At 48.8% G+C, this 118759-nt stretch overlaps 3 protein-coding genes, 2 long non-coding RNA genes and 1 pseudogene across 6 annotated transcripts; 3 read left to right on the forward strand and 3 right to left on the reverse strand.

Moving 5' to 3' along the window:
• Nucleotides 1–29520: 29520 nt before the first annotated feature.
• On the reverse strand, nt 29521–36165 carry LOC119096031 (uncharacterized). The gene is made up of 8 exons (XM_037218892.1): nt 35687–36165; nt 34652–34799; nt 32719–32943; nt 32407–32499; nt 31469–31681; nt 30974–31065; nt 30353–30537; nt 29521–30050 (listed from the first exon to the last, which is right to left on the reverse strand). The coding sequence occupies exons 1-8, from the start codon at nt 35929–35931 to the stop codon at nt 30004–30006; spliced, it is 1248 nt and encodes a 415-aa protein (XP_037074787.1). The 5' UTR covers nt 35932–36165; the 3' UTR covers nt 29521–30003.
• A 1484-nt stretch (nt 36166–37649) lies between these two features.
• LOC119096076 (uncharacterized) lies at nt 37650–46094 on the reverse strand. Its single transcript, XM_037218932.1, has 10 exons — nt 46060–46094; nt 45627–45845; nt 45059–45279; nt 44420–44556; nt 43264–43314; nt 42035–42210; nt 41363–41484; nt 40412–40486; nt 39316–39445; nt 37650–38965 (listed from the first exon to the last, which is right to left on the reverse strand). Exons 6-10 carry the CDS (start codon nt 42117–42119, stop codon nt 38415–38417), a joined length of 963 nt encoding a protein of 320 aa, XP_037074827.1. The 5' UTR covers nt 42120–42210; nt 43264–43314; nt 44420–44556; nt 45059–45279; nt 45627–45845; nt 46060–46094; the 3' UTR covers nt 37650–38414.
• A 24-nt stretch (nt 46095–46118) lies between these two features.
• LOC119096077 (uncharacterized) lies at nt 46119–55815 on the reverse strand. The gene is made up of 3 exons (XR_005094000.1): nt 55725–55815; nt 46888–46974; nt 46119–46336 (listed from the first exon to the last, which is right to left on the reverse strand). It is a non-coding gene; the product is annotated as an uncharacterized LOC119096077 (long non-coding RNA).
• Nucleotides 55816–70160: 14345 nt separating this feature from the next.
• LOC119095603 (uncharacterized) lies at nt 70161–73339 on the forward strand. Its single transcript, XR_005093923.1, has 2 exons — nt 70161–70487; nt 72095–73339. It is a non-coding gene; the product is annotated as an uncharacterized LOC119095603 (long non-coding RNA).
• A 6357-nt stretch (nt 73340–79696) lies between these two features.
• LOC119095660 (uncharacterized) lies at nt 79697–95575 on the forward strand (annotated as a pseudogene).
• Nucleotides 95576–111914: 16339 nt separating this feature from the next.
• On the forward strand, nt 111915–117454 carry LOC119096086 (very-long-chain (3R)-3-hydroxyacyl-CoA dehydratase 2). Of its 2 annotated transcripts, none has more exons than XM_037218940.1 (6): nt 111915–111970; nt 115042–115159; nt 115560–115683; nt 116074–116179; nt 116586–116764; nt 117160–117454. In XM_037218940.1, exons 2-6 carry the CDS (start codon nt 115148–115150, stop codon nt 117237–117239), a joined length of 501 nt encoding a protein of 166 aa, XP_037074835.1. In that variant the 5' UTR covers nt 111915–111970; nt 115042–115147; the 3' UTR covers nt 117240–117454. The 2 variants fall into 2 exon arrangements, with proteins under 2 accessions (XP_037074835.1, XP_037074834.1); XM_037218939.1 differs by lacking the exon at nt 111915–111970 and adding an exon at nt 112842–113087.
• The last annotated feature ends 1305 nt before the right edge of the window (nt 117455–118759 follow it).

Consider the following 118759-nt stretch of genomic DNA (forward strand, 5'->3'; position numbering starts at 1 on the left):
GGAACTCCGCAAACGATGAGTGCACAATATGAAGCCTTGAAAAAACGACCACGGTCATCAACGCTGAATATATTGTGATGCACAAACAAAAAGGTGCAGGAAAAATTTGCGCCCTAAATACCTTAATATACAGAACTCTATGCAAGTGTTGGTAAAGACCTAGACGTAGGTACATTTAATAAGCTTTTTCTGTACTTGCTCCATTTTTCTGATTACGATTATCTGTCCATCATTGAGACTAAAAAGTATTTTCAAAAGTACAAGCACATAACATACAAGTGACGATTATATAATTACATGTTGGTAAAGTATACCCAGTATAACATAACGATTAGGTGTGATCTAGTCCAGTTCGATCGTCAAATTGCAGTGCCTGAATTAGGCAGCTGACATTTGAGGAGCATAATGATTAAGCGGCAAAACACGTGCTGAATAGTCAAATGTGCTATATACTGATGGTATTGATTGTCCCAAAATAAGGTGCAGGGTGGCTGGGGCTTGATTTGCATGTTCAGTTCCGGTGATGATGTTATGGTCGTGACAGCCTCCAAAACATTAAGTTTTCTCCTGTTTGATGTAGCCTCCTCCTCAGAAAACTAGGCAAGTGCAGAAAAGGCTTATGAAATGCGCCTGCGCCATGGTCTTACACTGCACTTATATAGGTATAATATATATATATATATATATATATATATATATATATCGTATTTTTGTGGCCACAGATTTATTGACCAACCACGGGTGACAAATAATATCCAAAATTGTAGCTGATAAGGTAAATTTCTATCAATGATACATTTGATGAAAAAGGTTCAAAAAGAAACTTTTGAGGCATAACAAAAAGCACGTTGATCCACAACCTTGGCACTTTTGCTCGTGCTCAGCGATAATGTGATATGGTGCGATGATGTCATAACGATGGTATGACGTGTCTATAACTTATCCACTCTCAATAAGGCCGGGTCCAAATGTTGCAGAAGTTTGCTGCAAAAAGACATCCCCTTGCACGATCACTTTGCCTGTGGGTTGGAAAAATATAACCCGGGATTGGGATTGAATTCAATTCCGGATTTCTGATATACTGTTGTCGGTATTAGTTTGCATCTTCCAGCATCCACTTTTTTTCTTCAGTCCTTGGGGATGTTTCAGTGTTGAGTGTGGTGTCGTAGTATGCTATCAGAGTATGATTATCACTCTCAGATATGGTGAAACACCATCATGTGTGGTATTTCGGACACGGTCCTGCACTTATGTTCCCTGTACGGTGATGATGCAAACGAAGGAATAAGCTGACAGCATCAGATTGAATGACGTCTTTTACGGTGGCAACGCATGATGTTTTTTTTTTAGTTTGTATCCACCGCTGCGATCATTCGTTCCCATCCCTGTCATTTCCGTTCGTCCATAGTGAAATTGGTTCGCGCGCATATGCATTATGGCATATTGTTGTGCGCTCAGTGGCGCATGTATTTAGTTGGCTACGGCTAGGCTACGGCTGCGGCCCCGCGGCCCACTCAGGTTTCGAGGCTATGGGGCGTCGCTCTTGCCCTGGGAGGAAGGGCGGGCACTGCGAGGAATCGAATCGAATCCCGTACCCCTGATTTTTTAGACGCTCGGCTTATCCACTCCACTGTCGGCACTCCTATGTATTCAATTGTGATGAAAATCAACATACGTTATGATTTCACAGGTGCTGGACTGAACTACTGAGCAGCACAGACGCTGAGAGGATTTGGTGGTCTTCGCTGTTCGAACTACAAGAAGCGGAGTTTCCGGGAAAGAGGACCAGCCTACAGAGAGTCTTTTTTTCACCAGCCCAGCCAGCAATTCACTGCTATCCATGCAGTCCGTTCCTCGCCATCTCAGCTCCGTCCGGAGACGCCCATCCGTTCCCCGCTCGCCCAGCTCCCTCCACAGACGCCCATCCGTTCCCCACTAGCCCAGCTTCGTCATAACGCCCATTGGCTTCCTCGTCAGCTGAGCTCCCTGCAGAACCGCCCATCCGCTCCCTGTGAAACCGGTTTCCGCTAGGACCACCCACCTGGCCGTCGCCAATCCAGCTTCCCCACACGAAACCCAGGTGCTCGCCGTCAGCCTTGCTCCCCCATGAAACACTCTAGGTCGGTCTTCAGCCCACCTCCGATGTACCGCACCCGCCTGATCCTCGCCAGCCCAGCTCCCTCGTTCCGAAGCCACCTGTTCCCTGCAAGCCGAGTTCCCTCGATCGCACCCACCGCCGCGGTGAGGACTTGTGCCGGTTGACTTGTGTGCGTCCCAACGCTGCATCAAGCATGCGTTTTCACGGCCATTTTCGTGCATTATACATTTGCCGCTGTTTCGGGTTATGCTCAGAGGCGGATACAAGTATCATAACGTGGAGCTGAGTGGGGATAGTTGCACCTTCTGCGCTGTTGTTGTTGCCTGAAAAGTTGCACCCATCACAACTGTGCTGGGCACGAAAATAACTGCATAGAGTCTCCTCCAGATCCTGCTTTCGCCACGAACTTGAGGCGTCTTTCCGCTGTACTTTTATGGTCGTCTGATACGAAATATGGAAGTGCTAAAAATGCCGTCGGCCTAAATAGTCCATGAAGTTCAAAGAAAAAGGGGAAGTTTATCCCACTCTTGGGCCTTCGCGAGGACGCCGCTGAAGTTGTCAGATCCTTTGTAGAGGATTTTCGGACCCTCAGTTTTAGATGGAGACCTGGTCCGCAAAATCGGTAACCGTATAGTCCTATTTTTCGGGAAAATAGTTAAAAATGAGCTACAAATGTGATTGTTGCTACAGCGATCATCGTTGTTGTTTTTTACATTTCATCACTTACGTTACCGTGAATTGGGGCATATTCCACAAACACAGTTCGCTTAAAAATACATGGTGGGTACCTTTGGGTTTGTGTGAACATCTGTACTTGTGTACAGTGCCCGACGTGATTCCACGACCGATTTCCTCAGCGCGACACCATGGCTGACAGCGAAAAGCACTCATGTTTACTCTCTGAAGCATATGTTGGAGAGTGCTCCACACTTCTGTCGGGTTTTTGACTGAAATAGGCATCTTAAAGGTCATTCGGTGCAGTTCACGGCCCTGCCTATCTTAAAACCTAAACCTCTCCAGTTTCTAAATTGCATTCCCGCGAATATAAGGAGGCTTTTTTGGGGAGAGCATTTCAGGATCACTTTGCTATTTATGACGTCATAATAATGTCGCTCAAATCCTGCCAGTCCAAGCCGTGCAGCGATTTAGGCCAATAAAAATATAATGGCAGAGTCGTTCAAATCAGGCGTTCGTGAGCACGATTTTCAGATATAACGGCCATCGATTGGCTCCCAATCAATGTTGTGCAAGTTGCGATGATATATCATCATGACGATGTACCAACAATAACGTATCGAAGAGCACATTTATGTTGTTGAGCGCATTTGCGAGGAATATTATTCACGTACATAAGACTGTAGTAAACGGCTTGATCCTCAGAGAAAAACGAGGAGAATGGAGATATAGATGCGCTGATATTTCGACAACATGCCTGCATCGAAACGAACAGCAGAATGGATTCACTCCTGCCATCTGTCTGTCACGTACTGCACGACTCTTGAAATCTGCGTTTGCTGCTATTCACTCCTCGGCACTCAATTCTTAGTCACGCGGCCGGTCGCCATGTTTCGTGGCCGGCCGGGGCAGTGTGGCCCGCGAGACGGACACTTGCCGCTGATAGCTACAGCGGGAAGGTCGTGTAGGCCTTCCCATTTTGTCAGGTGATGATTTGAAATACAGCAGCACCCGACCGATGCATTTGTCGTCGATGGATTTGAAGGGAACTGAAATGTGAGAGAACGCGCGTTGAAAAGACCAGAATAGCCCTCCTGGCCAGGTACGCGAATGTCGTGTTGAACTGAAGATCTGTTTGCGGATCAGGTAGAACCATGATGGCGACGCGCTGCGTGGCATGCAGAGTGAGAGCTTGTACACCGGAAGTTAGGTTTCTATCGCGTTGAGAGACAGTGGGGTCCGTCGAGAGGCGTGGATTGATCAAATGCGCTTGGCGCAAAGGCATCAGACGAGCTGACTGAAATAAAGGAAGGTGTGGTTTGATGAAACAAGTGAGCAACAGTAACGGGATGTTTTCAAACCAAAAAACCGCATCCCGGTGGCGTGCTTTCATGGCGAGCGACATATCCATTTTTGTCTCGCACCTCCAGCTCAGTTGGGGGTGAGACAGACGTTGTTTCTTCGAGACGTTACGTTTAAGGCAGTGTTACCAAAGGAGAAGGAGGAGGTTGATAACGCATTGTGGCCGACCTGGGTGAAAAAATATTGTGGTGTTGGTCGCTGGTGCCGTTGTCAGTGGGGCAGCTGTCAGACAGACTGGGACGGGACGCAGGACGGCGTACTGGTGGCCATAAGTCCATCAAAGGGAACCGGTTGGCCGGCGTATTGGCGACAACAGTAACACTGCCACCGGCTGAGGTCGGGAGCGAGGGGAGTGGGCTAACTGCGGTGCAGCGCACGAGCTGGGGAGCTGTTAGGGGTTCATAGGTTTGGCGGATGAAGGGTTTCTGATGGTTATAGTGAAATGTTTGCCGCTGATTGTTACCAGAGGGTGTTCACGCATCACCTCACAAATGCACCAATGTGCCACTCGACGGGTGCATTTCGGGTGGATGAGAACTAAAGTTTACGCGCATCGAACAAATAGGTCGAGTTTGCGAATCTTTCATGCACCCATAATGGAATCCCCACCCGGCATACTGGGTGCTCCGGTCTTTCTAATCGGTGCCTTCTCCTGTGTTTGTAATGGGGCCAAGGGTGGATCATTTCGGGCTCCTTGTCGACCAATAGGGCGTGATGTTGACCATCTTGAGCCTCTTACTAGTCAGATGTTTTCTCCTTAAACCTCGGCCTGGTAGGAGGGAGAGAATCATACAACCCCTCTAAGGCCTTTGAGGATGCCTCTCCGGCATGCTGCGCGATCGCGCCCACGTTTTCAGTAATCTGTGGGGCATCCATTTGTCTGTTTGAATACCGAAATCACGTTCTTAGCTTTTCTGGCTTCGGAGCAGCGGCGGTTGCGGGGAAAACTGCACGGCGATATACGGCCGGCGTGTGCAACGGACAGCAACCGACGACGCCATGGAGCGCGGGCGGCGGACCGACAGCGCCACATTAACGTAGCGATATATCATAGCTGTGTGCTCAAAAGACATAAAAAAATACACCAATGTGCAAAAAATGGAACAAGAAATCCGTCTGTTAAGGTTTTGTGGCACTGCAAGGAACTCCACTGTATGCATAATGCTGAAAACTGAAAAATCGCGACTTTCTGGAAAGTCCGACCTTTGACCTGCCATAATGGGCTCAATTTTCAAACCAACAGCAACAACGGCAACAATTAAAAATCAGTACCAATCGCGAGATGCCGTTGAGACCAAACCACTGGTGTTTTCCGCCAATTCTGATCGGAAAATCGGGAGAGGTGGTATCCTCCGCCCACCAGCCCGCGTCAGGAAAACGGCGAATCAGGGCGATGCTTAAGGGCCATTCTTTTGATTTCATGGAAATGCATACAATAATCGCAAATAACGTTGACACACGCATTGTCCGCCGGTGGCGTCGGCAGCGATCCTTTTGCACAAGGTCCACTTGCCAAGAGCATATTTTAAGCATAGTCGCTCCAGTACCCGGCTGCCGTATTGCTAGCAGAATACATTCCACACATGCCAGCTCAAGACCCTGAACAGGCCGGCTATCCGAAGAAGTGATAGTCGTATAAAAGCTCCTTTTTTAGAAATTCGCAAAAGCAGCCGCAGTACCATCAGCCTTCTTTTGCAGAAGGGCAAAATAATGCGCGTTGATATTGTCACTAGCAATAATGCACTTTCACGTTAACAGCGCTGGATGCCACAGTTACAGCGGAGCGATAGATGGCCTTCTGTTAAGAAACCATCCTAGCTTATTTTAATTTTTCGTGGTGAACCATGCTAAGGCTTGAGGCTCAGCCCTGGTCGAATTTAGTCCGGCGGCATTTCAAAGCAGCTGACTCCCCTCACCAGATCAGATGGGGTGGGTGATAATCTTCTGGTTTAAGACAGCCCTCCCCAGCCCTTCCCTGCGCCAGGCGGGGGAGCTGCACAGGCCGCCGCGCCCGGAACGGTCGCGTCGGTCCCCGTGCTTCATTCGACTTTTCTCTAAATTGGGGACCGATTCGCAACAAAATTTGCGAAAACGCAGGCATTGGTTCGTTAAAGGTTGATGAATTTTGCTACCTTAAATATCCAATGTGATGTTTGTCAAGCGTGCGAGAAGATGTACACATCTTATGTGCTCATAATGCATTTGAGTGCCAAGCGTTTGAAAAGATAAACACATTACGAGTTCATATTCGTACCATTACTTCTCAGCATATTTCCATTACATCTCAGCTTGTAGTCCTTCATCAACTGGGTTGGGCATTTGTTGATTCTTCTTTGATTGCAAATGAATTTGGAATAATAAGCCCGGAGATTAGAAGTTAAGTGATGGTGTGCTGTCATAGAGGGCACATCAAGTAGAAATAGGAAGTTTAATAACACGTTTTTATTTGTTAAGGAAAAGTTGCGGTGTTATGAGACTTATGTTACTAGATTCCTGTCTTGGGTCGTGTTTTGTGTCAGAGCCAATGACTGCTATGTTGCTGAGACGCACTGATAAAAATCCCTTCAACAGTTGTAGTCCCATAGGCTTAATATTGGCTTTGCCTTTGGAAACCTTTTATTCTGAGATGACTCGCTGAATTTTGAAACTATTGCAAATTCTTGACCATGGCTGGAAAGGTCGGTACAAGTTGCGCGTTCTACAAGCTATCTGTGGTTGTCGAAAGTGCAGTGGTAAATGCATCTGGTAAACCCTGCGCGTCTGCGAAGCCGGAGGCGGCAGTCCGAGTCCCCACGGTGGCCGCCCTTCCTGCCAGGGTGAGAGGCAGTTGACGCCATATAGCCTCAGCAGCTAAGTGAGTCGTAAGGCAACAGTGACGACAATAACCTATAATCTATCTATCAAAATCTATCTATCAAATTTATCTATCAAATCTATATCTAAATCTCTTTATCAAACAGTTCTATAATCTATCTATCAAAATATACAAACAAGTGTGTTTTTTTTTTGTTTAAAGTGGAAGCAATAAATGTACCATTTTTAATATACTTCCGACCGTTACACGACTTCCACTTTGCTCTCTAACTTTTGTCAACGGCTAACTTTGTCAGCCTTTGGACCCATGCGTTGAAAATGAAACGGCGACTGACAAACAATGCTGAGCAGTCCGACCAAAAATCAGTTAAGTGCGTGTCGATAAGTAGCACTCAAAGCAAATTTTTAAAGTTGCTTGCCTTTTCTGGTATGTTTTCTTACAATTTTGCATGTTGGTTAACTCAATTTTGAAACAAGATAACTACTTGGGTTTCATCGTACCTGATAGGTGCGAGCAACACCAACGTTATTTAAGAAACACAACAGGAAGTCGAATCGGATCATATAGCAGTGTCGCACGGAAGGTAAAGAGACCACCAAAATGTAATTTACTTGTTGTGCCTAAAGTTCATGTTTCATACAGCAACAAAGGCTGCGATCTTGTCGCTCGTCGATTTCTACATCCTGTCAGATTTCATTTTCCTGAAAAACGCGACTAAAAAAACACTACACGTCGGAGTCCCATAAACTTATTGAGATGTTAAGCAATTCAGATGGAATATTTGGAACACGTGTTTCTCTGATGAATCGTTTGATTTTGGCAACATTTAGTACTACCAACACTATAGAAAAGGAACCGAAGAAAAGAATTTCCTGTTGTAATCTAACAATTTTGTACAAGTTTCGTTATGTTTCATTTTCGCACTTGCATGTCAAAAATTGGCCTGTTTGTGGTATCCTGTCAATGCTACCCCACCTAGCTGGAACCGTGGACGTGTCAAACATTTTTCACAACCTACTTCTTGCAGCTGTCAAAATTTGTAGCAAATAATTGACAGCAAGCAAAAATTAGCACATTTTTAGAGTCCATGGTATATTTTTATATCAAATGATAGGGTTTGATTAAGCTCATAACCCGGCTTCTTTACAAGATGGAATGACGCAAATACTTGCAATCAAAGGACAATGCAAAACGCAATCTTTTGGGGGACACATGACTAGAAATGTTACATGGCTCGCTTTATAACACTTCAACAGGCTATAAAACACGTCAAAAATGCCCCCAACAGTTCTGACTAATGTTAGAATTTGAAATCCACCACAACAAAGCCTGTGAGTGTATTGCTGTGCCTTACTTCTTGTCACACAATGTTATGCCCGTAACATGGTGAGTCAACCTCCAAAAATATGACTCTGATCGCCTCATTCGATTTTTAAGGAACATGAGGATAATGATTGCTGCTTGACCAATAGGTCATTTCAAATCGTTTTTCGGAGGTACACTGCGCAAGAAAAGGCATACCATTGCACACTGGACGTCCATGAGTGACTGGAATCATAAAATGAATTATTCTTTTTGAAAAATCGCTACAGGTAACAACTGTACGCGAATTTTGTGTTCCAACGGTGTCGGGTTCTGAGAACTAGCACAAAAGTGGTGATTTTGTCTCTGTCGGCGGCGAATTTGTTCTCGCTCGGAGAGCCGATGCCATAGGTTCACTCTCAATTCAAAATGTCTCACACGTCACTTTCGATTAAGCTATTGTCATGAAATTTACCAAGGTACTAGTTTGATCCATTATGAATACAACGTTTTGGGAAGTCAGCAAGCCGACATGATGCCTTATCTTTGTTCATGCCTATATAGGTTACTGTTGGAGCGTAGCGTTGAACCTTAATTAAAGTTAGCGCGGGAAGAATACTGGCCAACGGATCTTCTCGTGGTAAAATGTAGACAATGTGAGACGTCAAAATGAGTCTGAACTCTTTAGACCTTTGAAATGATTCAGTTTTGGACTGAGCTACAGCCAAAAACTGACTTTCGCGTAGCCCTATGGGAAAACCCTTCTTTCGTGCTATTCATACGTAACAAAGCCTGAAGGCTCACAAGCGGAGCTCCGATATGCACATTATTGGCCGAAATGTACTCGGGCCAGTGTAACGAGAGCGGCACTTCATGTTTATATTATCACAATGGGTGACCAGTCCTGGATAACTACAAGTGACAGACGCGCACTGTGATCTAGCTCCGTGAAGCTGGGACCTGCGCAGCGTAATAAAGTTGGCTTGTTTTGAGCATAGGGACACTTATGGGTACCTTCAGTGGCACACATTTGCCACCATTGTTGATACGATGCCATCTCACATACGGGCGCCGACAAGGGAGGGGGAGGAACAGGCACAAAGGGCATGTGGTCCCTTCGGTCCCTCTGGATCCAGAGAGTCCTTCGGGGTTAACAGTCAAGGCCCGATTGCAGGGGTCGAAGGCCCGAAGGGCTAGTCGGGGGTCTCCAGTCCAAAGGACCTGGGCCCTCTCATGTCAGTGAGGGGGTCTTTGGCGGTGAAAGAGGCCCCCGTGTAAAAGTCCATCACTTAGGTCGAGATCACCAACAATGGGCCCTTTGTCAGACTGAGGCCCATTTTCCAAGTGTGGACCGGGCCTGGGCCCGCAAACGACATTCAGGAGAGTTCGCAACTCGCATTGGTCGGGGTTCCCCTGTCGGACAGGATGTCCTCTGATCACACTGCATGCATAATAGGAGATTCTGTGCTGCTCGAGCCGGCCAGAGGCCCATTTGGTACCCATCACAGCCCACCACAGGTTTCTCCCTTGGTTCGGGGCCGCTGAGAACGACAGAATATTGACAGCAGTGAAAGGGCACATGAGTCAATGAGACAGCAGAAGGGCTCCGATTCTCACAGGAGGCCTCAGTAACGCACAGGAACCCTCTAACCCGCTTCGACCAGTGGCTCGTTGAGTGGAACTGAGTCCCCTGTGCAAATTATTAGACTCGCTGTGCCCGTAAATGATCTTTTTTTGCGTCAGTGAGAGCCACTGCGTCGATCCAGCCGCACCTGCTCCGGTCAGAAGGCAGCCTGCGTCGGGGAGGGACCGATATACGATACATGACCTGAGGGCCTCCGAATGGAACAAGAGGCTTAATCCCATGTCGCGAGGTGGCAACTGGTGAATACCTTGGGCTGAGATGGCAAGGTTTTTCAGTCACTTACCGGGAAAGGTAATGCCTCCCCCCCCCCATGGTGTGCTACTATTTACTAGTGTAGTAGTGTGCTATGCGTCAGTATACCTACCATCCTTCTACCCACACCCACCCCCGCCCCGCATATCCGAGGGTCTCTCAAATTTGTAATATCCATTGATGTTCTCTAAAAGCGCGAACGCTGACAGAACTGGATTATAAATTGGGGAAAATCAGGAAAGGCCCGGTTAACATTTGAGGATTTTCATCAGGAGCCCTTTTCGCACTGTATCCTTCCTTTTCAACTTATCAAGACTCTTCTCTAAACCACTACATTTTCATCCGACGCTTCTCTTTTTCTCTTCGACTCTTCCACAAAACACTCCTTCTTCTTTACAGTTCCACACAACCCCAAGTTTCGTTTTGTTCTCTAAAATTTCCCGAAAACTCCACATATGTTTCCATTGTGAAGCTTTTTATATCACTTTCTTTCAGCCATAATGAAGGTGCATATCTAAGCACAATGCATCATGCGCCACGGCATTTATTAGTAATTCAATGGTTCACATGGAATGTCACATAGCCCGTACCGGCAATAAAGTACACTTAAGCGACCTCACACAGGTCGCATCTCTGAGCTGACTGTGCACAGTCCACCACATTTTTCTAAGCAGGAAACATGCCAAAAAACCTGACCTGGCAAACGAGACCGCTATGGTCTCTATATCTACCATGCCAAAGGTTCCAACATTGCACCTGAGACAAACAGGCCGTCCCATAGCACAGCTGATGTTCTGCGACGGTTTCCGATGCACAGCAACGGAGCCAGTGCCGTCACAACGACTTGGCTGCGGAACATCAACGCTGGATACCCAGCGGTATGTCCCAGTTTAAGGCCATTTAGTTGCCCGAAAGAGGCGGCACTTGCTACATCTCGTCCCGTTATGCGTGTGGGCTGTCCGATCCAGGCTTTGGAATTTGCAGATCGTAAGAATTATAGGATTTGTCAAGTAGTGATTTGGCAGGGTCTATGCAGTCCTCAATCGTGATACCACGAAGGTGACGATGATGCGCCGAAGACGGTGAAACTACGTCGGAGCTGGTGACATGGTGCTGTTACTGACGACACCGCGCCGGATCTGTAGGCATGATGACAGAGCCGGCCACGACGGAGCCCATGAACGGAGGAGTCCGTGCACCTGAAAAACATTCAAATGCATCTGAAATTCTAAGAGTGGAAACAGGAAGCCGTGACACAACGGCACGCTCGGCAGACAAAGCCGCGGTAAACTTGAGTTCACTTTGGTTGAACCTTGGGAATTCCTTCCACTGTCTACACCATGAATCATTTCATATCTTAAAGTGAATTTTAAACGGATGGCTTGGCCCGTCCATGACATACGATGGAAAAGGTTTTGATAAGCCACAATTGTTTTCTAACTTTGCTAACCCTCAGAATATTGGGGTGAAGCAAAATGCTGGGAAAGGCATGGTATCTTGTGCCGTCGTGACAAACATAAGAGTCTCGACTATGGTTTGACTTGTCCTCCAGCCAGGGCCGTTCACAGCACACGAGACTACCTACATCAGCTCACCATTGGACGTCACGTGAGGCAAAATTCGTGTGACCAGCGAAGCGGAGCACGTGACCGGAGAAGCGGAATCACCGCATCAGATAAACTGGTCTGACCTGACATGACATTGACCTGAACTGACATGACAGCCTGAACTGACATGACCTTGGCCTAAACTGACATGATCTTAGCCTGAACTGACATAACCTTAGCCTGAGCTGACATGACTCTTCAAAATTCTAGTTTTATGGTATGATCCTAACAGGAAAGGAAACGTTCGTTAGTTTCACCTAGTCACACAGCTCTACGGCCAATATTGTTGATATACTTGTCTAATCTTGGTTTGAAAACGGTCGTTCCAATTGCTCTGAGATCACTGAAGGTTTAGATGATTTCTAAGGTAATCTGCACTGTCTGTAACATCGTCAAGCATGTCGCATATGTCGCATCAATGCCTCAGTGAAGCTGCCCTGGGTAGCCACTGTTTTAATTTTTTCGTTAGACGGTTAGATCTAAACACAACGTACTGTTGGCACCGGAACGTTAGGGGCTCTGCATTTCGGTGATAAATTTTGAGCGAACCACCTTGTATGAGTGCACTTTTTTCCAGGATGTGTTTCAGACCTTGTGACCTTTTTTTAGTAAACTTTCTTGGCACCAAACGAAACTTAGTGAAACGTTTCTTTCACTCATCGTGCTAGTAACAGTGCTGAAAATTTGGTGGTAGGTAAAGGCCACCGTGACGCATGCTCTGACGTCAGAGATATAGCAATGACGTTCTCCTGGCGCCAAAGCTAGATACCGGAAGCGGCAGAAAAGTACGGGACAAACGAAACAGTAGAACGAATGGTAGTGCAAAACAGATGGCAGGGCAAGGCAGAAGACGGGGGACTTTGGGCGGAGGGCAGAAATCCAAGGTATGAGTACAGAGAGCAGAAAGCGGAGAACAGAGGACAGGACGCCCAGAATGAAAAGCAGAAAACAGATAAACACAAAACGCGCCCTGCCCTGGCCAGCGCACGCTTATATGCCGTGTTCAAAACAGGACAGGACTGGACAGGAAAGGACAGACCCGGCCATGGCCGGCTCAGCCTTATAGGAGTTTTTCACCTTTGCCCAACGATGGGGCCTCAGAGCCTCCCCGAAAAATATCAGACACTAGCAAGCTATGGCCACGGCAGACACGGCATCGGAAAGCTCTAGTCAAGCTGCATTAGATGAGTGTGATTGAATATGATTGCATGTTATATTGGACAGATCAATCAGGTCGTAGGGATATAATTAGAACGTTTAGCTGCCTCCTGTTACCTCAAGAGCCAGGATTGCTAAGACAATACAGAAGATGGCGTTATATGACTTTGGAAAGATTTACCAGATGAGCAAAAATAGTGAGCATCGATAGATGTGACCTGTGATGTCGTTTTCGTCACTTGGCCATTACAGCGTGCTTAGGCTATGTGGCGTTGCCTACCTCTCACCTTGGCAGGAAAAGTGAATTGATATGCGCGAGGAGTCCAACCCTGGTTTCCTAGGTGCGCAGCCCTACACTATCGGTACCCGTGTGATATGGCATGCCAGGTCAAAACGGGGGGGCTATTGTTGCATTGACCCATCCGTGATATAAGGAAACTTTCATAGCTTTAAGACGCCACATAGGAACACGTTCAGAAAAGCCAATCTGTTCACGAAGATAATAGTTCGACCCAGTTTGACCTTGGGTGACCAGGCGTAGCAAAAGAAGCCAGAGCGATACCAATGCACTAGTGGTAGTGATACGCGATTCAAGGGTCAGATGCTATTGTAATTGTCACTAGCTCGACGCCCTCACCAGGGCATAAACACTGCTATCTGGTGCGTTGGCTACTCATCCCCTCAAAAATCACCGTTTACATGGGAAGCCGAAAGTACTTCCAATTAAGATTGGAAGGATAACCTGACCAAGAACTTCTCATCTGCGTTAACGCAGGCAAATCGGCCTTACGTCTGATTGATAGCCAGTGGTCCGAGCTTGGGGATTTTAAATCAAGGTGCAATTATGTGCACGAAGTGGGTTTTTGAGACAAATGGGACGATGACGACGCAAGCGCGGAACCAGAACCAGCATATCTCCTAAAGAAGGAATCTCCTACACCATGGGGAAAGATAAAGGAAGTGAATATTGACCGGAGATTTTGGCAATTAGGACAGATAAATATGTGACACGAACTGTACGTTGTACGACATGCGCTCCAAATTGGGGAGGGGATTTTCTCCAGAGGGGAGTATACTTGGGTCTCTGGAGGCCTTCGGATGTATCCAAGGGCCTCTAAGTCAAGAAAGACGGCCATCCAGGCAACATCAACAGGTCGGCACTAACTAAAAAGTGATGTTGTCTCATGCATAGCCATGCACCACATGCAGCAAAACGAAATTATATGGCGTGATAGCTAAATCCAAGGGCACTTTATCGCTCACATTAAGTTCTCACGCACAAGCAATGTATCTGAAGTGATTCACTCTGTGACCTTATTTGTGTCACCCGAATGCAATCGCTGTGGAACGCTTTTTTATCTATCAGCCCCTAATATGATTCGTTTCACCGTGTCCCCTTTTACACAGATATCGCCAGAGACCTAATTTCGTATGAAATTTTTAGATGCTCCAAAACTAGGATAACCGGTAACAAAACCCATCATTTCTCACCAGGCATATGGAAATAGCCAATGAAATTGTTGTTTTAGTAGTTTGGTTTTGCTACGTACGATTTCCCCTTTTCATCGCTTCTAATGTAGTGTCTAATGCGGAGTTTGGTATACGTGTAACGCAACCAACATCTAAGCTTTGTGCTAAGCCCGCTGACACTGCTTGGAGAGTTGTAATCGGTCTCGCTGATTTTCTTGGGCATTGCAATACCTGAACACCGAACATTGTGACACCTGAACATTGTGACAAAATGGGATGTTTTGTTATGGACAACCACTATGGTTTTAAACCGCGTGTGGAACGGATCACAAGAATACACGGGCATCGTAATTGGTCTGACACTCTTGAAACACACCCAACCGAAAGTTGCTCTTGTAAACATTGCTTGGGTGTTCCTGTCGTCGCGTCTATCGTCGATGCCGGATATCGCTGTTGGCGGCCGTAACGTCACGCAACTTTACAAAGGCAAAACTGCTAACATTTAGACGTACAGACGAAAATACGACAGCATCAGTAACGTCTTGAAGTACCTTAATTGGCTTCACGCGCGCATCCTTGTCAAGTTTTGTAAAATATATGTCATTCACGCAACCATTACCGCAGATAGCAGATCGCCGACACTGTCGGCAACGCAGCACAACCCCAGTGCGAGACGCGAGACGCCATCTGACACGTTTTACCGAGAATGTGTATGGATAAGGACCGTCACCACCTTTGCTAGCATGGTATGCAGGAGTACGATCGGCTTGCATTTATTGTAATCCTGCGTAACCTCACATACCGGTGGAAGAGAGATCTAGTGTATGTGAAATTTGCAGCCGGTGATTCGTGTTGTGTGTGAGCATGTTGCTGAGTTTTATCACGTACGCAAAGGCTATAATCTTGTATCTTGCCGATATATTTTAATATCACGATTTACGGCACTGCAAAATCACACAAGTTTGGATTTGTCGTGAAGCGAAAACTGAATCGGAATATATATTTTCGTTGGGCTGGGTGAGGAAGATGATGACACGTCTATCCCACACGGAAATGGCATAAAAAGGGGATGCGGGCGACAGCTTGTCTTCGATTCCAATTATTTGAATTGGCTCAGGACCGGCTCACTGAAACCAAATTCAGCTCACAAATCAAAGCCGTTCCAAATGTCTTAATTCGACTTGGATGGAAGTTTCAGTTATAAAGTACAAGGCCTGGTCAATAATAAGAAAATGGTTGCAGTTATATTAAGCTATCAATAAATATTGTGCAGCTTCTCTTATGTGAAAGCTAACTTTCGGGCTTTAGTTATTCAGTGTAGCCCATTATGAAGTATTTGTAGTCTCTGTATATCAAAGACCTACTTGACAACGTCTTTCAGGAGCATGGTCGCATAGGCCATAAGTATGTCAGGTGTTTTAGGTCTTCAAGATCATTTAGAGAGTAGTCTTTCAATTGTTGACATTGCAGGGCAACTGTGCAGTTTCAGCTCGTCGCTATGACACTTATCGTTACAATACCAACCATTCTCTTTTCAAGCACAACTGCTGCCCAAGCAGGGTTGCAATTTTCTATCCAAGGAAAGTGGTGCAAGCCACAACTTTGAGGAAAGTCCCTCGAATTTATTCATTTATCTAATTATTTTCCGAATTTATTTTGCGGATCTACGCCTCTATTACCAAAACCTGAGAACCAAGCTTCCGTGATGGTAGGCTATCCACAGGGGACAGAGGGCGGAAAAGAGGGCCCTCTTCAGAGCTCAATATCTCCGGCTGTGGTTGCGACACGTAATCTGCCCCTGGACCAATGGGGAACAGCCGCCGCAATTGCTGTTTGGACATCTTGGCGGACACAGCGCCATGCGTTTGTACCACAGTGACAGCTTACTGTAGACTTGTGTGACGCACGAGTAGAGTCAGTGCATAATACAGTTCGGCAGCGCCATGACAGGCCACATCAACCGATGCACCCGTTGAAAGCTGGGACCGTGGGTGTGTCGGCCTCAACAGTGTGTGTGCTGGCGATCAGGACCTCAACATTGGAAAGGGAGGTCGTAACTGCGTCACGATGGTGGTCCGTTTGCGCCGGTCCAACTCCGTTGAAATACAGTGCGGACGCCTCTACTGGAGAAACCGTCGGTTCCTTAATGGTTACTGTTCCATGGTGTCAGCCGAAAGAGCAAGGGGACGACAGGCAGTAGCAATGCCACCGTGCCATCGCTGCTGTGCTGCCTCTGAGGCAGCACTGCCGGCCGTGTGCAGCAATGGCCGCCAACATCACAACTATAGCACCTAGCACAGTGCCTGGTCCTACCATTGGCCGCGCTGGCGACAGCCAGCTTTAGACGAATGATGACGCGACAGGTTCCATATGTCAAATATAGTAAAGCTATGTACCTTCTGCCACAGGCTGTGACAGAAGTCTAGCCAAAGCCTGTAGCCCGTTGGCAGCATAGCACGTGTCAAATGTATTTCACATACATCAAAATATGCAATGTATATTTTTTTGTAATAACTCGCAACACGTTCCATCGCACATCGGCCGTATCTTTAGGCTGTCCTTTTTAATATATATATATATATATATATATATATATATATATATATATATATATATATATATATATATAGTCGAAAGGTGGTTCGTACTCAATGTCTTAATTGGTGGTCAGTGACCGCATTCAACCGATTTTCTATTTTAACTCTGCTGAAGAATTGGCTGCAAAAGGATTCGATGCTACACCTGGATATCACAGCGCTTGCACAGGCCTATGTTTTGCCTTATAGCTTGGAAGTGCCGCGGCGCACACTTTTGGTCTCAGAAATCGAAAATGAATTGTTCAAGCTTCATTTATATGCACTTTTCATGCACATATATGTTGAATATTTAGAAAGCTGTGGGCCTCAAAAAGAACATTTAGCATGGGACTCTAAGGGATAGTCATTAAATGTGTGCCGTTGCTGCCATATCTTATACTATACTTTGAGTCCTCCACCCGCCCCCTCCGGCTCTGTATCAGTACAGTTTACCTGCATCCGCAAGCGTTGAGTTACTGTCACTCCCTTCCCATCCGGCTGAACTGTCGTCGCCACCAATCCTGCTCCTGGCTACCTTGCTGCCACTGCGTAGTAGCATATAACTGTCATGGTATGTAATCAAGGCAGTACGCAGAAGGCACTAAACACCTGGCCGCCAACTTTGCGGGCATTTAAAGGCATGCTTTTTACGCTTTCCACATTTCGCATCTACCTGCAGAGAGGGTCAGTCACGGCCTTCCGCATTGAACTCCTGCCAGGCCGTGGAGATAGGTCTGCTGGGTTTGTACATTTGTTCTGTAAACATCTGTGTGTGCATCAAAGTATTAATGATACCCGATGATAAATGGCTGGTTTTTTTGTGCGACGGTCGCAAAGTTGGTGACGGAAAGAAACTCCTCGAACGTTAATATCTGCAGTTAACAAGATGCTATAACATATTGTCCGTGCGCTACTGGTGCTTTACGACACATTCAGCGGCTGAGGCTGTATAGCGTCGGATACCTTTCACCCCGGCAAGAAAGGAGAGCATTATTATATATTGATGCTCATCAGGCAAAGCACTTTTCAAAACCAAAGCACTCTCCAAAAGAGAAAAGAAAATTAATGATAAGAAATCAGACACCTACCAGAAACGAGGGCTGGCCTTTTAGCTCACATCCCTTTACATTCGCAAAACGTACGCCATAGGTTTGTAAGGGCACGTGTAATGTATGTTATGTCGACCATTATCTGACAAAAGATAGTTTTTCAGCGCAATTTTTCAAAAAAGAATTGTAGCGTGAGGGTTTGTGTTCCATGGGGCATTTTCTTTACGCCAATACCTGAGCGCCATAAACAAACGCTAGAGTGAGCGGTAACACACAAGTTCGTGCCCGCGTTCCAGGTCACCCTCACTTCGCGTTGGCTGCTCTATTCAAATATGTTACCTATTCCTCTGGAGTGTCAACTCAACGCGATAGATGTGGTTCTGTTTGGCTACGTAACTCGAGCATTGGCAGCACATCGTCAACACGTGAAATCTGCTGTCATGCGAGGTGTGCACATTCTAGCCAGTTGGGCGTGTTGCTTAACCAATGGATCATAAAACTCAATGCCTTGGTGAAAGCTTGAAAGGGTCAAGTTACCTGGATGAACCGGAGCCTCTAAACATTTTGTTGGGTTAACAGAAAACTGCTTTGGAGCAAAACATAAATGTCTTGGTTCATTTTATTCATTAGCCGACCCACGAATTGTATCGTATGGTTATCATGTTATTAATGCATCTTCTTTTTGCTGGGATATGATGAGCACTTTCACATGGGAGCTCCCGAGGGCGAATGCCACCCTTCCCCATTATCAACTTGCCGTTCCTCCGCACTTGCCGCATTTTGTATGCAATAATATGAACGCATAACAATGATGACAATAAACATTCGACTCTGACGAGAAAAAAGCAAGTGGAACGAGTTAACTCAACGCTGTTTTACATATTGCCCAAAAATTCCGTGCGTCCGTGGTGAAATAAACCCACTTTCAGGAACAAACATAGACTTCTCTCGTCCAATGTCGAAATCCTTCACATAATTATGTAAAGTGAAATACAAGGGCATTACAAGGACTATGGCTGACCACGTGGCTACGTCACGGCAGCGCAAACATCACCCCGGTGTTGCGGATCGACTGCGGTGCCACCGTCTTGAACTCTTGGTGAACAATTGCTTGATGAATTTAAGTCAGACACTTTGCGCCCGATTTTTCGGCATTATTTATTATACTTATTTCTAATAACATTTCTTCGGCTTTATTTTGGCATTATCATATCGTCTAGCCAGTGTCTCCTGGTATTTTGATGATTGCTTACTCAACATCAGAACTTTGAGCTCCTAACACAATTATTCATCCAGTTCCGAACAGAAGCCCAGTTGGCAGCGAATGGCCTCCTTGTCGCTCCACGGGTGGCTTGCATCGCCCCTGGTCATATTGAGGACTCCGACATGGCATCAGTCACTGCATGTTCAACGTCGGATGGGGTGCAGGCGCCTTACAGTTATGGATTCAAATTACCAGCTGAACGCGGTGCTACAAATGTCTGCCTGCATGTAGCCAAAAATGAGTTGTGAAGTCCAAAGTCAAACAAGAAGACAAAGTAGGCTGATAGTTGTAGGCCGCATGCGTCTCGCGATGCTTTAAGCAAAAAGCACTCTGGTCTCCTTAAGCTGTTGGCTGTGTGCATAGTCTTCTCATGCGGTCTGCTCAGTTGCAAGCATTCTGCTTGCATAGCCAGCGATATCGAACCCATTTCCCCGGCACGGCGCCTTTTGCCAAAGGGTCATGGCGGGCCATAGGCGTAGGAACGTTTCAAAAAGTGGGGGAGGGGCCAGGCTCAGGGTACACTTCAGGAACTTTTGCTGGGAGGCAAGCCCATTGCCCGGGGGGGGGGGGGGGAGGGAAGAAAGAGACGGAGGCTCTTGTCCGCTCTTTGTTCACATGACAGATTTTGGAAATAATTATTTGAGCCCTACTTCCGTCCGCCATCGGCGGCCACTGTCCTGGTCCGGCCGTCCCACGCATGGCAACCAAAGTTATCGCTAGAATATCTCATGGTATAGATAAAGTCATGGGTGCCCTCAAGGAAAAGGTTGAGTTGGGCTTCTACAGATTTTGGGACGTTGTGGGCATATGTACTGGTAGGGCTAAACGTTTACGAAATGTTGGGTAGATATTCCAAAAGATATTCCACAATAACAAAGTCTGCGCTTTTTTAGGCATAGCTCAGTTTCATTCACACCTCGCTTCCAATGAAAACTTAGAGGGGCAAATTGAGATCTACGGTTTTCTTAAACCTCACCCTGATTCGTCGTTTCCATAACGCGGACTGGTAGGGATGTCAAATATTGCACTTGACATTTGCCTTTTAATTGATGAACTTGTCCTTCCTCACAGCAAGACCTCGGCCTAACAGTTAATTCCTCACGGGAAGGCCTATGCTGGCCCCTGGTGCAACTTAAAAGAAAAAATCAAAACATCCCTTGGCAATGAGCATACCAAGATACTTACCAAAATACTGGCTGATACACGCCACAGATCACCATCGACGCCCACATACAGAAGCGTCGCATACCAACAAAGTAGTAGAGCACTCCCATGTGCAATGTGGCTTTCAATATGCCACATGTCACACTGTTTTCCGTATTTTAACTTTTCGTGATGTTTGTTCCATGCACTAGAGATTTTATAAGAAGCATCGTAGAAGTGTTGACACCAGTATATACCGGCAGCAATAAAATCAAATCGGACGGGACTTCAAACGCTAAAAACTTGCATGACAAGATCAGCCATAAGCATGACCAACGGCACACTGAGAACCTCGTCGATGCTATGCAGGATAAAGTTTTCACCCAGTGCACAAACCAAAAATTGCGCACGATCAGCTAAACATGTCATGCTCACAGGACGTGGTCGGTTCAGATGATGCGTCTCCAAAAAAGCAGCATAGGTTCTTAGGTTTCTTCATAACTATCAGCAAAACAAAGTATCTATCCGCATGGACCTGATAGGAAATTGACAGAAAAATGATAAGACCACAGCATGCTTAATATTCAGATGGTTACTATTAACTTCTGCAATCTGTCCCTGGGGGTATAGGAGCGCGTTCTCAATCCCACTTACAGAAGTGTCCTCCGGATAGGAAAATTTCCCCAGACTGGTTGACTTAACTTCGACCACCTATCCTTCACGGAGTCATCAATCAGCGCCTCGCCCCTTCCAATTTCTCACCGTTCCGGACTGCTCGCCAACAAGCGATACCGGAAACTGACGGATAATTTTAGCACGCGCTTCCCACCAAGGAATGTGGCTGGCTGGTGGCTTTCTAAGGAGTTCTTAACCGGCACGTGTGTTTTTTTTTACTTCATTGCATCCTTGCAAGGCTTCATGAAAGCAGCGATTGACAGTTAAGGCTGGGTGAGGTTTGACAAAAAAAAATTGCATTGCATTTAGCCTTTTTACCCCTCACGTTGAAAGGCATGTCGTCTTCCTGGCATAAGCGCATGAGCCACGTTGTATGACATACACATACATAATCACATTCCGCGTTGATGGCGATGACGCTATGCACTATGCAGGCATTTCTGATGTGTGTTCTTGTGTTTGATGTTCGACACAAATGCAACTGCGCATTGTTCAGCAGTGTGGGACGACTGTCCGAACTAGCAAAAAGCTCGTTTCTGAAGTGCAAGCGCCGAATGAATCGTGAGGTCCTGCGCCTCGGAGCAGTCCGACTCGCCGGTCGGGGTCGGCGGTCGGGGTCGGGGCCGCCGCCTTCTCCCTTTGACCACCATATGAGGGAGGATGCCTTTTGTGCACGGCGTGTCGCGGAGTGTGCCACGGTCCGGCCGGGGCGGCGTTCCCCGTCTGCATACCACTGACACCTACCCCATAGAATCGCAGTTTTTTTCTGGCGTGGGAGGGAAGCCTCCTCGGTCACTCTCAACCACCCGGGGATGAAAGACATGCCTGAGCTTTGTCAGCTGCGCATTCTAAAACCATTATCACAAATTAAATGGCATGAAAATGTTGCAATAATCATAAATCCAAACACGCCACTAATATTTCAGCCTTTTGCAAGCCATGAGTTCAAATAAAAAGAGCGCAGTAATACAATACGTAGTAAAATTACCAGCTGAACGCGGTGCTGAAAATGCATGCCTACATGAAGCCCAAAATAATTCATGGGTTTGAAATCCGAATAAGAAGGCAAAGTATACTGATAGCTGTGGGCCGCATGCGTCTCGCAATGCTTTAAGCAAGAAGCGCTCTGGTCTCCTGAAGCTGTTGGCTGTGTGCATAGTCTTCTCATGCGGTCTGATCAGTTACAAGCATTCTGCTTGCATAGCCAGCGATATCGCACCCAATTCCCCGGCACGGCGCCTTTTGCCAAAGGGTCGTTGTGGACCATAAGCGTAAGAACGTTTCAAAAAGTGGGGGAGGGGCAAGGCTCAGGGTACACTTCAGGAACTTTTATGGGAAGCAAGTCCGGTGACGGGGGGGGGAGGGGGGGGAAGAGATGAAGGCTCTTGTTTGCTCTTTATTCACATAATATATTTTGAAAATAATCATTTGAGCTCCGCTTCCGTGCGCCGTCGGCGGCCACTGCCATGGTCCGGCCGACCGAAGCATGACTGAGCGTGCATTGATCGCATGGCTGTTTTGTTACATGTTAATGGATCAGCATTGCTACTGATTGGCGTGTAAAATATAAATTGGACACCTGCTGGAGTGCGTTTTCCGAGCGCAATTACGCCACACCACCGCAAAAAATCAGCTTTCGGGAAATTGCTTGTCTCAGGCATAAAATGATCTAACCGACACTCGATTGCCCCTCATTCAACGGAGCTGATTTGAACTGTTTTTTGTTTGTAGGCAGGGGCGTAGCCCAAACATTGTTTGGGGCGCAGGGTTGATAAAAGCCCCCTGGTGGTCACCCCCTAAAGTAATCGCCGGATGTAGCTTACTTCGTGAAGAATGGGCACGGTTTTTCATGTATTGTTATTTCTTCCTTGCAACCAAAACAGAAGCAGAAGCGAAAACCTACCGCGAGGTCAATTTTGTTTGTGTTACACAAAGTACACAATACAAGTATAGGATCCTCAGAGCTAGCAAAAAAAAACCAAGGCCAACGGGGTGGACCCGAAATGATTGGTAGTATCCCGGCAGGCTGACACGTGCTGTCCCACCCAGAGCATAAGTCCCTTTGAGCAAAGTGGAATTACCCAAAACCATGAATTAATACCCTTGTGCGATTAAGAGAATTGAGTATTGAGTATAGTCAAGAGTATAAGAGTGTGCGAGAACGTTAACAAAAAGAGCCTCGATAGGAGTGAAGACTTCTCTGCAAATGAGATAAAAGGGAAAGCTCCTTTGATGAAGGTAGAGAACCCCTGAACATTGTGTGTCTCGACGCCTTACCTCATAAGGGCCCCAGCAACAGCACGAGGTCCTCCAAGTAAGTGTAAAGAACCGGAGACTAATATGAAGGACCCCTGAGCAATTGAGTGTGCCCTGGCATATGGGGCCCCAGAAAAGCGTATAAAGCATTTCGGGCGAATGGGAAAAATCCATGAAGGAAAACCTGACCGATCAAGAGCACCTAGAAATGGAAGCAGATAGCTTCCCAACAGCAGCGTTAGGCCCTACGAGGTAACGCCAAGAGATGAAAGGAAACATGTAAAGCTCCTTAGCGATCAGATTGACCCGGCAAGTGGACATATAGGGCCCGGGCAGCAGCTTAAAACCCCTGGACAGCGTAATGAGCCCCCAAATCCCCCCCCCCAAGTAACAACTTTCCATTCAAGAAAGAATTAACTTCGTCTGCTCATGAACTCTTTACCTTTGCTAGCAATTGTTCTTAGTCGTCTGTAGGTCCAAAGGCGTCCAATTTTGATGTGAGAGAACTGCGTCTTTTCGGCCGGTTATGGGCCCCTTCGGAGCCTTTAGGTCTTCTCGGCATGGGACACGGGACATGGCCCGTGCCCTCACCCCTTTGCTTGGGTTACCGGCCCGAGGTGCTTAATAGATGGGGCCCGCCAAAAACATAACGTCACCCATTCAAATGAGAAAATACTGACAACGAAATATGCACGGCTGCCAACGATCGAGTGTGCCCGAGCAGTTTAAAATATAGGGTCCCCTTCAATAGCGTAGGGCCCTCCATTTAAATAGGAAGTACCCAAGATCCAAAGTAGGGAGACCCCGAATGATCGGGTGTGCCAGAACAGGTTAACAGATAGGACTCCCAACAAAGAGCGTAAGGCTGTCTATTCAAACGGGAAATACCCAAGACCCTAAGGGAATGCCCCCTCGAGCGATGGAATGTGCCAGAGCAGGCAAAAGGGGCCCGACAAGAGCGTAGGGCCTTCTTTTCAAATAAAAATCACCAAAACCCGGTGCGAAGGGCCCCCTAAAAATGGAGGGTACCCAAACAGCTTATCATATGGCCCCAACAGGAGTGTAGGATCCTAAATTCAAACGCCAAGACCCAATATACAGGGTCCCCGAACAATCCAGTGCAGCCGAGGAGGCAAACAGATAGGCCCACCGACGAGTGTGTAGGGCCCCATTCAAATAGCACGTGTTGAAGACCCAATGCAGAGGGCCCCGAACGATCGAATGTGCCCGAGCAGGTTATCAGATAGGCCCCCCGCAAGAGCGTAGGACCCCCCCCCCCCCTTCAGAAAAGAAGCAACCAACACCCAGTGTGGAGGGTCCCCGAACGACTGAGTGTGTCCAAGCAGGCCATCAGATGGGCCTCCAACAAGAGTTTAGGGTCCTAAGCAAGTGGCAGAGAATTGGAAATGCTCTAGACCAATGTAGGGGTCCCACGGGCATATCACAAGGGTGTCGGTAGGTTGACCGAGGCCCACGTAAAGGGACATTGAACAACCGAAAATACCCCGGCTCTAGATCACAGAGCCTTTCTGGCGAATGGAAAGAATCCGTGGAAGGGCCCGTGATGGACAAGAGTGCGCCGGCACGCTAACATGAAGGGCCCCAACAGCGCAGGTCCCTTCCGAGCAAATACAAAGAAATGAAGAGCAACATGGAATGCTTCTTAACCATCGAAATGATCCTGCAGATGGGCATACAGGTCTCCCGAAAACAGCATGCGGCCCTAGACAGTGAAATGGGGCTCGAAATGTCTATTTCACAGCTTTTCCAATCGCTGAACAATTTGTCGAGTTTTCATAGGCCCTTCACTTTCCCTCACAACTGTTTTAGGTCGCATAAAAGTCCGGAGATCCCTAGTTTCGTTGCGTTTTGTGTTTGAAAAAACTCCACCTGTTCGCCCGGCTATGGGCCTGCTAGGAACCAATGAGCCCCTCCGGGGCCCAAGAGGGGGGGGGGGGGGTGTCATGGCCCCATGGCCCCTCTCTGGATCCGCCCCTGGGCACAAACCGCATTGCCATCTCCCTCTTTATCAAGAGTTTTACTTCACACAGCAGGTGGCTTTATGGTGTTGTGGTTCAATTCTCCTATGATGTCAGTGAAACTTGGCATTTAGTTGTCTCACAAACGTGTCAATCACAAACGTGTCTTCATTCGCAACAATAGAGGTACCATGGCGCTTGTTAAGACGACGGTGCTGTCGAAAATTGCGGAGAAAAACACAGCGCTGTTTCAAAGCGTTACCAGTATGATTTGGGCTTCGTAGCACTCTTCTTAAATAATGAAATGACATCTAAGGGTCCATCTAAACGCTTAATCCCGAGAGGAGCCTGTATGTGATCCCACAAGGTCCATCTTATAACAGAGGGAATGCCAAAGCATTGCTAAGAGGGGGTGGGGGCGGCACACAGTTAGATACAGGCTCCCGGTGAAAAGGCGCCCAGATGAATCACCAGATTTGCCCATTCTATTTCGCTGGGTCCAGCTTTCTTCATCGGTCATCACTGTTCGCTGCGGGACCCAGTGGATTCAACAGTAAGAAGGCCCCTTACCTTTCGTGGACGTGGAGCCTCGCAAGTAGAACACTAGGCAGCCCCATTGCCTTTCCCGGTCAGAGATTAAAGGGGATTTCTGTGCAAGCTCGTCAACCAGGGTACTTGCCGGCTACTTTTCTAGAGACACGGTGGCTGGGGCCCCCTGGTCGACCACGAGAGCCACAGAAGGATGCACATTGGATTGGTCCCCTCCCTGGCGCGGGAGGCCCTCGGACCGGGGCAGTTGATTCCGGATCGACGCAGGGCGCCTCACTAATGCTAAAGGATCGCTTACCGACACAGGGGTCCAATAATTGGCAGATGATTCCATTTCAGCTCATTCGGCCCCTGGCCGAAATGGGGTGGAGGTCCAGAGCTACGTTCAATCCTGGGCCCATTCCGACACAGTGCTCTTTCACTGTCTCGTCGTGAATCATTGCCATTTATCCCATCTCCTTTCATTATCAGCGGGATGTCAATTCAAGAGACTCTCTGACATTCGGGGTCACATTCCTGTCCCTACTCAGAAAACGGAACCATTGCTGACTCGGGGCCCTTGCCGACATAGGATCCCTGTAAGGCGTACTGACCCTCCCCCCCCCCCCCCAACCTGACCAGTACAGCGGTTCTCCATTGCCTAAGGGATCCCGACCAATGCAACAGATCCTCTGACCGACAATCGTAGGCCCCAAAATGTTCCCGGATTTGGAAATGGGCTTAAGGCCGCCACGGGAAAGACTGTTCAAAATTGGTGGTCGCGAATCGACTCACGGGCCCTCATTGCCCGCATGGGCCATCAATCGGCGCAAGGGGCCCACTGATGGACATTTGCGGGCCAGGATCCCTTGATACAGTCTCTGGCCAATTCTTCGGGACCCCTAGTCGGACCCTTGATCGTCGGCCCCGAAGAGCGCCAAGGGCCCGCATGGACCAAAAAGGAGACGTGTGCCCCCAGTGCCCTAGGACCAAGTTATTAGGCTGGTAAGGTAAACATCCCATGTGCCGAAAAGACACCTCTCATCTTGCAGGCCTAGGATGAGCCCACGTCTAATTAAGCTCGAAAATGGCACACGCTAGGTCTGAGAAGTGTCATTTTTTCATGCCCAAACAAGCCACAGGTCAAGTCTGGAAATATCAATTTTTCCTCTTAGACCTGAGAACATGGTCTGCAAAGACTTGGGAAGGGATGATCCTATTTTAGGCCCATAATGGGGACGGAGATGAGCCCAGATGATAGGCCTAGAATGAGTTATCCAATCTGAGCCTCTACCCATCCGCATTATCGCGAGAGGACCGATGTTGGTACACCCACCGGCAGAGCACATCGGTAGCATACCCAGAGTTTTTTTCTGTCACCAATGTTTTCAGTATTTGATAGATTTTGGAAGCTCTAGAACCGGCTAATGTTTCTGATTTTGAAACAGTAGCGCAGGCAGAGGGGGGCAGGGTGCTGGGCTATGTGCCCTCGCTCCATATCCGGGAGGCCCGAAGGTCCCCTCGGGACCCACGATTAGGGGTCCGACTTGAGGCCCCGAAGGATTCAAAAGGACCTTCGGAGGTCTGGTCACTTCAATGCCAACCAGAGGGCCCTGAACAGATCAGGGGCCCCTGAGCCGGTAACAGGCTATATGTCGGATCAAACACCATCAGAAACGCACAGTCGGCTTCATGGCGGCATGGGCCGGAGTGCCCATTTCTCAAGCAGGTAAAAAACCGGAGCCAGCGATTTACGTTGGTCGCGGTCCCCACAGCGCCTAACGGGGACCCTGTGCTGGCAAGGGGCTCCAAATCGGTCTGAGGCAATGTTGGAGGAGGCCTGAACAGCCTGGGGGACCCACCGGATCCCATGATCGAGAGCTCGATTGGAAGGTCTAAGAGTACGAAGGACTGGTCGATGTGTTATTCAGTGGTGCCGGCCTGCGGGGACTGACCCTTGAATGCAAGTCAGAGGGCCCTTTATACCGATCAGGGGCATCCTGAGCCGATATATGTCTATATGTCGGTCAGGCACCACAAGTGCTGCACAGCCCGCTCCGCATTGGTTTAGGAACGTACTGTGGGAAGTAGGCCTGGGGCCCCTTCCCAATCAGGTACAAAGCTGGGACCAGTGATTTGCACTGGTTGGTGCACCTGTATTTATCAGTGGCACCCAGTACCTAACAAAGGACCCTATACTCGCGATGGGCCCGAAGCGACCAAGGGTAGTGTTCGATAAGGCCCGAAGAAGGACCCGGGCGGCCCAACAGAACAGACTATCAAATTCCCGGCTGAAGGGCATATCGGCCCGCAAGATTGGCTGTAGGTCACATAAAGAATCGTTGTTCGTAAGGTGATGACCTGAAATATCGGTCAGAGGTCCTCTTGTACCGTTAAGGACCCCCTGAGACAATGCGGATGTCCAACTCGGTCAAAGACCACGATCACCGAGCAGATAGCTCCCTGTCATTTTGAACCTTTGGGGCCCATTTGCCAAACAGGAGCAAGATCAGGGGCCATGATCGGCATTGGCCTGGGCCTCTGAAACAGTGGTTGGGCCTCTTTGTCGGCCAGGGGCCCGCAGTGCATGACAGGGGGATATGTCTCGGCAAGTGGTCCCCAGTCGGTCAAGGACTTTGTTTGATGAGGTTCGAAGAGGGACCGGAGGACCCCGCGGGACAGTGATCAACGGCACGATTGGACTCGGACCCGGCCCCCATCCGTAGTGCCATAACCTGAAACGTCAGTCAGATGGCTTCTATTAGGTCCCTCTTGCTCAGGTTCTGTATCCCTATTTTTGGAGCCTCGACACTGAGCCGAAAAGCCGGCTCCATGTCCGTCTGAGCCCTTGGGACCCATTTCACAAGCAGGAATGAGGCCGGGACCCGCAATTTGCAACGTTCGGGGTCCCTGACACAATGAGAAACCCCTGTGTCGGTCAGGGGTCAGCTGCGCGGGTCAGAAGGCCTGCCGCATCAGGGAGCGGATCAATGTGACAATGTATCACTGTAAGGACCTCCCGTGGGCCAGGGGATGCCGCCCCGTGTAGCCAGCATGACGGTCGGACGACACACCGCGGTGGGACAGAATGGCGCTTCAACACTGCTGATCTCTGGAAGTCCTAAAATTGAATGCGGCTGAAAATGAGTTATAATACCGTAAACAGCACGTCAAACATTAACATTGACAGATTTTCAGAGAAAACTCGCTGATCACACCCATTGTTAGTGCGTCATAAGGCTCCAATAACTTCGAGCAAAATGGAACGGGTCTGGGTCTGAATGTAAATGCAAACATAATTGTCGACTCTCGTGCTCGCGAGCACGATTTCCAGACATAACGGCCGTCCATTGGCTCTCAGTTAGTGCCGTGTTAAGTACGATGATATAATCAAGCAATGGTGTATTGAAAAGCATGTGTACTAAGCAGAGATATTGTGCTATCTAGGACAGACTTCCCCTTTAAAAGCATATCAGCCACTAAAAGTGAGCTTATTCCATCATACCTGATGGAATAACAAATGTGGAACATTTCCTCTAATGGTGACAAGATGATCCGTGTAGTGTGATAAACTCTGACTGGTGAAAACTTAAACCTGTTGAATGTATTGCATCAAAATAATCCTTAGTGAGAAAGTTATATTGCAATTCTTGCCTCCAGAAGCACGGGTTGACGAGCAAGCCATTGCTTGTGACGTCGTATTTCCGCGACGCAACCGAGCATTATAAAGATGTGTCCATCTGACCAATGGCCAGCAACAGTTTGCGCGTTTTACTTGTGCGGACCGCTAAATGTCTTCTGATGGGCTGATGGGTCTTGCGAGTTAGTACACCATCAAGTCTTTTACCGTAACACTACATTGCATACTGCAATGAAACACATATCGATGCTTGTGGAAGGATGTTTTACTGTCTCTCCGGTTTCGGTAAAAATCTTGACAAACTTAAAACGTGATGCATTTCAAAACACTCTGGGAGATAATAACATCAATGTCTGGCGTATAAGACGAAGACTGGCTTTGCTTTGCTTGGCCTCGCTTTTGGCTTGGCTTGCTTTAAGCTTGCCCAGCTTGGCTTTCACGCCGCGGGCCGCGGGCACTGTCAAGGGCTTTTGCAACATCGTCTGTGAGCTTATCGGCTGCTATTCCTCTCACTGATCTTCTGTTTCTTCAGTCTCGTCATCGTCAGTGGTTCCAGCTGGCAAATCGTCACGAGGGTGTCACGGAGCGCGCAAACGATGCAGATGCGTGCATGCCTCCTAACATCCGACTGGAGGAGCGTGAGTCAGCTTCACGATTCCCTCTACCCAAAAAAATCGAAGATTAAAAAAGTACATGACCAGCACAGCTGAGCGTATTCAACATCAAGTAAATTATTCATCACGCATGCTTAGTCACCGCCTACCAACATATCAGATAGTAACTATCACGCCATTTTCTTTCAAATATTTTGTTAATAAGTGCGTGCCATATATAGCATGTATCTACTATTATCCATACCTGTCTCAGTCTCGCTGCCGTCGTCGCTCGACAGGAGTGGTTGCTGCTCACTGTCGCCGCCAGGGGCGCTATCTTCGTCAGCATAAGTGTCGCCACCGGCACCAGGCAACGGCATGAGATAGCCAAGGGCCGGCGACAGATGGCGTCCTGCCTCTAGAGCATTGGCCATCGACGTCTGCACGTACCTGGGCGCAGGCAGCGTCGTCAACGGCGCTGACTCTAGTGCACGCGTCACGTGCGTTATGCCATCTTTGCGCCCAAGACGGATCCAAAACGAAACCCAAATTCCCATACGAAGCACGCAGCAGAAAAAGCTGTGCAGGCAACTACGGCCAAAAGAAACAAGACATTGAGAGTCACATATTGCGCACACAAAAAATGTAGGTGCCTTTTCTAGCCTTATGGACAGGGTGTTAAGGTGTTTTGGGAAGTGTTTGCCCGTGTTCAGCGAACAATTTAGGATGAGAACAGACCGCACCAATATAAACCGACTCGATGTGTAATGTGAGGATTCCTAGCGGTGTTGTCCCATCACTCAGAATTACAGCCACAAAATGAAGGCTACGCGGGCGTGACCAGGCTCCAGTGAAAAACCGCAAATGTTCGCAGATTACCACTTACCGGTATAAAAGCATCAGGATGCATTTAACGCCCATCGTGCAAAATAGTACAGCAACCAGCATCGCTACTGTCGACGAAAGAAAAGCCTTCACCTACGAATATGGAGAAGTAAAATCACAGGTGGGTAATTTTCTGACATCATTGCGCATAATAAGATGCTGTAAACCAGCTGGTAGTCCCTGTGAGCATCAAGTCACGCCTGCTCATGGCGCGACGGGACACGTAGAACCCATACAATGGCCCACTAGTACAGCGGAAATCACAAAGAAAGCGGTTGTCCTGCTTTCCCCGAAGGGAGAACTCGCATCGGTCCAGACTTACAGCACTTAAAAATATACCTCCAAAACATTCCTAGCTGTGCTGTCGCTCAGCTATCTGCACCAATGGCGACCGATGCTTCAGCAAAGCCCAAACATCGACCAGAGCAATACAAACGAACTGCAGCGATTGCCGCCTCTGAGCAGGGGCGGTACCGAAGGCCGCGTGGAACTTCACCTTATACGTGCAGCCGACGTGGTGGACACCCAGGCGCTTGGCCGGCTCGTAGTTGTACCAGGGGAAGGTGGCGTACATCTGGTGGCACCAGGTGGCCGCCGTGGGATTGCAGCAGCTGTGCGGCACTTCGGCGAACGCCACCTCCGACTTGACGTGCAGCAAGGCAGCCAGGAACTCGCCGCTCTTGAACTCGTAGTCCATCGCCATGACCACCTGGCACCCGGCCAGCCACAGGAGCGGCTCAACAACGGAGCCCGGTCGGGCGCGCTGCTAGTGCAGCAGCGAGTATGTACGGCGGTGGGGCTAGTGAGGTCGTTGGAGTTCTTTACGGGCGTCTGGAGGGCTTATCGCCACGCATAAGTGGCTTGCATGTTAAACGTATTGCCCTTTGTGATAAAGCTACCTGAATCTCTGCGGACATTAACAGAGGTGTTTTTCGAGCCGGAATTTGCGTTCACAAAGCCGTTGCGCCTCGGATTCAGGAAGCCTAATTACCACCTGGGCGTCGGACGCCCAGCTCTAGTTGAGAACGCACGGCCGCCGCCCGATTGAGAATCCCCGTTAGCCACAGAGTTGTGAGTTAGTGCCATGGCCAGGTCTGCCGGCCAGCCAATGGCAGCCGACGGTTAGAGGTCAATGTGGCGCGAGAGGCGAGTCGAAGCGGTCGCCTGTCTAAAGCATGGCAGGTGGGAGAGACCAGCCTACTGACAGCGAAATACGGCAGCCGACGACAGGTGAACTGAACACGGATATGGCTGAGGCAAGGCAGCAACGAACAATATGTTTGGGATTTTTAATGTTTGGGACCCTCGCTTGGTGGGGATGTTCCGACTGACAGGCATGTTCGCTCACTGGACGAACGTTCCCCCGAGAGCGAAGCGTCCCATGGAGAACGGAGCGTGCCCTCGAGAACAATACCCACAGTACCTACTCTTTACCTGCAGATAATGAGCTTCTGTTCCGTAAGCTCCAATCGAAAACGACTCGATGAGAGCACTCGAGTTTGGGTACTTGTCCTTGGCCAGAAATACCTGCAACATTTTGGGCGCATCGCTCGCTGCTGTCCCCAAACGTGTAACGCGCCAACAACGACAGGAAACCAACGCGAGCAATCAGTAGTGCTGTAGCAATGCAGTAGTTCTGCACTTCTCTTTATTAGCCAGCTGCCTAACCGGTGGCAGGTTTTACCACTTAGGAGCCCTAATAGTACTTTCGATCAAGACCCCGCGTCTTCACCTTGAAGGACGCACCTTTTTGGCCATCTGGTTTCTCTGGTTGGCAGCGACCTTATAGCGCTGCTGGTACAGCTGACGGGGGTACCAGTCCACTACGAACCAGTCTGAGTAGCCCTGGCTGCCGCAGCACGCAAAGTCCTGCTGCACCCTGTCCACGTACTCCTTCTTCACCTGGACCTGCATGTACTCCCACATGACGCGGGTGAAGCCCCGCTGGTACGCCTCCTCGAACACGTCTACCTGTCAGCGGACAGCCACAGTTTAGACGCGGCCCTGCATTCCCCATTTTGGCCACTCTCCGTCAGGAACGTGGGAGAAACGTCTCCCGAAACTTTCAGAACGCGAGAAATTGTCCCCCGCAGCCCCTGGGAGATTTGAAATTGCCGAAGACATGTACACGCGTTCTAGTGAAGCGAGCAAAAGCACTAAATCCTACACAGCCCGATGAACGTACTTGACACAACCTCCACAACGTCGTGGACATAACGAACCAAAAGCACACTTCGCGAATCTTCCCATTTCACCGGACATCACATTGTAGGCAAATATGGATTCCAGTGTGCAGTTGCAACTGGCGTAAGTGCGATGACATATCGGTTGCTGTTTCCAGCATCGTTGCCCCGCCTCAGTCGGTGAGAGCACCTCCCTCCCAGCCCACCCGTGGCGCGTGGGCGGGTTACAGCCTCTTCGCCGCTCACTATTTGTCCCCCCCCCCCCCCCTGCTGAGATGGCTTGCGGCCGGCGACAGCGGCCGCTCAGGGTCGCATGAGGTCAGAGGGCAGGGCGGCCCGTGTCGAGTAGTGCTACATGACAAACTGTCACCAGAAAAGCGTGCCGTCGAGCTGGAACCTCACGAGCGACGTTGGGGCCAGGCTCAAGCAGCCAGCACTGAGCAGTGATTTGTGTACGCTCTGATCTCAGAAACCCATGCAATCAAACTGATGACACTCAAACAACTTTGTAAAAACCTTCAAAGGAAATATGGCCACTGCTTTGTCTGGCACACAAATTAAAGGGAGTGTTTTATATTTGTATGGTGCTTTGAACTGAAAAAGCCATCTTGAAGACCTTTCGGTGCTGTTCACAATCATGCACTTCTTAAGAGCTAAGCAAGCCCCTCTAGTTTCTGAGCTATATGGCCGTGAAAATGAGGAGAGTATTTCAGGTGGAGTATTTCAAAGTCGCCTTCAAATTCATGACTTCGTTTTAACGTCATTCACAGGCATTCATATCTGGCCTTCGCGAAGGCGAAGGTACGATGACGTAATCAAACCATGACGCATATTTACTAACCAGAAAATTTGGATGTCTGGGGCAATCTTTCCACTTAAAAACCGTACCAATAGTTATAAGTGAGCTTGTCTTATGATATCTGCTGCTTGATTCAATATCTTCAATGGCTTAGCTGCTTCCAACCCCAAACAACGGCTCTCTGAGCAGATTACGTACCGACTATTAGAATATGTCACTTATGCGCCGCTCACCCTATCATGAAACAAAGCGACGAGTATTTGATTTGTGTTCTACGCCTCAGCCACGTAAGTTTGCTGTTGTGATTGTGCCGCGCCATTTGATCACTTTCATTGTTTATCACGCGAAGTAAATGACACAATGCACGCTTCTACACTCGTTTCTTGCTCGAGAGTTTCGTTCCCAGCAGCGTTTGTCCATTTCAACACTTGCGCGCGCTTGCATGTAAAATTCACGCCCTGGTCCACGTGTAAAAGTCACACTCTGGTCCACGTGTAAAAGTCACGTTCTGGTCCACGTGTAAAAGTCACGTCCTGGTCCACATGTGAAAGTCACGTTCTGGTCCACGTTGTGGTATCGAGAGCGGAGGCCAGCGGAGGAAAACCGTTTTGTACTTACCGTGCATTACCATTTCTGAACCAGTAAATGATAAAATAAATCTGGCGATGACCCCGACAATGCCAATGTGGACACTTACCTGAAGAAGGAACACGATGCCGAGGGAGAGCAAGTAGATGACGGTAATGAACTCTATCAGCAGGTAAGCGTAGCCGAACTTGACTGCTACCCTCCTGCCTGACCGACGTCGCTGTCTGGCAGACACTCCAGACATCACAGACATGCAGCTGTCGTCAGAAACGTACGGTCCGTCACACTTCAGAACATGCGAGTAAAAGTCAACGATCTAATGTGGGAGAAACACACGGTCTCGACACTTGGGAGACTCAACGGTTAGTTTCTGATCATTTTCTGGTTTTCTGCTTTTCATCACATGAAGCCGAGCGCGCTTTGGCATAACAGGACAGTGCATGACCAAGAGCGGCCTCATCGGCAGCTGACTGCCGCACCTGTTGGGAAGTGCGGTGACATTTTACCGCACCTGTGGGGTAGTGTGGTGACATTTTACCGCGACTGTTGGGAAGTGTGGTGACATTTTATATCTGACTTGTCAAGTTGAGAATGACGTGGCTACAGTCGTGTGAGCCTGCGTCACCTGCACGTCATGACCGCACTCGAACATTGCTAGAGCGCTCTAATCTTAACCGCATGACCAAGTTGTGACGATCAGTGGTGGGCTATTTCTCTAAGCATTTAGAGACTTGTCGATGTCCTCAAAAACTAGGCCACTTCATGTGAGTCAAAATTGCGCTGCTGCGCGCCCTTTCCAATGAAAACGGGGGGAAAGCAGCAGATGCCTTTCATCTTAAGAATGGAATTCGCGACGAAGGCAACCAGGGGCGTGCGCACGTAGTGGCATCCAGAACAAGTCAGGTGCCGCCTCCCCTCACCAAATTTATGGCATAGATAAATATATACGTAACATAATGTTGACAGTTGAAAATCACTGGTAGACACGTAAAAATAGCATCAACAACAGGTAATGTTACCAACAGGCAAGACAATGCGGGCGCCTGTTTCTCGTTGACCTCGGCTTTCAGTACGTACAGCATTCTTATTGGTGCCACCCCCACCCCATTGTGAAATCCTTTTTCTTCTCCTGTACGCAACTCACCTCGACACGAGCGTGGCAACACTGGCGGCAATGAGGCCGTACGGGAATAGATCCGAATCGACACTCTGGCCGGTCACAATGTGGTGCTGCTGCAGATACGGCCGCACGTAGAAGCTAAGACCGAGCAGTGCCAGGCCCATCTGACACAGCAGCAGGCTGATTAAGATCAGCACAAACGTGGTACACTGGCGAGATCTCTCAGAGACCAACACAGGCGGACAACCGCGAGATCCGCCAGATGGCATGGTTCAGCTGGTCAGCTATTACCACGAGGTGTGATTTTTAATGGACGAGCCACTACAAGTCCTGGTTAAGTGCGTTCCTCGGCAGTGAGATTCAAGCAGATTCCTTTATCCTGTGTCAGACTTCTTAGATTAGATCTTGAGGGCCTTCACAAAGTTCAGACGCAGGTATTATCCGAATGAAGACTGAACATTATTGACGCAACTGACACGCATGTATTACATATTCACACATGCACACGCACATTTTGCATCTGTTTATCCCTAGAAAATCTGAACGCAATGTTTTATGAGTCATTGCTTACAATAAACGTGCCTGATGTGGAGGCAGCTTCCGTGATTTTTAGCTTGCAATGTTTTTTTTCAAGCCTTAGCCTGTATTTCGCGATTATCATAATGATAAACATGACCTCGATTTATTCGTCTCTGCCACTGGAATTTGGTAAACAATTGCTACCTCTTGCAGCGATGATAATAAGCTGTAGGGAACTTAGCATCTTTGGCATAGCTTGAAAAGCCTAATCAGCATCATATGATCTTCCGTGGCTTATGCATCATGCATTTATGATTTCCCCTGAAGCTTCATAAGTCTAAGTCGTGCTAGGCCACATGCCCCGATTTGGGAACGCCATGGTGGACCAGAATTTGGCTACACATAGCCTTACCTAAAAGTAATGTTCCGGAGCTTAGCTGCTTCTTTTTTGTTCGGTTTCCATGGCCTACAAAACACTTGAAGTCATCGTCGGACGCTCACTAAGTTGACCTCAAGTTGTGAATGTTGGCAGGGCATGTTCTAGAGCCAACCTATGAGCCGTTAATATTCTATTCAGCCGTAGACTGGACTAATTTGAAGCTGACAGCCTGACCCCCTACGTCTAATGCTTTTTTTCTACACTGAGTTAGCTTAAGGTCACCCGCTTCATCTTTGGACCGCGCCGTTTGTAACGCTTCTGGCAGTGTAACATAATGGTCACGTAAAATTGCATCATCCTTTACTTGATGGTGTGACTGTTACACCTATAAGTGCCACGCGCCCCCTAAACTTATCATATCTCAATGACAGAAAAAATGGTTTAGTGCCTTGCAGCATACTGACAAGGAAACTCTATGTGCTTGCGCAGTTCAGCATTGTGACTGGCTTATGAGCCTAGCAATATAACCTTCACAAGAAAATGTGCCACACGACCTCATTTTTGACCTCCAATCTAAAACCTACCTTAGGAGTCTTGTTCTGAATCACAATGGTTACATAACAGCGCATTATATTGACACTCAGCTGAAGGCGTTTTGGTCTTCACGAGGAAATGGTCTGCCTCCGTGAAATGGTCTGCCTCCGTGAAATGGTCTGCCTCCGTGAAATGGTCTGCCTCCGTGAAATGGTCTGCCTCCGTGAAATGGTCTGCCTCCGTGAAATGCGATGTGGCGAGGAGCCGCGTAGATCTATAGATTACGAGCGATGGCTAAAACCTGGACTTTTGCACTGCCGGTTCGTAGCTTCAAGATCTAAAGTATCAGTCATGATTTGGGTTTAGGAACGTTCGAATGTTTGATCACACAGTGAGTATTCGGTGTAATCAGCGAAAACACGCAATGATATGTGGGCAGGTGGCCATATTGGTATCATTAAGGTATTTTGAGAATGTGTAATCCTAACCGGTAGCTTTGTCACTGCCTGTGGCTGACGATGCGAAGGTGACACTCAAACGTTTCAAATTGCACCATTGTATTAGGCCAGTCTCAAGACAAGCACAGCAAGACATGCAACACCATTTCGATTCTTACGCTGCTACTCACCATCTGAAAAGTCCCTTTTGTAGCCCAGTGCTCCAAGCCTGCTATACATGAACAGCCTTTCACTTCCCAATTTATGCTTGACACATTTCCAATCTCGTATTACTCGCATCGTAAAATAATACAGCAATACCGCAAATGCACAGTAAACCAGCCACCATTAGCCACTCTGAGTATGTCCACAAACCTCAGGTCTACACTTTTCGACGTCGTTCGGAGCAGCTTGCAATAGATCACGCATGACCAAAAATTACAAAAATAGTGTTTTTGGTCACTTCGGAAGCCATTTTTCTGGCTGTAGAGTTTCGCAGCTCAACATGCCTGAACGCCACACTTGACATCGAACTTGTCATAGACGTTGAGAAAAAAATTGTGTATGTTTGCAGGCATCTAGGAGTAAAATGGATACACTGTCTCCTGAGGAAACTCACGTGGTGCACGTCCTGCGTCGCAGTGCCTGTTGATTATCCCAGCGGCGGAGCGAGGATTTGCGTACAGGGGAATTTTTAACTTCCTGTTGGTATTCCTCTATAATGAAAAAACCAAAAGGGCGGGCTTAAGAGGATGGGTGCATTTCCCCTCCTCATTCGCTCCGCCTCCAAATTGTCCTGCCTGTACAGTCTGCCGGACCGCTGCCCTCCATCGTGTATATGGTTTGGCCGTCGAGATCCTTCAGTCAGCATGAGCTCACGTCATCAGATCACCGTGGGTTCCACGTCACAAAGCGAAGACAGATCTGCGTCAAATGTCTCCCCTCCGGTCACGTGTACTATGCTGACATTGCTCCCACGGCTGGAGACATCCATCTCTGGCGCCGTGCAGTCGCAGCGGACATTTCCCGCACTATAGCTTCGTCGCATGGGCGCCCGGCGTCGCTTCATCTGCCGCACGGTGCAGCGTGCGCGCGGCGCCTTCCATGCCCCGCTTGTAGGGAGATGGTCCCACGATGGATGAGCCGCTTGCAGCCACACGGTGGGAGGACTGTCATCTTTTGGTGGCATTTCGTACTCGTGCTTTCGTGCGCCGGCGCTACCGCAACAGTTCTTGAAATTTGATTTCGGCTGAAGTTCGGTGGTTCCGCTGACGGACTTCAGATGCGAGCGGGTCACATTCAGGACGCATACGGCGCAGGCGAGCAGGAGAAGGCAGCAGGCCAGCGCTGCCACCAGCGAACCCAGCAGGTACGCAGGACATCCAGATGTCGTCCCAAGCGTGGTACCCGGCTCTCGGGCACTTTGCACGCCTTCTGTGGGACGATAAATAGTTTTAGAAAAGCATGTGTATTTTTTGGTGGTTACTCGTCACATGTTAACAAGCCTACTAAGTTCATGTTTTCATGAAAGGCTCGGTTTCAAGAGCTAAAGCTACTACAGAGAGTTTGGATGATCTGCCTAAGGTAAAGAGATGTACACATTACCCTTGGCTCAAAAATCATTTTAGCACCGACTTCCTTTTGTCTTTGACCTTTTTAAACAGCAAACAAGCTAACTGCCTCCTGAGGCGCAAACTGGCTCATTGTCCGGTTGAGCCCACCTGACCAGCACCATCTCCAGACCTGATCCACAGGCCACCACGTCTCCGTCCCCGTCCCCGCACCTGTGGACGGCAGGGGCAGCGCCACGCGGAATGCGACATCTCTGCTCCAGTTGGTGGTGTTGTGGTCGGGTTGGTTGAGCGCGCGCCGCCGGCGGCGGCCGTAGCCGCGTCCCCGGTCCGGACAGGCCGTCTGTTGGCACGACACGTGCGCAGTGTGGTGACCGCGACCGAACGCCAGCACCGAGGCGGACGCCGGTTCGATTCAGTAACGTTGGGAGCGATATGTGCACGTGCCGCGTGTGGGCTTCGGGCCACAGTGTGGCCGTCGAACACAATGGGCTCATTTCATTCGTCACGTGGTCAGTATGACGGTCGCAATCAGCGTTGTAGCGATTCGCCAGCATTGGTAGTTACTAACACGGGGTTCGCCGCTCCTTGGCGCTTTGTCACCATTCAGTGGAGGGAAGAGGCCCATCATTTGCGCGATCCGGTAATCATTAAACATCGCCATGCCATTGAGCTAGCATTGGGCGTGCTCGGAAACATTTAGTGAGGTGGTCTTACCACACTTGCACACTCATACAGTGGGGTTAGCCGTGCAAGTGTCTCAATATCTGCCGAAGAACAGAAAGAGCCACCGTTCCCCGAACCCGCGAATGGCCCTCACATGCAAAGGCCTGCAATGGCAAGTCTGACACCGGGGCCAAGTACCAGTAAAAATACCCAACACCAATGCCGACGGTAAACCCAGCCCCGCTCACAACGCAACGATTACAACATGTGGCCGCTCGCAGGGGCAACCTCAGGAGGATTTAACGGAGAGACGCCGCTCAAATTGTTTTGAGCGTCTTAAAACAACATTGGCTGTTCTAGATCTTCATTTTTGGGTGCCCGCCTGAAATTTTTGTGGCAATATTTAGTCACATACTGATGCATATTTTGACTTTGGTAAGGGGGGGGGGGGCGCGCTCCCGAGGGCTGCAGTGTTGTACGCCTTAGGTCGTTCACGAGAAAAAATCTTCACACTTGTAGTCAACGCATGAGCGGCCTGTCCAGACTGGACCAGCGGCCAGACTGGACTGTCCAGACCAGCGGCCTTGTATTGGCCTGACAATTGCCATGTGGCTGCGATCTGCCTGCCCGAGTCCCAGCTTACCGGGGCACAGTCGATGGCCTCGACACAGCCGGTGACCTGGGCGCTGACCCGGATCTGGTCCCCTGAGGTCATGCCCTGGAAAGTGAAGGCCCGAAACGGGAAGTTGGCGATCAGCTGATTTTTCTCGTGACGTGCAGGGTGCCCTGGCGCCAGAATCTGAAAAGCGGGCCAAATGCCAATGTGACATCGTAGGAAGACCTTGAGAAGAGCTTGGTTTGATTTGCCTTCCTCCCTCGCACCCGCGGGGGTATCCTAAGATCTGTTCGTTGCTGAACATCATCAAGTCTGTGGCTCTGAGCGTAACAAAAATTGCTCGTTGTCAAACACGAGAGAGCCCTTGTTTCCATAGCAACAATTCGTTTAGTTTACACGGCACTGTTAGCCCTATTTCTCATAAAATAACTGAGTGAAAGACTAATATTAATTTCGATAAAGGCATATCACCGAAATATTAATACATCTATCTCTCCTTTCTCCTGGTTATTTCATGAGGAATATTATAGTACCACTATTTTATGAGGAATATTATGGTACCACTATTTTATGAGGAATATCATAGTACCACTATTTTCTGAGGAATATTATAATACCACTATTTTATGAGGAGTTATACAATATCGCAGGTATTGTACTATCTACATGCATGATGTTTCCAACAAATGGTTTTAATAAAATACGCAATCAAGAGCCATTGTTGTCAAGCACGAGCGAAAGTGCGACATAAGGATAATCATTTCTTGTCGGGCACGGGGTCTGTGCCATACCGAGATTCATTCACTGTCGAGCACGAGCGGGTCTGTGACACACCAAGAACCATCCGTTGTAGAATGGTTCTAAAGAACACGAAGAGGGTCTGTGTCACGTCGAGAACCATTCCTTGTCGAAGACGAGCGGGTCTGTGACACACCGGCAATGATTCGTTGTGGAACACGGAGTGGGTCTGCGACGTACCGAGAACCGTTCGTTGCGACAGCCGTCGTCGAAGACGAGCGGGGCCGTGTCGGTCGGCAGCCGGCTGCCGTCGACCGACACCCTCTCCACCAGCACGTCCGTCAGCTTACTGTACCGCCAGCCTGCCGTGCCGTCAAGCGCTCAACCGCCGTCCACACTACATCATCAGGTTGGAATTCAAAATAAGACGCTGTGATCTAGCGACATTCTATGGCTCCATCGAGACCAGCGTTGCTAGATGTTACCCGTTTACGCGTTCGACATGAAAATGCAGCGCTTTAATCGAACCGTATTCAAAGCCATAGAAAAGTCATTGGAGATTTATCAACGGCGACAGGGAAATCCAGCTCTTCATTAGTGTGAGTGTGTCATGTCACTGGGGCTGTACGACGCATTCAGTTGCTGAGGCTATATGGCGTCGCCTGCCTCTCACCCTGGCAGGAAGGGCGGGCACCGCGGGGAATCGAACCTCGTAAATCTGGTTTCTCAGACGCGCAGTGGTTAACGAAGACGCGTTAACCATTACACTACTGGCACCCCTGCCCTTCATTAAATAATAATCCTTTGCCTTCAGATCGGAAACCTTGGCGGAATTTCGCGACCAATCTGGATCAGAACATCTTCAGAAGTACCTTTACCTTTCCAGATTGTAAATTCCCGCCGGACACTCACCATCTCCGGAACGGATGATGCTGCGCAGGTGGAGCTCCTCCCCCAGCTGCACCGTGTCGCCCACCGACACCAGCGTGGAGAACATCTGGGAGCCTGGAGTCAGCCGGAACAGCGCCACCTCGCACTCGAACCGCTGGTGCCCGCCGATGAACAGCACCGGCGAGAGCTCGTCAAACCTGGCAACGCCGGCCTGACGCTGATATGATGTCACATGTGCTCAGGAGCATCTTGTAACCGTGGCCACAGAGCCGCGGTGGTGATTTCACGTTATGGTTGTTCATGACAGGCTCGTGTCATCCGACCGCAGCGGCGCAGTGACGTCACGGGATCACAGGAACGTATCATGTGCCGATCCACAGCGATCTCTTCAGGTTTGGACTAGTGCTGTATGGTAGGTAACCAAAGGAGCTGTCCGCAAATGTGCAAAGGTGGACATCCAGGGACGTCCATCTACCTCAATGCACACATATTTTTTTGTCTTTGTGTGGGTCAAAGAATCTAAAGGAGGATAAATAGCGCCTCGCGAACATCGGGCTGTTCAAAGCTCAACGAGCTCCACGCCCGGCAATGGACTTTTCGAGCGCATTTCCTGTATATGTTTGGTCAGACCTTCGCATGGCTGAGCATTACCATTTTGCGATTGTTTTCAGGTTTAAATTCAGGTTAACATTATGTGATGCTGTAATGCGCTGGTAGAGAGAGAGGGATATATATATATATATATATATATATATATATATATATATATATGTATGTATACATATATAAAGATAAACTGCCGGCTGTGGCATTTGTGCTAGATAAAACAGATTCATATCTTCATTGTGTAACAGGGGAAACGTGGTGTGGAAACCGGTTCCAGTTAGATCCTGTCTCCGCAGCGATGGAGCTGTCAGGCCGCTGTTTCAGTCAGGCGGCCTGACAGACAGGTCAGGTCAGGTCAGGTCAGTCAGTCAGTCAGGTCAGTCAATCAGGCGGCCTGACAGGCAGGTCAGGTCAGGTCAGTCAGACAGCGATAGGGTGCTAGGACTTATATTTTACACATCTCCATAGATTGTTAAAAGCTGGGCTGAGGCTTGGTGTAGCGCTTCCTCCTCCCCCCCCCCCCCTTATGTTCCTCCCTTCCCTTCATTTCAGGGATGTGCACAAGTGTTGGAAAAAATACATATAGGAGTTCAGTCACATGATGGTAACCTGTCTTCTTCGTCTTTACAAGCTACACAACTTACCCGACAAACAGAGGGTTTTTCAAGCCCCTCGCTCCTGCTTTGGAGTTCCACCTGGGACGGATCCACTACGTTAGGACGGCAGAAGCCTGCCCAGCAGCGCCTCTAGCGGATCAATAATGAAGCCGACCTTCTGATCACCACACCCCCGGTGCGGTCGAGCTCAGCTTAGGTTCACTGTGTACACGAGGCTTAGGCTTAGCAAAGCATAAACAGGTGGAGACGATTCACGGGGATATTTAAAACGGAGTTTAATGTACCCTTTGTGAAGCACTGTTTGCAGAGAATACAAACACTGCCAGACCAAGGCAGTGTGGAAACATCTCTTGCTGAACGCACTTTATTACTGACAAACAGGCTATCGTGCGGGATGTCTGCAAACTTTCCAATTCAGCGCCCAAATTTTTGGGTCCGGAATGATGGGTTCGTTGGTCAAGTAGTCAGTTGATGAGAGGCTGCTTCTAGGACCACAAAAATGAAGTCCGTCTGTTTTTAAAAGTTCATGCTGCAAGCAGGCGCTATAAAAGATAATTAAGAAGAGAAGGCGCCAGTTCTGCGCAATGAATAAGACAATCCAAGAATTGCTGACTGTCTGTCTTCTGGATTGGCTGAGTAATTGTTTAGCGTGAGCAGCTCTGCTGTGGCTGCAAGATCTCGTCATTGCTGTTCTGTAATGTTTCACTTCGTCTTGACTTTGCTATTGATGGCCATTTGTGGCTTTCATTGAAAAGTAATGGACAATGTGAGAAAGACGGTCCACGTACTTGATTACTCGTGTGTCTGATCCCCCGAAATAAACCCAGGTGTCGTACCGACGCTTTGCGTCCATACGGACTGAATAAGCACGTAAACAACTGAGCCCGGACAAACCGACAATTGGCTCTCGGCCGTTCACTGTGTTCTCTAGAGCCTTTTCTCCCAGTGCGCTTCCGAGTTTATGAAGGAAATGTCAGCATCGTGCTGCGTGCTTTTATTCAAATATCCACACCTCAGCAGCAAACAACTCCTCACTCCCAACAAATGCATGCTGAGAATCAAGCTAAAACCACAAAGCCCTCCAGCCACCACTCGAAGCCACGCGCACCAACAGCAGAAACAAGGCAATCAGCCTGAAAGTATCGTGATTAGCTGAGTGTGACGTAAGGAGGACGTCACTCACCCGGTCGCCTGAATATCTAGTTGTTTTCCGACTGTTTGGCTTCGGTCCTGTGGCCGACACTGAATGCGTATGACGTCATCCTCTGGTAGATGTATTCCAGCGATTCGCGGGAAACGGATGGTGAGGCAGAGCCATCGCTGCCAATGGACGAAACAGAATGCACCATAACTGCCGCCTGATCGAGTGAAAAATGCTAGGTCCGATGACGGAAAACATTTAAGTGCAGCATCAGCAGTTCATGTCGATTGAGCAGAAGGGCAAGTCTGATATCAAAAAGAGGCTCGATTACTCTCAGAAATATTCATAGTTGTCAGATGACAGGATCCACCAGCAGAGCAGAGCCCAGTCCAGTGCCCAAAGAGTAAATTCGTCGGCAATGACAATGGTCCACGATTTCAAGGTCAGTCTTGGCTGCCATCCTTTGCATGCACCCTTTCTCTGTACCTGTACACCCTCTCTTTTATCTTCTTTGTTTCCGATAGCTTTCTTGTGTGACGTTCTTTGTACACAATCTTATCCCCCTCTTAATATTGTCATTTATGCCTGCCAACCATTTTCCACGGCCTACCCTGCACGCTGGATACAGCCTTCCAACCCCCCCCCCCCCCCCCTCCCGTGCCGGTGATGGCGCCGGCCCACCTCGCCGTTCTCCTGGGTGCACGTCTCCACGCCGCAGGCGTCCAGACTGCGCACGGTGAGCGTCAGGCGCTGGCCGCCCTCGGGGCTGAGAGCGCACAGCGCCGAGTTGAACGGGTTGAGCGCCGGACGCAGCACCAGCACCGGCGGCGCCGACACCGGCCGCGCCGAAACCAGCGTCGCCTCCAGAAGCTCCCGCGACGGCGCCTTCAGGCAGCGGATGTCTGCCAACAAGCGGCAATGGCTGAGGTGAGGCACATTGGCAGGTGAAGCGCGGGCAAGGGAATGGTGAGGTGAGCGTTTTTATCTTCCTTCGGGCCGTCATTATGTCGACCCGCAACTAATCATATAATTGACTAGCCACTGCAACAAAGTTTTGTTAGACCGACAGACTACAGTTTCAATTTTTTTTGTAAAGAAATGTGATATTTTGTTCGTAGCACTTAAACAAAACCCCCGAAACGTTGGCTGATCGTGCTGTGCCTCTGGTCTGCTGCATCAGATCTCTCCGATCTTCACAGTGTGAATCGTTTTTCAAAACATCATGTACAGGTTGTCACAAGCGGCTTACTTGTGGCTTCAACACCGCCGGTTCCCGTGGGTAGGGGCGGGGCCGGCCCGAGCGTCACTGGGGCAGGCGGTATAGGTGGCGTCACGGCCGGTGGAGCAGGTGGCGCCGCGGTCGGCGGGGCGAGGGAGGCTGCAGTTGGAGGAGCAGGTGGCACTGCAGTCGGCGGAGCAGGCGGCAGAGGACCCACCGGGCCCGGCGGAGATGGCGGTAGCACTAATTCTGTGAATGGATATAGAAAGTGAGAGAACTGTCCGATTACAAATGCGATTTTGTGCGATTCATTCGTCTAAGAGGCGTGACGGTGGATCTGCAAGAACGTTGTAGAACTGAAGCCTTGAGAAATCACGCCCATCAGGAAACGTTATCACTTGGCGGCGGTACCTTCCTAGCCCAAGATTCCCCACCTCGTGCACCTACTGGCTTGTGATCTTACCGCTAGGCGGCGGAGCAGGAGCCGACAGCGCTCCTGGTGGCAGCGCCGGCGGCTGTCCCAGCACCCCAGGGGGCGGCGCCGGCGGGAGCAGGAGGGGCGGCGCCGGCGGTTGCGGCTGGCTGACGGACACCACCGACCGACCGGGGAAGTAGACGGGGGCCGGCGAGCCGCGAGCCGAGCTCAGCTGGTCGGAGGAGCCCGGCATGAAGCGGCGCGAGAACTGACGAGACTGGCGCCTGCCCAGGCTTGGGACCGGCGCTGTGGTGTTGGGGCTCACCTGCGGAGCATGCCGCGAGGCAGATGACTCTCTTCATCGGATCACCTTTTTAAATGAAATTAGATACAACTGCAGTAATACCTCAAGCGATCAAAGCGAGGATACTGAGGGGAAGTGATGAGTCTTGAACATTAGAATCTCGGTCGTGAGTCCCGAGTCTCCCATGAGCAACAGCCATCCTGATTCCATTCGTCGACATCCACTAAAGACAGCAGACACCTTTGGGCTGTGGCCTCAGAAAGCAAGGCACGTACGGATTCCCCAAAGCGGGAGTCCCAACCGAGACATTGCAATCTGCGATATGCAGCCTAAGAGTGCCAAATCATGACATATTTCAGATTGCATATGGCGTAATCAAAGAAGGGAACAACAAACAATATGCATCTCAACTTGCAGAATGCAAGGACTTCCATGTAGCACTTCGATCGCAAAGGTTGGACAACTTACGCATTTGTTTCCGGTTCTGAAAATGAACATGGGTACATTGCAACAGCAGGTGCTATATGTAGTCCTGCAGCTCTGTTTTACGCATGTATTTACCGCGATCTTACCTTGGCATTTTCCATGGCACTGACTAGGGCATCTGACAGTGACGCAATATCTGTTGCGTCCAGAACGCACATCGTCAAATACAGCCCCTGCAACAAAACAGGTGATCGGGAAATGCATCGTTTCACCAGAGCAGACTCGACTAAAAATAGGTTGCTGAAATACACGTGGATATGTGAGCATAAATTGGCTTTCCTGTCCACGGGCTGGGACACCGGGTGGGATTGATGAGTGTTGGGTAGCTGCCCATCTTTTCTGACGACAAGGGGGGCCAACATATCCTTTTGCTCACCCATAAATCTTATAAGCGGCCCCGAAAGCCATGTCAGACTAAATGTGCACAACCGGCGGCAACGCGCGGTTAGGGTTCCTGGTCATCACCAACAGGCAAAAGTTCAATGTAACAACCGAGAGAGGGCCCCAGATACGGAATGGTCGGAAATGGTCGTGCAGCTTGAGACCCTATACTGAATGAGAGCAGGCTTCAATGAGGTAAGGATCTTGGGAGGTTGAGAGTCAAGACGAGGCACCGGACCCATCGCAGCCAAACGGCTTAACCATACAGGTCAGTTGTATGGTTTCAGGGTTTGTTCAACAGGAGGTCACTGTTGCAACTAAGAAATGGCCAATTGCCCTCCCAGGTATTGTGTGACAGAGCGCCAAGATGGGTGCTCTGCTCTGCTCTGCTCTGGTCCTGCTCTGCTGTGCCCTGCTCTGTTGCGCTGCGCTGTGCTGTGCTGTGCTGTGCTGTGCTGTGCTGTGCTGTGCTGTGCTGTGCTGTGCTGTGCTCTGTTCTGCTCTGCTGTGCTCTGCTGTGCTCTGCTTGCTCTGCTCCTGCTCTGCTCTGATGTGCTTTGCTATGTTCTGCTCTGCTTTGCTCCGCTGTGCTCTGCTGTGCTCTGCTGTGCTCTGCTCTGGTCTGCTCTGCTCTGGAGGGGATATCGTGACCGAGGGGATGCCTTCGTCATGTCCTATGGCGATGTTGGGTGGACTAGGGTCGTTGGTGAACCAGAAGGCACTCCTCGTGACGGATGTGTTCACGATGAGGTGATGTAAGAGGCCTAATTAGACTAAAACGTCTCCGTCGTGTCAAGACGCAGGTCAATATCGCAGTTCAGAGGAATAGCTCATTCTGATTGATGAAGGCCCATCATTATAGGAAATATTGTTTCTCTGTTCATCTCGGAAACCATGCCTTTCATCTGTGCTTTGAAGCGTTCCCCGGTGACTGCAAATCAAACATTCCTCACTTTGCCGTCGTCGGTGGCCATAGGAAATATATCCAGACACGGTCAGAAACATAACGAAGGTCGCCACAAATTGGAGAGACACCCTCCCCTCACCAAGCCTTAGAGGGTCCCCTTTACTACGGAACGCCACCATGAATGCTTGTCAACCCGCCACCCCACCAAGAACAGTTGGTAGTGCTGCGTTTGTGCGCCATACGAAAGGTACGCGGCTAAGTAAGATGCCGTCCGTAGTGCGCCATACGAAAGGTGCTCGTCTGAGAAAGGCACCGTTTGTGTTGCGCTATACGAAAGGTATGCGGATGAGTAAAGTACCGTTCGTGTTGCGCCATGAGAAAGGCACGCCACTGAGTAAGGTACCGACCGCTGTGCGCCATAAGAGAAGTACGCGGATGGGTAAGGTACCATCCGTGGTGCGCTATAAGAAAGGATACGCGGCCGAGTAAGATACCGTCCGCTGTGCGCCATAAGAGGTACGCAGCTGAGTAAGTTGTCGCAGCCGTGTTGCGCCATAAGAAAGGTACGCGGCGACATGTGTCGCACAACAAGTTTTCATGACGTGGTATTCGTGAAAAGTCGTTAGGTAAAGCCTCTTCTGTTCCTAGGCTCCTTATCTGACGGAGAGCCACGTGAAAAAGTGTCCATCCATCCACGGGCAACTTGATGGCGGCGCCTCTGCCTCCCTCCACATAGCGATTCCGGAGTGCTCAGCTCCGGAATCGCTTCGCTTGCCTGGGACCGTCGGCGCATGTTTACAGTCACATCACTACGGCTCAATAACAGTCAGGTCATAGAAACAGGAAGCGTTGCCAGCAGCTGCCAGTCCCATTAGGTGCGACATAAATGCATGGCACAGACGCTCGAGGAGACGTTAAGTACCGAAGATTGCTACCTTCACGACCGGCCTTGGAACTTAAGGTCCTGCAGCCACCAATTACCTCCTGTTCATATATGACATTGGCCAAACTGTGGGGTGGTTGACGAGCTCGAGTCGGCGCACATTACCTCTGGCATTGTCGAGTTTTAGCAACCAGGACATTACTGAATTTAAATCATGAATGGGTCCTGTTCCTTATTTCGTTACAGAGTTACATTTATCACTAACGCACGTGACGCACAATGCACCCCATGGACACCATGGCATCGCGATGACTCCAATGGACGTTGAAATCATTGGCCAAGGGTGGCATTAAATGATTCTGGAAAAAAGCGTACTATCCGAAATAAAACTTGATTACACAATGCCACAGGAATTCCTGACGTGCGAAAACAGATATAAGTATCGGGCTCTGATCGCACAGCATCCGACCGCAAAACATCGAATGCTACATCAGTCACACTCACAACGTCGGTCACACGTCAGTCACACTCACAACGTCGGTCACACAACCTCAGTCACACTCATAAGAGGCCTGACACGAGCTCGTGGCCTCATTCTAGCGAGCATTTTGCTGTTGCCTAAACTGGTTTGCGTGCCTGTTTTTCAGAGCTGCTTGGCTAAGCTTACAGATATTGCTGGCACGCTCCGATATTGGACGCGTTAACGTCATGAACCGAAGGCATGCGCCTACGTAAAACCGCGCAGCTGCTTCATCTTTGGAGAAACTGGCTGACGTTTTGAAACGCTCGCGAGTCATTTGTCTTATCGCAAACACACGCATGGCTTGCGATCGTTCGATAATACCACGTCATGTGGCTGCTTTGGCTCACGTCTCGCCGGCGCTCGGACTTAGTGCGATAATGAGACACACCACACACATCAGAGACGCTAACATGGCTCCGGCGACTGCTCTTCATTAGTCGAAGGTTGCGAGCTCGCCAGCCGTGCCACTCACACTTGACTTGTATTGGTTTCTGGGGTCAGCGTGAAGTCTGAAGAGATGCACACACGGTTCCTTGCGTACTTTTCAGCTCGCGTCGTTAGAAGTTGTCCTTGGCTGCTTGCTATTATACAGCTCGGTAGCCGTTTATACGCCGCAGGCCCAGTCAGTGACTCTTTTCAGGCCGTTCCCACGTCTTCTCATGTTGTTCCCATGTCGTACGATGTTATCACGCCGTTCCGGTGGTCAGACGGTCAGGTTCGTTCCACTCCTGCAGTCCCGGGGCGTCCCGTGACATCTAAAACGCTCCAGTGATCGAAGACTCATTGGCACAGCTTACGCATCAGCTGTAAGGTCAGCATCACTGAAGCACAGGCATTCCCTGCCTCCACAAGCAGGGACAGGCCCAGAAAGGCAGAAAGGGTATTCAATTCAATTTGTATCATATAGTGTTTCGGTGATAACCCTTTAAAACCATGCTATGCAAGCTTGTATATTATGTAACTATCGATATATGCGTGTTATGCAGAGACCGATAGCGAAGGCAAAAGTCATTGATAATATTGGGCTCAGAGAAGCCGGTTTCTCCTAAATCGAGCGACTGACTCTGCCACTGGCCATCAGCCCACATCGGAGGCAAGGAGACAATGTCAGCGCCGGTTGCGGCATGCCAGCCCGGCCTCATAATCACACGCGACGCAACAGACAAACGCCGTCGACATCCGTAGCCATTGCATAGCGCATGGCGGAATCGGCCGGAATGCGACCGATCCATCGTTACGTTGGCCGCCGCACGGGGCGCCAATCCAGCTAGCGGACTTAATCCCGACAGAGGTGCCCATACCGCGACACACAAGCGAGCGTGCGCACATGGCTTCTCGTGATCTGCCATAACGTCCTGTGATCTGACCTCTCGTGATCTGCCATAACCTCCTGTGATCTGATTTCTCGTGGCCTGCCATAACCTCCCGTGATCTGACCTCTCGTGGCCTGCCATGAACTCTCGTGACTTCCAATCCCGTAGCCTCTTGTGGTTTCTCGTCACCCGTGTTCCCGTGACCTTGCATGACTTGTGGTGATCTGGCCCCTGAGCTTGCATGACCTCTTTTGACTCGCCCCGTAACCTCTCATGACCTCTCATGGCTTTCGTGACCTGCTATGACCCGGCGTGGCCCGTCTTCTCGGGGCCTCTCGTGACGTGCCATCACCCTTCCTCGTCCCGCGAGGCTCCGCCGGGGGAAAGTCGATGTGCCGGGCAGCGTGGGTCAACGGGCCGCGTGACACGCGGCCGCCCGGTGGCGTGATGGGACGCCCCGAAGCCGTCATGCTATGTGTGCCGACTAATCGCTCCTCCGGACGGACAGATCCGCCCGCAGATGCGTCAACAGATTGGCGCGCCGGGCCCTACTGACCCCGACACACCGGGCGGAGGGGAGGGCAGGCGAGGGGAGGGGCTGCACGGGGTAGCGCCACCGGCAGGTGATAGCATCAGGTGACGGCCAAAACATGCCACATCTGCATGCCTCAAGTACCTCAAGTTTATAGAAGAAGACAACACTGAATGATGTGCTGAGCGGGCATCTTAGAAAATGAACCGGATATAGACGCATGAGAGATGAGACCTTTCATACTGAAACTGTGCCCTACCTGTTTTTCCAGCTCTCTACTTTCAGATCGATCGAGCTCATTCGATGTATTCACTTCGGTTCCCAACAGAAGCTGTAAAAATTGTACGCCTTTTCACGCTCAGGTTTGCTGAAGTGTTTCGATGCACTTCACCTCTGACCTGCGACCGCTACGTTGCGTCGACATCTGGCATTTTGCATAAACGCTAGGCCTATAATGTTAATGAATTAGTTCATTCGTATCGTTCATGAGGGCCGGTGATAGGAAAGGTAGAAAGGTAAGGACGACTTGCGGCCGGAAAGTCGCATCGCTCACAGACCTAGTCACGAGACACAGGCCGACATGTTTGTATGTTCGTGAGCAGTCACCGCTCTGAAAACTTTGAACGCAGCCAAAAATTGTCACCAAGTACAAAAAAGAGAGCTCATGCCGGCCATTCACGACCGACACTTGACGCTACCCGCGGGCGCTGTCGGCCTCAAAACTGTCCGAATTGTCTCCAAATTTTGCTGTTGCGCGAATTTCACACACGTCTGCAACACGGCGAGTCGAGAAGCGGCAGCCCCGTCACATCGGGTTTTTGTTCGGCTGTGGCGCTTTCACTGGCGCTCGTGGTCGATAGCTTTCACACACGATAGCTATCACAGAACGCCCACATCGTGATGTCGTGTATCGAGCGTCATTCTGTCCCCCCCCCCCCCCCCCATATGCACCCCTTTCGCTTTCGGTCTGGCCACCACAGGTTCGACCCAGATCTGACAACGCTGCGATACGGAGCGAGAGCTTGCACGGATAGGATATGACGTCACAAGAGAGCTCACGGAAGTCTTACAGTGGGAAAGGCTGATGCTGCTTTTGGCTTACGTGCCTTTCTTTGGTCTCTTCAGTCTAGCAATGCTTTCTCCTGGTTGTGCTGAGAAGAGGGCACGAAATACGCAAGTGCACCGAAATGATCAGATTTGTTGCCGCGTCCTGTTAAGCAACCACGGCTCTTGTATACCGTGCAGCGGAACACTGGACACGAAATGCAAGCATTAAAACACCGAAATCTTATTTTCGTGACGTTCCAGCCAGATCTCGTCCATTAAAGGCGACTATTTATACACACCAACACAGTGCATAGTGAACTGTTTTCAAATGATCTGACTGTAATATCACATAAAATGGTCTTGCTGAGTCGAGACAAAGTAGGTTAACACTCTCAGAATAACACGGCGAAACCCACGCAAGATGGATAAGATGTTGCCTTCTTCCATTTGAACAGCTGTGTTATCAATGTGGCACAAGCAATCTCACTCACGGCTGAAGGTGTGATTTTGTATTTGCCACGTGTGGAACTATATGGGCCGGTACGTAATATGCGTCACTTCATCGATTGCCGATACTGAGCAACCCTGGCCGAGTTTCTTTTCTGTCCCAGCGGTCTTTCGATGAATGGTTACTTGTCAGGATGTGGTTTGGCCACTTCCTAGTCCAATGATTTAGGGAAATTAAAAATGCCCCTGAAACGGAAGATGCATGCTTTTCGTAGCAAGAGGAAATGCAACGTCTTGCAACCATCGGGCAAGGTGACATTATCTAGAAGTGGTTAAAAACAGTTTTCCGCTCATCTGCTGCTAAATACTTGCATCAGGCAGACACAGCTGGGTTAGCGAATCGTGAGTGCTGACATGTGAGTGACATCTATATTCAGTTCTCAGCAAAATATTGCTTATCGCTGTGGTTTTGCCTCTCTGATCCGCTTCATACAATTGTTCCTCCGTCAAAGTGGGAGAGTCTGCGCGTATGCTCCCTCACGAGATAAAAACAGCTAGGAAGGACAGAAAATTAAACGTAATTTGCATTTTTTATACTTTATGACTGCGTCACAAAGTTGATTAAGTTAGGGGATCAAGCGCGTATATAGCAAGAATAACAATTACCTTACGGCTCCGAGGTATGATGTCGCACTTCCCACAATCTTGAAAAGCTGTCACACGGTCCTTGTGCTCCATTGTATTCGCCCCTTTTACTCGTGTGGAAAAACAGCAAAACACGCAAGACCGATCCTATGTATATCGTGCAAACAACCCAAACATTACCTCAATCCCGAGTAATGAGCTTATGATGCACATTTGTTAACGTACCGGGAAGGGGTGTCATTTTCTCAGTCGATTAGTGGCTGAGCTGAAAGAGTTGACCTAACCTATCCTCAAAGCCCAAAGACCCGCATTTTGGGCTCTTGCATGTGCGTCTCTGACGTCAGAATAAACATTAAAAATATTTGGTCGATTCCAAAGTTGCATTCATGCTGAGGAATGATTCCCCAACTAAAGCTGATGCGCAGCAGCATTTTGTAAAAAGCTAAAAATGGGATGTTATTCGAACAATGAAAGCTAAGCAAATCGATCGGCCGTGATTTTGGAAAGCAAGTGCTGTTTTTCGTCCATAAATTATTGTCCCAGGAGCAAACGGACGTTTTTCAGAATAGCGTGAGCTGACATGCATAAACGAGAGGCTATACCAAACTGTATGTGCACTGCCAGGGTGCACCAACATAAGAATGGAGCTTAACTGTATGACCTTCTCAACGGACGGGTAAATCATTGGAACGGTATGAAGGGATCGTCACTGCACCGCCGCCAGAACGACCGTTTGAACGAGCAACACTACCAATACCTCTGGCACGCGTTCGAAACTGTATACACAGGAGTGGCCTTGAACTCTGCGTACTTCGGCGTTATGGGTTGGAAGTTTCATACTGAAAAAGTCGATCTTTACCTTACCAGGAGGTTGTGATCTGCAATGACGTTATACGAAGTCATTCGTTGTTTTGAAAAATCCATGCATACCACCCAAATATTTTTCGGGTTTAACCAGGCCCTGCCGCCACGTGGAGGATATACCGCCGAACCGTACTTCAAGCCGCACCATCCTGAAATGTGACGATCGCCTGTGCCGACCGCTCAGAGCGTTGCCCTCCCGACTAACCCGCTGGTGGTTGGCATGGAGCCGCTTCGGACGTTTGCCGCCTATCCTTCTTTGGGATAGCCTAGGGCCGGTGGCCGGGCCGCACTGACGGCCAGATGACGTCAGAGGGCAGGATGGGCCGCACCGAGTGGGGCGGCATGTTAAGCTTTAGTCACATACTTCTGCCGTTGACCTGGAATGTCGCGGTTGGATGGTGGGGTCAGGGCGACAAGCAAGGCCCCGAATGTGTACTAAGTGGTACCGCTGGTGAGCCAAAGTATAGTACTGGGTCTTTCAGCCCGATACTTTTGGACCAGCCGAAGTAAACCTTTGGACGACCTCGCAGCATAATTGCAATATACCGTTCTCCAGTTTCAGTCGCGTTACGACTCGTGGAATACGAGTCGTAGCATCACAGTTGTCTGAAACAGCGATGATGCAATGCAAGCTGCTAACACGAAAGTGACACAAGTTTGTAACGTCATTAGACTCTACCACTTCAGAAATCTGATAACATTTGGAAACACGTTCGAAACAATGCGTATACTGAATGGGTGGTGAATATGTTTCCAAGGGTTTCGGGTCAGCTGAGTTAAACTCATAAACATTAGTTTTGTTGTGGTTTGTCAGCCACGGGCTGGCAAATTATTTATACATGGCGAAGGGGTGCTTAATCTGGTAGCTTTTAATGTTGCCTGTGCACCATCAATGGGTTAAATTGGAGTGTAAGGAATATAAATGAGTAGGCTTCTACGCATTGTCTTTGCAGTGCTCTTTCAATTCACCGGAACGCATCGACCAACGCACACCACAATTAAGTTTTTGGATTGCTTTTCCCGACCCATAGCAAAGTGATGAGTTCAGATGACGCTACGGACACCACGAGTTGTAATGCGATTTACAATGTGGGAAGACCAAAGACGAACGTTTGTTTGAAAATATCACGCCTCTCCGTAGGCTGAATGAATCTCATGTCAATTCGTCGTTACTTTGGCAATTAAAAGCCTATGCGCAAAATACATTGGTCGCCTGGTGCATATGCCGGTTTTCGTGTCTTCCACAGGATTTATGCACACCAGTGACTACCTCGGCGCAAAAAGGGCAAGTTCGGCGAAAAGATTGGGATGATTTGAGACGCCCCCAGCCTGCGGTAAAAACACCCCCACCATCCATTTCGGACAAGCGGATCTCACTCACCAGTAAATAGGCTTGCCATCCATGCCATCTCACTGGGCCAATATTCGGATACGTCCAGAAGACGCCGCCACTACACCACCGCACGCACGTATACGCCAAATGCGCGTGTGGGCCGCCCCCGCGCGGCGGCGCCAGCGGCCGGCGCTGATTGGCCGGCGGGTTCCGGCGCCAGCCGACTCTCCACCAATCAGGGTCGAGCTAGGCGCCAGGGAGTCGGGGGGGGGGGGGGGGGGGAACCGGGTCTGCTCTCAATACGGGATTACGCCAGGCCCGGGTCAGCAGGAAAATAGTCAGGGAGGCTGCTATCTCGGCGCCAGTTGATGCCACAGGATGATTTGAGTACTAGAGTACATGAAGACGGATTTTCATTGAAGAACGTCAACAAATCGTGGCCTGCGCCTCAGAGCTCGGCATATTCACGTTGCGGTGTTTCGGCGATGTCGGAATGATGCGTGAGCAATGCATTTCAACCGATTTATTCATTCTTGAGTGCCATCTCGTGCAATGGGCAGATTCGCACCGCTTGATAAAAGGCCAAAAATCGACATTTTCAAACTGATTTATCTACCTATAAGACCTACCTAGAAGAAGATTCACCTACCTAAGGTAAGAATGCTAACGGTTTCTAGGTGGTGGATAGGGCCGTGGTCTTGCGAAATTAGTGGGAGGGGCTGGACCGTGAAAAATAATGAACCCCGACCCAAAATCCTCAATAAATGGGTTTCTTCCTGGATTTGGCCCATTTTTCTCTCCAAGTTGAAGGCATTGGAGCCCAGGTTGGGTGGGGCTGAAGTCCCCCCCCCCATCCCGACTGAGAAGGAAAATTCACCGCTGGTCGAGGATTCTTAGTACACTGCTGAACAGGCGTTTTCTGCGTTAAATCGGAAATGCGGCTACGTTGGCTCGACTGGCGGCAAAACTTCCGCATGCACTTTGAGCCAAGGTTCGTGCAAGCATGCCTCCATGACAGGATACTTGGCTACTTTTCTCAAAGCTCCCTGAAGACAGGAGATCTTCTCGCCAGAGTGCACTGCCTAAAATATTTCGATCAAAATGCCCCGAAAAATTTTGTAGCACTCAATGTAGCACAAAACACAATGCAAGTTTTTAAAGTGACTGCAAGAAATTATTCGTAGCACCGAGACATTGACTACTCAGATGTCTAAGTTTGGCATTGGCACACTATTCAAATCGTAGACAGCAGCAGCTGACAGAATGTCAGCAAATGCTAACGCACTATTTTCCGAAACATATCCAGTCTTGTCGGGTGAACGCTGTTTCCGGTTGAACGTCAGGGCGGGGGACTGGGTGGCACTCCCGCAGCACGTGCAGCCCCGTTCTAGGATAGCACTCCCGCAGCACGTGCAGTCCCGTACTAGGGTACCACTCCCGCAGCACGTGCAGCCCCGTACTAGGGTAGCGCTCTCACAGCACGTGCAGCCCGTACTAGGGTAGTACTCCCACAGCACGTGCAGCCCCGTACTAGGGTAGCACTCCCACAGCACGTGCAGCCCCGTACTACGGTAGCACTCCCACAGCACGTACAGCCCGTACTAGGGTAGCACTCCCACAGCACGTGCAGACCCGTACTAGGGTAGCACTCCCACAGCACGTGCAGCCCCGTACTACGGTAGCACTCCCACAGCACGTGCAGCCCCGTACTACGGTAGCACTCCCGCAGCACGTGCAGTTCCGTACTGGGGTAGCACTCTCGCAGTACGTGCAGTCCCGTGCTGGGGTGGCATTCCTGCAGCACGTGCAGCCCCGTACTACAGTATCACTCCCGCAGTACGTGCAGCCCCGTACTAGGATAGCACTCCCGCAGCACGTGCAGTCCCGTACTAGGGTACCACTCCCGCAGCACGTGCAGCCCCGTACTAGGGTAGCACTCTCGCAGCGCGTGCAGCCCCGTACCAGGATGTCACTCTCGCAGTACGTGCAGCCCGTACTAGGGTATCACTCCCGCAAACATGCAGTCCCGTGTGAAGCAAGACCCGCGAAATAAAAACAGTGAATGGCCTGCCGTCCAAGACATACAATAGCGTCAATTTCGATCACTAAACGTCAGCTAGTTGCTCAGTCAGTTCAGTTAATTTTCCAAGTCAGCTCAGTCTCAAAGGGATTAGGTCTGTCCAAATGCTTTCTTATCTAAACTGCCCTAAAATGTGTAGCAGATTCCGATTTAAAAGGGTTTTTCAATCCTAGCAACTCGCGTGCATCAGCAATACTGCAAATTGACACTGCAAATTGGAACGCTGCCAAGGCGAAAATGCCACAAAATGGAATTCGTTTTTCACTGGGCCGGTGTTAAGGTCTAGGTTTGTGAATGATTTATCGCATAAGGAGCAAACTCGTGGCAAAGAGAAAGATGCCAGAGGGTGCAGTGTAGTTAGTTGCAGCTTTGCGCGGATTTAGCCGCAAAATAGCTTTAAGGCCTGGTGTCGCTGGGCCTCGCCAGTCAGCCACGCTTATGGCCTTTACATGACGAGTGGCCTCACAGCCACACGGCCAAACTCGAGAACACAGTACTCTGCAGTCGAACGGAAGGACGAATCAAACAGCTCTCGTAATGCTACATCGGATGAGAAACACTGAGTGAAGCGTGCAGTGGTCTTCAAGGGATTGAACCGCAGCTGTTTCAAGAGCCGAGCGTGGTATGGTTACGGCCGAGCGTGGTATCGTTATGGCCAAGCGTGGTGTGGTTAGAAGGCAGACGTGATGGATAGCTGTCGTATTTGGCATGACAGCACATGCATGCACATTAACACGCGCCCGGGTGGCCGGTTGAATACCCTTCGTCCTGGTGGGGGGGGGGGGGGATCAATTTGAACCCTTCCCCTGAGGTCTCAGAAATTAAGAGAGCTAGAGACACCAAATTCACAGGGTACGTTGACATATACGTGACTCACTAAAGCCAAGTTTTGAGGTTCCTAGGTCGTGACCTTCGGGTCAAATATGGTCAAAAATGTTCAAATTCCAGGTTCGTCTCCAAAGGGCCCCTGGAACCTAGATAGTTGTTCTAAGCCAAATGTCACACACTCCTTTTAGGTCAGTGACCTTGTTTGACCTTTTACAAGTCATTGCGACCGAAATCATACAAGGCTGCTTTGAGTTTTGCACTTGAATAAGCGACAAAGATTACGATCGACCGTTTATTCTTAAAAACAACATGTTGAGATGGGTCATTTTAGGTTAGTAGCCTATCCTGACCTTTAAAAAGTCCATGGAAGTTGTATAATGCATCTTCTGTTACCGATACATTCGAAATGAGCACCAGGAACTACCCCAAGCAGCAAGCCCTAGAGCAATAAAACGGGTTGGTTTTGACCTTGGTCTGACCTTCACACCTAACCTTAGCTCAATTGAATTTGTTCATTCAATTGTTGAGTGGCCTATGAAGATATCTCAGAGATGTATGGCTTTGCTTAACACTCCACTGATGGATCCGATTGAACGATTTCCTGGAAATTGCCTTCGCTGGAGCCTTAGCCTGAGCTTGACCTGCCATAGGTCAGCGACCTTACAAGGTACATCTAAGTTTTTGGTGTCAGGCGATCTGCTATCCAATAGTCTACAGCTATGCAAAATTTGGTGCGACTACGCAGCGCTGTTCGAAAACCATTCCGGAAAAACCTTCGGGGGAGGGGTCAATTTGACCCGTCCCACCCGAGCGCTGACAAGATTTTGAGTCAGATTTGGCTGATGGACAGGAAAAGACAGGCAGCAATGTAGAAGAGGATAAAGAAGTCTGTCTCTCGTCAGTTTGCAAAACGCCAATTGCTACAGGCTGGTGGCAGGATAGGGAAATCATGAGAAGTCAAGTAAGATTACGGAACCAAGTGCGTACATTAGCATAAGAAAAACGAAAAATTTCAACAGTAATAATGATATTTTGTGTTGTCTCATTTTGATAACGTTTTGTAAAACCGCATTATATTTTAGATATGTTCTAAAATAGGGAAAACCAAACGATAAGTCCGAATTCAACATATGTAACGTTATCAAATCCATCATGTAATATGCAAATAGTATTTAAGATCTCTGAAAGACCTTTAGAATGCACATTCTATGAAAGCACCCATTGAAGGAAGTCTGAAAGCAACCTGCGACCGACAAGCCCTGTTAAGGAGTCCATCACTCGTTACCAATGAGAGGTATGGTCTTAAATTTTGCACAAAATGTGTGGGAAATTTTGCAAACCTAGGCGTGCAAAATTCATCGCTCATCGTTGTCAGTTTAGACGTGATTCCAGAGAGACCCCAGGGACCTCTGAGGACCTCTGAGGTTATTCATCCGAGAAGGTTAATGGTAGGGAACAGAAATGAAAATGGTTTCTTTAGCAGTGCATTGCAAAACTGTAGCCAAATGTCCATAACTTGTTATTGCAACAAGATCCAGTAAAGCGAGAGCCTAGGATTGATGTGGTAAATAGGTCAGTTCATAGATGATATACTACCACGTAAATCATACGTCACGTGCGTAGTTCATATGGCACACGCATGGGTAATGCGTCATACACCTAGGTCATGCGTCACACAGAGGTCACATGTTCGGTCATAGTCACAGGGAGATATAGTTCAGTCAACACGTCAGACCCCAGAACGATAATTGTCTGTCCAGGGTACCTGTGTACTTGGTGATGGCATTACATTGCTCTTTACCGAGCTTGCGATTAATGATGCTATCCAGAGCCCATGAGCAGCAAAACAAAACCGCATTCGTCGCAGCAATGACTTCACTTAAAGACGACGTCCTAGCTAAGTGGCTGGCCATGATTTGTGACCGTTATATGGAACACATTTGCAATGTATTTGTAGTCAGCTACGCCAAATCTTTCGGATGCCATCTTTTGTCGTGTTCTGCGGCACTAAAGATTTCGGCAAAGGCCTAGCATTTTTCCACGCTCTGGGAAATAGCCTGTTATTAACACATCTGTTAAAGTGGGATTCCGTGGAAAGCTTCCATGGTGCGTGGATATGGCGCACCAGTACCACCGTTCAGCTACAAAATAACATGATTTACCAACTTCCCATGAAAAAACAGGCAGGCACCATCGCAGGCCGGGTCTTCACTGCTTTTCGATTTCTATTGGTGGCAATAACCTGGCCTCGTCAGATCGTCATATCGCCGAAAACAGGCGAGCAAAATAGACCCCAAAGAGGTTCCCAAGATCGGTCGACTGATTGTGTATCAGAAGCGGCCAACACGGATGTCACGAGATTGACAGATTGCGTCTGCGCCCCAATTTGGCTGCGGCTTCGGTCGGCCCCGCTTGTTTGGCCCCAGCCAGCTCAGGTTCATCCTTCCTCGCCCGTTTTCCCCCCAGCACTCGAAACATTTTAATCCGCAAACCAACGTATTAAATCCAACTCACAATTGTGGCATCTATATCAATGCGAAATGACTCTGTACAAATGCTAATGGCATACGTATCGCACAATATCCACGACCATCAGCTACCCCATTTCAGCACATTTTCTTCATGGCTGGCCTTTTGGGTCGAGTAGAAAGCAAAGTCTATCGTGCGTCAATCCGGCTCCAAAGCCCGTCGTTGAGCTACGTTACTTTGCGGCTGAATGCCGACGGTAAATTGCGTCCAAGAATCGTCATGAGTCGCGACCGCTATCGACATCATGGAACCAAAGCCCGAGCTTCGATTGGCCGAAGGTTGCGCATCGTAACTCAGCCGCACGATACTCCCAACCCGCCCATGCACCAGTGCCAAGACGCCAAAGCAGCAGTAGGCTGGATATTGTCGAGACATTAGGCACCTTGAAAGAAGTGTGCCGCATTTTTGTTCGTTTCGCTCACAATTCGATTGGACGACCTAACAGCGTCGGCAGCACCAGTTTTTTCGAATACCTTAACAATCGCTCAGAATTTCCATTTGAAGTAGCCGCTCCGACGCGACAACGGAAGGAACACCGTTCGACTCCGTTATAATCACAGTCAAAATGCTGTTTTTTTTTAGCTACATTGCTGCTCTAAAAAGATGCGTTTTGTATTGTAGCAATACACCGATTGTCAAAATGCTTGTGAAATAAATCGTGCAAGAACTTGAAGCAAATGTACAAATCGGACGATATTATCCCACGAGTTCGACGGAGCGGCGTTGCGTGTCTTTGACTTCTCTCATGGCGCTTATCACAGAAGCTCTTTTCGAAAGATATTTTGCATTAAAAGGCATTGTTGATAAGCCCGTTTACTGCATGCAACATGTCACGTGGTCTTATGACTCACTTGTTCAAACAACCAATGCACTTCTTTTTCGATGACCAATGATCTTCGACCACGCCGTCGCCACCCGACGCCACCTGCCTTACCAAACTATGCCAGTCTCACGACATCCGCTACGACAATTGCAAATTTAACTTCCACGGAAGTCGTTCCCACCCATAAATGATTCATTCGACAACATTACGAAAGGCGCACCAGGGGTCTGGTGGAGATGGTCCACACGGGTTTCTCTCTTTACCATGAGGACTTTCCTATCATTCGTGGATCGCGTTATCAGCGCTCGTTACCTGGCATTGCGTTTCACGGATTACACTTCACTATCCAGGCTTAAGCGATGTAAAGTTCACCCGGCTCAAACCTATTGTTGGAAAGTCCGGTACACTGTACTGACTCCAGGTACACTGTACACTGTCAAGTCCGGTACACTGTACCGGTCCGGTACACCGTAGGTTGCATGACGTTCCAGGTATTCCTCTGGGAATAGAAAACTGGTGTTACAGCTTATGCCATAACCATGCTTAGTCATATCTTAACCTTACCGAAGTAATATAATCATCAACTCTTATGCAAGCAGTCCTTGATATCCGAATCAGCCAAAAAATATTATTTTATGCAAACATAATGGGGAATGCAGTATGTTGCGATTCTCTTGGGCTGATGTCCTTATTTTACAACGTTCGCAGGCGATGGATGGCCGTTAACCGTCCGCTGTGTTCTCGCGGGCGGCTTCAGTGGCCGCAGCCGCTCAACGGAGGGCAGTTGGAGCCGCGCTCGTCCGCTCTGTTCTCACGGGCGGCTCCAGCAGCCGCAGCCGTGCCCGTCCGCTGCGTTGCCCGCTGCGCGCGCGCGGTGGTGTCAATCTACATGGCATAGGCTGCACACACACACACACGCACGCACGCACGCACGCACGCACGCACGCACGCACGCACGCACGCACGCAAGCACGCACACACACACACGCACACACGCGCGCGCACACACACACACGCACACACACACACACACACACACACACACACACACACACACACACACACACACACACACACACACACATGTATATATATATATATATATATATATATATATATATATATATATATATATATATATATATATGATACGTCCAGTGCAGCCGGCCGTTATGGGTAGCGCAGCGTTTGCAATTGCCGGCAGTTAAGGGCCGGGTCAGGCTGGCTGTATGAGTAATGACACGATTTCTTGGCTCCCTCACGATTGTGGCGGGGAAATACCAACACAGCTGCAGTTGTTAGTCTCGAAATTACGTCTTTGGGGCTACAGCTGAACCATGCTACACAAGAGCAGCTATGGCATGTGATTTCGAGTTGGAATTCAGTGTTAAAAGCTAAAGACTGGCTCCAAATTAATCCCTCATCTTGCATTTTGGAATATTTGCTAAGTGCATGCTCCTCTACTCTGCATTTCACTCAGTTCTTTCCGCAGTATCAAACACCCGCAACAGATTAACCAAGATGCCCGATGACTACGCATCATTACCGAAAGGGATGACGTGACTTTATGTACCATCTAGCCAGCCTGCTATGCGCAGGAGGTGTGATTAGGGAAGAGTCAGTTGGATTTTTTGTTGTCAAGTGATTTAAAGGATGTTTTCCATTTCTGAAAGTCAGTAGCTTGTTTTCTGTTCATGACCTGTGCCATGACAAGTTTTCCAGAAAACTACCAGGAATAGACGATGCGGATGATATCCCTGAGTCGTCCACCTGCGGTTCAGGGAGGAAGCAAATCGGTTTACAAGGCAAGGTAGATCTACCGCCTGTTTCAACAGCGCATGCGTATAAAGTACGTTCAAACGCTCTTATTGACCCATTCGGTTAAACAAATATGGAGTACGCGCAAACCACCGCACGCGCCCTTGGGACGGCTACCACTAACCGAGGAGACGGTCGAGCTGATGGCTTTTGTTCAGTGCTGGCCGTGACAGGCCACCCTTCACCCAGGTCACCGATGCTGTTTACCAGCGCGTGCACCTGGCTGTTGCGCAGACGAATCAGTCATAAATGCGACTGAAAACTTACGCCTATTGCGCCGTTGTCAGATGTTGCTGCATCGGGCAGTCCGGACGACTGCTGTCGTAGCATCCTCTTTCACGAAAATGGTCGGAGTCATCCGCGCTCCTGCCTAGTTTCAAGGTCTGCGTAAATTGATCCTGCGGCTGCTCTCACCTGCTGGGTGTTGGTTCGGGCTACGTGCTCGCAACAAGTTCTGCCTAGCCAGCACTCGAGGCCTGGACGTGCACGAGAGAACGACACCCAGCATAGGTGAGGTAGCACCGCAGAACGCGGCGATGCAAGACCAGTTTTGAGTCGATTTTATCCACGCATCGTCATGGGGTGAATATTATGATTTTCAGCATGTGGGGGTGCCACGACAACCACGAACCCTTCTGAAGCCCACGCCACCTCCCGAGCAAGTTCCTGAAAGACATGCCCGTCCAAACTTCAAGACCGGTAACGACGGCTCATAACGTCTTGCCTCCTGAACCTGGCCATGGTTGGGGCGCCATCATCCTTGACCATCTCGTTCGTCACCGCTCGACAACTCCACCGAGCACCACTGATAGGAGAACAATGGAGGTGCGGTGACGTGAGCATGAATGCTGGTGTGAACTCGCTCAGGGTGAGCCTCTACCAGTGGATAATTCAAACAATTTTGTCCGCTTTCACGCAAGCGTGAAAGATTCCACATTAGAGCTGTTGGTCCAGCGGGGAGCCCGCTCGTTGCCAGCAGCATTCTTGTGACAAAAACCCGATCCCTCACCGAGCACATGTGCATTTGCAAATGATGACAGTGGGAATCACCGCCTTGACTGTGGAGGTTTTAGTGAATGGGAAGCATATGTGCCCCATTCAGAACGTTTATATGTGATACACGGTTGTGAAAGGCTTACCACTGACGCCATCATTAGCGTGCATGGCAATGGCACGGTCGCTGCACGGCCCTGGGCTGCCTAGCACCGGATTGATTTGTCGGACTGCAGGCCCGCAGGATATAGCACGTCCCGCGCTCACACAAGCAGTCCAAACGGCGCTGGAGGCGCCAGCGGTGCTACTGGGACCGTATTCGGAGCATCATCGCATATAGACGGAACCGAGACAGGCCCACCCGTCAGATACGGTACGCTGTTCTCACGGGTAAACCTGGCGCTGGTGGACAATACCTTTTAGTATGGAGGCTAAGTGGAAATGTGCGACTCCATTGCCTTACTTTCGCTTACAAGACTGCCGCCAAATGTATGTATGTACATGACAAGAGGGCGTTGTAATCATCCATTGTGTTCCACGCATAATGTCAAGCAGCCGACACATCCCTGCCCATACTGGTCAGGGTTTTGCGACCGATAAAGAATGATGGTACGTACCTATCGGTCATTATAGCGCTTCCGGAAAAGACTGTCTGTTGCCGTACAAGGAACCTCAAAGTTCGTCGCAGACAAAACGAGTTCGGCGATCCGCTGCCTGAGCGCCGTCTCGTCCTTCCGCAGGCGTTTCTTCACGATGCTGAAGCGCTGTCAGTTGCTGGCGCTGGCGCTGCTGCATTTCAGCAGCCCAGCAGCCGCCGGCAGCCGGTTCGTGCGGGTCGCTCAGGATCAGGCGTCCTGGGGCGAACCTGTGGCCGCCGCTGCCGGCGGTCGGTCCGCTCCAGTGTGCCCTGCGCTGCCTCCGCCACGGGGGCTGCTCCTCCGTCCAAGTGTCGGTCGGCGCGTGTCTCCTGCTGGCGAACATGCCCTCCGGCGGCAAACTCGCCCCGCAGCCAGGGGTGAGTGTATTCAGCACTTCTGGCGTCGCCATGACAACGGCGTCGTCGGATTCAACTGTGGAGGCCGCGGCGACGCTGACCACGGGACCGACAACCGCTGATGACTCCGAGTCTATGACCGACCAGGAGATGTCGGCACCGACTGCCGCCACCACAGCGACGGAGGGCGCGCTCTCCAGCCCGGGGATCGTTGCCACCGCGGCCACGCCTCTCACCGACGAGTGCGAGTCCGGCGGGGGGCACCGCGTGGGCGGCAAGTGCTACATCGTCTCCGACCTTAAGGAGACGAAGGTCGTCCCATGGGCGGAAGCCGCCGCCAGCTGCCGCTCGCTGTTCGGCGCGGACGCCTCGCTGGCAGCCTTCGACAGCCAGGATGAGTACAGCTACCTGCTGACAGTCGCCGCGCCACTCTGGTACGGCTTCTGGCTGGATCTCGTCAAGAAAGACGCGTTTCAGATGTCCGGCGCCGCGGACGACGCGTTCTGGCCGCAGCAATGGTGTGACGGCCACCCGCAGTCAGGCACGGCGTACGGATACGTCTCCTCTGTTCTCCGCTGCGTCGTCTCGTACTCGGCTAATTACGCTGCCCAGGAGACACACCGCGTCTGCCAGAAGAGCGCTGTGCTCGCGCCGTGACGGGGGAGGGGGGAGGGGGAGCCCCGCAAAGAACGGGACGGGGCGAGGTCCAGCAGAGGCAGCTGCCAAACTGCGCCACCTTCGACCATAGCACGCAGTGCATGCTGGCAGTTCGAGCACTTGTGTAGGCATGACGCCTGAAGGGACATAGACTAGGCTAAGGGGGCCGAATAAGTACCAGAACCCTGCGCGTCCTGGAAGATTATTTACAGTGACTCAACCCGACACGATTGTGGCAAGTTGTGGCGCAAACAACCATACAGGTGTGCAGACTAGCTTGTACCAGCGGCGGATGTTGGGCTGGGCAAAACTGCAGGTTTTGCCCCCTTCACATCCCATGTGGCAATCCTCGCATCTACATCTGGCAGCACCACAGACCGGTGGCGGATATATATATATATATATATATATATATATATATATATATATATGGGATGTGAAGGGGGCAAAACTGCAGGTTTTGCCCCCTTCACATCCCATGTGGCAATCCTTGTATCTACATCTGGCAGCACCACAGACCTTGTATCTACATCTGGCATCAAGGGGAGCATGCCCTTAAAATTTTCACAAAATGGAATTTTCCCCCGTGAATGTAGGCCATGAAATGTACATGATCTCACGTGTCCTACACAAAATGTCATTTCCGGATCAAGTTGCCCCCAGATTGCAGTTTGACCTCTCTAATCCTGATTTGCCCCCCCCCCCCCCTGTACGTGGTAACACAAATATCCAATGTCTACAAGTTGAGACATCTACCAATTCCCCATATTTATGTGTCTGACACCGCTACTGTGGCTTGGACATCCACCCTGCAAAATGTGCGCGGTGCGCGCTCGACTTGGATGACACATGTTGACCAGCATATCCTTATAAGTCATTGCACATTCAGTCATCCAGTGCTTTGGTCCCTTCGCCTTCTTTATTTTATGCTACCATTTTACTTCACTCGTGTAATCGGTAAAATGAGATGAATCATATATTTAACCACGCAAATATCATGACTCGCGAATATATCAGCCATGAACTTCGCACAAATGTTTCATCCACATGGACAGTTCTGGGCATCACCGGCTTTAACGTTGTCCGGACCTTTTGCTATATCGAGCCGTGTCTACCTTTTGCTGGTTCAACAACATGGGAAAGTCCGGCGATGAAGAAAGCCAGCCGGTGCAGACCTGTCATCCTTTACTTGCATCCTTTGTGCTCAAGAGGTGTACATGGCTACCAAGCACCGGCGGCATTTCGATCGATTTGGTCGCAGGTATGGAAATCTGTGCTCTTAATGCCATTATTAAGGCGTTATTCAAATGCCATCATTCGCGCGTAGTTGCGATGGGTTGGCGCGGCACCGTTCAGTGCCAGAGCGGCCGGCCGGGCCGACCATCGCCGGAGCCGCTGTTCGAGCCGTCCTGAGAAGGCAAGTGTCGGGCTGAACGCCAATGAAGGGGAATCTGTGCGGCTGAGAGCCTAAGGCGGCTGAGGAATGGGCTCTCTTGGCATTGCTGATGAATCGGGACGGATTAACGGTTCTGGCAAGTCGGATTCATTTGTCTTTTACTGGGTCATACAATAAAAAAGTGGTTGCACAAGGCTCAGTGAGGATTCCATGTATTTGTTTTAGTAAGCGACTGCCCGCCTGGGTGGGGTTAAAATTATCCTCTCGCCGACTCTCGGAAATAATTGCCAAACTGTGCTAGATAAGTGCACCAAATGTGAGAAAGCTGACAGATGTCGAATTCCGCACTTTTTGGAGTGATAATTATTCATATCAGCCCAGTTCGTTGAGTTATGGCAGCATCAACGAAGGCTTGCAACACAATTTTTGCCTGTAAGTGGGGTTATTCTCAGCTGACAGTCCCTGGCTGCCTTGAGATGTTTGCATCAAATTTACCAGTTAACTCCGCGGTCTGATGCCGAGCTCAACACTATGCGTGGTAACCACAGTTCAACACCAGAAGCAAGGTGAAGTCGAATTAGGCCTTAAAGGGAATGTCGTAGGAACAAAAAGATCAGAACTATCGCATCGAGTGGCGAAATTCCCCAGACAGCGACGGTTTAACACTGTCAGACGATGGCAAGCGAATGGCACGTGCCACCGTGCAGCCTGTTTGCATTTCCACATTTCTTGGCTCGCTCAAGTTCCTAAGGGCTCGTCACATTTCTTGGCTCGCTCAAATTCCTGAGGGCTCGCTACATTTTTTCTAGCCTGGTGCATTTCGCTACGCGCCACACCTTCTCCTTTCTCGGGGCCCCATTTAAGTCCCAAGGCGAGCCTTGGCCCCACTCATCCCCTTGGTTTCGGCCCTGACGGACGTTATTGTACTTGTCCAGACCAGCAATGCCTAACGGCGCGGTGGCGATAGCTGAACCTATAACACAGCCGCGAAAGCGAGATACACAGGGGCGCTGGGAGTGGGACGGCCATCTGATAGCACCTGTCAGCTCTGAGTGTCGCCTGAAGGCGTCCGTACTCCGGCATGTGCAGGGGGCGTCCGAGCGAGGGAGCGAACGGCGTCAGCGGAGGCGAGGAGCCTCGTCTCGCAACATGAAGTGGGAGGACGAGCGCTGGGCAGCGGGCATTGATACAACCTACCTCTAAAAGATAACAAAAAGTGGGCTTCTAACAGGATCTGTCCCACTTTTTCTCAACGTTCGGGGAGGGAGCTGAAGCCCACTGAACTGAATAGGAGACGACACCGCTGGTGGGGGAACCCCGGAGCCAACAGTGGCCTGATAACAGGGGGCACCGGCGGGCGGTGCTGGCTTTGGCATTGTCCATAATGACCGAAGGCCACCAGATTACCTAAGGGAAATGTGCATATACGCTGCAAGTGAAATGATGATTATTTCAAGAGAATGTTACCGGTAGTTCTCGAAGTTCAGTATCAGCGCTGGAGATCGCTCCCAAAGCGTGGTTTCTGTGTGTTGGGGGGGGGGGGGGAGGGGCCCAGGATCCAATGGCCCAGAACCATTTGGGCTGGGTTTAGCGCAAAATGACCGCTCCAGTTTTAGAATGCCTGGTAGTTAAGCCACTTTATTTTGCAAGATGCACATTTATCTTGATTTTTCAAAACATTCTTTTTTAACTCGCACGCATACCCGGTGGCAGTTGGCTATGTTACACTTTTTGACCAGCCGAAAATGCATGACATTTTAGCTTACAGGGAGTGTTCCACAGTTCTATGAGGTTTAGAACTGAAACATCCATCTTAGAGACTTTTCGCTGCAGTTCACAGCCCTGTCATTTTTAAGACCTAACCCCTCTAGTTCCTTCTAGGGTAGGGGGAGGGCGAGTGATCCAGGAACCCCTTGGGAGGAGCTCTTTTCGGAACCGTCAAATCCAAAAAATGACCATAATGAATGAGACGAGCAAAAACATATGAGCCCCGTTTACATAGGAAATTGAAAATGTTGCCATATTGGCACCAAAGCTGACCAGCTGTAGGGTATTTTAATTTTTGTGCATCCGCGTTGCTGGCAACGTGGCGCTCTTGAGTCAAGCTGTGCGGCGTTTTATTATCGCATTAAAGTACATATAATAAAAACCATATCTGCTTTCTGCGAATTGATGTTCTCAGCTACAACTTAAGCAATACTGCGACACACCACAACGATGCCAACAGCAGCGAAGTAATAGCCGGCGCCATCCTAAACGTGGTGCTTTCGCGGCTTCATCCTCATACACACCTGCTTCCAGCATCCTCCTGTCGGCAGAAACTAAACCTGACCACTCAGCGAAGAGCTTCCAAAGATCAGGGTCGATAAAATGTCCATATGGCAGCGAGGCCGTTTATTGCAGGGCATATATTTTTTCGTACATGCGTTTCTAGGTAACCCATGTAAGCAACGTGAAGAGTAGTGCTGACCGATTCCGGTTGGTTCGTCATATTTCGCCACATTTCCGGTGCACAAGCGACGTATTGAAAACGCGTTTCTATAACCTAGGTTGGACTTTGGCATCACAGCATTACTATGGGGCGCGGGAAATGTCTGCATTTTGTGTGGGTCTTTCTTTGATTTTAGTTGTGCTGCTATTGACTGATCATCACTGCGTGGGGCAGGCCTTGCAGTCTGATCATGCTTACAGAGGTAAGTTTTGGGTGTAATCAGGCTAGATGGGTTCTGGTTTTAAACAGTTATTGTGTGTCATAACATTTGTATTTGCCATGTGTATAACCACATGGAATTGTAAGTGCATACCCAGCAATTTTCCTCATACTATATGTTACATTATATTGTAATGCACAGAAGTGTTCCTTTTTCTTGAAATACTGCAGTTTTGACGGAAACTATTTTTTTAATTAAACTGCTAGTGAATTTAGCAAAGAAGTCTACAAAGACCAGTGATAAGAAGTGATATGTAGGTTTACTAACTGAAGCCATCATAACACAAAATGTCTGCAATTAATGGTGTGTAAAGAGATTTTTTGGCATATGTCTACTTGAAACTACCTTGGTGATATCATGATTCCTTGAAACACTGGCTCTCTGACCATTGGAGTTGGTTGCACATGTGTGCTAAACTATGCACTCTTGGATTTAGAGGGTATGTGCTGAACTTGTTCCCATGATGTCACTTTTTTGCTGTACATAATCTACGCTTACCCCAGACATGTCAAATGTTATGTGTGTTTTGAGCAATCTGGGTTTATATTGATGTTATCATCTGTTACACTTAAATAATTTTCTCTCACAAATAACTAGTTGAATACATGTGCAATAAGATCAAACATAACATGACTATTCTTCAACATCTATATTTTCAAGAAGCATAGTGCCTTGAATATCTGCTGATCATTTTAAATGAGCACAAGCAGTGATGACATCTATATTTCATAATTTTCACCTGTGTGCTTGAATAATCAAATATCACCGACTGCTATGAAATAGTGTTCTGGCCTTGGTTCACAAAAAACTAAAGCTTAACATGCTCATAGCTCCAGCATGCTTTTAACATGCTTTCAAAGGAATACTTGTGGTCTCACATGTCTATTTACAGCTTAGATATAACCATTGATTGTTGACAGTACAATAAGAAACTTTCCAAATCTGTGCAGACCCTGACAATAGACACCAAAAATAAACAATCATTCCATCTCACACATTATAATGCCTGACGTCTGGTACTTAAGGTTATGACTACAGCAGATACAGATGCCTAAGCCAAAAGATCTTGATGACCACAACCTGAGCATGGGGTTAGAAATACCTGTCCCAGGAGCATCAGCATACTAGTACATCTCGCTACTACATCCTAGCACCGGATACCCCGTACCTGGAAATGATTACCCAAAATATGACGGCTAGGATGAAAGGTTTTGAAGTTCTGTGCCAAGTGTAAGGTTTCAAGGTGATTTGCTACAGGACATCAGCACTCTGGTCATTGTTCCACCATCCGTGTGCCTCACATAAGCTGCACCACGTTTTGCAAAGAATACCTGCAGCGGGTGTTAATGATAGGTCAAAACATGTTGAGAAACCGTGGGGGACTTAAACGTTTTCAGGGCATTGAAATTAAAAGAATGACATAGCTCACAAACAGGATCACGCTGAAATAGTTGGTCAGACAAGAAGTCAGCCATGATAAAGTCAGTCGTCTCTGCAGATTGCACATAATTTTTGGAGGACACCCATTACCTTCTTGCAATTAAGTCATCCAATTTTCAAAGGATAATTGGACTGTTCCTTCTTGACAGGACGGCGTTATACACCATCTGGATGGTTTGCCACCCCGAGGGCGGATGCCAGCCCCGCCGTAGAGCCGGCGCCGGGACCGTCCAGGGAGGCCGCCGAGACGCCAGCCCTTCAGTCTTTCACGGAGAACCCACAGGCCTGAGTCGATGACGACAGCGATGACGATGACTTTGTGGATCCCCTGTCACGTTGGGCCGTCTGACCTGTCGGCGCCCGCGGCGGTCCGCAGCGTCCCCCCCCCCCCCCCCCCCACCGCCTGTGACTAACCCAACGGCCGGTGCCCACAACACCATGTCGGATCTCCCAGGCAAGATGCAGAAGTCCATTCTTCAAGATCTGGACGATCACCCTAAGCATGACCTGACATGGGTCAAGGCGCCGTCGGCATTCATGACTGACTGGTGCGCCGCACAGTCTGCAGAACTGCGACGAGCAAAATCGAGCGCTGGGTCACAGAACATGTCATGTCAAGTTGAGGTCATGGAACGGCAAGTTGGTTAGTTAAACATAACATACAACGCACCATAGGAATATTCTCATGCAGGCTGTTTTCTCTCATTTCGGCGTTATGATCATTGCATGTTCATCAGATGCCTTGTCATGGAAATATCCCGGCCTCTCGGTAAATGCCTATGGTTACATGCTTAGGCTTAGTGGGGCTTTACTATCTGATGCCTTTCTGGTCGTTCCAAACACAGAGCTTGAGGTGACGGCACGCATTTAAGTCTAAATGTGCTTGGGTAAGTGTGCAAGATATCTGATGTGTGCATGTATTGAAGAAAAGAGGTGGTGCGCACAGGAACCTACAATGTTTATCTTGGGGCACACAGTCGCTCCCTGCATGCCTGTACCGGGTGCTGGCCCGGCTCAGGCTCCTGCTGTAGGTAGAGCCGGGAAGGAGTCCGATTTAACGTTGCGTAGTCTTCGTCTTTGTTGTGGCCGTGGAAGCGGGGGTGGCTTGATACGATGGCCTGTGACGATGGTATGTGATGGTGTATTTGATCGTTTTATGATGACGATGCGTTTGCCTCCGGACGGAAAACTGTACGCTGTGCTTGGTTCAGTCTCCTTTTTGGCTGCATAAATAACTTGGACGGCTTGTGAATGTTGTTTTATTGTGTTTGTGAGAAGTCCTGTGGACGGAATGTGTTATGTCTGGTTTAGGCGGAATGCGTCTAAACTTTCGTCGTTTCGTGTCTTCTAAGGTGTGTTCTGTCGATCTGAATACACTTGCATGGCATGTTGAAGCTGATGATCTCGTTCATATTACCGTTCACGATTTGTAGGTCTTCGGGTGTTTAGCCGGGATTATTGTACGAGGACCACTGTACCATTGCCATAAGAAGTCAATGACGTTCGGTACAGTGCACCATCTCATTTAAAGGCTATGCCATTAAAAGCGTACAGCGGACTGGGTTCCAAAAAATGATAGGAGGTGTCAGTTGACGCAGCGCGAGACATGTCTGCTTCAATTCGGATCCCGTGCATTGAGTTTTCTTGTGAGATCATCCGGGGTTCCGGTTTTACGTCGTTCTTTATACGAGTTACGACATGGAATAAGCTAGCAATGTAAGCATCTGTAAAATGAATATGCTTTAAGTCCCGTTGCTTTCAGAACGTATATCCAGGGACGTGTGCAATGACTAATAATGTTTAGTGGTCATAGATTCCCATCAGATCTCTAGTCTTTGCCAAATTTGTGGAGGAAAGCATTGAGCACAGGACTGACCGACCTGGATTACGATAAACATCATCAAGTTTGAATGTACTAAATGAACGCGACTGAGTCCCGATCTGGGTATAAATGCCCGTTCCCTCCATAGTTACATTACTTGCCCATTCTCTCCTCATGTCAGTACCTTAGGTACATTTATAAGAGTACATTTCGATTCCTATGCCTTTATGCTTTCCCTTGGTATCTGAGGACTGAGTGGCAAAAGGGATTCAGAAATTGGAAATGAGATCGAAGACATTGCATAGTCCAAAATTCTTCAAGGAGGCCTGCATTCCGCGGGATTTTCATCAGCATGACGTGCTATTTTGTAGGTATTTACGTCTTTACGGCAGAGCAAGGTGGAAGTGGGAGAAAGAGAAGAGGGCGGGGCGTAGGACCGTTCGCTCAGCTGCGATTCGTCCGCGGCCCGAGAAGTCAAGGCCCTCAACGAAATACGATCTTAAGCCCCTGGATCACGTGGCAATCTTATGACCATTGGACGTACTCTGTTGACGTCCAAACTACTTGCAAAAAAGAATGGATAGAGATAATACAAAGAAGCAAACGCAAAATATTTCGGGAAGTTTCGCTGCATTTGCATCGCTTTCATTCAAGGTATGTTCGACAATGTAGGGTTTAGTGGCCTTAGCTTTCATGCTCCAAAACCTTGTTTCTCGTTGTTCTTGAAAGCTGGTTGTTGAGCTACAGCAAAAATGAATGTATATACAAAATGATATTATAAACATATTTCTCGTCACCTCTGATATTTGGTGGGATAAAACAGTTTGCCAGAACATCAATAGCTGGGCTATTTCGGTCAGCACTATTTCTAACACCGCTGACAACGGTTCCTAGTATACGCATGCACGAAACAATATATGCGATCGCGGGACGGCTAAGCTACCATATAGGATATGGTTGCTTGGCACAGATTCGTTCCGAGCTACCACTTTCTCATACATAGAAATATAGTACACGATGTTAAAGTTATAGCAGTCAGCTGCATAGCCTGGTTGTAAAGTGAAAAGCACAAACGCACTTTTAACACAAATTGGAATGATTTCTAACACTTGTGCAAGAGAATTATCGATATCACCATCATTGACACACTTTTGCTCCAATCTGGCAGCTATTTATTTTCCAGTGTAAACAGAGCTATTGCCGAATAGAAGTTCATACAATACCGTAGTAGCGTTTAGCAGCATAGGAAGCCCCATTTGGTAAACTCGTGGACCTCCCTCTGGCCGCTCAGTCGCAACTTCATGGCCGCTGGTGGTACACTGGTATTTAAAGCCCTTAAAACTACTTAGACCTCTCTTGCTCTTCAAACTATGGGCACTGAGGGAACCGGGAAACTGCTCGCATACTCTGGTCGCTCAGGGGTCGCATTCACCGCTCAGGCATCTCCAGTGGCGCAAAAAGGAGATGTACAGGGGCACATGCCCCACTCCACCCCGCTCCCCCGTCTTGGGCTCTGGAGACAAACGATAAGAAACCCGATCTGTGACTCCGAAGGGCCTGGAGGGCTCGGCGGAGATCGTATAAGGGATCCCGGCCCTGCGGCCAGGGCCATCAGTGCCTGCCAGAGGGCCCTTCGCACCGATCGCCGGTCTCCGGAGTCGATGAGGGCCTCTACGTCGATCAGGCACCACCAGAACCGAACAGTCCCGAGCAGGGACAAGACCGGGCCCGTGACTTGCACTGGTCGGGGCCATGAAAACAATGAGAGGCACTTTGTTGGAGTCGGCCAGTGCGTTTATCGGTGGGTTCTGTGTTGGTAAGGGCGAAGAACACTGGAGCATGCAGTGTTTTGAGTGTCCGGGATAAGAACTGATGTCTCTAGGTATAAAACCCATGTAAGAACAGGCACGAGATGATTTCAAGTTTACAACCGCACTGAGGTAACAACTTCGTCTAAAACCGACATTCCAGAAAATGTCCAATAAAGGATGAAACGTCCGGAAACATAAGTAATACCAGGCTGTGCAATATGACAATCTATACCTTCTTTGTATCATGAGCTGTGGTGCCATCTTCAAGGACCAGTGAGGAGAAGCGAAAGCCGTCATCAGATTTATCCAGAGAAACATCCAAAACGGTCACCAGTGCTAAGACCGCTGTGATCTTTAACAAAACATTTATAAAGAACAGTCTGCTTCGTGCTAGTTTATTGATGTATATATATATATATATATATATATATATATATATATATATATATATACATACATATTCATGATTAACGGTGACAAGTTATTTAGATGCATGCTTTGGTGAAGATGACACCATAAGGTGGAATTTCCTGCTTCTTGTGGAAATTTTATAGCCTCCAGCATATCTGGCCGAGTTATGACAGGAGCGATATTATGGGAGCGCTTTGGCACGCACAGATCGGAGTGCAAAAGTGTGGATTTATGTAATGTTACGCTCAGGAAATACGCCATTGATAGCAATATCCCTTCTGCATGTGCGTTGTACGTATGTTTAAGTACCTATGCTCGCTGTAGGTCTTAACTATCGTCCTGACTCACCGTTTTGAATAACTCGTACATACAGGGGGAGAGGGGGTTGATGCGGCCCTCTCCCTGGCGCTTCCAGACCCATAAAGATAGAGCTTAGCCGAGAACACTGGTATATTGTTCTGAACACAATCTCACGATTGGTACTAGTACCTATGTTGTTGATAAGTCGAAATTCACATCTTCCAGTTAACCACACTTTGTAGCCTTACATTACGTGTACGAGACCATGCATTGTGACGACACGAAACTTAATCTGGAGTGTGTCTTATTCATTTCCGATTACATTCTGTAGTGCAATTCTGTTGCCGCCTGCCGCCCGAGCCAGCCGTTGGAGTGTTCATCACCAATTGCCGCTACTCCGAAACCAGAAAATGTAGAAACACGTTATGGTATCAAAAGACGTGCCATAATTGCCACCTATCATGGCGATTGCCACCTATCATAATTGCTACCTATCAATAACAGCATCGTCTTGGGCGTGCAGTTACGCAGTCTGATGACGTATAATACAGTGAGATTCCGCTTAGATGAAAATGTACTATTTTTGGTCCACGGCAACTTCCAGGGTCTTGTCTCCGGAACCAGCTACGTTCGCGAGCAAAGTCCACTTGCAAGCGGTACACAATGATGCTAAAACCTTTTGATTCCCTTTGTTGAAATATGGAGAAGAACAAAGATTTCACCACGGCCACTTTTTCGGGAAAGGTCAAAGTCCTGAGGCGGATTTTTTGGTGGTGTCAAGTGAGAGCCCACAGTCTTTTCAATGTTGTGTACGAAACTGGAGGATTTACTGTCTACGCTTTGAGATGAACTGCCAATTTTTAGACACGATGCCAGGCTTGTTATATCTAACTGAAAACTTATGAGCATTAGAAAGTTTTAAATCGCATCATTGCATGGGGCAGGTAATTCTGCGTATAAACAGGTAAAAGGCAACGGTGTTGGTATGATCGATGCGTATTGAAACATCTAGAGCTCATAACGTCCATTGGTCAAAACGTTTAGAATTGCAGCATCCAGCGTTCATAACATCCAGAAGCCGTCCATCGTCCTTGGGCAGAGGAGAATCAGAAATTCCACGCGTGCAGCGTCCAGAGCCGCAGCATCATGAGTTCAAAACGTCCAGCGTTCATAATGTCCAGAGTGCGTGAGATTCAGTGCTTGGCATACTGTCAACTTCTTCGCAGCCTTCCACCTAATGGTTCGGATATTGCCCGATAGAAGGCTACCGTAGCCGATTTTGCTCGTTTCAGCCGACCAGTGGCGACATGCGGTGTGTGCTGTGCTGCAGAACAGTGTACAGTGCTGCCTTAAACCACTGTGCACGGAAATGGATAACGTTTTATTTATGCATGCAAGCTTTGCCGCGCCAGTACGCCCTTGTAGCAGGCGTTTTAAGGAATTCAAAACTATGATCTCTGGCTCTGGCTCTGGCTAAGGCGAAGTAGTGTCTCGGTATCAATTATTGGATTTCCGTGCCAGTTAAAAGCCTGCATCAACGAGGGCCCCTGCGCCGATCCGCTGCTGGATGTCTCAGTCAAAGGGCCAGCCGCATCGATCAGGGAACCAGCTGTGATGCACTCTTCTGAGGGTCTACGTGCGTTACTGAGGACTATCATCAGAAAAGAGCCGCTGGGGACCCCAGGATGGGACGGAATGCCCTCCAGCTGCTGACCGGAACCTTTTACCAATGCCATTCAGTTGGTTGACCAGTCGACTCTCTGAACGGAATTAGCAGTTGCAGTATTAGAGCAACGGAGATTACGCGATTGCGCCTTGCATTCGTGGTGTTCTTTGTGGTAATCCGTGCCGACTACCAGTCTGAAAATTGCACCAGTGAAAGATTCGGCCCGGGACACCTCTTACGCGTACGTTAGTTAATTTCATGAAGCGTTGAAAAGTGCCGATTTTTGATACGTGGTCATTTCCATCCGTTTGTTGACCGTTAACGCGCTTGGAAAACCGCAGGCACGGAATCCAACTCACCGCGGTGTCCGCTCTTCGCGCCAGGATGAGAGGCTGACAACGCCATATAGACCCAGCAGCTGAGTGTGTCATAAAGCCCCAATGACACGCCTGTCATCTTGGCGAGCAAGGATAGCGATGGCTTGAAGTGCAGTTTTCGTAAAACTGAGCAGTGTTGGCCGCTGCATGTAACGCCAGGCGGCGGGCGTCGTGCGCGCAACAACAACCGTCGTAAAATAATGCTTCTGAATATCTCAAAATTAACTCGTTAAGTTCAAAGATTATACTGAGCAAACCTTCTTTACAAATTTGAGACTGTTTTCTGAACAGATCAACAATTACAGCAACACGAGACATGGAGATTTTTTCTTACTCTTCCAGTTCCACCACCAGATTTCAGCACCGCTTCGCAGCGCTATAAAGACCAATGCGTTATTGTCACCAATCCAAAGGCCGTATAGGTGAAATAGACGCCCAGAATATCTATAAATTTACGAATCGGGCTCTAAAAGCGTTCAAAGATATTTCCTGCGTCATGAAATTGCGCCAAATGCGTCATCACAAATGCCCTGTTGGCCTAGTGTGAGCCGCAGAGCAGGCATTCATCCCTGCTCGATCGTCCCACTTTCTCACGCGCCCTTTCACTCTAAATTCAAGCGCAGCAACTGTACGCCTCTCCGGGGCATTCTGCAACCGTCAGTCATGAGCGGCTCATGTAAGCATCGCCCCGGTCGGAGCCTCACACCGGAGGGGGAGATGAACGAGCACCGGATGGAGGCCGTCCACAGGGACCCGTTTGTGGCGGAGGGGCCGCTGCGTGGTAAGGCTGGCCTCTCATGATGGCCGCAGTCTATCATCACCGCTTAGTACCCCTCTTAATTACATAGTATAACAACGGCAATTCTTGATCACAAGGGCTGTAATCCGCACCACACCAATGAACCTTTCATGGTATGAGAAATATGTTGCAAGCAAGTTTGATGAAGCGGATCTGTGATTCAAAGTCCGTAAAGCCGTAACGTAAGTTCCGATAGAAATGCAAGAGGATGGCTACTTCCCCACGACCCACACGTGTGGGGCTGAACGGCCACCGTACAACGGCCACTTATTTTAGTGTTGAATCAGCCACAAATGAAGCACATGAACTCGCTCGCGTGTTTACGGACTACACGGGCACGCCGCGAACGTCCGGAAACGTTGTGCCTGTCCTCCAGGCAACAGCTCGACCTCCACGCGGCGCGTCGCCAGCTGCGGCGCGGCCTCGAAGCGCCAGTCTGGCCAGTTTGGTCCCTGCGGCCAGCGCATGTCTGACAGCCGGCGGCAGGAGGGGGGGGGGGGGGGGGGCGGTCTCAAGGCAGACGGCGGCTGGGCCCGCACTCAGCTGGCAGTGGCGCCGCCGACTGTCGGTGGACCGGTGCGAAAGGGCGGGGCGCGAGGCGGTGCCGCCCGACCGAAGGGGGCAGAGGGGCAAGACACGGCAGGTGTGCACAGCGGCACGGCATAGGCAGCAAGGTAAGCACTGAGGCTATGTCGATCTGTGTTCTGCGAGATCCCTGGTCGCTGCAATGTTGATTTGGCGGCTAACTTAACCGTGATATTTAAAGCATATGGAAACTTTATGATGTTAAGGGATTTATCTCCCCATTGATATCTCGAGACATGCTTTGCCGATAAAACGTAACGACGTTCGATTCCACGGCAAGGTCACAAGCGACATGAAATAACAACGGCGTACTCGGACGTACACTTAGCGACCAATGCACAGTACTTGCTTCAACAAACATGTGTTGAAAAGGTACAAATTCGAAGGCAAAATTCAAAAGTAAATGTTAAAAACAACCGATAGATAGGGTCGGCGTCATATTGGTCCTAAATAACGTTACCGATGCTTGCTCCTTTGTTGCCGAAAGGCACAGGTCATGGCCTAATCGCTCTCCCCTAAATCTATCTCTGGTTGTGTCGATGGTGTTGTGCGGACTCGTCTTGCGGTTAACCTGTCGCGATGTGAGCTAACCCTTTGGCCCAAATTCACAGAGCTTCATCATGTCCAGTGAGCCAGCGCTTCTGCGCGAGCTAGGTTGTCAGGAGCTGTGCTGGTTAAGGATGTACCAGCTGGAGCACCAGTTCGGCCTCATCACACACACGCTTCTCTTCCGCTCCCAGATCAACATCAAGCTCTGCTGGGTTCGACGAGCCTTGGAGAACGTGCAGAGGTAATGACAAAATACTGCAGTTTTCTGATGTGAGGGTGTAGGGGTGACCGCTCCAAATAAATCAGTTGACTCCGTGGGATTGGGCAGACTGACAGATGGGTAGGTGGGGAGGGGGCAGGGGACAGACATGGAGACTGGAGGTGGGCTCGCTTCGCTTTTTGCTTGGCGAGGTAGTAAAAAACAAAATGCTGACGCTCCCTTCAGTGGACACGTTCTGTCGGGCTGCTGCCATGGTTCATGCTCCTTCGTGTCATCTAGAAGTTGAAAACGCTTTAGCGTTTTATGCTCATAGTTCGTTTGGGAATGCAAAGACGGCTCCGTGTTAGGACGTTCTAGTATTTAACAGGCTACTCTGTCCACAGAGACGTGGCCTCTCTCGGCTGTCGTGTGGTAGAGAGGCGAGGCCGCTACTTTTTCGCAACGATGCAGCCGCCCATGGTAGACTTGACTCTGTTGCCCAACGGATCCAGCTGGAAGGAGGAGCACCAGCGTCTGGCCAACGAGACGACGCTGGACCTTGCGCGGGGCCCGATGTGGCTTGCTCACTTCCTGCAGGGAGCAGAGGCGAACGGAGAGCACGTCCTCCTCCTCAGCATCGGGCACTGGCTCACCGATGCTATGGCCAACTGCCGCGTCTTTGACCTGTTCCTGCAGAATCTGCAGCAGGCCAGTGAAGAGGACGGGACCATGCCGCTGCCGCCGCGGCCCCGCGTAGACGCCGGCCCGGCAGGGATGTCGTCCAGCTTCGAGAAGCTCAGCACGGTCGACACCGGCCTGTGGAGTCAGCTGCGGCTGCTGCCGAGCCTGCTGCGACAACTGCTGTCGATGACGTTCGGCTCGCTGCCGCCGCCGTCGCCGCTGCTGCTCCGCCTGGTGCGGCCTCTGGAGCTGCAGCGGCCGCACGCGATGGCCGCCGAGTTCCGCCGCCTGGGGCCGGAGCTCGTGACCCCGCTGGCGGCTTGCTGTCGGCAGCATGACGTCACTGTGCACGCGGCGCTCAGCGCCTGCGTGGCGGCGGCGGCGGCCGACCTCACGCCGGGCCAGCCGCCGCTGCAGGTGTTGGCCGACTGCGTGGTCAGCCTGCGCCGCTACCTGCCGCCGATACGTCCCCGCAGCTTGCCTGGGGTCACCGCCTCGGGGATCATGACCCAAAGGGTGGCGGTGGCGGCGCAGCCGGACGAGGCGCGCCTGTGGCGGGCGGCGCGGGACGTGGCGGAGACGCTCAGGGGTCACCTGGCGCGCCAGGAGCCGCTCACCAAGTGCCGCGTGGCCAACCTCCTGCTGAACACACTCGGCTGCAGCGTCGAGTTCATCCACGGCAAAATGAGGGACTCCGCGGCTCACCTGTCTGGCCCAGCATTCCTCATCAATAACATCGGCAGACTGGATGACGTCATCAGAGCCACGCGGGACCTGACGCCGCTCGAGGCCCACCTGCTGAGCCGGGTCACGCCGCTCACTTCTCGCTGTGCTGGTCACCACGTGTTTCAAACGCTGGGCGAGGTCATGACCTATGACCTGGTGTATGTTCGAGGTCAAATGGCCAGGAGAGATGTCCAGATGCTGGCCGATTTGGTGGTGAAGTACGTTGCTGTGCTGGTGGGACGCAGCGAACGCAATTCCAAAAGGGAGGATGTGATAAGTGGGAAGAGGAGGGGCTAGGTTTGAACCCGGACAGCGCAAGACTAGGGCAACGGAGATAGCGTCGGGCTTCGGGCATCGGAGATCGGGGCGTCGAGCTTCGGGCCTTGGTGACCGAATGCGTTTAGGGACGTTGCCATTTTGGGATATGCTATTTTTGCATGTGCGGGGTGTAATGAAATCGTTGGACAGCGGTTGAATGCAGTGACCTTGATCAACAATCAAAATCTTGCTTAATCACGCGTATGACAAATGCCAATAGTCCTTTGATCGGAATGAACACTTCCTAATGTTTAAGATGGATCTAACTTGCACATAGAAAGATAACGCCAGACCTGTTTTGCTCCGCCCCCAGCGGTGGTCCGTGGTCGTGCCTAACCCTATTTTCTCTCTATTTTCCCTGTACGGCTTCCAGATGTGTATTTCCCTGGTAGATTTGGTGAAAAGCCATTGTCCTGGAAAATTATGTCAATAGTGTAAACAGACTGTGGTCAACTGTACTAACTAGTAGCAATTAATCAGCTGTGCAATCAGAGTGTCAGGAATTCTCGAGACGGTTCGGAGCTCCATTTTTCCGACATGGACTCCGTGCATGATTTGTATCAAGGCCTTCAAGACTGCCGACTGGGCTGAGTTCAGTGGAATGTAAGATTACCAGCCCTGGCTTGAACGAGCAGATCTGTGGTGCAATTGCCTGTTCTAGTGACAGTAATGCGCGCGTCACGAAAAGATAGGGAGGTCGTGCGTCATGTGCTTTAGAAAGGACTTGATAGACGGGTGGACGGACTTCAGATACGCGAAATCCCCAGGGAGGATTGGGAGCCCATAGAGCCATACCCTGAATACATCATCGATATGACAAAGGCAGAGGTTCGGGTTCGTGCTCTCGGTACCGAGAATCATGATGCCTAGCAGATGTATAAAGGTGATGGCAAGTGATGGCGCCACAAGCACACTCGTCGTGAAATACAAAACCCCTGAAATCCGCCTGAGTCTGTTGGCTTACGATAGACAGCGGTCGCAAAGGGTCAGCAGCAACCATGCAAAGACACGCCAAGAAAGCTCGGTTTGGTGGTAAATGAAAGTGCTGAAGCTTGCTCCAGCTGGCTTTTAAGCTGCGTCAGGCGGTGGTGGCTACTGGCGTCGACAAGGAAGTCATCGACGTAGCGCCAATATAGAACCCATTGTTCCACGTCCCCACTGTCCGACACTGTGTGCTCGACATGAGCCATGACAGCCGTGGGTGTACACCCAAGCGTGACCCCATTGCAATGCCTTGTAGTTGGTAGAAAAGTGTGTCATTTGGAGACCAAAAAAACGAGCCTTCGTAGTGAAGATGTGCAACTTGGCTCTCATAACATGGTCGGGCATTGTTGGTTGGAGCAGGGTAGGATTATGGTACGCATGTTATACTAGTATGTCAATCGTCTTCTTCACAGAGACATTGGTAAACAACTCATGATATCAAGTGACTCTAGCAGAGAATGTTTTCTTTTGCCTTTCGAAAGATCTACCCATTCGGTGCGCGAGCGCAGTGAGTAGGTGTGGGGTGCAAAAGACAAAGGAACTTTGTCGTAATACTTGGCTGGGTAATAGGCGGGAAGGGGAATCTGTGAATTCAAAGGCAGTAAGGGACAACTTAGTTTGCGTGCTCTGGGGTTCCCGTAAAAATAGCCGTGGAGTATTCACTTGCTGCCTTTAACAGCTCATCACCGACAATGCACCGCGCTGATCAGGTCGTTGGCCTTTAGACGCGCTGTCTCTATGTTTCGTTTTGCTGTAACTGTTGATCTGTCCAGATAACGAGCTCAAATTTGTGAAAAAGTTTCGCCCAGTGTAATCCTTGAACTTTACGAGTTACTTTTGAGACATTCAGAAGCGTTATTTTACGATGGCTGTTGTTGCGCACACGACGCCCGCCGCCTGGTGCTACATGCAGCGGCCAACACTGCTCAGTTTTACGAAAACTGCACTTCAAGCTATCGCTATCCTTGCTCGCCAAGATTACAGGCGCGTCATTGGGGCTTCATGTCACACTCGGCTGCTGGGGCTGTATGGAGTCGCCAGCGTCTCACCCTGGCGCGAAGAGCTGACACCACGGGAAGTTGGATCCGTTGCCTGCGGTTTTCCAGGCGTTTTAACGTCTGCACTATTGTCTCCCGGCACGGAGGCTCAGACTTTTTGATGTTATTTGTGTCACTAGTCGATTCTGCAGAACAATGAACATTCTCAGGCAAACATGGGATGGCCTTGTGCATTTTGAGCCCAATTCGACTCGCTCTATTCAACACTAGTGAGACCCCCTATTTCTTTTCGGTAAAGGGTCTCCTCGAGTACAACACTACGGGGCACATGACGGTTTTCGGTCAAGGGCTGAAGGGGTCATTCTGTCCTCCCAGTCGGCATTCTGTCAACACGGGGCGGCATCTCCTAGTATCCGGAGGCCCTTAGAAGGAAACATCATATCACATTGGTCAGTTCGCTGACGCAGGAAGCCTTCCGGCCCATCCAGTTGACCCCGGATCGACGCATAAACTGTCATTAACGCAACTACATCTCTGCTCTGCAACAACATCCCTGCTCCGCAACAATATCCCTGCTCCGCAACAACATCCCTGCTCCGCAACAACATCCCTGCTCCGCAACAACATCCCTGCTCCGCAACAACATCCCTGCTCCGCAACAACATCCCTGCTCCGCAACAACATCTCTGCTCCGCAACAACATCCCTGCTCCGCAACAAGATCGGCTGATCCGCCGATTATCGGCGCGGGTAGTCAAATCATTGGCACAAAGACCCCAGTTGGGCTTAACGGGCGCATGCTGAACTGGGTTGGAGGACCACCGTTCGGTACTGGGGGCCCTGACTGGCACAGCACTTTCATATTGCCTCAATGTGAGCACTCGTCATAAGTTCAAAGGTTTCTTTCAATTGTTCGAGGGCCCCGACCAACACAAGAGACCCTCTTTCATTCGTGCTTCCGTCCCCGTTCCCGTTAACCAAGTCCTCCCCTGACCGGTGCGAGGCCCCCTGTTGACACAGAATATCCTGTTAGGCACTGTGGACCCCTGAACAATACAGGAGCCCCAGCGAATGTGAATCGCGGTCCCGGCCTTGTCCCTGCTCGGGAAATGGGCCCCCAGAGCTCAGACCAACACGGAACCGGCTATTCGTTGTTCGTGGTCTCTATCCAACAGTGTCGTAGAATTGCCGACTTTGGGTGTAAAACAACACTCTATGAGGAGGAATTTTTCACTCATTTTCCCCATATTTTATGTGAATTTTTCACTCCTGCCTGACATTTTCTAATCGCACGTGCCAAACCCTTATTTCCCTTTCTGAGGTTTTCAGATGTCATCCATAACCGAGCTCACTTGAAACCACCAAGCATAAACAAGAGTCCACAGAACCTGGGCACCAATGGCTATGTCCTGCCTCACTGAAAAGTTCAAGAAATGTCTTCTAGATCAAAGTTACAAGATGAATATCACCATTTGAGCACTTATGATAACATATAATAACATATTCAGCTGATTACAAAATTTTGTGAGAAAAGTACCAGTCTTTATATTTATTTGCCTACTTTTGTTTTTTCTTGGTATCATACGAGTGCAATACCACTTTATTTTTTCTTCCTTTTCAATCGCCTTTAGAGGTACGATCTGCTGCTTAAAATTTTGATCAATTTCTCTGCGAGATGCTCAAACTGCAAACTTGTAGGTATTTCATACATAAATTGGATTAATTCGCCAGCCGCCCAAACATATTTGATATGCACCCAAGCGTGAACAATTCGCAGGGAATGAAGGAGACAATTTGAAGCACGGAACTTATTTTTGCCGCCATTTTTGCCCTCTTAAACCCTCGGTTAACCGTTTTCTTGGTTCTTGGCGGTGCTCAACAATGATAAATCTAAGCCTTTCGAGTGTCTGAATCACGAGACTACCTGCCAACGCTATCCTTATGCTGCCATATAGAGCTTTGGGACAGACCTGATGCAGCTAATACAGAAGTGTTTCATGGCGAACTTCTGATCTCTGGAGATGTTTATCATGCACACCTCTTACTTGTTTCGCATTTTAATTTCGTAGGTTGGTGGGCACGATTGATATTTATGTTTGGGGGGTGGGGTTGGGGGGTGCGTGGGATGGCTCTGTCTATCAGCAGACCACGCAAATGGTAATGACTTTTTGTTTGTTTTTTGGAGGGTGGCAGGAAGAAGCCAGTAAGTCTCCTGTGGACCAAGCAATTGCTTACCTTGCCTGCTTTCAACACATGATTGGCAACCAGAGTTAGCCATTTTCTATCTTAATCCATCGAATTTTGTTGTAAGACAAATTATGATGCCACAAGGCATGCAATGGGCTTATTTTGTTCCATATTCTTGGTTATTTGTCCCAAATTTCTTGAAGTGGTCCCTCATGTCTGCTTTAACCAGATGTTTTCTATAATGGTCATGGTTTGCTGCCCGGCAAATGACCACTGTATATACGCACTATATTTTTAACTCAGGGACACTCCAAGCCGCATAGGAATTATAATATGAGTTAAATATTAGCATGTAACAAATAGACCATCCCATTTTAAATGTGAAGCCAACATCTCAAACTTTGTCATTTAATATGAATAAGCAAGCCTAAATGGATGCCTCTGCGGCAGCTGAAAAGGCAAGCAGCAATGCTGGCATGGTCATATAAAAGTTATGTTTGTTTTGAAGAAGAGAGATTGTTTTGTGGAACACACCCATTATTGCCCTTGACATGGGTTAACCATGGCAATCAAAATAAGTTGTCCAAAGTGATTTGAATTGCTTTATTTTGTGTGTTGTCAACTTTGTCTGATGTCAACAAGCATACACAAATAAACTTGATAAAAGTGCAAGTTGAAACCAGCCAAAAACTAGCTTTAGGTATCGTGTTTTTATCACAAGTGCTGCTGTCAGCAGATAGGTGAGCTGAGATGATGTTCATGAAATGGGCTACTCTAAGTTGGGTTAAGATGGTTAAGTGCATGGCAAGTGGCGATAGGAATTGTGCAGGAATCAGTAACTGACAACTGCCGCTGTGATACAAACAGGCTAGACAGGATGAGATGAAGTAAGGTCTCTTTAAGTTAGGCATAGGCTACTTTCATGGAAATAAACATTGGTATTTTGTAAGGAACATTGACAAAGTGTGTGTTTTCCCTGACCCCATCGTAACAGAAGTCAGAAGTATGTATATTGTGTTTGACTCGGTGATGGGCTGATGTGTAGGAGAACAAGGTTTTTTTGTTTGAGGGTTTTATGTTTGTTGAATTTTCTGTTGTTATTTTGTTATTGAATTCCTTTGCTTGGTTTTGATTTAAAAGTGCTGTGGAAGGGAATTGAAAAGTGTAGCATCAAATTATTGGTGTTAATAGTTTGTTATGCTCATCATACTGTCATGAAATTACTATGCTTTAATACGCGCCCGGGTGGGCGGCTAGATACCCTTCGCTCGGGCGGGGGGAGGGGTGTCAATTTGCCCTCCCCCCCCCCCCCTGAGACCTCGGGAACGAAGAAAGCTAGAGACACCAAATTTACAGGATGTCTTGACCTATACGTGAACTCACTTAGGTTAGGGTTTCAGCTTCCTAGGCCATGGCATTCAGGTCAAATAAGGTCAAACAAGGTCAAATTCCAGGTTGGTACCCAAAGCGCCCCAGAACCTAGGCAACTGTCTCTAAGCAAAAGGTCACAAACCCATTTGAGGTTATTGACCTTGTTTGACCCTTTGAAGGTCATGGTGACCGAAGTGGTACAAGACTGCTCTGAGTTTTGCATTTGAATAAGCGACGACGATTACGCTAGGCAGTATGTTCCTAAAACAAAAGTTCGACCCGGGTCATCTTGGGGCAATGACCTTTTTTGACCTCTAAGAAGTCAATTGAACATGTATAGTGCGGTGCCTGCTGTCAATAAATTCGAAATGAGCAACAGAAAGTATCCCATACAGCAAGCCCTAGGGTAATAAATCAAGTTGGTTTTGACCTTGGTCTGGCCTTCATACCTCACATTAGGTCAACGTTATTTGCTCATTCAATATTTGTGGTGCCTAAGAAAGCATCTCAGAGATGTATGTCTTCGTCAAACACTCAGTTGTTGTATCAGATTGAACGATTCCCTAGAAATTGCCTTCGCTGAAGCCATGGGCTGACTTTGACCTGTCATAGGCCAGCGACCTTGCAAGGTATATCTAATATTTTTATGTCAAACGATCCGCTATGCAATTTTCTACAGCTATGCAAAATTTGGCGCGGCTACGTGACGCTGTTCAGAAACCATTCGGGAAATGCCCTCGGGGTGGTCCATTTGCGCCCCCCCCCCCCCCCCCACACACACCCGTGTGTTGCCGAGCGCGTGTTAATGTATTCTGTTTCGCTTTAATGGCCTAAGATGTCAAAAAACGAAATAGTTTTGTCAGGTTCCTGATATTACGTCCATGACAACTTGAAATAGATGCCTTTGTTTGCTGAAGCATCAGTCATGAGCTCATAAATTCCACCTTTCGTGAATTGATTTTTTCACTCCCGCACGGTCTTTTTGCGATGGAAATTTTCACTCCTACCCTAGTTCAAAAGCGATTCTAGCTCCCTGCTGTCCGAAATAGAGGAACTCTCTGTCTCAGGGGCTCCCTATCGGCGCAAGAGATCATCTTGCTGTGATTTGAGATCACAGCCCTATGGGTGGGGATCCTTAATGTGATCCGCAGCCAGCCCCTAGGGCCCTTCAGCCATGCCATCGGGCCATTGATCTTTGGTCTCGAGAGACCCTTCAGTCCCTCCTCGGGCCCCCTCAAACATCGCTCCGGGTCGGGGCCATTTGCCACCACAGGACCCCTGTTCGGCACTGTTGTCCCTAAGCGACACAGGAGCCCCTCATTGTCAGGAATCCCGAGTAATGCAAATATCGGACCTCGGCTTCCTTTCTGCTTGGGAAATGAGTCTCAACAGCCCAGGCAGACATGGAGGTGACTGTTTGGTGTTCGTGGTCTCTGACCGACTTAGACACCCGTATTGTCTTAGGAGTTCCTCAAATGGTGAGAGGACCTCTGACTGATACTTCAGATCGCGACCTTGCGGGCCGCAATTCTTTATGTAACCTACAGTCAATCCTTCAGGCCATTATGCCATCCAACTGAGCCTTTGATCTTCGGTTCCCGTGGACAGCCCGGGCCCCTCTTCGGGCCTCATCGAACACTTCCCTTGGTCGGTTCGGGGCCTTTGCACGTGGTCCGATGTTAGGCGCTGTGAGCCCGTGGCAGATACAAGGCCCCCGAGCAGTGTAAATGACTGCCCCGGCTTTATTGCCCTTTGGGAAGTTGGCCCTCAGACCAATATGGACACGGCCGACTGTGCGGTACTGGTGGTACCTGGCCGACATATAGGCAAACATCGACTCAGAGGGTTTTCCGATCGGCGCAAAGGGCCCTCTGACAATATCTGAGGGTCCGCCCTCGCAGGCCGAGGCCCCTGAATAAGACTCCGATCAGCCCTGCATGCCCCTAGCCCCCCAATCACGGCTAGATCGTCGGACCCGGTTGACCCTCTAGGTTCTTCGGGCCTCCTCGAACACTGCCTCTATCCGACTCGGGTTCCCTTGACAACGCAGGGGCCCCGTTAGACGTTGTGGGGCCCCGAACGATGTATATCGCTTAACCCTGGCTTTGCCCCTGTTTGGGAAAAGGACACTTAGGTCCATGCCAGCACAGAGCCGGCTGTGCGTTACTGGTGGTGTCTGACCGAAATATAGGCAGCTATCGACCCAGTGGGCCCCTGATCAGCGCGCGGAGCCTTCTTGCTGGCATTTCAGTGCTCGACCCTGTGGTTCGGGGACGCGCTGGCACGGTGCCCATGGCACCACAGTGCCGCTGCCGTCACCCGTGATCCTTGAGCTTGACCTTGAGCCTGCCTGTGAGCCTCTGCAAAGCACAGACAAACCCTGAGCCTGCGTTCCTCTGAGCGAGTCGAAGAAAGCTCGACTTTTTTCGCCCTTGAATTTCGTTGTATCTTTGTTGCAAAATGATGAGGCAAGTGTGGCGATTTTGCATCTCTGTGTTTGCACCTCTGTGGCCGACCGTCCGGATTACAGCCCGGGCGCTGTGCTCGGCCTCGAGGAGGGGATTGCCAGTTGCGCCAGTCTGCAGCCACTCATGCCACTCATGCCACTCACCGGGCGGCCACTCATGCGGTCGCCATTTGAGCAATTGATTCAGCTTTCACAAGACTATCTCTATCTTGCCTACCATAGTGGAGATCACTGAATGCGTCGTGTGCGCACAACCCCTTTAGGTTTTACAACCCAACGGTTTTAGTTAAATCTCCCAACCAACAATGCGTTGCTTTTGTAGGCATACATTTCCCATGCTTTCCGTTTTACGCGCCACCCGTCCGGGAGCGGTGGAGTTTCCCGGCGGGGCTTGGGACGGCAAGCAAACTGGCCGCAGCCAGGAACTCTCCTCTCCCTCTCGCCGAACTTGACATATCCATTAGGCCGGGTAGGCTGATGGACGAATCCGGGTTTGCCCGATGCTCCAGCCGATCGGCTCGCGACAACAAAACGTCGCCTGTCAATCAAATCTGCGGGGGGGAAGACAGGGTGCGCCGTCTGGCCAGGTAGAATGAGTCGACGAACCGACGAAGGGAATGTTTCACCTTTGTATGGCGTTTTGATATGAAAAGCCATCTTGAAGACCTTGTGATGCAGTTCAGGGATATGCCATTTTAAGACCCAAAACCCTCTGGTTCCTCAGTTACACGCCCGCAAAGTGCGAAAAGGCTTATTTAGAGCCTATTTTAAAATCGCACTCCGTTTAATGACGCCATAGAAACGTCATTAGAACCCCGTGATATTACAGGCTGTTTTTTGTTCATGGTCAAAACAGCATGGCCGCTGACACATTCGCAAAAGCGATGATGCTGCACATGTGGTACAATCCGCGGAAGATGATTGGCTGTTAGTAAGATTTTACTTCTGAATGCGTGTCGCGAACATAAGCGTGAGCAAGCGTGAACATAAGCGTGAGCTCCAAGGCAGTGTCCTATTTGCGTGGGTGCGAGATGCCCAACAGGAAGTGTTGTGTTTGTGGTGATCGCGGGACAAATGAGAATCATTTGACCGTGTTCGCGTAAGCACCTCGCTCCCATTCTGTGAAAAACACCTCACGCCGAATATGTCTGACGTATCACCGGCATCGCAGCAGTAAGTTCAGAGTATGCACGTCTCATTATCGCATGCAGTTTCGAGTATGGTGTGCGGTCGCTTTCAATTTTTGTCACAGTTTGAGGAATGAGTATGCAATTATAGCAATATCCGGCAAGAATGCCTTCAAAAATAAAACAAAGTCATTGAAAGGTAGGGAGTTGTTGGGCTTTTCAGAGTGAGCTCACAGGGATAACAACACTGCCACTACACATCCCAATGTGAGTGACGACAAACACCTGCACATGGCATGTTTCCTACCCATGTTGTGTGTGAAATATGGGAGTAACTTTGTTCTGACATTTTTGAGAGAGTTCAAATATTTCTGCTTGCTCCCACCACCTACACTTCTCACAAAATTCATGAGGGCATCATGGAGGCTGTATATACGTTGGCTATTTGATGCAACCTCCGGCATAAACAGATATGTAATTCAATGTGCAATTAATCCATTGTTCCAGATCGCAGATATCGTCATTAGTGTGCTCAACCTACCACTGAGCTCTATGTGCTGTAATCGGATTTGCACTGAACTGAGCACCCAGTTGTCGTATTCTGGCAATGGCATTGCTGTTGGGATGTTTCTGCCACTATTTCAAAACACTAAATTTACTCATCATTCACTAAAGTTGGTGACAGTCGTGCACCATGCTCACGGCTCACAGAGTTCATGGGTGCATGGCCACAGCTTGCATTGCTTACTTTTGGGATGACGGGCATTTCCGCATGTGTCAGGCATGTTTGGCAACCAGATGTCATCTGTAGTCTGTACTCCTGTGAATCGCCACTTAGCACAATTATTAAAGCACACCCTGGGGGCAAATACTTTCAGTATGCATTACTCATTTGAAGTAGAAGATGTCCATTGTATTGCATAGTAATCCAATTTCCTAATTGTAATGATCTTTTCAGATTCCCAGCTCAACAAGGCCACCTACAGGGTGGCTCCATGCATGTGGCATCAGTGTTCTGGCGCGTGGGCACGGAGTGTGCGAGGCACATTTTTCATCGGAAGCTTTTTCTAGCCTGGCAGCCAAAAGGGCAAGGCTGAGGGCCAATCCTGTGCCATCTCTGTAGGTTTGAGAATGCCTGGGTTTTCTTTATATTTTTTGTCAGCCCTTCTTATTTAGCCTTGACATTCAGGCTTGAACTTAGTTAACACTAGAATACATGTGAAATTTCTGTGACCATCTTTTGTATCATCCATTTTCATGTCTCCTTTCAGTCATTATTCATGCATGCATTTCAGTGTGGAGCCTTTAAGCAAATTTCTACCAGTTAGTATAGTGTGAAGTGCACAGCAAAGCATTCAGTCATTTACAGGGCGCAGTATTACTTTCGGTGTAGCATTGGGGTAGATTATGATGTGTTGGTCCTAAATGGTGTAATATCAATGGTTCATGTTAGCTAAGTTGACCGAGGTCTTCATTTCTGACATCAGCAGTCATAAGATGTAAGTAAAACATTGTTCTGTGTTATACTTGGAGCACATGTAACATTGCTGTCCTATAACCTGTGCATTGTGCGACAGTTTGGTTCATTGTTAACCACACTGATGATGAATGATGTACTTAATTGTTTTCAGCACAGGGAAGGTGTTCCAAGCACCCCAGTGACTGCAGCGTGCACACCATCTCCGAGGCCAGAATCCAGCTCAGAGTGTTTTCTTTTGGGGTTGGATTTTGAGCTTTAGTTCGAGTTTGAGTCAGTTTGAGTCAGTTCGTCAGCTTGAGCGTGCTGCGAGATTGCGCGGTTCGTGCAGCCACAACCGGGCCATGCTGTGGCGCCGCTATGGGTGACGGCGTAGCCGCGGCACGCCCCGTGGCATTGCCCCGCTGCTCTGCTGGGTGCTGGACCTTACTGGCAGCCAGCCAACTGTGCCCTGGGTCCGCTCGCTGGTGGCGTGTAGCAGGGCTGTTAGGTATCACGGGTCTGGCAGCTGGATAGCTCGGCCCTGGGTCCGCTTGTTGGCTGCGTGTAGCAGAGCTGTCGGGCGTCACGGGTCTTGCAGTTTGGCAGCTGGGTTCATGTGCGTAGGCCGGCTGGATCAGATTCCAAAGTGACATCTGTCCCCGGCCGGGGCTGGGTGTGACAGAAGGTGGGCTGGCTGCCCGTCAGATCGAGTCGGGCGACGACTCTCAGGAGGGGTTTGGCTGGAAGCTGATGTACGCCGACGTTTTCTGACCGCCTCGGCACGGCACGCTGCTCTCGGTGCTGATCGGCTCCGGTGTCCAAATGCTCTCCATGACGCTCATCACACTCGGTGGATGACGTGCGGCCGCTATGGTGGCCCTCGCGCCTCAGTCGTATTCGGACCGGCCCCGCGGTGATGGTTGTCCGTGCCATGGTTGACACTGCAATGACACTGTCCTCACGCCTGGCGCTCTTTCAAGATGTGGCATTATTACCGGGACTGTGGCACCTGTCGTTTGATGAGGATTCTGTGATTTGGTGGTCCGCGCAGTGGGACGAGCAGGGGCCCAGATGTTTTGTTGTTGCTGTTGAAGCCGTTTTAATTTTTGAGAAAGTGGATGCATTATGTAATGACGTGGTCACATGTCGTTCATTATATACTGAAAATTAATTAAAGAAGTTAACATCTACCACATAATTCCCTCAATTAACTGTTTCTTGTCCTGCCTGTGTTCGTCGCTGAACTGTACCAGCACCGGCGCTGGCTTCTGACCGCCTGCACCAGTATCGACGCGGACCTCCGACCGTCCATATCAGGGTCTTGTGTTGACCTCTGACCGGCCCTGCAGTGTTCCCGTGACTGGGCTTCCTGTCGCCGGTCAACCGCGGCTCGGTGATGACCTGTGGCCTCGTGCTGTGCGTCTGCCTGGGTACGCCCGCCGGCTACGTGTCCGCCCGAATCTACAAGTCGGGAAGTGGCGGCGAAAAGTGGGGACTCGACGTGCTGCTGACGTTGACGCTGTGCCTGGGGTGAGCCGTGCCCAGCTGCCGCCGCGCTGCCGGCACCGGGCCGTCGCTCTCTCCACACAGTGTGCGCCGGCGCGGACGAATCGGCGCCGGCCGCGCCCACTGGCCGCGCTGGCACATAATTTGCACCGTTCATGCATGCATCCTATTTGTGCGATTTCGGCGTCGCTGTAGATTTAGAACTTGATGGAAACACACTTGGGCGTGACATGTACCAAACTTGGAAAATTGCGTTACCAAATTGCGTTACCACCAAATGCGTTACCAAATTGAAAATTGAAAATCGTTTGAATCAGCTGATGATGCGTTGTGTGCGGGAGCCTGTGCCGTTGAGTTCTGCTCCCAACGCAGTGGAGTGGGTGAACGCAGCAAACGTAATCGTGGCCATTGACAATGCCTGTGTCTCACAGAAGATAAGTCACTGCTCAGGGGTCGGGTGAGACGTCTGTTCCGCTGGATGCCGTGGCTATCGTGGGTGGGGTCGGGCCGCTGTGGAATGCGTCGATGGTGCTCCCACTGAGCCCCCGCTTGCCGCCCGTCCGCAGGACCGTGTTCAGCACCACGCTGCTGCTGAACTGCGTGCCGTGGGCGTACGACCCGTCAGCAGTGCTGCCATTCCTCGCCATACTGACGCTGACGGGCTCGGGTTTGGCGTGTCCGTGCCGTTCACTTTCGCTGGCACCTACTTCGCCTTCAAGAAGCACGTGCTGGAGCACCCGGCGAGCGCTGGGCGCGGGCGGAGGGCGGCCGCGCAGCGCCACCGGCGGCTGTCCTCGGGCGCTGGGCGCGGGCGGAGGGCGGCCACGCGGCGCCACCGGCGGCTGTCCTCGTGCGCTGGGCGCGGACGGGGGCGGCCGCGCAGCGCCACCGGCGGCTTCTCTCGGGCGCGCTGTGTGGCTTGACCGCTGCAAGTGGCGCACTGAATACTCTAGCACAGCAGTACATGTATCACCTGTTAACACAGCAATGTGTAGTCATGGGTTTGATTATTTGTGGCATTCAGGATAGTGGCTGGTAGTCAGGAAACGGTAGTCTTGTGATCATGCAAAAAGCAGTATTTAACTCACTATGGCATCATCGTGTCTTTTGAAAGATTGGGCTCAACTCAGCAAGTTCTTATTTAATTTGCCCAGAAGGAGCAAAACATTCTGATTACAATGAACACCCTTTAAAAACGCAATGAATGTTAAGTACCTGGCGGTGACTCGCAGTAATATTTGTCCGCCTCAGTTTGTATGCCCGCCTTAGCACGCGCGGCGTTGGGTGAGCGGGAACAGCGGTGTTGCTCGCTATTTTGTCCGTGGATGGGACGGCCTGTATCCGGTGGCAGTGGCCGTTCAAGGCCAGTTAATGTCAAAGGGCGGGGTGGACTCTGCCGAGCAATGTGGCACATGAAGAAACGTCATACATTATTCTGAAAACTGTATTCTTACGATCAGATATGCTCAAGTCACATAGCAGGTTCCGTTATTTTGGACACTGATCTCAGAAATTCATTCATGGAAAATGGCTTGGACAGGGTCTGGAACGTCATCATTTGGCGGCTTGGTGGCAAATTGAGTGGCAAAGTGGAAACAAATAACGTAATATGGCGTCTATGCTTGTTTTTATTTTGCTTTTTGCCAGAAGTATTCTTTTCTGGGAAACGTGTTGTCAGCAACGTAAGTCCATAGTGATGGATGTCAATGTGAATTAGTTATCACTCAACTTTGTTGCATGGTTCCAGAACGTCTCACGTCTACAGCCGTATCTCCGACAAGTGCATCCTATGGCCGGTGAAGGTGTCGAGTGCCTTCCCGCACATGCGTCTGCTCCTGGAGGCCATCGTGCACAAGCGTATGCAGGTCACCATCACTGGTCCGTCGGAGCACTGCGGTGTGGCGCACCCAGTTGTGCATCGCGGACATCAGCCGGGCGAGAGGCGAGAGAGCCTGGCGGACAACCGCACCCGGCACGCCCATTCCAGTAGTTACATTTGTCATGACTGGCTAGCCCCGCTTTGCTCGCCCTGGTGGCCGTTAGCCATTGCCCATTGGTGATGGGTGCCCCTGGTGGAATGTCACGTGATATTTGTTGGGGGGAAAATGTTAGTTTTCATTATCGTTGGATGCATAATGTGCCTTGCCAAAGATGTGTTTGCGTCTTTGCTACCCACGTTTTGTGGATTCACAAAAAAGGCTGAACAGGTGAAATCACTTATTGGTTGTGTGCTTTGCTGAAAGCGATTTGTGCATTGAATCTTGCGTTTTTGGCCAGTCATATGTCAGATGCGGAGTTAATATAAGAATGCACGCTTGACCCACCTTCTCACGATGAAATTATTATGAAAGCTGCGGGAGATTGCAATACCAAAGCCTTATCATTGTTCATTATGTCTCGTCACAGAACAGCACTGAAGTAGGCCACAGTGACATTGTTGACCAGTGTCATTTCACAATGTACCAAATCGGTTGACTGCTTTATGTCAAGCCTTTGAGAAAACAGTATAATTTATTAATGACTGGTAACAGCTGATTTAACACTGCCAAAGGACTATTGTGAGTCGGAACGCCATAGCACCGCAATGATCATATCAGGGCTAAGTAGTGATTGCATAAATAATTCTGTGCAAGAAAAGTATTCTTGATGGCTCAACCTTCCCATCTATATCATAGCAATAACCATGATTTGGTGATGAGTTCATAGCAATGTTACATATTCATTGTTAATTTTTGCATGTGACTGCACTTCCAGTTACAAATAACCCAGAAAGCGAATACTGCGTAGATCACAAGATATCAATGTTGCGACTACAGCACTACAGGCAAGGACAGGTCGACAGTTCAGTATTGACATTTGCAACAGTCCTCGGCAGGTTTCGGTCAGAGATTCACGACGCTACATGACGGTTTTCACAGCATATCGTGCTTCTGTATCGTGCAGATTATTAATAATCTGCCATAAAACCCGGCGATCACTACGTTGCGTATATCAAACAGTTGACCAAAGCCTTTCCTACGACCAGTGCCAAGACAAAAATGCACAAACAAGCCATTTACAGACCGGTCACCCGACACAGCACCCGTCACCAAAATGGCCGGCCGGCGTCAGCTTTAGCGCGTTTGGAAGCATTCTTTAGGTCTGGCTGCCAGATGCTGCCAGGTATTACTGTCGTCACAAAAGCATTCCATGCGCCATCAAACGATGACGTAATGGGGCGCACTTTTACAAACTTGGAAATTTCGCTACCTAGGGTGTGTTTGGCCGGGGGAAAATTTTCCGTGCGGATAATTTTCCGTCGGAAAATTCTCCATCGGAGGACCACACACATTTGCTGAATTGGCTATGGGAAGGATTTTCAACGCATCCATGCGTGAACGCTGTTTGCCAGGTTTTGTGACAGGTCGCAGCTAAAATTTGTTGGTTTAGAAAACATGTCAGGTTTTGCAAGTACTGAATTTTGTGCAATTGCTATTAAAGAATGTGTGTAGGTTTGTCGTGAGGAGGCGGCCCGGCCTCATGGTAGGCACTGTCACTTGCTGCTGTCCTTGCGCGCGGTACAAATCCGAAATGTATGTCCCCGACCGACATATCATATTGTCCGTCATTGACAGTGCCTTGTACTTGTCTACTTGTTAATATCCCTGCCATCATGAGTTCGTCACAAAAACGTACACAAGAATACAATACCTGTATGTAATGGCTGTCCTATATCCCATGACTGAGATGCATACGGGACTACCTGAACACCTCAATCACAACACAGCTATGCATACATGCCGCAAATACTCAAACAGAGGGCATCGCAATACACACTGGCGTAATGCATGGCAATTTCACAAAACCTCCTAGATGTATATCCCCGACCGACGTACCATATTGTCCATCAATGACAGCGCATTGTACTTGTCTATTTGTTTATACTGCCATCATGAGTCCATCATAAAAACGTACACAAGAATACAATATCTGTATTTAATGGCTGTCCTGAATCACATGACCGAGGTGCACACGGGACTACGTGGACACCTCAAGCACAACACATCCATGCATACATACACACCGCAGACTCCAAAAGAATGCATAGGAACACACATTGGCGTATACATGACAAGTTCACGAAACCTTAGACCTGTATTACCTGGTGATACCGATCGTTTACTTGTTAGCTAGAAACCTGCAAAAGCGTTCCAACTTTTCACGACGGTACCCGCCTCCTTTTTGACCTTGTTCTCTCATCAAGTTGACCACGTCTGTGGGGACGCGGGCGACGGTCGGCTGCGAGCTGTCAGCGTCGCTCGTCCTCCTCCTCCTCCTCCTCCTCTCGCTGGGATTGCCGCCCGGGAACAGACCGTCATCGTCACCTCCCAAGCAGGCGTCAGCAGGCGACTGTACCAAGGCCGGTGGTTGTATGGCTCCACTTTCTACGGGGCTCGTCACGATTCTGTGCCAGGGCTTTACGCTGAAGTCCGTCGCCAACACAGAGTCCATGTCTTCGAACCATTGCCAACGTACTGCGCCCGCGCCACTGCAGTTTTTACTGTCCTTAATTTCATTATACCGTTTGACCAGTGAGTACCACTTTTTGCGCAGCTCGGACCACGCGACGTTGTAACCATGCTGAGCGAAGATGTTTTTGAGGGCTTCTCACTTAATTTTCATGTTTTTTTGGTCTTAGTTGTTTGGTCTTCCTGTCCCAACGCAATGCTATAGTTTGATATCAGCAGGCGTGTTTATCATTCATCCCAAACACGTCGGCCATCGGCGCTTTTTGAGCAGCGCTTTGTACTGTATGTCAGACCTCTGGCGTTGTGGGAGGGGCCACCCACGCTGCAGGAGAGAACGTCCGCGCTGCTAGTGGGGCTGCCAGATCTGCCGGGGGGGGGGGGGGGGGGCTGGAGGAGCTGCTGGAGGGGCCACACGTAATGCAGGAGCAGTCTGTGATGTTGCTAGAGCAGCAGCTGGCGCTGCAGTCTAGTCATCTCCCTGAGCGCAGCAGCCCGTTGACTGCTCCAGAGAATCATATTGCATTCTGCACAAGGAGCTGGAATCGCTTTTGAACTAGGGTGGGGGTGAAAGGTTTCGTCGCAAAAAGGCCGTGCGGGAGTGGAAAAATGAATTAAAAAAATGGAACTTATGATCTCGTGACTGATGCTTCAGCGAACAAAGTCATCTATTTCAAGTTGGCATGGACGTAATATCAGAAACCTGACAACGCTGTTTTGTTTTTAAACATCTTAGGCCGTTTACATGAAACAAAATACATTAAAGCATCGTAATTTGATGACAGTGTAATGAGCATACAAAATTATTAACACCAATAATTTGATGCTGCACTTTGCACTTCCCATCGCCGCACTTTTAACACAAAACAAAGCAAAGGAATTCAAAAACAAAATAACAACAGAAAATTTAGCAAGCATGAAATACTAAAAAACCTTACACAAAAAACCAACACATCAGCCCATCACTAATTCAAGCATAATAGACACACCTCTGCCTTCTGTTAAGATGGGGTGACGGAAAACAAACATTTTGTCACTGTTTCTTACAAAATGCCAATGCTTATTTCCATGAAAGCAGCCTAACTATGTCTAACCTGAAGAGACCTTACTTCATCACATCCTGTCTAGCCTGTTTGTATCACAGCAGCAGTCGTGAGTTACCGATTCTTGTACAATTCCTATTGCCACTTGCCATGCACCTAAACAGCTCAGCCTAACTTAAAGTAGCCCATATGTTGAACATCATCTCAACTCACCTATCTGTTGACAGCAGCACTTGTGATAAAAAGCATGGTAAAGCTAAGTTCTGGCTGGTTTCAACTTGCATTTTTATTCAGTTCATTTGTGTATGCTTGTTGACGTCAGAAAAAAATTCATAACACACAAATCAAAACACTTTAAATCACCTTGAACAACTTCTTTTGATTGTCTTGGTTAACCTATGTCAAGGGCAATAATGGGCATGCTCCACAAAACAATCTCTCTTCTCGAAAAGTAACATAACTTTTATATGACCATGCCAGTATTGCTGCTTGCCTTTTCAGCCGCAGCAGAGGTATCTATTTAGGCTTGTTTATTCATATTAAATGCCAAAGTTTGAGATGCTGGCTTTACATTTTAAATGGGATGGTGTGACTATTTGTTACGTACTAATGTCTAACTCATATTATAATTGCTGTGCATCTTAGAGTATACCTGTGTAAAAAATAAAGTGAATTTATACAGCACAGTTATTTGCCAGTCAGCAAACCATGACAACTATAGAAAACATCTGGTTAAAACAGCCATGAGGGACCACTTCAAGAAACTTTAGGCAAATATTCAAGATTGTGGAACAAAATAAGCCCATTGCATGCCTTGTGGCATCATAATTTTTCTTATTACAAAACTCAGTGGACTAAGACAGAAAATAGCTAATTCTGGTTACCAATCATGTGCTGAAAGCAGATAAGGTAAGCAATTATTTGGTCCACAGGAGACTTACTGCCTTTTCAGTACTTTTTGCATGGTCTGCTGGCAGACAGAGTCATCCCACTCACCCCCAAGTATAAATATCAATCATGCCCACCAACCTACGAGATTAAAATGCGAAACAAGTAGGAGGTGTGCATGATAAACATCTTCAGAGGGCAGAATTTCGCCCTCAAACACTTCTGTACTAGATGCGTCAGGTCTATCCCAAAGCTCTGTATAGCAGCATTAGGATAGCCCTGTCAAGCAGCCTGGTGAGTTAGACACCCGAAAGGCTTAGATTTATCATTATTGAGCACCGCCGTGAACCAAGAAAACAATTAACCGAGGCTTTAGCGGGGCAAAAATGGCGGTAAGAATAAGTTCCGTGCTTCAAATTATCTCCTTCATTCCTTGTGAATTGTTCACTCTTGGGTGCACATAAAACATGTTTGGGCGGCTGGCGAATAAATCCAATTTATGTATGAAATACGTACAAGTTTGCAGTTGGAGCATATTGCAGATAAATTGCTCAAAATTTTAAGCGGCAGATGGTACCTCTAAAGGCAATCGGAAGGGCAGGAAGAATTAAGTGGTATCACACCCGTATGATATCAGGAAAAAAAGTAGTTAAATAAATATAAAGACTCAGACTTTTCTGGCAAAATGTTGTAATCAGCCGAGTTGAATTAAAATCTGTTGACATAACTGCTCAAATGGTGATGTTCATCTTGTAAATTTAATTTAGAAGACATTTCTTGAATTTTCACTCATGCATTTCTGGAGTGATGCAATTTAGTGGTCAAGCTTCCTCGGGAAAAAATACATGGAGTAAAATTCTCTACCAGACTTTGCTGGCGTTTGCCCCAGGCTCTGCTTTCGTGGTGTGGTGGTGAGACCAAAAAAGTAGGGGATGCGTGAAAACCTTGCATTTGGCACACAGCTGCCGATTATGATGCATTTTGTAAGCAAACCGAACTTAATGCGTGCAAGCGGCCGGGGTCGCTGGGATTCTTGGGCTTGGAGGTACCTGGCGCCCTTGCTCTGTGCATACATAGACATGATTCAGATGTAGGTAAGGCAGGAGCCATAGCCATAGGTGTCCAGGTGCTGTGGAGCCTCGTTTATGCTTGGTGGTTTCAAGTGAGCTTGGTTTGGGATGACATCTGAAAACTTCAGAAAGGGAAATAAGGGTTTGGCATGTGCGATTAGACAATGTCAGCCAGGAGTGAAGAATTCACATAAAATTAGGGGAAAAGGAGTGAAAATTCCTCCTCATGGGGTGTTGCTTTACACCCAAAGTCGGTAATTCTAGGACACTGATTCTGCAGGAACCACGCTGGAAGTAGTCCCGCACACGGAATACCCTAGAGCATGCAGAAACATAGATGAATGAATCTGTGTACACCAATGGTGACATGACAATGACACTAACCAGCATTAACATGAACAGCATACCCTGCATGGGAACTACTTTTCTGTGACAGATTTTCCATTGGATGCCGGTTTGGCAAGATCAAGCTATGCTGGGGCATTCTGCTCCAGGACTGGGTTGTGCATGTGTGCACAAAGCCTACACATTGAGGACACCATGGTGACTTGCTGGTGTTATGCTACTGGTTGGGTGATTCACAAGTGGCTAGTGTAAAACAAAGGGCCTGTTCGCCACAAGACAACTAGTGTTTTAACTTGAATGTCACTGCTAATGCATGTCCATTTTCTACGTGCAGTTAAAACTTGTGAGCAATTGATAAATTTGCCTAGTCATTGTGTTATCATAAACTTTATACTTAAGATCCCACATTAAAATCATACTCTTACTTGTTTACCTGATAGGAAATGAGAACATCTACAGATTCCATCTAGGCATGAGAGAGAAGCTGGTTGCTGATACCTTCGAGCACAGGGCTAATCTGTCTTCATAACATCTTTGAAACTCTATAATATTCCAAGACTTTCAAGCAAACTTGAACCTTAAGTATTTATCAAGAAAACAAATCTTGCTGCATTCCATATGCTGAGGGAGACAACCAATTTTCACGATGGTGTAACACATCCCAAGGCGCCTCACCACCCCAATGGAGCATTGGGGTGGTGAGGCTCCTAAACTTCCCACATAAACTCAACACTAAAAGCAGCAAGGGTAAAACAATCCTTGGGAACTCTATCTTCCAAATAATGCTTTCAGCCTCTCCTATCATGCTTTAAAAAGTTTTGCTGCGAACAGAAAGTTGATCTGTGGGATGTGGCAGCTTATATCAACTCTGCACAACGGTGAATAGGAGGCTAACTGAATATAACTATTACATTTCTATGGGGAACATCTTTTAACAACTTGTTAAAGGCAGTTTGGAGGCTAAGATCATAGCAAATGAAATGATGAAATCATGAGCATTCTGAAACATTGCAAACATTTGCGGTGCTTAGATTTTGCATGCGTGCAGATGGAATATACATTCAATTTGGCATTTATGACATCTTGAGCTTATTTTCCAACATCTTTTCTGCCGCAAATGGCTCAGTCCTTTTGTTAACAGCCATGTTTCTCTCACCACACTCAAAATACAAAAAAACCTTCAATTCAAACGTTGTGTTCTGGGCGCATACTGTCAAATTAACTGAGCAGTGTAGATCTTGTTTTCAGTTAAAAAATACCAGCTCTGATATCAGGTCTAAACATTTTCTCACGCTATGGCTTGTGTACCCACATTCCATACCAAAATTGTTGTGTGTAACATTGGTTTTCTCACACATTCACACACACCACATCTGCTGCCGGAACGGCAAGCTATTTTTTCCAGCAACAATTCGCAAATGCTGGGAAGAGCACTTGTCTCACAAAAGAGAATTCCTAACCCATGACAGGTAATACGGCAATTACAACGAACTGAAAACTTACCAATAGTTGTAAGCAAGCTTTCCCCATCATATCTGATGCGTATCTCGATATCTCCAAATGTGAAACATTCCCTTTAATGGATGCAAGTCCGATCACCGACAAAAAACACGCACACAGAGACGTTTGAGCGAGATGTTTTGAAGATGTGTGCCGCTCCGCCTAGGAGCTCCTCCGCGCCGGTGCCGCTGCTCCGCCCAGGAACCTCGTCGCGCCGGTGTCGCTGTCACCCCAGCTGGCATCAGGAGCGCCATTCCACGTGACAGCTGAACCAGGGAAGCAGGCGCAGGATCCGCCCGAGGCGAGGCGAGAAGAGAGAGGGTAAGCCCTGTAACGCCGCCTGGCGACGCGACGCCCGAATTTTGGTCCCGGAGTACGATGGGGGTTGAGTCCTGGAAGTGGGGCAGGCTGGCCCGACAGCAGATTGGACGGAGGGAGCATTTCGGTTGAACGATTGGATCAGGCAAGAAACAAGGGCGGGCTGACCCAGTTGTCAGAAATCGCGAAGAGAAAAAAAGTTTTATAGGAGTCTCTGAAGCAGTTTCGGAGCCAAAAAGTCCCGAGGAGGCGCCTGGGAAGACTCCCCAGGGGTCTCGGGCGGAAGTCTCCGCGGAGAACAGAAGAGCGTGTAGTGCAGAGGAGCTGACAGCCGTGCATCGAGAACTGGACGGCCCCGACGCTGATCATTTGGCGACGACATCTGGCTCCACGGACAACGGGACATCGGTGACGACACGCACGATGTGAGTGACCGGGCTGCTCTCCCCGTCCTAACCGGACCATGGACGGATTGCACCCCAAAGGTGTCCCCCCACCCCTCCCCAACGAGCGGGCGCCGGCCAGCCAAGGAAGGTGAAATGTTTGACGATAAATTGCTGAATGATCGTTGGCCGCAGACGAACCCGACCATTCCCAAGGCCGGTGATGGCAAGAGCCGAACATTAACTCATATTGTCGTGATTCGCGTAGGACTTGATGTTGGTCAGCACCTAGGAGCCAGACGACTGCAAGCTTGCCCTTAAACAGATGGATATTCATGGGTAGCGCGATCTAAAGGCGCGGTATCGCTGTTTTTGGACTAGGAGACGGTCGTCTCGTTTCGTTGTCTCTAACTTGACTTCAAGCTCTTACATATGTGTTTTCATATTGCATGTGCGCACTGCATAACATAAGCTCATTAAGTGAGCGCGTAATGGTTTCTAACAACGCTTTCAGGTGGAATCCTGGTTCTTGCTGGTGCCTTTGACTTTATGCTGCTTCTTGGTTGTTCCTAGATCCTCATTGTGTTTCCAGACTGGCTCTGGGTTTTTGCGGGTTCTCTGGCCAAATTATTGGCTTAATATTTGCGCTTATTGGATCTAGCGCCACAATGTAAGCTGGCTGTTGCTTTTTGCTGAGCCCTCTGCATACTTCGGACCGTGTCTTGAATTATCGTTGGATCTGTTGAATCGCAACCAACAGCAGCGTGATTAGCGAGTAGACAGCAATACGACCGGAGGGTTGGCGGGCAGACTGGTCGGCAGCTCGGTCGATGGCCGCTCTTGCTGGCGCCGATGCCAAGATGACACCACTTCAGGATCGAAGAGCAGCTTCTGCAGGTCGTCGGCGGTGGGCAGCGACAGGGGCGGGGTCGCGTCCTTGGGCCAGGAGCTCTGACCGCGTAGGGTGGGCCGACCGGTCACGTCGTCCGGCGCCGTGACCAGCGCCACGAACGTGAAGCCGGGCGTTCACATCGTCCGGCGCTATGACCAGCGTTAGGAACGTAAAGCCGGGTGGGCAACCGTCTGTGACGCACGGACACCCGTAGCTCAGCCCGTAGATGTGGACAGGCGTGGCGGCTCCGGGATTGTAAAGCCGTCGACGAATGGGATGACGCCCATCTGCGGGCGTAAAGCCAGGCAGGTCCGGATCATGTGGATCGTGGATGATCAGTGGTGGCCTCCAATTCATCTAACAACTCTATTCACCCGAACAATCATAATGTATCGAACTATATGGAAAAAAAATCGAACTATCGTTGTGATCTATTCACTCGAACTGTTTAGATGGTTTCAGGACGGCGCTTGTCTGCCTCCTCGTATGGTCACCCGTTTGGCCAACTTGTCTGATCATGCATGCCTGCGCTTTTCTGTCTCCTCGTATGGTCACCCGTTTGGCCAACTTGTCTGATCATGCTTGCCTGCGCTTGTTAGGTTAGCTTAGCTTTAGCTTGTTGGTTAGGTTAGGTTAGGTTAGGTTAGGTTAGGTTAGGTTAGGTTAGGTTAGGTTAGGTTAGGTTAGGTTAGGTTAGGTTAGGTTCGGTTCGGTTCGGTTCGGTTCGGTTCGGTTAGGTTAGGTTAGGTTAGGTTAGGTTAGGTTAGGTTAGGTTAGGTTAGGTTAGGTTAGGTTAGGTTAGGTTAGGTTAGGTTAGGTTAGGTTAGGTTAGGTTAGGTTAGGTTAGGTTAGGTTAGGTTAGGTTAGGTTAGGTTAGGTTAGGTTAGGTTAGGTTAGGTTAGGTTAGGTTAGGATAAACTAATGTGACGATTGTATCCCTTTCAGAAACTAATGTGACATTTGTATCCTCGAAAATAAACGAATGTGACATTTTTATCCCGATTTGCCTTTGCGGTATTGGCTGCTGTGACCTTACTAGGGGGGCTATCAAAAATCAGAGGAGTGCGTTTTGATCAGAATTAACGGCTCTATCTTTTTTGTCTTTTTATTTTTTTCGAAAATCCAAAAATTGTAGAAGTTATTAGATGGCAAAGTTGGCCGATTTTCGTGTTCAAGAAACTTCAACGCCCGATTCCTATCCAAGTTCCAATAAACTAATGCGACAATTATATCCTCGTTTGCACAAATTGTACCGAGTGGGGTACAAAAAATTTTCGGTAGGGAATTTGTGATGCAAGTGTATTAGTAAAAGATGCGCATTGTAAAGGCAAATCGAATTGGTGCAAAAAAATTTGATGTAACCCAAAAATTTAACGATATACATGGTTTTGAAAAAAAGCACAAATTGTACAATTTGGTCCCGATCCGGAAATAAGGCCGTAACCTAGGATTTTTTTTGCTTGCTTATACATCGTAGCGCAGGGCTTCTTTTGGTTTTGGATTTGTTCCAAAATTATATTTAGTTTTCTTTTTATAGGCAAAAAACTTTTTCATTGTCTAAATTTTTTTTTTTTTTTTGAACGGCCCTACATCAAACTTGTTTGTATCATGCCCAGACTACGTTTCCACATTGGATGTGATATTCTTGCTTCTGTCTATGGGCTTTTTTCGTCTCTCTTTAAATATTGTACACTTCCAAAAGTGGTTATATATTCATATGTATAGGGTTTCATGTCTTTTATCTTTACTGGACACCTTATCATGCTAGTCATGTGCATGAATATGGTATTGGCAGAAAGCTTGTGACGCTGGCTATCTACTGAGAAGAAAAATTTTACCAAAATATGACATATAAAATTTGGTAAATTTTTCCCATGTTAAATCACGTAGTAAAGTGTAAATTTCAAACTTCTGTGGTGATGTCATGTTTCGAAATTTTTTTTGAAATTTTGATAAACGCTTTATATGGGTTCTGTAAGCACACCACAGAAAGTTGGTTGATGTAGGTTTGACGATGGTTGTTCCAGACGCCATCAAACACATCTATTTATTACCGTCATCTTGACCGGAATTTTTCTAAGTGCCACGCGTAACGCTATGGGGAAAACTACCTCGATACAATCGTTGATGCTGTCTTCGAAAACTAAGATATCTTAACGCTGAGAACGGTATGTTGTTGGCAAAGAACTAGCGCATCTTTTATGTTCTCAAAAATTTTCCCAGATTTGGTGCAAAATATGTCAAAAATATATTTTTTGAGTTTAAGTCTATATCATCGAGGTTGAGTTTTATCTGAGCAAAACCAGCCTACATCGTATCAATTGGAGTTCAATTGTGTGCAGTAAAACATACCTGAATGTTTTTGAATTTTGACATACATATGCGAAAAATTGTTCCAAAAATTTGTATATATATTTTTTTATTTTTTCACTGAAATATTTTAATTTCTTCTGCCATGATAGAAAATTGAACAGGCTATTACATGGTACTAAGAATTAGTCTATGGGTTGATTGGTTTTTAAGTTAGAGCATGTCAAACTCTTGACGTGCACCACCAAAAACCGCCTGTTTTCATCGGATTTTTTCTAAGTGCCACGCGTAACGCTATGGGGAAAACTACCTAGTTACAATCATTGATGCTGTCTTTGAAAACCAAGATATCTTAACGCTGAGAACGGTATCTTGTAGACAATGAACTAGCGCATCTTTTATGTTCTCAAAAAATTTTCCAGATTTGGTGCAAAATATGTCAAAAATGTGTTTTTTGAGTTTAAGTCTATATCATTGGAGGTAGGTTATATCTGAGCAAACTCTGTCTACATCATGACAATTTCAGTTCTATTGTGTGCAGAAAAACATCCTTGAATTGTTTTTACTTTTGGTATACATATGTCAAAATTTGACCCCAAAATTTTTATAAAAATTTTTACATAAAATTTCATTTTCAGGTTTTGACTTCTTGTCACCTGTTAGAGTAAGGAACAGGCTATTACATGGTACCAAGGATTAGTCCATGGCTTGATCGGTTTTGAAGTTAGAGCATGTCAAACTCTTGACATGCACCAGGAAAAACCACCTGTTTTCACCGGATTTTTTCTAAGTGCCACGCGTAACGCTATGGGGAAAACTACCTAGACACAATCGTTGATGCTGTCTTTGAAAACCAAGATATCTTAACGCTGTAAACTGCAGTCTTGTAGACAATGAACTAGCGCATTTTTTATGTTCCCAAAAAATTTTCCAGATTTGGTGCAAAATATGTCAAAAATATATTTTTTGAGTTTAAGTCTATATCATTGGACGTACATTTCATCTATGCAAAATCTGTCTACATCATGACAATTTCACTTCTATTGTGTGCAGAGAAACATGGCTGAGTTGCTTTTAATTTTTGTATACATATGTCAAATATTGACCCAAAAATTTTCATATAATTTTTTTTAAAAATTTCATTTTATTGTTTTGATTTCTTCTGATCTGATAGAGCAAGAAACGGGCTATTACATGGTGCCAAAGACTTGCCTATGGCTTTGTTGGTTTTGAAGTTAGAGCATGTCAAACACCACCTGTTTTGCGCCGTCGTCGTCCAACGCGTAACGCTATGGGGAAAACTACCCCTATAAAAAACTACCTCCATATAATCGTTGATGGTGTCTTTGAAAATCAAGATATCTTAATACCGAAAACATCATCTTGCAGACAATGAATTAGCGCATCTTTAACGCCCGCAAACTTTTATGTTCGCAAAGTTTTTTCATCGCTATTTAGGGTAACATGTCAAACAATTCAGAATCAGGCTGAATAGGGAGTTTAACACTGGGGATGAATGGGGTAAAACGGTCTTTACTTAATGAGCTGTATCTCCATGATCACGTAACCAAAAGATGTTCTGAAAACGGCGCTAGAAAGGGAATGACTGATTCTAGCCTCTGTCAAAGTATTAGCTTCCTGAACACTAAATAAAGTTGTCAAAACAGATAAGGAATCTTGCCTATATTTTTGCTGCATTTTACGAATAGTTTAAACGTGTTTTCTCAGAAAACTAAGCGTCGGACGAAAAATAGTCAAGAGACCATTCTGATTTAGAATCACAAGTTGCATCTAGTAGATTGATCAAATTTTTGAAATTCATGAAATCCAAAAAAAATAGTCGACATGTTTTTTTAAAGTTTTTATTGTTTTTAAATAAAATTTATCAAGTTACATCAAATCTCATTGCAGATTCGAACTCAGCGTGTTATGATGCACTAGAAACAATGTTTTAAAAATTTCGGCGCTTTCTAAAAAAATTTCAAATTTTTGGCAATTTTTCGAGTTTTTTCAAAATAACTCAAAAACTTTTTATTTTATCATGTTAAAAGATACATCACCAGATGCGCCATAACATTCCGCGTAAAATGACGTGCGTTACAACAAAATCCAATAATTTTGAAAATCGGCCAATTTTTGTCTATATCAAATTGCAACACGTATATCTCTCTAACCAACTGAGATAAAATTTTGATTTTGATTGCAATCGACGCAGAATTAAATTTGAAAGTTTTTGACGTCATATGTCCTATACCTGGTAATGGAAAATTTTTGAACTACAACTAACTTTTTTCAAAAAATGTCAAAATTTTTCAAAATTTTTTTTTGGGTGGGAAATGAAAGCTGTTGGTCCCCTTAGTGCGTGCACCAAGAGGGAGGTTTTTCTGTTACGATTTAGTAGGTTTTATTAGCTGTAGAAGACCCCCTTAAACGAGGATAAAATTGTCACATTAGTTTATTCGGGAACCATGAAAATCCAAATATTTGCCAAAGTTACTGACCGATATTCGATTTGCTTTTTGCAACGTGTTTCTGAGCACAAGAGCTATCTTTTTGGTGTTGAATGTTTTCGCATCAGATGTATGGAAAGTTGAGAAATTTGGAAAAACTTTTTCCCATAGCGTTACATGCATTTTGGTTTTTTGAGTTTATCTCGGCCAAATGATGACCGATTTCAAAATTTCAAAAAAGGAAAGATGCGTCTTGACGTGGGACATCGTTCTTTTTTTGAATCAAGTAAATCTGTTGAGTAGTATTTTCTATACACTAACATAACCTAACGTCTCGGAAGGTGTTCAAAACATCAGCTCATATGCGGTCAACGGGGAAATGGGGTCGTATAGGCTTGCCGATTTCGGCATTAAAAAAAAACTTTTTTTCTACCTAAGTTACGAAGGTTACGAATTGACATAAGACCTAACCTAGGACGTTCTTAAACGTGTCAAAAAATCAAAACTCTAGCATATATGGAAAGTTGAAAAAAACTTAAAAAACGATTTTTCCAAAAATGCCTTTGCGCGAACAGGTCCCCCCGAAAAAGTTTTTGAGTTAGGGGTCTGAGTCTAGGGTACATGGTAGAGAATGACCGGGGCTACATTTTACTAATTGGGTTCATGACCCTAGGTCAACCGGAAGTGACCTAAAAAGACCATGTAAGAGAGGGATATAATTGTCACAATTGCCCTCGGCGAGGAGGATACAATCCGCACAAAAAGGGATACAATTGTCACATTCGTTTAAGTCTGCCTGTTTCATAAACTTACCTACACGCGATATTGGCGTTGGACAGCGCGAAGAAAGTCTGCCTGCCGCCGCGTCTTGTGGCGTTCCCTTCGCATGAACTCATCGAGATACCTGGGATGAAGTCCAGGCTTGCGACATGTCGGAAATGTGTGACTTGCGAAGGAAGCGCTTTACTCCGCCGAAGTAGTCCTCCACGCGGTTGGTGTGTTGCGCCGTCCTCCGCTACAAATGTTTGGGAATGATTCACTGTGCGGTGGACATAGCCAAGCCTTTCTAGCGAGCCGTAGCTACGGTGCTCATCACTGTTTACTGTGCTACCTTGCTCTACATGTTTTTTTTTTAATTTTCGGTACCACGTCTGCCATTCGCCTGATTTGAATGAAACTCCAGAACTCCGACTTTATTTTCTGGGTCGTAAATGGGCATGATCCAACATGTTTTCCACAGACCCGTCGGCCACTATTGTATTTTCGCCTTGATGGGGGCTGCCTCGTCGACAATTATGGCTTTTTCCCGCCGTCCTCCCAACTTTGACACGTTTGGGCCGCGCATTAGATCCTTTGACATGACGTCGCAGTGGAAACTGAAGCCAGTCCACTACAACCTTTTTACTGGGAGTGGTGTCGACCAACTTCGTCATGGCACTTTTCATTTTACTTCGACCACAACGTACGCGTAGGTCATTTCTAGTACGACCAACGGTCTGAGGTGCTAACCAGCGAAAAACCCGCCTTCTAAACACGCTTGATTTTTTCGGCACCTGGTACAGCGCCAAGCCTTGCAAAACACCCATGTGTTTGCCATACGCTCCTTCCACCATACGCTTCTTGCACAGCAAATTTTTCCTACTTTCCTTATGAGACCGTTTTCGCCGAGGAGTTTAAAAGGTCACTGGGCCTTCGGTCTTGAAATCCAGTTTTAATAAGTCCCTACTAAACGATCCCACTTCGCGCAACTCCCACCCTCAGCTCTCGTCAATATCGCTCGAACCTGCTTGGATACGGAATAAATATAGTTCTATTGCATTATTATTGTTACCCTTGGCACCCGTATATTTTTATGGTTCTTGATAAGCAGTTATGTTGTCACCACGCGCCAATAGCGTGACAATCACGCTGAGGGCCGAGGTTTGCCGCGTGTATGCGGCGCTCGGGAGCTTGCCGTCGTAATTGTAGAGAAATCGAAGGTAAGAGCATGAATCTACCTGTTTTGTGATTATTTACGATATGTTCTGCCTTAAACACGACGAATGATGTACAATGTTCTTTTCTAACATTAGGGACCAATGTATACCTACACTCTTACCGTGGACACAATAACTTTCACGTTACCGGCAGATTCTATTTTGCGAAATGTGAAGAAGACGTGCGTGTGCTTTAACACGTTATTAAGGCCGCTTTGTGGTTTTGAGCTGTAGCGCCGCCTTTCACCCTCTATTGTGGCCATGTCAGGGGGTTGCATGAAAGCTCCAATAGCGTATATCTTTTGGCGTTAGGATACGCAGCATGTCATATGCAACATTGTCATGCACGCGTGAAGGGATCTGAATTCCAACTTACTCTGCGAAACTAGTGTGGAGCTAACTTTGCCCATGACAAACATTTGAGGACAAGCATTCGTCGTCGTCAATACGTCGACGCGTCGAGAAGTACATGTTTTAAGTAGTAAAATTATGTTATCAGAAGATTCTTTTACCCTTGAAAGCTTGACAATAGTGACGAGCGAGTTTTTTTCCATCGCGTCTGATGGTTATCCCAATGTCTTCATAAGGGGAGCAGTTTACTTGTTCCAATGTTTAATGTGTTAAAGACTTAAGCATGTTTTGTGAAGACACCTGAGAAGAACTTAACCCTTTCAGAAATCTCCCCATTCCTCCATTGCTACGTGGTTATTACGATCGCTGGAAACACCGTTTGCGCATTATTCTTCATCCGCAACGAATTTTCTAAACGGCTGCATGGTTACGCGGGTTGTTGAGCTCATGACGTCATCATCAGCTGTCATACCTAAGGGATTTCGACATGTGCGCTGTGTAGGCTATTGGCCGCATTCACGATCACCACCGGGCCGTTCCGGTTTGGTTCTTGGGTGTCGGGGCTAGTTGAGGTGAAAGTGCGGGCCATCTGACTGTCGGAATACTGGTTTTTAATTTACAACACGGCTGAGGGGAGTGAAATTCCTTGACTGACTTCGCGTGGTGCCGTTGCACAGCGTGTCTCGCGCGGATTTTCTGTCACTTTGCATTGAAAAGGTATGATTGGTGCCTTATATCTCAGTGTTTACAATACCTTCCAGCTTACTGGGTAAGTACATTCCTAGCGACTTGCTTCGGTTTAAATGTCTGATAGGTCCTTGGGCAGGTGCGCCAGCCTGGAGATGAGTTCAGCTGGTTCTTCTAATGTCATTTGTACCATTTCGCAGTATGGAATCCCTGCACATCACTTCACTGTTATGTTACAGCAGCCATTAACTTGATGATCCCCAGTCTGCAGACTATTTGCCAGACATCCAAAAGCTGTCACTACACTTTCCCAGACATCTATGGTTTATCAGTATATCAAACATCGTGCTTGTGTGCACCAGACTCAGCCCAGGCTATGGGTGTGACCAGGGCAGCAAGCATGCTCTAAAGCCTGTGTCATCATCATCAGCCCAGGTCAAATTGAATCAAATTTTCATGTGATCTGTGTATGAAAAATATTTTTTCAGATTGTTTGCTTAAGCTTAAATTTGCACAATCATGTTAATTTGAAACAGTGGCTGGTCATGGGCCAATTTGTAGTACCAGCATGTAAAGCCCTAGAGCCTTCATTTTCAGCATTAATGCTTTTAAACTGTTGATACATTGTTGCTACATTACCAGACATATTGGCATAGCAGCATTTTGGTGTGGGTGTACATTGCTACCAAACATTAGAAAAAATTGTACATCATTTGTTGTGTTTGAGGCGGAATGTATTGTAAATAATTTTAAAACAGGTAGATTTATGCTCCTACCTTCAAATTTTAATATTTACAATGGTGAGCGCCGCACGCACAGCACCGCCTAGACTCCCCAGCGCCGTTTTTGCATTGCCGTTGCGTAATTACAATATTTCTGATTATCAAGAACCATAAAAAATGTATGGGACCAAGGTAACAATAATAATGCAATGAAAAACGTTTCTTATCACGTCTAGGTATGTTTATGAAACGGACAGGGCAGAATAGTCCAGAACATAGCCTAAACTAAACTAGCCTAGCCTAGCCTAGCCTAGCCTAGCCTAGCCTAACCTAACCCAGCATAACCTAACCTAACCTAGCCTGGCCTAACAACCTAACCTAACCTAACCTAACCTAACCCAACCTTATCCCCTTCAACCCAGTGTCCCATTGGCATCCATGCTCCATGCCATATATATGCACCGTATTAAGAAGTTTTGTTTAGCCACCATATTCTCATTTTGCTTTTCATTCCCACGCAAAAACGTCATATCTCCCCACCATGTTGGCCAATCTACAAACAATACGGAAGACTGCTTGGATACGCAAGAAACACGTTTTATTGATTTCTTGTTACCTTGGCCTCGTACATTTTTATAGTTCTTGATGTGCGGTAATGTTGTGATCACGCAGCGACGTTGCGATCACGCGTAGAAATGGCGCCGGGGTCGCGGTTGCTGCGTGTTTGCGTTCGGATGTTCGCTATCGTAGTAAGGTAAGTTTCAAGGTAAGAGCTTAGCTGACCTGTTTTATGATTAATTACGCTATGTTCTGCCTTAAAAACAACGATTGATGTACAATGCTCTTTCTTAACATGAGGTATGAATGTATACCCTGACCTGCATTTTTGCAGTGTGAAATGAAGCTCTTGTATTTCTGTAGCTCCAAATGATGCCCAGGCTGCATATCCCTACATCCATGCCATCTATCTGCCACACCTGGCCTGTTTATCAGCACAGCCATCTATGTGGTGGCAATGTGAAAAATAATCACTTTCTGTAACTTTGTTTCCAGATGATTATTACTGCTGATGATAGCTTCTCACTTTCTTGTGCCATGCTAATACAAAATCAACATATTGAAAATGTGTGTGCCCTCTACACAGCATCCTTGCAGCATGCATCATGCCCATGCCTTGTTTTCATATGTAGCTATATGGCTTTTCCTTCTGGCTGTTTAGTTTCATAGTTTTGAGCCTTTTATTCTGTCAGCAAAGTGGCCACCATCACAGGCAATCTGATGAAACAAATTGTGTCTTTTCTCCTCTCTATCTAGGTGGGCTTACTTATTTTTCCTGACATGGTCCCACATACTAGAAGAACGCTCTCTTGAAGGACTGTGGGAGAGGACTGAATTGCCCCTTAAGCTGTTTCAGACTGCAATGATGATAGAGGTAAGTGATGTTATCAACCAAATTATTGGAGAAGAGGAACAGTAGTAAGATAGCTTCTTTGCTGTTTGGTCAAGAGGATGTTTATAACAATATGCTTTGCCTATTGTTACCAATATAACAGTTGCCTCTTTATCTTATAACCAATTAGTTACTACCTGTTGTAAGTTATGGACAGCATTTTATGTAGACTATGGCAGTCAGAACATGCCCAAGGCTCACACCACATGTAGTGGTCAGGTTCCTCTCTAGGACCTTAAAATGCATAGCTGGGCACCTTTCCATTGAGCCCCTCCACCAGCCTGCCACAGTCACCGCGGCTGCGTTGGTGCAGCAGCGGCGGCACCGCCGCGCGCGCGCAAGGCCACGGCCCGTTGACTGAGGGCGGCACCACCGCCGACAGGTGTGCCACTGCCTGGTGGGCCTGGTCCGCTCCAGCCCCGTGACCACGGCCATGCAGATCGTCTCGCGCGTGTTCATCGTCTGGCTGATGCTGGACCAGGTGCCGGACACGCGCACCGGGCCAGGTCAGTCGGGCCGCGCCGGTCGCCAGCCGGTGCCGCCGCCGGGCCGCTCTCCGCGCCCGGCCGGCCGGCCGAGCGTCACGTGTCCACTTCGATCCGGCTCTCGTCGGGCTCATTGTCGTGATAAAGGGCCCTGTTAGATCTTTCTTTAGGTCTTTTGGCACAAGGCGCTCGTGGTGTGTGAGATCGACTTGAATTCCCGGGTTCGCTGGGTAATAATGGGTCCCCCTCGGTGCCGAAAACAGCGTCAGCGTTACGCTCAGTAAACAACATACCTTGCCCGCCCACCTTTTGCGCCTGTCGTGCGGCGCAAGACTCGCCACATCATTTGACGCTCGTGTCTCCGACCGCTGCTGAGCGGCGACGTCATCTGCGATATCCCGTGCACGCCAGGTATCCTGTTCTGCCTGGCCGCCTGGCCCCTGGCCGAAATGGTTCGCTACCTGTACTACCTGGCCAACGCTGTCGGCTGGGTGCCGTACGTGCTGACGTGGGCGAGGTAAGCGTGCCGGCGCTGTTCAGGCCGCGCACCGGTCAAGGCACCGAAGTCTGCGTGCGACCCACGGCCAGTTGTGTTCCGTAGAAGACGAAGGTGGGGGTACCGAGTGCCGACCATCGGGGCATGCCATGAATTCGTATGGTACTGCGCAATTCTCGACATTCCCATCACAGATGCAGATCCGGTACTGATTTTGCTCTCCACCGATGCCACTATGCGTAAATCTTGCGTCCCTTGTAGTGTGTATCACCATCAGCACATGTGATCGCTTCTGGCGGGGCTCCAGCCCACGGTGAGCAGCGCCGCCACCCGACGGCCGAGCGCTCCGTCCGCACCGCGGCCGGGGCGTGGCGGCAGCCGTGCCGTCGGCAGCGGGCCTGATGGCGACCGGCACTCGTGGCGGCAGGTACAGCTTCTTCCTGGTGCTGTACCCGGTCGGCGTCCTGGGCGAGACCCTGAGCTGTTACTACGCGCTGCCCTACTGCCGGGAGAAGCGGCCACTGGACGTGACGCTGCCCAACGTGGTGAACTTCACCTTCAACACGTACTATGTGCTAATCGGCATAATGCTGCTTTATGTTCCAGGTGGGTGTAATGAGCTATGAGCCGGTCGGCAAAAATTGGTCGAACATTGTTTAAAATGCGATTTAAAGATAGTAACAGGTTCTTAAATGAAAACAAAATGCAACCATTATTTGCGTATCGCCTAGAACATGTGCCGCACTATACCACATCAGCAGGCGAGCTCTCGTACGTCGTTTCATGGTTTCCATCCATTGCCTTCGTCTTGTGCACACCACGATTGATGAGCAGTCCGTGGTTTCACGTCCTGCACTCCAAAGTTAGCGGGAACACGGACCCTGATGGACGCATGGAGGGCATGCGAGCGTGCCACCATGCCATGCCCCCCCCCCCCCCGTGGTGCTGCGGCGCGGGCAGGCCGCGCGCTGAGCCTCGCCGACTCTGCTCTCCCTCGCCAGGCCTGCCCGTCATGTACCGCTACATGCTCAGCCAGCGGCGCAAGGTGCTCGGCGCCGCCGCCAAGGCCAAGAGCGAGTAGAGGGCGTGGCCGGCGCCGGCCGGGCTCGGAGAGGCGCCGCCTTCAGCCAGCGGACGCGGAGCTTACTGACGCGTGGTTGTGGGCCGTGCCGCGTGGTGTCTGGTGCTGTAGCGGAATGGTAGGCGGCACGGGGGTGTTCGGGCGGTACGCTGTTGTTTGCGGGAGGCGCTAGCGAAATATACATATCATCGATGGTTGGTAGATAGTTGACGCGTGTCCTTCGGTGGCGTTGGGAAACGTGACGCAGACCATTATCAGACCCCGTCGGAGTTTATAATGCAGAGAAGCTCAACTGAACAAAACCGCACGCGCCACTACGGCACTGCAGGCCCGCTGCGCGTCCGTGGGTTTCGCGAAGCTCCTTGCTAGTTTAAAACAATTCAGAATTCTAGTTTCCGTGCAGGGCATCTGTGGCCTGACCACAATTCATCACTCAAATGGTGTTCAGCACGTCACGCTGCTGCCAATAGTAGCTGCTCATCGGACGTAAGACAATAAAAACACCGGCGGCACCCGCGCGGCTCGAAGCTCTCGTACTGCGCCGCAGCGCCTCTGGTGGGTGGACATCGCACCAGCGCCTTGCCGCCATCCCGCCAGTCAGCGCGCGCGCGCGCGGAAACTCCGCCCGCCCGCGCTGCCCCCGCGAACCGCACACCAACACACGCGCGACTGGAATGTCGAATGGACGAAATCGTACTGGGCGGAACGAAGGCTGGTGTCGGCACCAGGTGGACGCGCGCGCGCAACACATGGTCACTAGACGGCGGGCGGCACAACGGGCGGCCCGAGCGGCCTCGCACGCGCGCTACCAAGCAGCGAATATAAATTATTAGCTCTAAAGAACGGTCAGACGCGCCGACAGTCTAGAATATCACGGTGGGGGCGCAGGCCGGCGAGGCGATGCCGACGTCCGGCGAGCTGACGGGTCGCGCTGCCCGGGCGCCTACTGCCCCTCCTACACGGGTTCACGGCCACCCTAGTCTAGTCGCCACGTGTCTATCTAGTTGCCAACGGAGCGGTGTTTGGCACACAAATCTAACAAGCTCAATCGGTTACCGCTAGGAGGGAGACAACGCCGGCCGGGCCCTATTTCCTATTGCTAAGGCCTTCGCTTTTGCTCTTCGAGCTGGACAGCCCTGCCGAAAGCGGAGAGGACTCGCCTGAAACGAAGGCCGTCGACTTACAATGACGCCGACCCATTTGCGCATCATAAAACGTGCTGATCGCTGGTCACAAGGGTGCTCATTGATTTCGTCTGTGTTGTATTGTTATTCCAGCACCACCAGTTCCAGGAGCATCTCAGGTGTCCTTCCACAAGTAGCGAGGGCCCCGCCCCGTTCCCCATCCTCAGTAACTTTCAGGATGCACATTGGTGAGTTTGTGTCCAACAGCATTCTGCACACAGATACGCGGCTGCGAACAACGTGTGCTATGTTCCAACGACAGTTTCGTCAACGACATTGCGTTGCCAGCTTAAGCAAAGCATTTGAGGTGTTCTGTACAGGATGATGTTTCCGGAC

Source organism: Pollicipes pollicipes, unplaced genomic scaffold, assembly GCF_011947565.3.
Source record: "Pollicipes pollicipes isolate AB1234 unplaced genomic scaffold, Ppol_2.1 Scaffold_4219;HRSCAF=4965_pilon_pilon_pilon, whole genome shotgun sequence".
Classification (NCBI taxonomy): domain Eukaryota; kingdom Metazoa; phylum Arthropoda; class Thecostraca; order Pollicipedomorpha; family Pollicipedidae; genus Pollicipes; species Pollicipes pollicipes.

What these genes read in the sequence shown, in the direction of transcription:
- LOC119096031 (XM_037218892.1), bottom strand. Translation starts at nt 35,931, where the DNA reads ATGCCATCTGGCGGATCTCGCGGTTGTCCGCCTGTGTTGGTCTCTGAG. An exon ending in GAAACCAGATGGCCAAAAAG is followed by an intron (nt 32,500 to 32,718) that starts GTGCGTCCTTCA and finishes AAAATGTTGCAG; the next exon opens with GTATTTCTGGCCAAGGACAA. An exon ending in CAGAAGCTCATTATCTGCAG is followed by an intron (nt 31,682 to 32,406) that starts GTAAAGAGTAGG and finishes GCCGGGTGCCAG; the next exon opens with GTGGTCATGGCGATGGACTA.
- LOC119096076 (XM_037218932.1), bottom strand. Translation starts at nt 42,119, where the DNA reads ATGTTCTCCACGCTGGTGTCGGTGGGCGACACGGTGCAGCTGGGGGAG. An exon ending in AGGCCATCGACTGTGCCCCG is followed by an intron (nt 39,446 to 40,411) that starts GTAAGCTGGGAC and finishes TCGTGCCAACAG; the next exon opens with ACGGCCTGTCCGGACCGGGG. An exon ending in GCTGCCCCTGCCGTCCACAG is followed by an intron (nt 38,966 to 39,315) that starts GTGCGGGGACGG and finishes ATCGTCCCACAG; the next exon opens with AAGGCGTGCAAAGTGCCCGA.
- LOC119096086 (XM_037218939.1), top strand. Translation starts at nt 113,038, where the DNA reads ATGATTGGTGCCTTATATCTCAGTGTTTACAATACCTTCCAGCTTACT. An exon ending in AGACTGCAATGATGATAGAG is followed by an intron (nt 115,160 to 115,559) that starts GTAAGTGATGTT and finishes CACCGCCGACAG; the next exon opens with GTGTGCCACTGCCTGGTGGG. An exon ending in TACGTGCTGACGTGGGCGAG is followed by an intron (nt 116,180 to 116,585) that starts GTAAGCGTGCCG and finishes TCGTGGCGGCAG; the next exon opens with GTACAGCTTCTTCCTGGTGC.